Genomic DNA, 130,000 nt, shown 5'->3' on the forward strand with positions numbered 1-130,000 from the left:
GTTGAGTTTTTACCAAAAAGTTATATTTTGGTTTCATCTGACATTCTCCCAATCTTCTTCTGGATCATCCAAATGCTCTCTAGCAAACTTCAGACGGGCCTGGACATGTACTGGCTTAAGCAGGGGGACACGTCTTGCACTGCAGGATTTGAGTCCCTGGCGGCGTAGTGTGTTACTGATGGTAGGCTTTGTTACTTTGGTCCCAGCTCTCTGCAGGTCATTCACTAGGTCCCCCTGTGTGGTTCTGGGATTTTTGCTCACCGTTCTTGTGATCATTTTGACCCCACGGGGTGAGATCTTGCATGGAGCCCCAGATCGAGGGAGATTATCAGTGGTCTTGTATGTCTTTCATTTCCTAATAATTGCTCCCACCGTTGATTTCTTCAAACCAAGCTGCTTACCTATTGCAGATTCAGTCTTCCCAGCCTGGTGCAGGTCTACAATTTTGTTTCTGGTGTCCTTTGACAGCTCTTTGGTCTTGGCCATAGTGGAGTATGGAGTGTGACTGTTTGAGGTTGTGGACAGGTGTCTTTTATACTGATAACAAGTTCAAACAGGTGCCATTAATACAGGTAACGAGTGGAGGACAGAGGAGCCTCTTAAAGAAGAAGTTACAGGTCTGTGAGAGCCAGAAATCTTGCTTGTTTGTAGGTGACCAAATACCAAATAGGAAAGTCCCAGGCAGCCATTAACCAAGGTGGGCAGGGAGGGACTCTCCAGTTTCACCACGCGCTAGGGAGCTCCGTGTACAATAACATTGACATGCCGCCAATTTTATACAGCCAAACATACCTCACAATTGTCTAAACATTTAACCTAATAGCTTTTATCTGCGTCACCTACAGCCTGCTGAAGTAGGGTCAAATGTCATCAGATTCTTCCTGGAGAAAAACGGAATCACTGTCTGGTGGAGGGGCGAAGAGGTAAAGCACATCAACATCTCTCTCTGAAGGGGAGGCAAGGGGCCTTCCCCTGTTAGCACACACTTTGGCTCTTGTTTTAGTCCTAATGTTCCCTCTAGGCCCGCATTATTAGCAAAATTATGATCATTCTACGCAATTAGGCAGGCCCACTTTACTAACGATGGACCAAGCCGTCTGGCGTTTGCCAAAACTGCCCTATAGCCAGGCCATTTTTGGCATAAGACATGGAATATACTGCATATTGCCTTATATTTCCCAAAGTGTGGGTCATATTCATTCTGCTCCATCTATGTACCTTGTCTGTCTCTGGACCAAACTACAACAATGGAGAAGTTGGGAAACACTAAACAATACATTTTTGGTGGTGATTTTCAGTTTGATTCTCAAGAGTAATATCCACATGCTGTAATTTCATCCAGGACAGGCTGAGTAGAGTTTGAGTCACACACTGAGTGGAGAAAGGCACGCCACCCCAGCAGCAGCTGCAGTGTCAGGTGCTGGCCGTTCCAGTGGTTCAGCTACAGCATGATTCTCACAGTCACCCACATGAGTTTTCACACCGCTCTCAAGTTGGCACAAACTGGATTTATACTCTTTATCATATTCGTACTGTTTATCATATAGGCCAGGCGTACAGTAAAGTGACCAATCATAATGCAGTTCAGGAGAGGTAGGAGAGGCCCAGGGAGCTCGACTCTTTCCCACTCATGTTTATATTTATACTCGAAAGGACAGTCTGCAACATATTAACAATAGGAGGCAGACAGATATATAGATGGGGAGAGAGAGAGAGAAAGAGAGAGAGAGAGAGAGAGAGAGAGAGAGAGAGAGAGAGAGAGAGAGAGAGAGAGAGAGAGAGAGAGAGAGAGAGAGAGAGAGAGAGAGAGAGAGAAGAGAGAGAAGAGAGAGAGAGAGAGAGAGAGAGAGAGAGAGAGAGGAAGAGAGGGGGGGGGAGAGAGAAACAACAGAGAAGAGAAACATGGCCTGAGCTAGCATTTGTTCCCCTCCAGTGCTTCATGACTGCTGGTGTGCTCGCTCTATGTACAGTACTCATTCATACAAATCCCGGGCTGCTCCAATCACAGCCCTGTGTTCCTATAGGCTTTTACAAAGGGCCTCAGAGCAGCATATGGCTAGGGGCCTCGGTGCGGCCACGGCTACATCAATGGGTCAACAACACCAGCAACAAAACTAACATGGGACGGACGGTAGGCTGCAGGAGGGGAAGCCCTTCCAGGGCAACCACAAGGTCATATTCTGTAGCTGCAGGGTTGGAGAGAGAGGGACACGGACTATTCAAAACCCAGAACTACCCCCCTGATTTTTTATTATTGTGTCTGTGAGATTTGATTTGATCAATTCAACCAAGTGGTTTCGGAGGGAGACACTTGATAGTTTCACGAGGCAGAGATCAACAGCACTGATATAAACTGACTGGTTGTTTGTTATGAATCATGATGATACATTGGTCATATACTGGTTAGAATGTTCTGTTTTCTCTTTTTAAAATGGGTTAAATTGCTATTTTGTACCCTGTAGGCACCTGCAACTTACCACAGGTGAGAAAAACTACATAATAAACGAGACTCACTTGCCTCCAACCAAATGAATTTGAATTTTTAATAACTTAGTCCATTTTGGGACTTTTAAGTGAGATAAATAATTTTTAAGTTTAGATTTTTTGGGGGTGTTCTGTGCAGTTGTAAACCAAACAAATACGTGTGAAGACCAAAGGTTTTTTCAATTTCAACTTATTTTCGAAGAAATAGTGAATGGTGCAACGGGGACAATATTTTGACCACAACTGTACATACATACATCATGGTTGGATTTGTGTCACAGGCTACACCGTTTTGTTAGTGTATGTATGCCCATGTGTACTCTGTACAACCTCTTATGCCCAGTCCAATATAAACCCCTAGCTCCTGCTTCTACTGAACCCCTCCAGTCTCTTAAATTGGATGCCCCCTGAGAACGACTGCCCCCTCTTATTGAAGCAACCGAAGTTCAAGGCCAAACACGGTACTGCAGGCATTGTTAGCAGAAAATGTGATCCCTCATTATAGTGAATGGAAAAATGGTGATCTTTGTGGTCAATCTTCATGATAATAAATTAAAATTACACTACAATCATGTTACCAATAATTGCTTCTAATTCACCAGATGTATGTCCTTAAAATTATTATTTTTCAAATCGCACCCAAAATAAGCTATAAGGATAATTGCTAATGGCAGCATACCGTACCCCGGTTGGCCTTCGACTTGAGTTACTCAATGAGAGGGGGCAGCACTGAGCTAGCCTACAATGTCGGTTCCTGAAGCAGCTCAAATTACGCATGTTATGTCTCCATGAGACGACATCTTAAGCGCTATTGAGTCTTCACTATTGAGTCTTCACGTAGGAATGAATGGTGTCACATGATCAATGGATTTGTCCATTCATATATACAGTCATTGATTGGATTAAGCAATATGGTGGAAAACCTCACCTAGCATAAAATAGGGTTAATTAAGCAATAAGGTAAGAGGGGGTGTGGTATATGGCCAATATACCAGGGCTAAGGGCTGTTCTTAAGCACAACGCAACGTGGAGTGCCCGGATACAGCCCTTAGCCGTGGTATATTGGCCATATACCACAAACCCCCGAGGTGCCTTATCGCTATTATAAACTGGTTACCAACGTAATTAGAGCAGTAAAAAACATGTTTTGCCATACCCATGGTATATGGTCTGATATACCACAGCTGTCAGCCAATCAGCATTCAGGGCTCGATCTATACCATATTTTTTATACCCTTCTTTCTTATCTTTTCAGATATGCAAATAGTGTTTAGAGGTAGGGGCTAGGGATTGATTTGGGTCTGGGCCCTACTCTGCACCTTGTCTACTCAATCAGGGTTCTCGCCCCTCATGCAGCAGCCCCTCCCCTCCTCAGTCCCCCTCCCCACTGCAAGCCCCATGCTACTCCTCCTTGGTCATGTGACTGAGCGGACAGCAGTGCGGAATGGAAGGAATGTGATCGCATGACTGTTTACCCAACCAGCGCCGTGAGGAAGAGACCCTGCTCTTACACACACACACACACACACACACACACACACACACACACACACACACACACACACACACACACACACACACACACACACACACACACACACACACAAATCACCATCTCTGCCTAAAGCACACAAACACACACTAGCAACAGGACAAAAACATGTAGCCTGTAGCTTGTGACTCGTTTACCACACATAGACACATCTTTCAACAGCAAAATGATTATCCCTTAGATAACACAGCTGACAAACCATAATGAGCCAAACATAATAAATAAGAACAATCTAAAAACAAATATATTGATGAAGTTACCGTGTGGCATTATACAATACAAAAATGAATCCATCAAATCAACTACTTTTCTTCAAGATAGCACTATCGTCCTGTTAAAACTAGCCGGCAGTAGGCAGTGGCCACACAGCAGCAGCACCTGAGTGTTTTAACATTCAGTCCTAGCTGTAGTGGAATACTCTGGGGATCATCTGACTGGACCCATCCCTGTGATAAACGTATCACACAGCATATTGATCCAGCACTATTGATCCTGGGCTGTTTATAGCCCGGAGGGGGGGGGGGCATCAATACTCACAACGCTCTCTCTGAAGTCCCGTTGGCACTGATATATATTTCTAGAGAACATCAAAACTCCCCACAGCCAGTGGGAACTCCCCACAGCCAGTACTGGGAACTCCCCACAGCCAGTACTGGGAAATGGACATGAGCGGGTCATGCAGTGCAGCAGTTGTTCGTGACCATGTAAAAGGAGCAGGCCTATGTGTTGTGGTTGATTAAATAATCATCCCAAACCGATTGCAGAGATGAGGCAAATAAGTAGCTATACATCAACCAAAAACCAATAAGCCTTTTTTAGTGTGGAGTTGGCTTAAGTGTAAAGGTTGTTTTGAGAAACTTAGAGGAATCCTAGACGTCAGCCTACAGAGATTTAGGTGCAGTCTAATTGAACAGAATGAGCTCTGCACTTATCCCAGCTGGCAGCCATCAGAGCAGGGAAGGAGGCTTTAGAGACCAGACATCTCCAACAGTGCAGGAGGATGGACGTCTTACATTCACAGGTGGACGGATCTCAACATCATGACGTACGTTACACATACACATTAAACTTTCTGGTGCAGATCAAAAGTCTACCACAGAAAAGTTGAATTGGTGCACCGGTAATAACAACAACAAACATTCCACTCCATTATATACAATATTGTTACTAGGGAGCAATTACAGTGTTACTACACACACATAGTATGAAGTAGAGGTCGACCGATTAATCGGCATGGCCGATTAATTAGGGACGATTTCATGTTTTCATAACAATCGGTAATCGGCCTTTTTGGACGCCCGATTATGGCCGATTACATAGAAATCCACAAGGAAACTGTGTGGCAGGCTGAACACCTGTTACGCGAGTGCAGCGTCAAAAGGACCTTGTGGCTGCAAGGAGCCAAGGTAAGTTGCTAGCTAGCATTATATTTATCTTATAAAAAACAATCAATCTTCACATAATCACTAGTTAACTACATGTGGTTGATGATATTACTAGGTTAACTAGATGGTCCTGCGTTGTATATAATCAATGCGGTGCCTGTTAATGTATCATCGAATCACAGCCTACTTCAACTTCGCCAAACGGGTGATGATTTAACAAAAGCGCATTTGGGAAAAAAGCACAGTCGTTGCACAAATGTACCTAACCATAAACATCAATGCCTTTCTTAAAATCAATACACAGAAGCATATTTAGTTAAAAGAAATTCATGTTAGCAGGCAATATTAACTAGGAAAATTGTGTCACTTCTCTTGTGTTCAGTGCAAGCAGAGTCAGGGTATATGCAACAGTTTGGGCCGCAAGGCTCGTTGCAAACTGTGTGAAGACCATTTCTTCCTAACAAAGACCGTAATTAATTTTCCAGAATTTTACATAATTATGACATAACATTGAAGGTTGTGCAATGTAACAGCAATATTTAGACTTAGGGATGCCACCCGTTAGATAAAATATGGAACGGTTCCGTATTTCACTGAAAGAATAATCTTCTTCTTTTTTCCGGATTTGACTATATTAATGGCCAAAGGCATCAATGCCTCTGCATCGTCAGCTTCCTGACTACTCGTCTAAGATTTGACAGTAATCTGGTTAAAGTCGAAGGGAAGCTCTCTGAACCACCAACTTGTGCAACCACAGAAACCCTGAACCTGAAGACGACCACCACAATAAAGAGCCCAGTAGACACCAGAGGCCAGACATACAGTAAAAGTGAAAGTCTTCCTGTCTCATTCAAGCTACTTCCCTCTGAACAGTCCTTTATACCACCTCTGGGACTAGGATTGGTCCTCTGACACTACCAAACATGAACAGACACACCCGGCCAGCCATACAAACCAACATCTTCACTGGACAAAGATATGCAGCTCAAATTCAGCCTGGGGCCTCTTTAAATAATATGCATCCTAATTTAGCTGTGTATCTCCAGGGGGATCAAGATGCACTCACATACAAATAGAGTAGGCACTAGGCTTGGGCGGTATGCTGTTTATACCATATACTGGGGTATTTCGAAATACAGACGGTATGATTTTCAATACCGTTACGGGGGTTGCGTCCTATGCCACTGCTTATAAGTTAAGTATAACCAGAAGAAATCTAAGATGTGTCAAATAAATCATATCCAGCTCAGGGCTCCAGCTATGCATTTGGTTTTCTGACTTGCTAGCTAGGTGGCTAGATGTCAAGATCCAGCTTCTTGTTTACAGCAAAGACATTCAACCCCCTCCTGGATTAAGACCGCTGTTGCCCAAATTGTTTTGTGCGTCAAAAAATGTGCACCCCCTATACGGTAATACCGTATACCCCGGTATGGTAGAGAAACGGTATGACAATCTGGATACCTCACAATCCTAGTAGGCAAACATGTAGGCACAGTCAGACACACACAAAGACACATACTACACTCATCATGCTTAAAAAACATGCCATTTCCACCCCACTGGGCTGTCAGAAACACAGCAATCACACCTCAAGGACCAAGGGATTGAGATATGGGCACAATAAATAAAATAAAACGGCTTGGATTACAAGCGGATTTTTACCAGACAAAGTTCAAATAATGCTAATGACTTTAGCCAAGCGCATAGTCATTGTTGCAACAAACTTAACATACCTACTCCATTTACAGAACAGCTCAAATAGATGCAATTATCTTTATTAAACAGGACTTGTTCACAAGCATCCTCCAGGGGCTGAGGTAGGATGCTGCAGACAGGGGCTGATGTAGGATGCTGCAGACAGGGGCTGAGGTAGGATGCTGCAGACAGGGGCTGATGTAGGGTGCTGCAGACAGGGGCTGATGTAGGGTGCTGCAGACAGGGGCTGAGGTAGGGTGCTGCAGACAGGGGCTGATGTAGGGTGCTGCAGACAGGGGCTGATGTAGGGTGCTGCAGACAGGGGCTGATGTAGGGTGCTGCAGACAGGGGCTGAGGTAGGATGCTGCAGACAGGGGCTGATGTAGGGTGCTGCAGACAGGGGCTGAGGTAGGGTGCTGCAGACAGGGGCTGAGGTAGGGTGCTGCAGACAGGGACTGAGGTAGGGTGCTGCAGACAGGGGCTGATGTAGGGTGCTGCAGACAGGGGCTGATGTAGGGTGCTGCAGACAGGGGCTGATGTAGGGTGCTGCAGACAGGGGCTGATGTAGGATGCTGCAGACAGGGGCTGATGTAGGGTGCTGCAGACAGGGGCTGATGTAGGGTGCTGCAGACAGGGGCTGATGTAGGGTGCTGCAGACAGGGTCTGATGTAGGGTGCTGCAGACAGGGGCTGATGTAGGGTGCTGCAGACAGGGGCTGATGTAGGGTGCTGCAGACAGGGGCTGATGTAGGATGCTGCAGACAGGGGCTGATGTAGGGTGCTGCAGACAGGGGCTGAGGTAGGGTGCTGCAGACAGGGGCTGAGGTAGGGTGCTGCAGACAGGGGCTGAGGTAGGGTGCTGCAGACAGGGGCTGAGGTAGGATGCTGCAGACAGGGGCTGATGTAGGGTGCTGCAGACAGGGGTTGAGGTAGGGTGCTGCAGACAGGGGCTGAGGTAGGGTGCTGCAGACAGGGGCTGAGGTAGGGTGCTGCAGACAGGGGCTGAGGTAGGGTGCTGCAGACAGGGGCTGATGTAGGGTGCTGCAGACAGGGGCTGATGTAGGATGCTGCAGACAGGGGCTGAGGTAGGGTGCTGCAGACAGGGGCTGAGGTAGGATGCTGCAGACAGGGGCTGATGTAGGGTGCTGCAGACAGGGGTTGAGGTAGGGTGCTGCAGACAGGGGCTGAGGTAGGGTGCTGCAGACAGGGGCTGAGGTAGGGTGCTGCAGACAGGGGCTGAGGTGGGGTGCTGCAGCCTCGGGCTGAGGTAGGGTGCTGCAGACAGGGGCTGAGGTAGGGTGCTGCAGACAGGGGCTGAGGTAGGATGCTGCAGACAGGGGCTGAGGTAGGATGCTGCAGACAGGGGCTGAGGTAGGGTGCTGCAGACAGGGGCTGAGGTAGGATGCTGCAGACAGGGGCTGATGTAGGGTGCTGCAGACAGGGGCCGAGGTAGGGTGCTGCAGACAGGGGCTGATGTAGGGTGCTGCAGACAGGGGCTGATGTAGGATGCTGCAGACAGGGGCTGATGTAGGGTGCTGCAGACAGGGGCTGATGTAGGGTGCTGCAGACAGGGGCCGAGGTAGGGTGCTGCAGACAGGGGCTGATGTAGGGTGCTGCAGACAGGGGCTGATGTAGGGTGCTGCAGACAGGGGCTGATGTAGGGTGCTGCAGACAGGGGCCGAGGTAGGGTGCTGCAGACAGGGGCTGAGGTAGGGTGCTGCAGACAGGGGCTGATGTAGGGTGCTGCAGACAGGGGCTGGTGTAGGGTGCTGCAGACAGGGGTTGAGGTAGGGTGCTGCAGACAGGGGTTGAGGTAGGGTGCTGCAGACAGGGGCTGAGGTAGGGTGCTGCAGACAGGGGCTGATGTAGGGTGCTGCAGACAGGGGCTGAGGTAGGGTGCTGCAGACAGGGGCTGAGGTAGGGTGCTGCAGACAGGGGCTGATGTAGGGTGCTGCAGACAGGGGCTGAGGTAGGGTGCTGCAGACAGGGGCTGATGTAGGGTGCTGCAGACAGGGGCTGAGATAGGGTGCTGCAGACATGGGCTGGTGTAGGGTGCTGCAGACAGGGGCTGAGGTAGGGTGCTGCAGACAGGGGCTGAGGTAGGGTGCTGCAGACAGGGGCTGATGTAGGGTGCTGCAGACAGGGGCTGATGTAGGGTGCTGCAGACAGGGGCTGAGGTAGGGTGCTGCAGACAGGGGCTGAGGTAGGGTGCTGCAGACAGGGGCTGAGATAGGGTGCTGCAGACAGGGGCTGATGTAGGGTGCTGCAGACAGGGGCTGAGGTAGGGTGCTGCAGACAGGGGCTGAGGTAGGGTGCTGCAGCCTCGGGCTGAGGTAGGGTGCTGCAGACAGGGGCTGAGGTGGGGTGCTGCAGCCTCGGGCTGAGGTAGGGTGCTGCAGACAGGGGCTGAGGTGGGGTGCTGCAGACAGGGGCTGAGGTAGGGTGCTGCAGACAGGGGCTGAAGTAGGGTGCTGCAGACTGGGGCTGAGGTGGGGTGCTGCAGACAGGGGCTGAGGTGGGGTGCTGCAGACAGGGGCTGAGGTAGGGTGCTGCAGACAGGGGCTGAGGTAGGGTGCTGCAGACAGGGGCTGATGTAGGGTGCTGCAGACAGGGGCTGAGGTGGGGTGCAGCAGACAGGGGCTGAGGTGGGGTGCTGCAGACAGGCGCTGAGGTGGGGTGCTGCAGACTAGGCCTGAGGCATGTAATAGGGATGGAGTTGGTGGATATAGGCCCTGTTCCAATTTAGATATCCTTCCTAACTCAAAACAGATCTATATAAAAAACAGATCAAAACAGATCTACTCAAAACAGATCTATATATGATTGGATGGGTAACACCTACCAACCTACTACTTTCACCAAACACAACCAGTTAATTTGTTTTATTTTATTTCATTTCACCTTTATTTAACCAGGTAGGCAAGTTGAGAACAAGTTCTCATTTACAATTGCGACCTGGCCAAGATAAAGCAAAGCAGTTCGACACATACAACAACAGAGTTACACATGGAGTAAAACAAACATACAGTCAATAACACAGTAGAAAAATAAGTCTATATACTGTACAATGTGAGCAAATGAGGTGAGATAAGGGAGGTAAAGGCAAAAAAGGCCATGGTGGCGAAGTAAATACAATATAGCAAGTAAAACACTGGAATGGTTGATTTGCAGTGGAAGAATGTGCAAAGTAGAGATATAAATAATGGGGTGCAAAGGAGAAAAATAAATACAGTAGGGGAAGAGGTAGTTGTTTGGGCTAAATTATAGATGGGCTATGTACAGGTGCAGTAATCTGTGAGCTGCTCTGACAGCTGGTGCTTAAAGCTAGTGAGGGAGATAAGTGTTTCCAGTTTCAGAGATTTTTGTAGTTCGTTCCAGTCATTGGCAGCAGAGAACTGGAAGGAGAGGCGGCCAAAGGAAGAATTGGTTTTGGGGGTGACCAGAGAGTGCGTGCTACAGGTGGGTGCTGCTATGGTGACCAGCGAGCTGAGATAAGGGGGGACTTTACCTAGCAGGGTCTTGTAGATGACCTGGAGCCAGTGGGTTTGGCGACGAGTATGAAGCGAGGGCCAGCCAACGAGAGCGTACAGGTCGCAGTGGTGGGTAGTATATGGGGCTTTGGTGACAAAACGGATGGCACTGTGATATAATATCTGTGATTACATTGAGGAAGGTAGGAATGAAGGGGAGGGAGGCATTGAACAGGACCAATGATGAAGGACTAGGAGGGACAGAGGTCAGTTGAGCCTCAGACAGAGGTAGGAAGAGTGAGGAGGAGTCAAATTTAAGCAGGGGTCAGTGGGCTGATTAACACTGAGCATTAAATTGTTGACCATGGATGAGATAGGATGACTAGAGGGAGTCAGGATTAGAGAGTAAAGGAGAATAGGAGACAACGCTGGGAACCATAGAGAGGATGCCTCTTTTGAGTGAAGAAGTGATGAGGGTTCAGTGAAACCCCAGTAATTTGGTCGGTGTGCATGTGACACTCCTAGCGGGAGTACTGGGTTAGAGGGAGAGAGAGAGACAGAGAGCTTATCTAAACACACAGACACGCACTCTCACAGCATTCATTTGTTCCTGATGAGTTCAGAGGAGTTGACATATTTTCATTTGATCTTTCAAATGGAAAAAACAAGCTCTTTGTTTGTGGATCTGATACAGCGACATCCCATGCACCCAAACTCTCTCCAGTCAATTCATCCCTGCCCCACTATCACCCCCTACTCCCACCCAGCAACCTCCATTCGCCAGCTCCAGTTCCCACAATACCCTCCTAACCAACCCACCACCCTTAACATTCCTCTTTCTCTCTCCAAACATACCACTCTCTCACACACACACACACACACACACACACACACACACACACACACACACACACACACACACACACACACACACACACACACACACACAGGAAAGCTCCCACCAGTCCAGTGAAGGCTCTACAATACTCCACTGTGGGCTGTGGGAACACACCCTAGGGTGTATGAGGGCTGAGGGAGATGCTCACACACACTACTGTGGGCCTTGTGATGAGCACATGCCACTGTTGCCTGTTCCAAGCACACACACGAGCACACACACACACAACCCCTCAAAGTAATGTACTGTAGTTTGTATCTCCAGCTTAAACCTCATTGTGACAACATGATGGATAGAATGGGTAGAAAATGCATTATCATGGAACACAGTTTGTGTTCTCTAGCCTTGAAAATGCATTAGTCCAAATTACATGATCAACAACCTCTTTACCCATCTTATTGGTTTGTGAGACATACTTGAAGTCTCACTTGTACATATTCAGGTAGAACAGGGATGCTCCTCCATGCATCTTGATTAACAGGAAAGCATTGTCAGCCCTGATACCACTATTCCTCCACGTTTTTCAAAGCAATGATCCAATATGTTTGCCTTTCCTCTAACGTGAGCTACTTCAGATAGGCTAAAGCAGAACAAAATCCCATCGGCCCATTTCATGTTTCTACTCTCGTGCTCCTGCACTTTTCTTTGTCGACAATTCTGTGGCTGGTCTCTCTCGCTCAGCGCCTGGCTGCCTCGCTTCCTCGCCGCCTATCGGTGGCTCCATGGCTCTCAAATCACCGCTTCCCTTCTTCATCTGAAGGCCACCGCGATGCCTGAAAGGCAGCGACCAAGTGCATCCACTCCCAAGCCCCCAAAACACAAGGCACATGTTCGATATGACGATTCAAACATCACAAAATATAATAAGCCTTCATTTGTTTCGAGGCAAGAGCACAAACATAAATACAATTATGTGACAATTGATAAGAAACGTTTTCGTTTGTAAGGTATGTGAGCAGCTCATAAATAATTGTAATAACAGTGTTATTTAGGCATACACCTTACTAGAGGCAAACTCCTGTAGTAGCAATATGGGGTATTGCATTAGATTTATAAATCGTGACATCTGAAAAACGATTTTGTCCCACCGGCAACGCTTTTGAATTGTGAGAAATTATATTTGTGCAGAAAACCCACAGGCCACATGTTTAACGCTCATTATTTAAACCTCTTGAAACGCAACTCACATTCCTCAAACTCAACCCCACAGCACATGTCTTCAATGAACGCATGCCTCCACTGTAACATTAAATACGTAATGGGCAGATAATGGTTACATAGTTGCATATGTGCAACTAACTTTGTAACCGACAGTCCAGCATTTGGGTATAAAGAGAAACCCGACAGCGTGTGCTGGAAGACGAATGGGCTATAGAACAAAAGTAAGAACGTTATAGCCTTTGCTAGATAGACCTACCATAGTCCTGTTACCTAGACTCAACAGTTAGATACAAACACTGCAACGAGTAAGGTGCAAAATGTGTTCACTAACCAATCTCTTCCTATCGCACCTGCATATGTTCTGAAAGATAACTATAATAGAACACATTACTAACTTGAAAGGCATGCCCAAGTCAATAACATTTATATTAAGCTAAGCAATTTACCTTGAACGGATGGTCCACAGAAGCCCAACGAAAGTAGATAGAAAAACCAGATAGTCTCCACCGCCATGTAAAGCATTGATTTCCAGCAGAGGGGTAAAGCAGCGTGCGGGTCTCTACAGCCAGCTATACCGCGATCAGCATGCATATCATGGAATCCGCAATTAGATCCTCTCTGAAATAGACTATTAGTTGGCTATTAGTTAATGTATTTCCCTTCGGCATAGTACCCTGCTTTCACTCAGAACATTGTTGCATTTAGTGGGGAGAGAGCCGTCGTGTCTCTCGGCCTTTCATCGCCATGTTGTGAGCGAATGTAAGTGTGTGTTGGCTGCTCCACACACGCACACTCGTACACACACACACGTACGGACGTATGCACATATACACACACACTCCCCCAAACACACTAGCAAGTCCCAATTTAGGTGTCTCCTGGAGTCACCTGAAACGCTGCCAATAATTTCACACCCCCCCTATCTTTGTTGTTGAGCTCTATGCCTGTGAATAGACTGCTGTGTGCCGCAGCCGTGCCTATATAGCCGGCAAAAAAACTAGAATCAATCTCGCTATATTGGGCTCCCGAATGGCGTTTAAAGAACTGCATTTAAGTACAAGAGGCGTCACTACAGTCCCTGGTTCGAATCCAGGCTGTATCACATCCGGCCGTGATTGGGATCCCATAGGGCGGCGCACAGTTGGCCCAGCGTCGTCCGCGTTTGCCGGGGTAGGCCATCATTGTAAATACACATTTGTTCTGCCTAGTTAAATAAAGGTTAAATAAATAATAAAATACAATTATGCAGTTTCACATGGAAGACACAGCTTGGGCAGCTGAGTCAACTGACGTTTAAAGCAGGCGATTTTAGCATTTAAATACTGGTGGGGCAAACTAAATAATTATAATAGGATGCAAGCCAGCAAAGCCACAACACAACACTAAACAATACATTAATTGCACTATAGCGGTGACAAAAGGTGCCCACAAACTGTTAAGGCCTACATACAGCTGTCCCAACAGCAGTCCCAACACCTTACCACTGCTACACCTGGCTATCAGCGGAGCCTTGTCTGGCAGTGAAACAGTTCATTCAGCTTCCTTTACTGCCTTTAAAAAAACTTAGCTGATATGGCTGACTTGCTTAAACAAATGTGGTTTCTACTGACAATTGAGATGTACAAACTATGGCATAAGGGGACAACAAGGGGATAAGAGGCAATCCGTAATTTCGATTAAGACATTAATGAGCAAGCTAGGACGTCAATATATCTATTTGTTCAGCACTTTTGAAATGTACAGCAACAGAATTCAGAACAAGGGCCAATCTTACAGTGTTCTCCCGGTACACCAAGCCAGAACAGTAGTATAAATAAAGGGGGCATATAAACAGACAATGAAAGCTTTTACAATATTCTATGATTACATTTCTCTAAAACAGGATATAGGCTACATGTGCACCACCAAGTCAGAACAGTAGGCGAAATTAAGAGGGGAAAATATACCAAATGATTAGGGTGTGGCGCATGGGCTACTAACAGCTTACTACACAACCTACACTTAGTATTACTTTCTTAGCTAAGGAATACATATCTCCCTGGCATATTACATCACTTATGCAGCAGCATACAATACATTTTTGGACTCACCATGTTGTGCTGTGCTCACTTTTTATTTAATTTTTTTTTATTTCACCTTTATTTAACCAGGTAGGCTAGTAGAGAACACATTCTCATTTGCAACTGCGACCTGGCCAAGATAAAGCATAGCAGTGTGACACAGACAACAACACAGAGTTACACATGGAGTAAACAATAAACAAGCCAATAACACAATAAACAAGTCAATGACACAGTAGAAAAATAAAGTCTATATACAGTGTGTGCAAAAGGCATGAGGAGGTAGGCAATAAATAGGCCATAGGAGCGAATAATTACAATTTAGCAGATTAACACTGGAGTGATAAATGAGCAGATGATGATGTGCAAGTAGAGATACTGGTGTGCAAAAGAGCAGAAAAGTAAATAAAATAAAACGAGTATGGGGATGAGCTAGGTAGACTGGGTGGGCGATCGGTTAGCTGCTCAGATAGTTGATGTTTAAAGTTGGTGAGGGAAATAAAAGTCTCTTTTTGCAATTCGTTCCAGTTACTGGCAGCAGAGAACTGTAAGGAAAGGCGGCCAAATGAGGTGTTGGCTTTGGGGATGATCAGTGAGATATACCTGCTGGAACGTGTGCTACGGGTGGGTGTTGTTATCGTGACCAGTGAACTGAGATAAGGCGGAGCTTTACCTAGATGACCTGGAGCCAGTGGGTCTGGCGACGAATATGTAGCGAGGGCCAGCCAACTAGAGCATACAGGTCGCAGGGTTGGGTGATATAAGGTGATTTGGTAACAAAACGGATGGCACTGTGATAGACTGCATCCAGTTTGCTGAGTAGAATGTTGGAAGCTATTTTGTAGATGACATCGCCAAAGTCGAGGATCGGTAGGATAGTCAGTTTATCTAGGGTAAATTTGACGGTGTGAGTGAAGGAGGCTTTGTTGTGAAATAGAAAGCCGATTCTAGATTTGATTTTGGATTGGAGATGTTTAATATGAGTCTGGAAGGAGAGTTTACAGTCTAGCCAGACACCTAGGTATTTATAGTTGTCCACATATTCTAGGTCGGAACCGTCCAAGGTGGTGATGCTAGTCGGGCGGGCGAGTGCGGGCAGCGAAAGGTTGAAAAGCATGCATTTGGTTTTACTAGCGTTTAAGAGCAGTTGGAGGCCACAGAAGGACTGTTGTATGGCATTGAAGCTTGTTTGGAGGTTAGTTAGCACAGTGTCCAAGGAAGGGCCATAAGTATACAGAATGGTGTCGTCTGCGTAGAGGTGGAACAGGGAATCGCCCGCAACAAGAGCGACATCATTGATATATACAGAGAAAAGAGTCGGCCCGAGAATTGAGTTCCCGACTTACAATTCCGAGTTGGATGACTGTTCAAAACTTATTTTCCCAGTCGGAGCTCGTTTGTTCCCGAGTTCTCAGTTGTCTTGAACTCATCATGCTGGATTGACAGCATGGCCAATGTTGAATGTTTATTATTTTACATGTGGAAAAGAGACCCTTAAACCCAGAATTGGGACCACACACTCACTCCACTGAATAGCAGGCTAGTGATTGCTCTGCAATGCTTGCAGTTAGCAACTGATTCCTTTCAAACCAGTCATTGTTGAATTTGCCATTTTCAACTTGTTGTATAATGTTTACGTCCAATGGCCAATGAGCACTTATACATTTTATCTATAATTTCTCTTCATATGACAAAGATTAAAAAGGATTTTCATTAGATTGTCAACTTGATTAATGATGATGACTGCTAGCCTAGATTTGAAAGTATGATGTTGACATGATCAGTCCAATCAAGCTATTGTAGATGTAACGTGATTTGACATCATATTTATCTATGGCCAATGACATTGAGCCTTCTTGGATGGGCACTTCTAATGTAACTCTATGGCAGCACCCAATGAGCTTGACTTTTTAGGCTCTACCCTTAGATTTGGCAGTGACGTAGTGTCCCCATGAGTGACAGAACACTGAGCCAATCACGGCGCAACTAGAGAACATTATCAACCCCTACGCTCCATATTTTCCGCTGACTGCCCCACCGCCACAGAAAGCACTGAGCTAGGCTGCCCCACCTGCCCTGAATTACGTGTTGCCACTGGTGGTGTCCAAGGTTGGGTGCACCTGCCATGTGTTCAAAATGCACACATGGCACTCATACAGCCTACAGCAAAACAAAATTTCTCCCAGATAACTATTCATATCACACATCATTATGATAGCCAACGTAATACATGCCCCCCTAGTTGCTCCATGGTTTAGCCAGTACCCTTAAATCAGTTGAAAAGACAGATCATTTTTATCTCAATTCACAGGGCATGCAGCCTCACCCTCACCAGAGAGGGAGAGAAGAGAGGGAGGTAGAGAAAGAGTAGAGATGAGGACCAGGGATTGAACATGTGCTCCTTCGCTAGTGAAGGGGCTCTGACTGCATACCAATCACCCATCTAGTCGCCGCCTGGCCTGCCCTGCCCTGCCCTGCCCTGCCCTGCCCTGCACCATGTGTTAAGGGACCCGCCATTGGTTTTCACATGATAACACATAGCAGGAGCCAGCTGGACCCCAGCCGTCTGAGAGAGAGAGGAGACAATAACATGCTGTGGCATACCCAGCAGCCCCATGTGCCGTTTCTGCTCTGCAGCCAGGGGAATAGTATGCCTACAGGAGGAGATTGGTTGGAGTTGGAGAAATGTGTTTGAGGGATTAGTGCCTGCACAGACACTTTGCATTGCAGCCCCTTGTTTCCAGGGATCTGACGGGTCGATCTGAGTCCATCCTGTTATTGTGGTGAATAGGTAAGAAGAACTCCCATCTCCTGTTCAATGCCTCACCAATGTACAATGCACTCTGTCTATGCCTGGTGTTGAAATGCGTCCCGTGTGATTGGATTATGGCCACATTCAGAGAGATTGGTGTTTTGGGCCAGGCGGGATGAATTTCAATACCATGTGCGGACACAAATCCTGTGACTGTGTTGTTATTTGGATAATTTGTTATTGGATTAGAAAAAATCCTTTTGAGTGTAATACCAGATGTGGTTGGGACTTGAGTATTTGTGGTCTGACAACGCTTTCTCTCCTTTCACCAGCCGTCATAAAATACTGAGTGCATTGGTTACTTCAATACAGGAACAGCTGTCCGTAAAGAGGTAGTACAGTATATAGTATGACCCCTGCAATTAAAACTCTCCACCAACATGCAAAGTGTAGTAGGCTGCATTCTGAAAGTGATTACTAACCCAAGAGAAATATGTTCCTACTTCAACCAAAACATGAATGAATGAAGCCTTTATAAACCCTTTATAAGCTGGTTTGCATATGACTTTAGAAATGCCTTTTAAAGTTGCTTGTTAGAAGTGTGATCTCAAATGCTACTGAGAAAGAAAAAGAGACAGAGCGGACAACTTCTATGTGTGTGACATGTGACATGTGACATGTGACATGTGACACGACAGGAGCAGAGGCTGCAATGTTGCAGTTTTAAAGCAAGTTTGCTGCAATTCTACACGGTCTGCCATGTGGCGGGGAGATGATTTTGCAATTTTATAAAAGGTTTCATGAATTTCTATTCATTTCACAATGGGGTGTAGAAGCAAAATGAGCCGTTTTACAGCTAATTTACTGCAATTCTACATATTTTGCCAAAGGGTGAAGAGAAATGTTTGCTGTTTTCAATGTGATATCTGAGTGAGAGTGACTAAAGATCAATGGGGGCCCCCAGGTCGGTAATTCGACCATGATTACTACACGTTTGGCTAGACTAATCTACCTATCTAAAAAATGTTAACTGACACTGGTGACTGTCAGTGACTGACATAAAAAGTGAAATTCTGCTGATGCACAAATTTGTTTTGAAATTGCTCCTTATGCATTCTACTATTCCAGTTGAGACCACGACCAAGTTCATCAATTATTTTTGTAAATGATTATTTGTAAATTATTGTTGATCCGCAGGGCCCACAAAAGGGGGGCGCAGGCCGCCAGTTGCCCATCCCTGCACTACATGAATGTTAGCTTGCCCATGGTAGAAAGGGGGGGGGCTGCAGGCCGGCAGTTGCCCATCCCTGCACTACATGAATGTTAGCTTGCCCATGGTAGAAAGGGGGGGGGCTGCAGGCCGGCAGTTGCCCATCCCTGCACTACATGAATGTTAGCTTGCCCATGGTAGAAAGGGGGGGGGCTGCAGGCCGGCAGTTGCCCATCCCTGCACTACATGAATGTTAGCTTGCCCATGGTAGAAAGGGGGGGGGCTGCAGGCCGGCAGTTGCCCATCCCTGCACTACATGAATGTTAGCTTGCCCATGGTAGAAAGGGGGGGCTGCAGGCCAGCAGTTGCCCATCCTTGCACTACATGAATGTTAGCTTGCCCATGGTAGAAAGGGGGGGGGCTGCAGGCCGGCAGTTGCCCATCCCTGCACTACATGAATGTTAGCTTGCCCATGGTAGAAAGGGGGGGCTGCAGGCCAGCAGTTGCCCATCCTTGCACTACATGAATGTTAGCTTGCCCATGGTAGAAACAAAGTCGCAGTGCTCCAGACATGCATGTTTACAAAGTGATGAGACGTGATTTGTCCTACTAGTGCCACAGAGCTAGTTAACAACAGAAGAGACGTGGCCCTGAGCAACTCTACTCTGATCTTAATTCACTCTATTCCCCCAAAACCACAAACCGACAGAACCTGCCAGAACAACAACAAGAGTACCCCATCTGTGATTTGTTAACACTACAGAAACAAGCCTCGTAATAAACCATGTTCAGATGGAACGCATTTTGAGATCTGTGGCGCTGTGATTCTACACTGGTCTCTCTCATTACCACATCAAAGGTTATTTTTGTCAAAGGATAATACAATACAGATATAGGATCTTAATTTGAGCCAGTTTGCTACAGCAAGAAAATAATCCTGCAACAACAGGACATTTGAATTATTATGTGGATTATAATCCATGGACATTTTGTAGGGGTTGATAGATTTTTTGTAAGGTAAAATCAAGTCTGAAATTTCAAAGTGGAAATTACGAACTTCAGACGCCTTTTTAAAACTAAAATACACTACAGGTTTAAATTGCTGGAAAGTCAACAGGGTGATCAAATTATGATCCTACATCTGCTCCAGGAACTATGGGCTGCTATTTTAACTCTGGGCCTCCTTTCTCTTCACAACGAAAACAAGTCAGAGAGAGCGAGCCAAGAGAGCTAAAGATAGGGCAAGCTTATTGCAGACAAATTATTTACACACTTTGAGGTTCCACTTAATGAGGCCAATTAGGATAGTAAAGTTGTCAGGCTTCAGTGAACAGGGAAAGTAGTTTTTATTTTGGCAATGGACCCAACGTTTGTGTTTTTCCTGTGTGTGAACAAATCAGATTTTTCCTTCTTCTCCTAGGGCCTTTTAAAATGAGTGGTTGTGTGTGGGACTTTACATCTTGGACAATGGATGGCAGTAGTAGACAGGATTACTATGCTCAGAGGAGAGGCTGAGGCAGAGCGATTGTAAAACCAAATAGACCCAAACCCTGCCCTGTCTCGCTGTATACTTTTAATGGTTGCCAAAAAGGCCATGCTAATTAGTTGAGATAAGCATCCATTTTCTTCTCTTGCCTCCCCTCCCAGCCACCTGTATGGTCCCATATCTCTCCTGGCCTCTATCTCTGGCTGTGGTTCCTGCCTTGGCCTTTGTGCTCTGTAGAGGTCACCGTGTTCTTGAAGTGCCGAGGTGTTTGTATTTTGGTTGTGTTGACTGCAGTAGTCTCCACAGTGGCTGATTTTCATCCCCCCCCAAGGTCAGGTCTATCTGTCTGACAGGCAGCAGCAGGGATGCTCTACAGTAAGGAGAGGAGAAGACACAGACAGAGCACTGCCCTCTGGTGGAAAAGCTGAGGGTATGTTACATCAGACAAACATACCATGAGTTATGTCAACAAAGAACATGCTACAGGGGACGAGAAAAGACCAAAATACGTATCTTATGTGTTTCTTTTTTCATTTACCCGTCAGACGATGCAATTAGTGCGCAATTCAAACAACAACAGTGGTTTTGGTGAAATTAATAGCTTTTTACTACCTCTTTTTTTTCTTCTCAGAACAGCCATTCAACCAACACTAGTGTAATAATTTGGGGAGCAAACTGTGCATTATGGAGAAGTTCATGGTCCATGTTTGCATATGTAAAGTAGATGAGTGTGTGTGATTGGCCGGCTTGGTGTTATCCCACCCCGTTCCGCTGGAGGGGTGCCGAGTGCATGCTTGGCGAGGAGGTAGGGGTCTCCATAGAAACCAAGACTAAGGGTGACTGGGCAAATGGTTTGCTTTAGTAGTACAATACCACCGGGGTCTCACTGGCAGCATGCCCAACCCTGGAGCACTGAGGGGGGGACAGGGTGGGAGGAGGACATTCATATTCAGAGTTTAACAAGGCAAACATGTACTTACCTCACACACACACACACACACACACACACACACACACACACACACACACACACACACACACACACACACACACACACTACTATTCAATGAGGTACCAGGGTGTGTGTGTTTGTTCATGATGTAATGCCTCCCTCTTTTCATTATTCTGAGCACATCCTGGGTTATGATCTCATGGGCAAAGGCACAAAAGCCCAGCCTTCTGCCCACTCCTACCAATCTGCCTACAGAGGGAGAGGTGAGGGGTGAAGAGAGGGAGGGAGGGAGCAGAGAAAACATTAACTCTGTCCTCTATCTTCTTTTCTGGGCCGTGGAACATACAGTCGGCACAGCCCCAATGAGGCTCATTGCGCCTCATCAATGCAGTGTTGGCCAAGCTGATGAGGCAAGCTGACTTTCCCATCCTAATCTCCTCTGTTGAGAGGGGCAAAGAGAGGGGAAGTCAGGGAGGAGGAGTGGAGGGGAAGCAGGGTGGGCAGAATCCCTCTGAACACAAGCTATAACCAATATTCTGTGAAGGAAGCGGTTTGTATCCTAGCTTAAAAGTAGATTTAAAATCTCAGTAAAAGGCTGTGTGGCTCGTTCCTGCTCTGGGAGAGAAAGCTCGGTCCTGCTCTGAGAAGGAAAGCTCGGTCCTGCTCTGGGAAGGAAAGCTCGGTCCTGCTCTGAGAAAGAAAGCTCGGTCCTGCTCTGAGAAGAAAAGCTCGGTCCTGCTCTGAGAAGGAAAGCTCGGTCCTGCTCTGGGAAAGAAAGCTTGGTCCTGCTCTGGGAAGGAAAGCTCAGTCCTGCTCTGGGAAGGAAAGCTCGGTCCTGCTCTGGGAAAGAAAGCTTGGTCCTGCTCTGGGAAGGAAAGCTCGGTCCTGCTCTGAGAAGGAAAGCTCGGTCCTGCTCTGGGAAAGAAAGCTCGGTCCTGCTCTGAGAAGGAAAGCTTGGTCCTGCACTGCTAACATGTCGTCGTCTCAAGTGTCCCATCAATGGGGGCCTTGTTAGCTGTGGGAGAGAGAGCTCTCACCACAAGCCAACTCTTATCTGTGTTTTGGCGTTCTATTGAAGGTGCATGTTATTAGAGATGGTTTTAATAAGCACTGTCGAGACTGGACCTGCCGCTGGTGAATATTCATGGAGTACAGAGAGAGGGTCAGATAGGAACAGGAGTAAGGATGGAGGAGAGGGGGAGAGGGGGGGGGGGGGGGTGGAGGGAAGGAGGGGAAGAGAAAAGTGGAAGAGTTGCAGGAGTCTTAAGAAGGGAAGCAGGGAGCTCAGAACATTTCAAAGACATTCACATTTCCATCTGTGAGTCTCTGATGGAGATTATGTGTAGCATGGAGTATGTTCATGCTACATGTACGTAAAGAGAATGGAGCAGATATCTGTACATTCTCTGCTGTCAGCGAGGCAAGAAGGATCTCTCCCAGAGATGTGCTGACCCCTAGTCGGCCCCTGTTACATCTGAAAATCTTCAGAGACATTCCAACATAGAGATCTTCTAAACTGGAAACAGACATTTCCTCTGGCTGGGAAGATTTGGGGGAATGATTCAAACGACATCACCCATACACTCTTATAAAAAAGAGCTCCAAAAGGGTTATTTGGCTGTCCCCATAGGAGAACCCCGTTGGGGTTTCATGTAGAACCCTGTGTGGAAAGGGTTCCCCTATGGGGACAGCTGAAGAACCCTTTTAGGTTTAGATAGCACCCTTTTTTCTATGAGTGTAGTAGCTCATCTCAATTGTGATGACATTTCCAAATACTATGTGGCTTTTCTAAATATGGCCTGTTTATCCTCAACGCTCCAAAGCGTATCCATCCACTGTGTTAGTTGGTGATGGACAGATACTGTCAGAGTGAAAAGAATGTTTCAGAAAAAGATGATCATTATAGAGGGAAAAACCCTGTTTCATGAAGGCGGACTATTCCAGAGGAGAGAAATGTATTGATCATTTAGTCGTCTACTGCAGATCAATAGGAGGCTGAGGGGCCAGGGTTTTTGGGGGGAGGTTTGTGATGCCCAGCGGTGCCTCTCTCTCTCGCAGGCCACTCTCCCCCATCTCACCCCTGTCTTTAGTGAGGACAAGTGGACAGATGCCTACCTGTAGCCCTGTGGACAGGCATACAGGGGCCTTTTAATACTAATTGGCTTGTTTATTCATTTTCCAGAACTCTCTCTCTCTCTGATACTTTAAGTTTGTCACAGGCTAAATTGTATAGTATGTGATGTGTGTCATGCGTTTTGAGAAGAGGAGACTAGACAATGACTGTAATGTGTCTCCTTGGGCAAGCAGATGCCAGCCGTGCTGCTTCTCAATGTGACACATCCGGAAGATGATAGTCCTTGTGGTTTTATAATATGAGTATTTTCAGCTTTTTTTGTTGTTTCCAGATGTGTCAACTGCCCTCAAAACACTTCACTGTTTCATTGGAGAGGGGAGGTGTGCTGCCAAACGGCCTTCTTGTGGAAAAAACAGTGTGCAGGGCGAGAGAGAGAGAGATTGAGAAAGAGAGAGAGATTGAGAGAGAAAGAGAGAGAGAGAGAGAGAGAGAGAGAGAGAGAGAGAGAGAGAGAGAGATTGAGAGAGAAAGAGAGAGAGAGAGAGAGAGAGAGAGAGAGAGAGAGAGAGAGAGAGAGAGAGAGAGAGAGAGATTGACAGAAAGAGAGAGGGGGGAGAGAGAGAGGGAGAGAGAGATTGAGAGGGAAAGAGAGATTGAGAGATTGAGAGAGATTGAGAGAGAAAGAGAGAAAGAGGGAGAGAGATTGAGAGAGAAAGAGGGAGAGAGATTGAGAGAGAAAGAGAGATAGAGGGGGAGAGAGAGAGGGAGAGAGGGAGAGACGGAGAGAGAGATTGAGAGATTGAGAGAGAAAGAGAGACAGAGAGAGAGAGAGTGTGTGAGTGCGTGTGCGTGTTTGTAGATAGGCTGGTCTGTGGCATTTTACATTACTGTATTGGCCTCCAAGCCAGAGGCTGGGGGTTTACATGACTGGCAGCCTGAGAGCAGCCATGCATGCTCTACACATACCAAGTGCCTTCTCAAGGGTTATGTGGGTGCTGTGTGTAATTGTGTGTGTGTGTGTGTGTGTGTGTGTGTGTGTGTGTGTGTGTGTGTGTGTGTGTGTGTGTGTGTGTGTGTGTGTGTGTGTGTGTGTGTGTGTGTGTGTTTTGAGCATGTGGAGTGTTTTTGAACTCACATGTACTGGGTGCATGTCAGTGCAGGCTGCTGAAGGGAGGACGGCTCATAATAATGGCTGGAATGGAGTAATTATTTTGGATTGCATTCAATCCATTCCAGCCATTATACTCCATTCCAGCCATTATTATGAGCTGTCTTCCCCTCAGCAGCCTCCACTGGTATATGTGCAAACATGGTGTCTGTATGTGGATGTTAGTTTTGCATATACCTGCATATACTTTGAGTGTGAGTGTGAGCATGCGTGTGTGTGTGTGTGTGTGTGTGTGTGTGTGTGTGTGTGTGTGTGTGTGTGTGTGTGTGTGTGTGTGTGTGTGTGTGTGTGTGTGTGTGTGTGTGTGTGTGTGTGTGTGTGTGTGTGTGTGTGTAGATAGAGACCACATTCTGAACAACAAGTAGAAACCCACAGCTCTGAAAAAAAGGTGACTTAAACAAACAGAGACATAGGCACAGCAACTATAGATAGGTTAACCAAGAAAAGCCCAAAGCCATTTTTTTGAAGCACTCCATCTAAAATAGCACAGGAAAATGAACAAACCCAGAGTCACCCAAGTAGCTTCAGCAGCAGCAGTAGCAGTAGCATACTGATCGACCTTGCTCACACTCTTTCAGTTTGAGGAAAAGTGGATCACAGTGCCCCCTAAAGGTTGTTGAACAGAAGTGCTACTGCAGGATTCCTGTGTTCTCCTTCTTTGTTGTGATGACTCCCACACCCTTCCTCTCAGCATGGGGCTCTTGGCATCCTTCAGCCTGTTGGTTTCAAAGCAAGGCCCCTGCCTGCCAACACAAGAATCAGGTTACTACAGGGCTTTAGTTATGCAGAATAAAAGCCAAGTAGTGGAAATGAAATTACAATTGAACAACGTATCATGCAGTGCACTGCAAGGTTAAGCTCCTTAGCCTGTTGATACAGGAATCACCAGATGTCCATACATGCTGCTGTACGAGCAATTTCAAATAATGACCATGCAAGTTTCACCTGGATTAATGTTAGAATGGACTCAGGATTTAACCTACAGGAAAGCATAGTAAACTTACAATGCAAACAAGGTACCCTCTCTAGATGCTCTGTAGGGACTTGACTCTCTCTCATGCTGTGTCTGGGACAGGCAGAGCCCAGTCAGCCCAGGGATCTAGATATAGCTGTACTTAAAAAAAAAAATTGTATCACTAACATCCCGGTCAGCCATACGTCAGGTCTAACCTTAGCTTATGTCACCAGCTCTGATGAACACAGACTCATTGTCCCTGTCTCACCGGCTGACCTTCAGCCCGCACCACCCAGCCAGCCACCATAATGAAATAGACAGGGCCATATGAGTTTGGAGCCTCTGGTGGAAATAAATCACAGGCTGGCCTTACAGAGAGGAGCTAAATGACTGACTGCCTCTGTCCTTACGTGAACTGAACTTCAGCGGCTAGGCTATACTGTCTTGTCTGTTTGATATTTCAATGTCATTCTTCTTTTTTTTCATCTCTGTGAAAATGTAAGTGGCTGGAAGAATCCTGATAAGGTTTTAACAGAGAGACATGTGGTGGGCAAACATGAGGGGTTTATCTCAGCGATGGAAAATATTAGAAGCAAATATAGTGACTCATACACTATAAATATTATTATATGTCGAAGAATATTACAAAAATGACACATTTGATGGTAGATTTCTTCAACTGTGTCCTTAGACTTGATTTGATTTTTAGTAAGGATCTCTTTTAGCCCAAGGGCTAGTGTTACAAGAGTCCAAGACTCAAGTACGTATTCATCACATGCAAATATGTGCATATTTTAACTTTGTGAAAGATATTGTAATATATGTATGAATTATTAATGTTGTGGATATGAGTAATTGAACATAGGGACAATTGGATCTGTAGCTGAAAAGGGCTGGAGAGACTCTATGGTCAATACATCCAATTTGTCATTATAAGCTATTTGAGGACAATGAAGGAAGGGCTATACCAGACAGTGCATTTTGGGTATGCCAGTCATTATTGTTGGAATAGATGAGTAGAATGTTTAACTAGTGTTGAACATAAAGGTTGAGGTTTACTGTAAACAAGAGAAGCACAGTGAAGAGATCCACATGCTAAATTCATCCATCATAAAGCATTAAAACATACATGTCATATTACGCTGTAAGATGAGGAACATTCATAGGATGAGTATGTCAAGGGGATAGATAGATGATACTGTAACTCCAATCAGTAAAGCGGTGCTGAACTGAACCCCCTAGCTGGCAAACCAGAAACAAACCAATATCAACACTGCCATCTGCTGGCTAACATCCCCTCCTGTTTTGTACATTATTGATAGAAGACATTAATAAACAGTAAACAATGTTAGTCCTGCCCATAAACCCCATGACCCCTATCAAACAGTATAAATGAGACCCCTGACAGACCGCAAATGCTGACCATAATTTCTGCATATGAATATCAAACATTAAGTGAAAGATTTTATGCCAATTACTAACCAAAATATATACTACTAGATAATTATTGAATAATAATCCTGTATTTGATTAATTTCATAAACTTTAATTTGGTGATCATTATGAGTAAAATGATCGAAGCGCACCAGTAACACCAGAGTAGGTCACAGATTACTTCGCTTTCTCTGTAGACAGCGGGCTATTAACTTCAGAACCGTGGAGAGCAGCCGCCATGGAATGAGGGAGAGCCAGATAGCGATTGGATAATCATATTAAGACGCAGATATCGCGAGTAGAGAGCAGTGTGCCTATTGGTCAGGACTGACGGGACAGCAGATTTACTGACAATGATAGGACAGCTACGGCATTGGAGATACATTACTTCCACGACCTCGTATAAAAAGTGAAATAACAGTGATTTATTCTACTTTATCTCTTCATTATCAAGCTTTGTCATTCCTCACATTCGATGAGGTGGAACTGATAGCATGCAGCCGAGGGACAGGACATTGTAAATAGCAACAGTGCGCTCAGGACAGGAGGTAAGCAGATTATGTTTCCAATGGAAGTCCTTAATGCCTTTAGGGTCAGTTGATCCCTATCAGGATAGCACTAACTTCAAAGATAGCGGGTTGACTTGAAGCGAGTACCGGTAGTATATGGGTCTATTCAGCGAATTCAAATCAAAACACCATGAATGTTAGGCTATGAAGACTCTGGCTGCCTTATTGAGTCTCCACTTTTACTCGCGCACCGGAAGGATCCCAGTTCTTAAACCCTGAAGAGCCACCATTGAGCCGATGCCACCAACACGTCTCTGTGTGTGTGTCAGCAAATCTCTTCAGTCGAATGTGACAAGTGACAACGTTGAGATTATAGATCTTCAAAACACTGCATTGGATAAAAGCATAGCTGCAGTATGTCACAAGTGGTGTCACACATAAGCTGCACACTGGCATAATTGATCCATCTCTTTCTGTCAGTAGTCTTTGTTCAATTATTATGTTCGGCCTACTAATATAACTTGCAAATACATTTCACCTGTGAGTGAGAAAGCTGATGTTTAGTGTTGTTACTGAGTTTTAGAATGACTGCATTTACAAAGCTACACTTTCTTTATTTGTAGGTTCAAAAGATTGAGGACCAAAACAATCTGAACAACAAAACCAACAGTCATGGCTGGTAAGGATTTGCATGAATTGAAATTGACACACAGTATGCATATGTTTTGGTACATAATCATGGTGTTCTATGAAAGTCATTTACTGTATTGTTTGGCTAGTCTCTGATCAACCAATCATACAAACACTGGTATCTAGCCTAACATGTCACACCTGCCAATGCCATTAATGTATGATTGTCATTTCTCCAGCAGAGAATAACTTTCCTCCAATACCGGGGTTCATCCCCCTGCAGCCGTGTTTCTACCAGGACTTTGATGAGGAGATCCCTGAACAGCATCGCACCATGTGCAAGAGACTCTACCACCTGTGGATCTGTGAGTGCCCACTGCCACTACCCACTACCCACAGCCCACTACCCACAGCCCATACTAGAACAACTCTAGTCAACCACTCTGTCATAAAGTCCACATATTTAGGGGTTATGATGTCTTATTGCACTATTATACTATTATCACTATTATTGAGCCAAGAGAGCCTAGCAAAGCTGCACTGCGCTGGCCTGATTACTCATCAACCGTAGTTGCTGGAACTGTGCTGGAAAGGAACGTGTGAAAGGAAAATAAGTGTCCCAGGACAGTACGGTTCAGGAACCACAATAGTGTGAAACAAGTTTCCACTCTGTGCAGAGTTTCTGTGTAGCCCTCTCTCCAGTGTAGCCTACTGTTTAGATTAGATCATTGTGGTGAACACACGGGAGCTGACAGTTAACCTCTCCCATGCCACATGGGTTGTCTTCATCCACCACAGCTACAAAGAATGACGGAGGGTCTTCTGCTGTAACTAGATATGTGTAGGTCAGCAGTGGTCGGTGCCGTTTAAGATGAGGGAAGACCATTTTTTTTAAATGAGCATGAGCATGGGCTAAGTCAATTATTTAGTGACGTGACTATATTTGTATATAATTTTATCTAAAAAGGATAACTTTTCCACTATTTCACTATTTACATTTTTCTGAAATTCACTGAGGAGGATGGTCCCCGCTATCTCATCTGAGGAGCCTTCACACTAGTGTGTCTCTCATCCAGGCCGGTGGGAGATTATGCATACGCTGCCCCTTCTCATCTATTGACTTATATTTTATTCTCTCTGCAGATCCCCCCCCCCCCCCCCCCCCCCCCCCCCATTAAGTGATTAACATTTAGACAGGTATTCTGAACCACTTATACACCAATAACAGTGTTGATGGAGTAATCTGTAATATCCTTTCTGTCATTCCTTTTGTATGTTGTGCTTGATCTGCATGTTTGATGTTTCTATGAGTTTATGTTTCCATGATTTCAGTCATTCTAAAATGTATTTGAATCCATTTAACTAATCTCATTGAATAGTCACCCTTGTTACAGTAGATGTATTGGTCAAGAATAGACAGAATTGTACAGAAAACTCAAAAGTAACCAATTAAAATACTTCTAGCCTTCACTTCGTTTCTTTGCCTGAGATGAAAAAAGACTAATCACTTAATGGGTCTATTATTATAGCTCTGGTTGGGTTTGTAGTTCGGATGAAGGGATATCTTTTCCCTTTGTGAACCAGTAATTGAAGCTGATTGGCTGCCTGTGGCAGTTCTGTGGAGCAGGCTGGAACTGAACCCCTAGCTCACGCAGCGCTTTAATTACAACCAATTCGATCTTAAGAGAAGTAGGTTTGCTAGATTACTGAGACTTAGAGCAAAACAGAGAAGGGGGAAAAAAATATGGACACCTGCAGAAAGGGCACTCAAGGAACCGGAGTGGACAGAAAGTGCACATTTATCTGAGAGCTGGTGTTATTATTATACTTTTGCTTTGTTCTACTGGTGTGTATAACAGTGTGTTCTCCTGGTGATGTGTTTTACAGTGCATGAAATCACCCTGGCTGTGAATCTGGTGGGCTGCTTTGTGTGGATGCTGGGTGGAGGGGGCGTGACAAATTTTGGCATGGCCATCATATGGTTGATTCTCTTCACCCCCTGCTCCTATGTGTGTTGGTTCAGGCCCATCTACAAGGCCTTCAAGTAAGTGGATGTCAGACACACCCATAAGGTATCCAACTACCACTAGATTGTTTTAATATATAACTAGGGCCCATAGTTTTTCTTGATCAGGCTATGTGGTCAGGAAAACCCTCCCGGTCTTACTATGACACCATTATGCTTGATCATAGGGATATACCGTCAGTCAAGGGAAATCAGTTACCACCAAGAGAAATCTTGAAAAGGGATTTACTTATTAACAAGTACCGCACTGTATAATGTGTTGTGTGTCCTTTTGTTGTTCTCCTAGGACTGACAGCTCGTTCAACTTCATGGCGTTCTTCTTTGTGTTCATGGCCCAGGTGGGCATCAGTATTATCCAGTGCATAGGGATCCCAGGCTGGGGAAACTGGTAAACTGGTTACACATTCAAATCACCTTCAATAATAAGCCCATTATAAATGATTATACACATGTATAAATGCTACTAAAATGTTCCATAAAGCATTATAAATGAAAGTTATTTTGTTACTGACAAACTCTGTTTAGCCAAAACAAGTATGTCTTTAAAACAACAGCAGTATAACCTCCTACATTACCAAATCCTGTCATATCATTAACAATGCAATAGATGACAGTCAGGAAATAGCCTCACTCAGGACATTTATGACTCCATTCTGTCATTCTGTCTGTTTAAGGGCTAAATGTCACCTGGCTTCACTTTGATTAGCAGATATAATTGTAATGGCAGCTTCCATAAAGTGTATAAACGTCAACATTCAGAAATGGATGGTTTTATATGTGGGACACACAACTTTTTTAAGGCTGAGCCAAGATATTAGCCTACTACATAAAGTGAACATGCTCTTTCCATGACATTGACTGATCAGGTGAATACAGGTGCAAGCTATGATCCCTTATTGATGTCACTTGTTCAGTCCACTTCAATCAGTGTAGATGAAGGGGAGGAGAAGGATTTTTAAAGAAGGATTTGAAAGTCTTGAGACAGTTGAGACATGGATTGTGTGCCATTAAGAGAATGAATGGGCAAGACAAAATATTTAAGTGCCTTTGAACGGGGTACGGTAGTAAGTGCCAAGCGCACCGGTTTGTGTCAAGAACTGCAACGCTGCTGGGTTTTTCCCGCTCATCAGTTTCCCATGTGCATCAAGAATTGTCCACCACTCAAAGGACATCCAGCCAACTTGACACAACTGCGGGAAGCATCAACATGGGCCAGCATCCCTGTGGAACACTTTCAACACCTTGTAGAGTCCATGCCCCGACGAACTGAGGCTGTTATGAGGGCAAAAGGGGGGTGTAACTCAACATTAGGAAGGTGTTCCTAATGTTTGGGATACTCAGTACACAGGGGCAAATGGTAAGTGTTTTCTTCTATTCTATATCTCTCAGCGGCTGGCTGGCCACCATCTCTTTCTTCAGCTACAACCTTTGGATCGCCTTGCTGATGCTCATCCCCACCCTCTTTTTCACTGCCACGGCAACGCTGTCCTTCATCGCCCTCACCAAGGCAAGTCTGTACCATCTGTGTTCCGTCACAACCATGGGACACGTAGAGCATGAAGATGTGCTGATCTTTATGTCAGTCACTCATGCCCATTGTGCCGGCTGGTGCATAGGGCAGCAACAAAGGTCTCCATTGCTCTCTGTCATCTTTATGTGCAGCCTGACATTTTCCTGTCGTCCCACTGCTCCCTCTCTCCAGGTCCATAACTTCTACCGTGGCAGCGGGGGAAGCATAGGCAAGGCTCAGGAGGAGTGGACTACAGGGGCCTGGAAGAACCCCCACGTCCAGCAGGCAGCGCAGCAGGCAGCTATGGGAGCCGCCACGGGGGCCATGATGCCGGATCAGCAGTACTCCAGCAACACCCCACAGTACAATGACAACCAGATGTAGGGGATAAAGTGGAGGGAGGGAAGCATGTCAAAGCATGAGCAGGAGTTTGTTATCTGTTAATTCCATCCCCCCAAAAATGTGTCTTCATCACAGCAGCTCTTTCAATAGGCAATGGGTCTTCAACCCTTTCTTTGCCCAGGGACCCTCTCCCAGGCAAACCGGCAACCTAGCCATTATTTTCTTCTCACATGTCTTGTCTTAGCATCAAGTGAATGATATGTTTGCAAAAATGTATGTCCAAGTCAAGAAAGTTTACCAGCAGCCAGCGGCACTTGACGCACTGGTAGCCTACAGTATGCCAGATACTTCAGTGTCAGCTGGTAATTGGCTCCAGTGAGTGTAATTAGCTCAATATTTGGAGTTAAGAAATAATGTTGACATCATTAGAAAGAAGACATTCTCCTATTTCTACTGTAATCATTTATTCTGTTGTTGCTAGCGATATAACCCTGCTATAGGGCACTACACTACACTATCACACTATACCAGCTGACTCTGAACACCCATAACGTATAGACATTTCATGTTCCCAGCAACAACACTGAATTACAGTATCTGGTTTCTACTGTGTGATGTCATATTCCTGCTTCTGCTGCTTTGTTTTGACGTGTCACATCAAAGATGTGTCCCTATCTTATATCACTGTGTTAGCAGGGCCCTGTGGCCACATGCACACAGCACCAACTCTGCTTGTCAGAGCTCATTCTGATCACCCACTATCCTCTCCTCAATGCTCTTCGGGGGGGGGGGGGGGGTGTTTTGGTAGCCTCCTCCTGCTCATGACTTGTAAAGTCCTGCTCCTGATACAGTATTTCAATTATACATGTGTTTGTTTTATACACTAAGTTACTGGACTCTAGGTTTTGTCGTGAATAAATGTCATCTTACATGGAGAGCCATGTAAGACTGTGTTTGAGTGCATTACCTTTTTTTTTTTTATCTACAGAAATTTCAAAGCGTATGAAATATTTTTATCACAGAAAGTAGCACAGAGATAACTTTAATATTTTACCAGGCGTGTTTATGTACAGTAGGAGATAGCTTATTTGGGGTATAAATATGTATTTTAAGAATGTATTCTACATGGAGTGAATGCCAGCTGATTGAACAAAAAGGGCTCTCCTCTAAGCCATCAGGGTGCTTCGTGATTCTCAGGTAAAGCAGAGCTACAAACACTGGACACAAACTGTGAACCTTTCCCCTTCATGTCCATGTGTATGTTTTTGATAGCTTATATAATATGCATTTCAAATGAAACCATAATCCTGTTGCCTCGGGGATATTTGTTTTATTTGATTCATTCTGTAACATGAAAAATGTATTACTGTAAGCTAAAGAAGGCCAGTATGTACTGTAGTTACATGACATGGAGATGTATGTATGTATGCTCTTTTCTCTTATTTATCAATGTTATTTTAACCCTTTAAACTTGATATTAGAGCAGCACTCAACTACTGAGTGTGTGAACGTCCTCGAAATGTCAGTATCCCACGTTTTACTGCAGACATCTGCATTTCAATACCGTTGAAAGAAGCAATAACTCCTGTTTTGATCCTCTTCCTAGTAGATTTGGAAGTCCACTTCCTTTGAGTTTGACCCGGGCGTCGGTGTAGATGTCCCTGGGGCTCACTGTCTACGTTGATAGCTTTCATCAGGCTAGCTCAGAGGCTGTTTTAAAGAGACTCAAATGTAGAGCTAACTGTGTGCTCCCAGCTCGCATTGTCATTATTCACAGTCATGGAAATGGGACTTTCTTCTTATAGTCTGAGAAGTATACCAAAACATATAACTACTGTACAATATGTTTTTAGAGCAAGGATTTCCATGCCTGTTCCTGGAGAGCGCTACCGTCCTGTAGGTTTTCGCTCCGGTCCTAATCTAATCACCTGATTCTAATAATTAGCTGGTTGATCATCTGAATCAGGTAAATTACAACTGCGGTTGGAAGGGAAACCTACCATAGGGTATCTCCAGGAACAGGGTTGGAGAGCCCTGCTTTAGATAGACGTGACATCTAATGTAAATGAATCAATCTGAGCTATAAATTAATTGCTAGGATTTCACTTTTGTTTCTCGTTATGTAATTGTTTTGCATTGAATGTCTGCATGTCTTAGAGGGTGCTCTTTTTAAAACGTGTTCTTAAATGTCTTGTCTGTGGTTGACAATGTTAGACAGCAATATTGTACTGTATGTCTTGTTGTATGGTTGTTTGACCACAGAGGGGCGCCAATGATTCCTTTTATTTGTATGAGAGAAAGTCCCTGATTTTTAAGCTGCCTGCGCTCAATCGTCTGTCTATTCATACAGTAGACTTTAGGTCTATAGCTTAGTCAGTATTCAGTCAACAGCTCAATGGTTCCTGCTGTTCCCAGGTAGTAGCTACATGTGACCAGGAAGGAAGGGAGAGATAGAGCCTTACATCTAAGTAGTCTCCAGTAAGCCTCAGCCTGGCTCATACTGCCCTCCTGCCCCCTCTCTCTCACAGGGACAGAAGGCTGAGCAGGCATTACAGTGTGCTCTATGCTGTAGGGGAAAGAGATACATTTATGGAGCAATATGGGTGCCACTTTCTCTGGGGTAGTAGGGGTTTGAAAATGACCTACATGGGCTCGTGTTGAGGGAATGAGAGAGAGAGAGCAGTGGAAAAACAGTGTTCCCCAGGTGTTCATTAGTTCATGTTCTAGCTAGATCACTAACCCGGCCTAATCTATATATACAAAGGCCTCTTAACCCCTCAAGTAGCTGTATTCAACATTATTACAGTATGCACATTACTTTGGAGAAATCCAGCAAACCTATACTTATTTTCTCTCCTACATCTAAAAGGAATCAGCTATGTACTCAGTGTAGGAACTGTGGTGTAAACTATGCAGATAACCCTTGACTGTGGAAGGGATGTGTTTGCAAGTACAGTTGTTTGGGCTTCGGGTTAGCCTGCGACTGATGTAAAGATATGTAGAGCCCTGTTAGCTTAAACTGTGATATAATCAGCATTCAATTAGCTCCCTCTCTGCAGTAATCAAGCAGAAGCATTGACCAAAGTGTTCCCCTGGTACACATTCATGTGCAACCACCACAGCTCATACCAGCAGATGCTGTTGCTTCTTTGTCATGTCCATGTCATTAAATGTGTGGGAGATCATTGAACCAGTGGGATTTCCTCCTTATGCTGATCATGTCAGATTGCGTGGTCATCTCGGAGAGGCAACTGGACAGTATTTCTGAAGCACAGTTAGAAGGGGACTTTTATTCTAAAGTGTAAATGTTTTAGACTAATTGTTACGTACATTTAAAAAATACAATTTGTCTTGTCATTTTATGTTTTGATTTCCCTTACGGACATAAAAAAAAACTCTATTCCATTTTACACCATGAATGTATATATATTTTCTGGTCTTTGTGTGTCTTGGCTGTGTGTTGTTGGGAAGTGGAGCCATGGTATGAATGTCAGTTGGACTGTCTGTTAGTTGGACTGTCTGTTAGTTGGACTGCTAATTAGTTGGACTGTCTGTTAGTTGGACTGTCTGTTAGTTGGACTGTCTATTAGTTGGACTGTCTATTAGTTGGACTGTCTGTTATTTGGACTGTCTGTTAGTTGGACTGTAGTTTTGAAAGTAGTGCTCACGAGCCAATTGTGCGGTATTGTGTACAACGTCACCCATTTCATATGATATGTGACATCCCTCCCCCGTAATCAGTATGATATGTTACGAATTCCAATTCGTACAATATGTTAAGTGCTTAAAGGGGAATCTGCAGTTGCTATCAATTTGTTGACTTGAATTAATGAATTATTTATATGTACCCATTGAATCTTGAAGAATATAAGAATATAACTGTCGGTACGACCCAAAATATAAGCTTGTTTAACTCCAATGTTTGTTAAGAAAGTAAATGTAAACAAACACGATATAGACCAAAAACATGGTGAAAACTATAATTTTTATATAATGGATGGTCAGTGTTAGCTCTGGTTAAATTTCTCCAGCCCCATCCCTCAGCTTTTTACTGAAACAGGGAGCGGGGACATCACTTTGCTATTCATTAAACTTCTGATTGCCGCTTTAAGATCCCGTTCAAATCTCTAACTTGCTGTCTGCAAGTTATTCATGTCACTTGTTTACCTACCGTATCTGTGCAGATCGTTAATCTACGATCACTAAAGCATCTCACAATGTATGGCACTTATTTGTTGCAATTGCCTTGTCTTCCTTTTCATCAAAAAGTTGCATTTCATAATTAAAATGTGGTGTTGAAATACTTTCCAAAACATTAAGCACAACAAATGAAACCAAGAAACATTTTTTATCTATCTAGTGAGAAAACCTAGGTTGAGCCTGTGCATCCAGGTGGCAGTGACCAGAAACTGCCTATAGATGGCAGTGTTGATCCAGTGTGAGTGAGGGGTGCGCTGTTAACTGTTCAACCAGTTGTCCACTGGGGGCAGTATACGATCTGTGTTTTTCTCCTCTGCCAGTGTGTGATTTCCCCAGATACACAGCCCTGAACACGAACAGAAAGATATCCCAGATAGTCAAGGTGATAAAAGCGATATGGCCAGCATTTACTTGTCTGGCTAATAACTTTACTCTTGGTAAACTCAAATTTACTGAGCACAATTTCACCCTGGAAATCCTCTGAGAAGGTGCCTCATCATAGATTAGATTCAAAAGCCCTTTAAATGGATTTATCCGTGGATGTCCCCTTGCTTTCCCGTTCTCCTTGTGTTGAGAGTGATAGAATCACTCAGAGGAGCTGGAGGAGAAATTACACAGTGATATAGGCACCCAGAGGACCCACTAGCAGTCACGGACCAGCCCTGTTATTGGTATAAACATGAAAAGCTATCTGTTGAATTGGGCCCAGGTTTTATGAAAGAATAAGTCAGATAGATGTCTTCTGGTTAATATGAAATAGCTCTGGTTGGCAGCTATGGAATTGCTTAATTGATTCATAAACAACTAAGGTTGTATAGTTATAGTGCATATCATAGTCAGCATGTTATAAGCATTTAGTAACATTAATAGTATTTAGACAGTTGTTCTTTTTAAAACATATTGTTTTGGCTTTCATGATAGTGTAGTAGACATGAATAGACCAGGAACTCAGCTTAGCAACATCTCAGCCAGGTCTCAAAGAAGATGTGAAAACTGCTCTCTGTGTTGAATTTACCACATAAAGTCAATAGCCATTCCTCAAAATGTGTCGGCATTAACCTTTGACCTGGGTGTGTATCCCCCTCCACCTTCAATATTTTGATTACCGTTACCATGGCAAACTGCAAAAAAAATCATACAGTTAACACATCTCTTCCTCATGATCAGTCAAGCTTGCAGTACATGAGAGGAGAGGGCGGTGGAGGGCAGTGTGAAGAAGGAGGGGGGTCCACACAGAAGTCACAGTGTATGACCTGGAGCCGGCCAAACACAGAGGGGCGGTATGTGCTACCATTCAGCAGAGAGACAGACAGAGAGTTCCCATTCATGCTGTTCAAAACACCCCCAGGGACCTGGGCTGAGGGATCACACCCTGGCTACTGCTAAACCATGCTCTAGGAGGTGTGTGTCTGCGGTCACTTACCTAAACCAAACCTGGACTTCAGGCTCTCTCTCTGGGATCCCTCAGGCATGTGATGAGTCACCTGGACCATGGTGGAGCTGAAGATCAGGTTAGGTGTGACCTGGTCTCAGTTGGCCTTGTAGACCAGGACTCTTGGAAGGCCAGACTTTGGTTTCTCTCATTTAGTGGCTCATTAGGACAAATATCACCAGCTCAGCGGTTAACTAACAGATTGATTAATGGTTAGTAGAAGGCACACAGAAAGGCAGTATGGCATACCCACAGGCATTCCCTGTTCTTCTTTTCTTGAGTGTGACTTAAAATGATGTATTCTGGACACAGGCAAACACACTCTCCAAGAGTAGCAGTGATCATGTGGTAAGAATTCCCAACCCAGCTCATCTTCTCACGCACATCACGAGATGGATCAGAGCAGCCAGCCAAGAACTAAGGAGGGGTCACCAAGATGTCTGGAGTCAGGCCACTTTACTCAGCTACAGCAAAGACCGCTGCCGCCACCAGGGTGTGAAGTCACCCATCTGATGATGGGAGGCGTCCTATTGACACCCAGAGGAGACAGGGACAGTACAGGCTGTCGTGTAGAATGAGTCCACTGAAATATGGTGCTGTCAGAGGAGGGGAGACGCTGAGCAGAGTGGCGCGGGCGGCTGCAGCCGAGGCCTCATCACACTCGGGGGCTGACTTCATCAGCTTTCAGTGGGAAGGATGACGTCTTTAGACTTTCTGTACATACATACATACGGACAGATATACCCCTCACTAACTGGGGGAGTCCTATCTCGCCTCCTGAACATCCAGTCATTTGTTTAAATTGTCTGGGACCATAAACACGAATATCCCAACTTCAATTTCTTCCCCTTTCAAAGAAGGGGAGCCTTAATGAAAATGTATTACCCTGTTGTTGCAGCCGTGCAGTCGTTCGGACTCCCAGGGATACTGAAGGAATGAGACATTTGCATACCCCTTTAAAATTGATGAGTGGAGAAAGTGAGAGAACCCAAGTTTGAAGAAGAGTACACCTTTGCCTCAGACACCAAAACCAGGGCCAGATGTTTCAGAGATGAGGCACGAGGCATTTAAACTGTCAGGCTGTGCACTCGAGTGTGTCGTCAGTCTACTACTCAAGCTGCTTCCCAGCCTCGTATAACGCCCATCACTTTTGATGCAAAGTGCTAACACAAAAAGTGAGATGTTTGTTATCTCAGATATATACGGCACACTCGGCTCTGTATAAAATATGTGCAGGATGAGGCATTATCAAAACAAATGAGCCAGTGACTGCAGCTGCATGTAAATCAGAATTCAGATGATGGAAACAGTTTTTTCTTCTTGACTTACACTGTGCTCACTCAGTCATTGCTCCCTTTCTCTCCATCCAACCTGGACTCAGGGGTAGATGCAACATAGTAAATGGAAATCCGGGACACAAATTAGTATGATATGTATTGCATGGGTATGGTATGTATCAGTGGCGGTCTGTAACATGTCGCCCTTTCCTGCAGTTGAGTGACCAAAGCGTCCTCTAGTGGCCTCATGGGTGGAATGTTATTAATATTTTTGCGCAATCTGGTGTTTCTAAGTCAAATGTTTTTTGTTATATTTCATTCTGTGATGTATATAAAGTGTAATTGTCACGTGTGCTCCCTCTCTGACCTCTAGGTCACAAGGCTGCTCGTTTTGGCGCACACCTGTCACCATCGTTAACGCACACCTGGAGTCCAGGTGAGTCATCAGACTCACCTGGACTCCATCACCTCCCTGATTACCTTCCCTATATATGTCACTCCCTTTGGTTCCTTCCCCAGGTGTCATTGTTTCTCTACACTGAGTGTACAAAACAGTAAGGACACCTAGCTAATATTGAGTTGCACCCCCCCTTTTGCTCTCAGAACAGCCTCAATTCGTTGGGGCATGGACTCTACAAGGCGTCGAAAGCGTTGCACAGGGATGCTGGCCCATGTTGTCTCCAATGCTTTCCATGTCTCAATTTTCTCTAGGCTTAAAAATCCTTATTTAACCTGTCTCCTCCCCTTCATCTATACTGATTAAAGTGAATATAACAAGTGACATCAATTAAGGGATCATAGCTTTCACCTGGATTCACCTGGTCAGTCTATGTCATGGAAAGAGTAGGTGTCCTTAATGTTTTGTACACTCAGTGTATATCTGACATGGTACAGAGGTCTTCTTTTTATTCAGCCCATAACCATGTGCGTGAGGTGTATACTTTTGTTTCAAAGTAGATTGGTTTAAGACTACCTGATTTAGACCAGGTTTTAAGATGAGGGTGCATTTTGTTTATGAGCATGGCTTTATTTAAATTATAGCATATAAGATGACTGTCATTCATATTCCTTTCACCCAGCTCAATGTAACATTGACAGGTTTAGGCTACTACATGATACTAAAATGTTCACTATACCTATCATGAGGTTGCTACAAACTAGCCTATGAATGAAAGTTTACAATATAGGTGCACAGATCAAGAGGAAAATATGAGTAATCAAGGTGACAGACAGTGATACATTCAATACCATATTGCACACGCTTGCCTGCATCTAGCTGATCTAGGGTGTAATCATTAGTCTAACAGTTGCAAACAAAACTTTCTATTGGACAAATTCCGATATGTTTATCCCAGTTTCATTTAGTTTGCTTCCATTTAAGAAATGTTTTTCACCGGAATTACTAAACCCCTGATCACACGCAAACACAGTTGACTTTCATAGCAGCCACATACAAACAGCATAATAATTTTGCTTGTTGTAGAATTCCTTCTCGCAACTACCCGCTCTCCACCTCTCATCTTTTATCTTCGCTTGTAGATGCTTCTGTGACCAGGCAAAAAAAATCTTTCCAAGCCAAACCTTCATATCATGACCGCTAACCACTACATGTAGCCTACATTGTTGTCAACAACTCGCCACAAGCAGTTTCACCGGCGGGCCCCGGTAGCAATAAATTAATAAAACCTAAAGCTTACCTTGATTTGGAAGAGTTCTAGTGTTGGAAAGCCATAGCCAGCTAGCTAACATAGCATCCCTCTACGTTTGAGCCAGGTGTTTGAGAAGGCTAAACTAGCTAGCTGCATTCGTTAGCTAAGTGAAAGTAAAAGAAAATACAACTCTCTCTCTTGCTTCTCCTTCATTTTTAAAGAAATGAATTTGTTCAGAACTGTTCAACTGTTGTCTTTCTCTTTGAGTCAACTACTCACCACATTTTATGCACTGCAGTGCTAGCTGCACTAGATTAATTATCTGATCCTTTGATTGGGTGGACAACATGTCAGTTCATGCTGCAAGAGCTCTGAGAGGTTGGAGGACGTTCTCCAGAAGTTGTCATAATTACTGTGTAAGTCTATGGAAAGGGGTGAAAACCATGAGCCTCCTAGGTTTTGTATTGAAGTCAATGTACACAGAGGAGGACGGAAACTAGTTGTCCTCCGGCTACACCATGGTGCTACCCTACAGAGTGCTGTTGAGGCCAATTCATTGCAAAACAGTGTGTTTTAATAAATTATTTGGTGACATGTAAATATATTTTAGTATAGTTTTATCTAAAGAGGATAACGTTTTTAATGTTTCCCTATTTTGATTTGTATGAAATTTGAAGAGGAAGATGGTCCTCCCCTTCCTTCTCTGAGGAGCCTCCACTGGTATGTATTAATTTGTGGATGTCCATCATCCATTTCGTACGATATGTTACAAATTGCAATTTGTACAATATGTTACAATTTTCAATACGTATATGTTACAAATTTCAATTTGTGGCTATCACTAAGGTTAACTAGGTGGCTAACATTTTTTTATTCTACCTTTATTTAACTAGGCAAGGCAGTTAAGAACAAATTCTTATTTTCAATGATGGCCTTGTTCAGAGGCAGAACAACAGATTTTTACCTTGTCAGCTCGGGGATTCAATCTTGCAACCTTTTGGTTACTAGTCCAACGCTCTAACCACTAGGCTACCTGCCGCCCCATTATCTAGGATAGGGGTTAAGGGTTAAGGTTAGGGTTAGGAGTTAAGGTTAGGGGAAGGGTTAGCTAATATGCTAAGTAGTTGAAAAGTAGCTGAAAAGTAGTAAATAGTTGCAAAGATGCTAAATAGCTAAAATGCTAAAGTTGGGCTACTAGACGTTTGCATTATACGCAGACCCATTCAACCCGACCAACCACCCTCTTTAAGTTTTTGTCTTAAGTAACCTTCTTTCTTATGTAACCATATCAAACGTAACATATCATACTAATTTGAGTGTCCTGGATTTACAGTTACTATATTACGTCTAGTCTATGAGACCAGGCTGCTCCATCTCTCCTGCTCTCATTCTTTCAGCCCTCCTTTCCTAAAGACAATCTCTCCTTTCTGTTTAACCACAGAGCAACATGTTAATCCTCCCTGAAAACAAAGGTGAGCCTTTATTCATTGAATTAAGTTGAAAAGCACAGTAAGAGACAGAAGATGAATTACCTGGGGCCTTGATGTTTTGCCACAGAATATGTGTGCAGCAGGCAGGCTCTGCAGATTGAGACCTCATGTCTGGGGGTTATTTTTTGGCACTGTCGGGTTGTATAATAATTCCTTTTCTCTCCTTCCTCTAAATTCAATTATCCTCACCAAGAGAATGCTTGAGTGGGGAGAATAGCAGTCTCAAGTTGTGTCTTCAAGCCTTGTCTCATCGCAAGCCAGCTGGTCAAATTATGTTGGAATACTTAGTGAGTTTGCAGGTAGTTAGTTCCATCATTGATCTGAGAGTAAGTAAGGATAGAATGCTAAGGCCAAGTCAGAACACTTAGAAGCTTTATAATTGTGTCAGAGGAAGTAAGATGGTAAAGACCAAAGGTGGACTAATGAATATTGATGGAGAGGAGACAGACAGGCAGAGGCAGGCAGATATACTGTACATAGACAGGCCATGGAATGAAGATCCATGTAGCTATGACATGATTAAGTGTTCTGTGACTGGTTATTAGATACATCAATTACCTGTCCACTCCCTCTGGCCTCGTGGGAGTTTTAATAGATGGATCTCTAGGACAGTAAGCTGTCCTGTACCTCTCCTATGGGTGTGAATGGACCTCGACTTTGTCCTGAGTGACGGTCTGTGACACCCTCACAATGAGGATAATGTCAGATTTAACTCTGCAACACTGTACAGCTCACCATGTATTTTACAAGTCACTCATCACCCTCATCGACCCTCCTCACATCCACTGCTTCCTTTCCTAGAGCCTAAGAAGTACAAGACCTCAGTTGAACCCCATAGAGCCACGCCAGTAGCATGAGAGTTCTTAGATGCCAAAATGTGTTCCCAATGTTTACACAAAACTGAATCACATGCCATAACTTGGATTACATTCACACTTGTCCAAGTTTTATGTAAGAGCCTAGAAATGCCTACCCATCCTGTTCATAAAGCTGATGTCAAATTACGTACAGTAACTCACTGCAGTGTACTCTGTTACCCTGTCCTCTCTTTCAAGCAAACAAGCACGCGCACGCACACACACACACACACACACACACACACACACACACACACACACACACACACACACACACACACACACACACACACACACACACACACACACAAATACCTGGAGGACTTTTTTGGAAGTGTCTGTGTACCGTAAGGAAAAGGCTGAGAGCAGCCTGAGCAAATAGCCATCACAGAGAGGAAGTCAGAGTGGTCAGGGTAATACAGGGACAAACAGGAGGAACATAACAACCATGGGGATGACACAGGAAATATTGGACATTTTGTTCTCCGGAGATGAGAAATATTTTCATTCCAAGGGATGACAATGCTTCCTGAGCAAACACCACTGACTTTCGTCACCCAACATATTCAAATCATAATTCTTTACACAATCATGATAAAACATTGCCTTCAAGGTCCAATGCAGCCGTTTTTATCTCAATATCAAACATTTCTGGGTAACAAATTAAGTACCTTACCGTGATTGTTTTACAGTTTTTTTCCAACTGCTTACACACAAAATCTTTTCATGTCACACGATTTTTGAAACCTCTCACTTAAAGTGCAAAACTACACACCAAATATCCAAAACTATAAGCTATTTCTCATCCTTTGACTCAGTTGTCAATTGCATAAAACACTTTTTTCAAAACACTACACACAATTCTCTACCTAAAACACAAAAATCTAACAGGAAGTGACTTGCTTTCCTTTAACAAACACAACCAATCAAAATGCTACACTTATTCACCAGGTCACACACACACTCCTCACATGTGCAAACACTAATAGCTTAACTGATCACTAACCAATCACTGCTTTACTGTAGTATAGGCCTATAAATAGGTCAAAGTTCAGATAACCTGTTTTGAACAATGAATGCCAACAATGGATAGAGAGCAAGAGGAGTAGGAGGAAGAGGAAGAAGAGGACGAGGGCAAAGAAGAGAAGGAAGGAAGGAGAGCCATCTCTGATGAGATTAGGGCAACACTTGTTGATCATATGATCAACCACGGTTTGACCTTGATTCGATTTACAGTGGCGTCCATAATTCGAACCTTCAGAAATGAGAACAGGTATGCAACTATCTAATGACTATTTTAGCATTACAGCAATGTACTGTAAAATACGTACGACTGCATAGTATTGCATAAACATTTGTAACTCTAAGCCATCCATTTACTGCACTGCATTGAATGAATGAGGTTGGTTATCATGCTGTACTACATTGTTTTGTACATTGTTTACAGTTCCTATGCTGAACACATAGTGTGTTTGAATTCTGTACAGAGTGGAAAGGCAAAGACATCATGGAGGACGAGGACGCTTGTTTACAGATGTACAAGAGACTGCAATTATAAATATGGTTTTGGCCAACAATGCAATTAGGATTCGAGAGATAAGAGAGCATATCTTGAATAATGAGACCATATTTAACAACATCAATGCTGTAAGCCTGTCGACCATACAACGCATCCTCCAACGGCACCGAGTGACGATGAAACAACTTTACAAGGTGCCATTTGAGAAAAACTCTGACAGAGTCAAGAATATGCGACATTACTTTGTAGAGGTATGTATGCAACACTACTTCCAGTACTTCAGACATACCATATTTACTCATCTGTATATTCTTTTGTCTGTTACAGAGAGTATTGGAGCTGGATGCCCATGTAATTCGCCATTAATTGATTTATGTGGATGAGGTTGGCTTCAACCTCACCAAAACCAGGCGCCTCGGAAGAAATGTAATAGGAAAGAGGTATAGTTTTGTACCTACCCCCATATTCACATTTTCTAAATCCCATAGAGGACTTCTTCTCAGCCTGGCGCTGGAAAGTGTATGATCGCCAACCCTATGCCCGCATGCCGCTTCTCCAGGCAATGGAGGACGCATATGGGGACATAGAGGTTGCCTCTGTCCAAGGTTGGATACGCCATGCTAGGAGATACAGTGCCTTGCGAAAGTATTCGGCCCCCTTGAACTTTGCGACCTTTTTCCACATTTCAGGCTTCAAACATAAAGATATAAAACTGTATTTTTTTGTGAAGAATCAACAACAAGTGGGACACAATCATGAAGTGGAACGACATTTATTGGATATTTCAAACTTTTTTAACAAATCAAAAACTGAAAAATTGGGCGTGCATGTTTGAAGCCTGAAATGTGGCAAAAGGTCGCAAAGTTCAAGGGGGCCGAATACTTTCGCAAGGCACTGTACTTCCCTCAATGTTTGGCAAGAGAAAACGTATATTGTGATGTGGACAAAGTATTGTGGCCAGACCCAGGCCGGAGAAGAGATGAAGCGTAGCTTAGCACTGGTGACTGCCCCCCCCCCTACCAATTCCTGGACTGCCCCCCTGGGACCCCACACACACAATTGCGTTCTTTACTGTATTCTAAAGAATATACTTTTGGTTTACATATGTTTATGGTTTTGTTGTATGCTACTGTATACAACAGTAATGATTGGCCTAATAAATATTTTCTGTTTCTACTTTCCATTGGTGTTTACAGTGTACTTGTTACCCCTCTCAGCAGATTACTTTCACTGTAGAACATTGTATTGGTGTTTACAGTGTACTTGTTACCCCTCTCAGCAGATTACTTTCACTGTAGAACATTGCATTGGTGTTTACAGTGTACTTGTTACCCCTCTCAGCAGATTACTTTCACTGTAGAACATTGTATTGAAATGTAGATATAAGCCTATGAAAGACCATTGAGCTTCAGATTTAGAACAACCGTGTTTACATGGTATATCCAAAAATGTACTATTATGAAAGCAGTGTTTGCCATTTGATGCAAATGCTTCATTCTGACATGTGTTTATGGCATTTTGAATGCAGTTACATTTTGAAGGAGATGTGAGGCATTTTGCATTTTATGTGTGCAGTTTTGGGAATTGTGTGTAGAGTTTTGAAAAAAAGGAGACCGTTTTGAAAACGTGTGTAAGCAGTTGGAAAAAACTGTAAATTAAAATGGTTAAATTTTGCTAGGACTGTCTGGGTGTGGTTTGAGTGGGGAGGGAAAAACTGAAAAATAGCTGTTATTTGCAGAGAGGTTTGGAACTCTCTTTCTTATTGGTCTAACTAATTTACCGCATGGTGATGTCACCATGGAAAGCCGAAACTCCCTCCCACCAAAACACACTGATATTTCAGGCGGTCTTTTCAAACCGCTTTTATACTAAAAGGGCATTGATCATTATCACTATTTCACAGTATTATTCCAACCTTATAGTATGGAAATATATATAAAATACAGGTAATCTAATTTTTGACTGCACCGGGCCTTTCAAGTATTACAGTAAAAGTAAAGTTGAAGTGAGTTTAACAGAGGGCAAATCCCTGTTTTATAATCTTATTCTGCTGCATTAGTAATACAGGAAAAGTATCGGCCAGACTGTTACACAGGCAAACAGTCCCTCCCTCACAGTTTGAATCTAGGCTGCTCCACTCTCCTGGTGAGACAAGCCTGTGAAATATCCTCAAACACTTTCACTCAGCCTCTGTGTGTGTGTGTGTGTTTGTGCGTGTGCGCGTGTGCATGTGTGTGTGTGTGTGTGCTTGCGTGTTGGTGGGTTGTATCTGTTCTCTTCTCCTTTCATTCTCTTCCATTGGGTTTTTCAAAGAAACCAAATCAACTCTTCTTTGTTTGAAGAACCTTCTAATAACCCTTTCTACCGAAGGTGATTGTTGCTTTTAGGAAGTCTTCAAACGGGTGGATATTGCTTGCTGTGATGTGTTCTATACCCCCTACTCAGGCTTTCCTGTTACCTCTTGTTGCTTTAAGTGTGTATCACTAACCCACATATTTGTAGTCTAGTTAGATTGGCCTGTACCGTCGGGTCAGGAATGCTCCGTAAAATAAGCCTTAGTCCTTCAGCTGCTGTTGGAAAAGCATCATTATAGAGAAACACGTCAACAAATGTTACTTTTCAGTATTGGGTTCATTTGAGAAAGCTTTTGCTTTTTATAAAAAAGGCTACACTTATTTTTGTTTCTTTACCGAAGGCACTGTGTGCCCATATTCTTATAAGGACATCATGGCATTGGATGCTCATGCTGATGTTCAACTGTAAAGCCAGCCCAATCGAGCTGATCTTGCAACATGTCTCCGGACAGGAGATGTGTGCTCTGTTTCAGGCTTACTAACATAGAGAGAGACTGATGACCACCAAGCCTGCTCGGACACACAAAGTAATTAGTTGTGCGATATCACATGATGAATGCACGACACAAACGAGACAGCCGTGTCTCTTGCTTGGCCATGAAGAGCTGTCTGTATATTTGTACTCACCGTATATTTTTGTGAACCTGAAAAGGTCTGCTTTGCATTCCTGCCTGGATGCTGCATGATAAATGTACACGACTACACAGACAGACCTACAGTAAATGCCATAATGCATTAAACATACCTTCACCTGACATTTTCAGAGTAGGAAACCATAAATAACTTTTCAATATTCAAATCTCAGGGTGTTTCTGAATCAACAGCACTGCTTGTCTGGATGTGTGGCCTATTATGTGAACACCCCGGAGCAGTGTAATCCCAAACTGACCATGGAATTCTTATTCACACACAAGAGGAAGAATAAAATGAAGGCCCCATAACAAAATGGATGTATGTCCAAATCCTAACATGAGATACACATATGAAACTGGAACTTTAAGTACTTTCCAGCATTTGAAGTTTGGTCTAATGTTTATGTCTCGTGCATGCAGATGTCCAGAAACCTTGAATACATTTTTGATCCATTATTGTGTTATTATCCCACAAAATGCAACATCTTTTTTTTTTTTTAACACAGTGACAGAAACCACATCGGTAACTACAGCCTGTAAACAACAGTCACATGTCAGTCCAAACACCTTATAGAGGTGTAAATGTACGTCTTTATTAGGTATGTCATTTTTGACAGGTGTTCAAGAACAGAAGAACTCAAGCAAATCAACATATATTTAATAATACCTGCTATAATCCACAAGTCTAATAGTGTCATTCCATTGATTGAATAGAATCTCCTAATTATACTTTCCACCTGTCTTGGTAAAAATACAATATCAAGAGCAACCAGAATACAAAGAAGTGTTGGTCAATGATAGCACTGATAGACTACTATGTACAATCTTAAAATGGTAATGTTAACGTGTAATATGGTATATAAACAGTATACAAGACTAGACCTGTTTTGCATTTGTTCATGTTTCTAAATCCTTTCTCTTAAGTGTTTTACTGTAGGTGTGTGTCGCTATGGAGTTTGTGTGGGAGGCCATAGTGGGCCATCATCACAGGGATGTGTAATAGAAACCGTACACTCAACTAGAAACAATAGCTCACTCTTTTAGAGGTAGGTAGAGGCGGCATTTCGGCACTCTGTCTGTCTGTAATGCCAAGCTAAACCTACTAGTGTAATGCATCACAACGATAGGTTTTTACCACATTAGTTTCTTCTTTACAGTCACTCTCTGCCGCAACACACTCATTTGAACAAATCAAATGCATGATCTGGATTTGCATAAAAAAACTATATATGAGTTCCTGGAATTTCACAAATACAGCAACAATTCAAACACAGTACTAAAGACCCTTTTGTTAAAAAAAGAGAAGAATCAAAATACAATCAATTAAAGCAAGTACAGTTCTCCATAGCTAAAACCATGCATCAGTGGGTTAATTGTCATGTACATTCTTCTTACAAAGCTACAGATAACCTATTTGGCATCTGACCAGTGTTGGTAATTAAAAAAGACAAATCCAATGTAAGTTTCATTCTGAAAAGCACCTCCTTGAAAATAAATGGCAACTAAGCTGCCAACTAAGCTTTATGTTTTCCTGTGAGACAAATACAAAAATGAAGGACGAGGAGGAAAACTGACTTTGACGGTATTTGGAGGCGGTAACGCTCTAGGTTCTGACAGCCTCTTTATGTTGTGTGACTACTTGATGGAGACGAACGTGTGCAAACAAACAAAACCTGGCTTCTCCGCTGTCTGTCGTCTCTCCATAATATTACACTATGCAAAAGTGCTCAGAGAATCACAATGTTTCAACCTGGCACAAAGAGGCTGAGAGAAGAAGACAAACAACAACACTATAATGGTCCTAGTGAGTCACTGGCTGGGCTGCCATGTCACCCTCCCAGACAGCGTGGATGAATGCACCATTTTTTTTATTTGTTGAACTGCAGTTGAGCCCAGACTCGTCTGGGACCACTAATATCAGCACCAGCTCCATTTCACACCTTATTTCAAACTAAACCAAGCCACTCTGCTCACAGCTGTGAGCAACGTATTCACAATGTCCAAGATGTTTACTATTTCATGGACAAAAGCCTCATTAAGGCTGTCAGTGTAGAAATAAGAGCAGTGGGGTTGGTCTGGGAGAGAAGGTTATGGATAATATAGAAGGAAAACAACAATGGAGACGGTGGGAGACTGGAGTGATGAGTCTGGTATGGGTTTTCAGTTTGTGTGCTTGTGTAAAGATCCCCATGTTTTCTTCAGTGCCACTGGAACCCTTGTTCACTCTGGGCCCAGGAAACCAAAAACAGCACAAACAAAACAACAGCAACAACAATAACAAAATGAATTCCATTCACATTTCAATGGAACAGCACTGTCCTGGAGGACTCACCCTTCCCACGTCCGATCAGGACCTTCAGGAAGGACACAGAACAAACAACACAATGAGGTGGGTGTTGATAACACAGAGAGACAGAGAGGTTAGCCTACCTGTCCACACATTCTTATTGAAGGCCCTTTCTGTAGACCGAGGCAACGTTATTATAGTAAACTTAAACTGATGCTAAAACAAAAACCAATCATGAAAAAACTATTTAGAAACTGAAATGAAATTATGAATAAACCCGTTCGAAAAAACTAAAACCATTATCTTTGACTCCAAAACAAACTCAAATGAAATAAAACAATCATGAATTATGTTGTTTCATTTTTTCCCCTAAACTTTGGACAGAAATTGAATGGGGTTTTCAATGGGTTTTCATGCTTTTGAAGTGTTTTAAAGCTACTGAAATGCTGTCAGGAGATTGGTAAATTTCAAATAGGCCTAGTTTGTGCATCACTGTCACTAGCTATCACTAGCTAACAAGGAAAGAAATTGGCTAAGTAGCTAACTTCATTCGCCTTTAGGAACGGACTGGTCGAAATGTCAGATGGGCAGGTGCATTTTTAGCCCAGTGGGCCTGTCTAACTTTTTTGTTGTTGCACAAAATCATCATTATCTGGCTTATAATGGGGGCCTTAAATAAATAAAAATGGGCTGGTGAGGGGGCCTCAAGTGAAAGAAATGTCTGGTTTATCAGGGCTGATTTCTGGTCCCAGTCTGCCCCTGTTCTTCTTATATGTACCACTAAAGTTAAAAAGCATTGGATTGGCGTAAACATGGGTGAGAGAGAGTTTCCTTCCACCATATTTTTTTAGTGCCAGTCTCAGCGCTTGAGATGGAGTTTATAATTTAAACCTGATCAATCAGCCCCAAAAACCTTACAATACAAATGGCTCAACATGCTTTCTGTCCCTAACACAAAAACGAAAACTGAAATTAAACAATAAAAAAACAAAATTGCATGTTTGTTGTTAGTTATTCGCAACTAGGACATACCTAGAGGCTATATACTGTCATTATATGTCTCTATATCGTTCCAATGTCAAATAAAACTTCACATATCACTGTTGTCTCATATAGGGTCACATGGTTTTCTGAATGCTTTAGCCCACTCACCATGTAATTATCTGTGTACTCCATATATACTCCATAGAACTAGAGGTGATTTATCACCTCACCTGTACATTGTAATTGCTCAGATAAAGTATGCTCTAACGCTGAGTCACTTTCATAAAAAGGATTTATCAGTAATTCGGAGTGTAAAAATACACTTCCTAATCAACCCATTGAAAGTCCCAATAGCCTTACTGCTCCTCATGAGAGGCAGTATAAAACTGTCAGTAATCATTCATCTTGGTGACATTGATGAACATGATTCACAGAATCATTAGGTAATACACTAAAAAACAGTTCTAACAGGTAGTTTGACATAATAATGAGAGCTTGTCTTTTGACTAGTGTCATAAAAGAGATGTTGCCGTACTCACTGAGATATCTTGCAGTTGGTTGTTGTGACGAAGCGTCCCGTGTAGTGGATATTGCACCTCACCACATTGTTGGTGAAGTCGGACTCCAAGATAAGGTACTTGGGGTTGACCTGGAGCTGAGAGGCAGAGGAGGACACAAGAGGATACCACTACAGCTAGGCAGGTAGGAATAAAACAATAACACAGTACTTTCATCAGCAAAACAAAGGAGATGATTGTGGACTTCAGGAAACAGCAGAGGGAGCACCCCCCTATCCACATCGACAGGACAGTAGTGGAGAGGGTAGTAAATTTTAAGTTCCTCTGCGTACACATCACGGACAAACTGAATTGGTCCACCCACACAGACAGCGTTGTAAAGAAGGTGCAGCAGCGCCTCTTCAACCTCATGAAGCTGAAGAAATTTGGCTTGTCACCAAAAGCACCAAACTTCTACAGATGCACAATCGAGAGCATCCTGTCGGGCTGTATCACCGCCTGGTACGGAAACTGCTCCGCCCACAACCGTAAGGCTCGCCAGAGGGTAGTGAGGTCAGCACAACGCATCACCGGGGGCAAACAACCTGCCCTCCAGTGGCTGCTGCCAACATTATGACTCAACTTCAGCCACTTTAATAATAGAAATTGATTGAAATTAATGTAAAAAAATTATCACTAGCCACTTTAAACAATGCCACTTAATATAATGTTTACATACCCTACATTACTCATCTCATATGTATATGTATATACTGTACTCTATATCATTTACTGCATCTTTATGTAATACATGTTTCACTAGCCACTTTAAACTATGCCACTTTGTTTACATACCCTACATTACTCATCTCATATGTATATACTGTACTCAATACCATCTACTGCATCTTGCCTATGCCGTTCTGTACCATCACTCATTCATATATATTTATGTACATATTCTTTATCCCTTTACACTTGTGTATAAGGTAGTAGTTGTGGAATTGATAGGTTAGATTACTCGTTGGTTATTACTGCATTGTCGGAACTAGAAGCACAAGCATTTCGCTACACTCGCATTAACATCTGTTAACCATGTGTATGTGACAAATAAAATTGGATTTGATTTGATTTGGAATTCTGGAAATGAATTTTGGCCCCTCAGAGGGGGAAGGGCTGACTAGTTCTTCGGCATTGTCCTTTGCTGTATCTCTGCTATCTCTATAGTATCCAAATATGGTTTCTATCTGAAACTTGTTCACTGAGGATAACTCTGATGCTATCTATATATATGTATTATCTCTGTGGTTACTGTTCACTGAGGATAACTCTGATGCTATCTATATATATGTATTATCTCTGTGGTTACTGTTCACTGAGGATAACTCTGATGCTATCTATATGTATGTATGATCTCTGTAGTTACTTGTGTCTGTATAGGGTGAACTCTGAATTACTATATGCAAAAATATTTGATGTTCCTCTCAGGAAGTCTGTCTTATTTACATTGGTCTCCTCCCATCAAGCTTTTAAGTGCTGTGACACCCTGTGTAGATTGGGCCTGGGATTGTTTAGGTTACTGCCAACTTGGTATCATTTGATTGCTCAATGGTGGTTGGTTTTGGGTTGAACGGCTACACCTTCAGATGTTATAAATGGAATGAAATGCCTTTGATCTCTCTCTCATCCTGTATCCAGTCCATGCCCCAAAAATCGTCAAAGACTCCAGTCACCCAAGTCATAGAATGTTCTCTCTACTACTGCACGGCAAGCAGGAATCGGAGCGCCAAGTCTAGGACCAAAAGGCTCTACCCCCAGGCCATAAGACCGCTGAACAATTAATCAAATAGCCACCCGGACAATTTACATTGACCCCCCACCTTTGTTTTTACACTGATGCTACTCTCTGTTTATTATCTATGCGTAGACATGTTACAAATTACCTCAACTATCCTGTACCCCCACACATTGACTCGGTACACCCTGTATATAGCCTCGTTATTGTTATATAATTTTCTTGTGTTATTTTTTTATTCTATTTTTTTTTAAACTTTAGTTTATTTAAATATTTTCTTAACTCTATTTCTTGAGCTTCGTTGTTGGTTGAGGGCTTGTAAGTAAGCATTTCATGGTAAGGTTGTATTCAGAGCATGTGACAAATTACATTTGATTTAGAGGAAGGTTGTAGGATCCATTCCAATTTCTTAGGCTTCCAGGCCTCTGGACTAGTAAACATATTTGTTTTCATGCTTTGTCCTGTAAATTCATCTTATAATCTACTGTATATACTTAGAATAATGCCTTGTAATGCTTGTTAATGCTTTGTATCTTAAGCTTTATGGCTTGTAGGTGAATCCATTCATTGTACAATGTTAATTAAATACCTGCCTTTGATATAGACAATTCTCAGACCAATTCTTGCTAGTCAACGTCAACTCATTGCCTAATGCTTGCTTGTATATTTTAATTATCTTTATGGAGTCAGAGAAACATTTTAATAGGCTAATTGTTTAGTCTTCTTATGAGTCGCATGTGAGGTATTTATAATATCGAATATACTGTATATTGAGACATGTCAAATATTACTGTCCACTACATGCAACCCAAGTTAGGATTTGTCCCACATTGAAACACTTGAGGTCAACACAGACAGGCAGAGAGCAATGGGACTGAATGGCAGTCAGAACCAGTAGATCGGTATGAGCCACAGTCTAGGAAACGTAATGTTTTATAGCTTTAGACAACTTTCCAAATGTAAAACTTTCCGATACATTTTTCCAGTAACCTTTTCCTATGGAATGTTGCCTTTGGAATGTCGCCTTCCTGGAAGATTACCAAGATTACCATCATAACTTTCCTCTGCTCTTAGTCTCACCTTTAGTATGTAGTTCCCAGGTTGGATGTCTGTTATATCGATCCACTGGCAATCAATATCAGCGTTGTACGTATCGTAGCAGCCCGGACTCAGACCCTGAAGGAACATAGAGGAGAGTTATTCATGTTGAACTTCAACAGTCTATGCTTATAGCTCAGCACCAGAGAGACGTGCCTCTGCACCATCTCTGACTCATAGAAAGACTGAGTGGGGTGGAAGAACTGTTAAACAAGAGACATGTTGTCGTTGCTTGCTGAAATCTCAGATGACGATATATTGTTGCAGTACCTAGTGCAAGACCATGACACTGACTTGCCGTCAGACAAATGAATGATGCCATGGCAAATGTATTGGCAAATCTACCTTAGTGAGATATGTGTTGGTGTATCTACCTGAGTGTGAGATGTGCAGGCATAACGCTTCAGGTGACCAAAGTCACAGGTGGTGTCCTCCAGACAGAAGCTGGCCTTGTGTCCCTCAGCCACTTTCCTTCCTGTGGTGACCTCCAGCAGGTCATAGTGGCTGAACTCATCCATGCTGTGGTAGTGTCTGTGGATAGACAGAAGGGCAAATAGGTGGCCGGTAGTGCAAAAAGAGGGGAGTAAACGTCCACTTTTACCTTATTAATCCTCTCTAGGGTACGTGGGACGGTAGCGTCCCACCTGGCCAACATCCGGTGAAATTGCAGAGCGCCAAATTTAAAACACAGTATTATAAATATTTAACTTTCATAAAATCACAAGTGCAATACATCAAAATAAAGTTGAACCTCTTGTTAATCCAGCCAAGGTGTGAGATTTCAAAAAGGCTTTACGGGGAAAGCAAATCATGCGATAATCTGAGGACAGCACCTCGCATACAAATGCATGACAAATCATTTTCCAACCAGGTAGTTGCGACACGAAAGTCAGAAATAGCGATATAATATATGCCTTACCTTTGAAGATCTTCAAGATTGCTTCAATCACGTGGATTGGGATATGTTCCGCATTGCTTCAAACAACAACATTGACGAATACGCTGATTCGGTGAGGGAGTTATTAGCAAGTGCATCGGCGCTGTTGTACCCACAGCAACTATTAAAACATTCCCAAACCAGAAACCGTGGATTGATGGCAGCATTCGCGCGAAACTGAAAGCGCTTTTAACCAGGGCAAGGTGACCGGAAACATGACCGAATACAAACAGTGTAGCTAGTCCCTCCGCAAGGCAATCAAACAAGCTAAGCGTCAGTATAGAGACAAAGTAGAGTCGCAATTCAACGGCTCAGACACTAGAGGTATGTGGCAGGGTCTACAGTCAATCACGGATTACAAAAAGAAAACCAGCCCCGTCGCGGACCAGGACGTCTTGCTCCCAGACAGACTAAACAACTTCTTTGCTCGCTTTGAAGACAATACAGTGCCACTGACACGGCCCGCTACCAAAACCTGCGGAATCCCCTTCACTGCAGCCGACGTGAGTAAAACATTTAAACGTGTTGACCCTCGCAAGGCTGCAGGCCCAGACGGCATCCCCAGCCGTGTCCTCAGAGCATGCGCAAACCAGCTGGCTGGTGTGTTTACGGACATATTCAATCCAGCCTTATCCCAGTCTGCTGTTCCCACATGCTTCAAGAGGGCCACCATTGTTCCTGTTCCCGAGAAAGCTAAGATACTGTCCCGTAGCACTCACTTCCGTCATCATTAAGTGCGTTGAGAGACTAGTCAAGGACCATATCACCTCCACCCTACCTGACACCCTAGACCCACTCCAAATTGCTTACCGCCCCAATAGGTCCACAGACAATGCAATCTCAACTACGCTGCACACTGCCCTAACCCATCTGGACAAGAGGAATACCTATGTGAGAATGCTGTTCATCGACTACAGCTCAGCATTTAACACCATAGTACCCCCCAAACTCGTCATCAAGCTCAAGACCCTGGGTCTCGACCCCACCCTGTGCAACTAGGTACTGGACTTCCTGACGGGCCGCCCCCAGGTGGTGAGGGTAGGTAACAACATCTCCACCCTGCTGATCCTCAACACTGGGGCCCCACAAGGGTGCGTTCTGAGCCCTCTCCTGTACTCCCTGTTTACCCAAGACTGCGTGGCCATGCACGCCTCCAACTCAGTCATCAAGTTTGCAGACGACACTACAGTGGTAGGCTTGATTACCAACAACGACAAGATGGCCTACAGGGAGGAGGTGAGGGCCCTCTGAGTGTGGTGTTAGGAAAATAACCTCACACTCAACGTCAACAAAACAAAGGAGATGATCGTGGACTTCGGGAAACAGCAGAGGGAGCACCCTCCTATCCACATCGAACGGGACAGTAGTGGAGAGGGTAGTAAGTTTGAAGTTCCTCGGCATACACATCACGGACAAACTGAATTGGTCCACCCACACAGACAGCGTGGTGAAGAGGAGGAGGCTGAAGAAATTTGGCTTGTCACCAAAAGGACTCACAAACTTTTACAGATGCACAATCGTTGCCTGGTATGGCAACTGCTCCACCCACAACCGTAAGGCTCTCTCCAGAGGGTAGTGAGGTCTGCACAACGCATCACCGGGGGCAAACTACCTGCCCTCCAGGACACCTACACCACCCGATGTCACAGGAAGGCCATAAAGATCATCAAGGACAGCAACCACCCGAGCCACTGCCTGTTCACCCCGCTATCATCCAGAAGGCGAGGTCAGTACAGGCGCATCAAAGCAGGGACAGGGAGACTGGAAAACAACTTCTATCTCAAGGCCATCCGACTGTTAAACAGCCACCACTAACATTGAGTGGCTGCTGCCAACATTATGACTCAACTCCAGCCACTTTAATAATAGAAATTGATGTAAAAAATGTATCACTAGCCACTTTAAACAATGCTACTTTATATAATGTTTACATACCCTACATTACTCATCTCATATGTATATACTATACTCTATACCATCTACGGCATCTTGCCATCTTTATGTAATTACATGTATCACTAGCCACTTTAAGCAATGTCACTTTTATATGTTTACATACTCTACATTACTCATCTCATATGTATATACAGTACTCGATACCATCTACTGCATCTTGCCTATGCCGTTCTGTACGATCACTCATTCATATATCTTTATGTACATATTCTTCATCCCTTTACACTTGTGTGTTTAAAGTCGTTGTTGTGAAAGTGTTAGGTTAGATTACTCGTTGGTTTATTACTGCATTGTCGGAACTAGAAGCACAAGCATTTCGCTACACTCGCATTAACATCTGCTAACCATGTGTATGTGACAAATAACATTTGATTTGATTTGATTTGTTGGCACTCCAAAAGGTCTCAGTTACATTACAAATGGTCCTTTTGTTTGATAAAGTCCTTTTTTAAATCCATAAAAACTCAGTTTAGCTGGCGCGCTTCAGTCAATAATCCACCCAGTTTCCCTCCATCAAAATGCATACAAAATGAATCCCAAACGTTACCAATAAACTTATCCAAACAAGTCAATCAACGTTTATAATCAAACCTTTGGTACCCTAATACGCAAATAAACAATCAAATTTAAGACGGAGAATAGTATGTTCATTACCGGAGATAAATAACAAAGAACGTGTTTTCCTCCACACGCTTGGAAACACTACAGCCAAAATTGGTCTTTAAAAAAAAAACTGCCTGAAACTCTTTCTCAAGACTGTTGACATCTAGTGGAAACCCTAGGAACTGCAATCAGGGAGGATTTCGCCCGATAATGAAAGTGCCAGCCATTGAAATCAGTGTTATGCTGAATTCTTTTTTTTGGTGGATGGTTTGTCCTCGGGTTTCGCCTGCCATTTCAGTTCTGTTATACTCACAGACATTGTTTTAACAGTTTTAGAAACTTTAGAGTGTTTTCTATCCAAATCTACATATATCTATATCTATATCTATATCTATCTATCTATCTATCTATCTATCTATCTATCTATCTATCTATCTATCTATCTATCTATCTATATATATATATATATATATATCCTAGCTTCTGGGCCTGAGTAGCAGGCAGTTTACTTTGGGCACGCTTTTCATCCAGACGTCAAAATACCACTGCCTAGCCCAAAGAGGTTCAAATTAATTTGTGACAGGTAAAAAGCGTCTGTGTGTAGTGCAGGGGAGAGAGGAGGCATGGCACAGGGTGGTCAGCAGGGGAACAACGGAGAGTCTAATTTTAACATTTATAAATTCAGTTAATGACAGGTACAACAGCCAATACTAGAGGCATGCTCAATTTGCATAAAGTATAATTACATGATAATCAGTAAACCACCACAAAGTAAACTGTTTACTGCAGGCCACCATACAAAGTCTTTAAATTAGATGTGCTTGTTTATTTGAACAGCCCATTGCCCTCACCTGTCAACACTTCAACTCGGTGCAGCTTGACGAAGCATATCACAAAGTACCAAAGGAGACTAGAATGTAATTAATACCTACAACCATGCACTGATGAAGCAAGACATTAACAATCGATTGATGTATGATGTCTCGTTAATTACTTTCTATCAATCTGGAAAGTTTTAATCACTACCGCACGATAAGTGAAGGATTGAGCATCTGTTTGTGTGTGTGTGTGAATGTGTTTACACAGCTTTGACTGTGTTGGAATGCTGCATTTTGCCACTGCTAGCCTGGTTACCCATGAGAACAAATCATATCCTCAGAATGTGAAATGAGTTGCACCGCTCCGTGTCTCAGTGCACTGCTGGTGCTGGTCCATCTGAAATAATTTACTCTAATAGCCTTTTACCATCTTGTAGCTGGGATGTGGACCAATGCCAAGTGTCAGACAGTGACCTGAGAGGGCTGGCTGTTTACAGTTGCCCTCTGCAGACCAGCATGTTGTGAATATCCTTTCCATACTAACTGTTAACACTGTGTTACTCAGACAAATCCGACAGATACCGCTACACTGTAAGGTTGAGAATACAAGTGACATACATGGGGGATTCCTTTAAATATGCATTAGAAACAGTGTTGCACTGTGAATAAGAAGACATCCTCTGTCTTATTCAGTCTCCTGCTGTTTGGAATAAATGGCAGCATGATACATGTAAAACATATTGCATCTCGATTCCCAGATACAGTAATGGCCTCGTATTTCAGCCAAGTTAGATTTCCTATGAAAGACGTCATCTGAACTGTGAACACAGCGCCTAACGGCTGAAAAGCTGGAGTGCTTTGTCAACCTATTCATCTCACATGTACTTAAATGTATCCTAATCCTAATTATTGAAATGAATCACCTTTTCTTCCAATTTTTACCGAAAGTCACATTCCAGATTCCAGACACTAAGAATTTTGTCAGTGTTTGTTTTGGTGAATGTAGTGCAGGTGTGGTAATGCTGGAGCTGGTTCAGTCAGTTTGACTCAGACTGTATAAATAATAACCTAGTCTCCTTACCTCATGCTCCTTGTTTTAACATAGCTACAACTTTTTACTGGCGTAGTCATTAAAGATTGAATGGAGGGAAAGGCAGACGGGTACTTTCCACCAATGGAGGAGGTGACAAATGAAAGAAGTCATTCTTTCCATAGCAGTTGAAGATGGTAAACAGCTCCTCTCAGGTGAGGAACAGTGTGTTTCCGCAGGCTAAAATCTACACGATGTGATTCTCTAAGGGGGATCTGCACCGACTACACAGGGAATCTGTAAACCCAGAGGAATTGAAAGGGCTGCACACTGAGTATCCTGAGAGGGCAGCTCTCTGCAAAACACCCTCTGTATGTGGTGTGTATGAGTGTGTTTGTGCGTGTGTGTGTGTGTGTTTGTGTGTATGTGTGTATGTGTCTATGGGCAGGGGTTTTGAGGCGGGTGTTCAGTGCAATGGGGGTTTCAAATATGGCCATAATTTCTTCCCACGACAGACGTTTATTTATAGATGGTAGCCTTGAGATTGTTATCTCTCTGGGAGAGTGGGACAGACAGGGAGACACTGGGCCTAGAGCTGTCTGGACTGGAGGGCCCTTTCCCTCGCCTTGGAATCCTGGATCTCCCCCTGTGACTATGTCAACTAAGGAGAATTAACTTTTGGAAGGACACATGGAGAAGGCTGGAATAAGACTGGCTTGTAATCCTAACAAGCAAACATTCCAATCCCACTTTGCACTTTATACCCTTGAGTCATTTCCCAGTTGTGTTAAAATGCAATACAAAGACTTCCAGGAGGCCAGGCAGGAGAAGGGGGGAAATATTTAGTGGATGGTGTTTGCATTCCATATAGTGCAACCAGATTACAGGAATCGCAGAAATGTATCACATAACACCTGGTCAAACAGTAGCCACGACCTTTGACCTTAGAGGTAAGGGGTCACTGTATGCTTGTGCTGCATAGAGATAAAGATAACAAAAGAGGACCAAAGATATCTGCATGTACAGTGCCTTCGGAAAGTATTCAGACCCCTTAAGTTTTTTCTTATTCTAAAATGTAAAAAAAAAAAAAAAAACTACATCTACACACAATACCCCATAATGACAAAGTGAAAACATATTTTTAGAGATATTTTGCAAATATAACCAAGATTCAACTTTTTGGCCTGAATGCCAAGCATCACGTCTGGAGTAAACCTGGCACCATCCCTACGGTGAGGCATGGTGGTGGCAGCATCATGCTGTGCGTGTGTTTTTCAGTGGCAGGGACTGGGAGACTAGTCAGGATCGAGGCAAAGATGAATGGAGCAAAGTACTGCGAGATCCTTGATGAAAACCTGCTCCAGAGCACTCAAGACCTCAGACTGGGGTGAAGGTTCACCTTCCAACAGGACAACAACCCTAAGCACACAGCCAAGACAACACAGGAGTGACTTCAGGACAAGTCTCTGAATGCCCAGCCAGAGCCCGGCCTTGAACCCGATCGAACATCTCTAGGGAGACCTGAAAATAGCTGTGCAGCAACACTCTCCATCCAACCTGACAGAGCTTGAAAGGATCTGCAGAGAACAATGGGAGAAACTCCCCAAATACAGGTGAGCCATGCTTGTAGTGGTATACCTAAGAAGACTCGAGGCTGTAATTGCTGCCAAAGGTGCTTCAACAAAGTACTGAGTAAAGGATCTGAATACTTATGTAAATGTGATATTTCTGTTTTTTATTTGTAATAAATTAGAAGAAAAATAATAAATGAGAAATTTTAATAAATAAACATTTCTAAAAAACTGTTTTTGCTTTGTCATTATGGGGTATTGTGTGTAGATTGTGTGCAGATAGATGATCCTAAAATCAATTTTAGGATAATGCTGTAACGTAACAAAATGTGAAAAAAGTCAAGGGGTCTGATTACTTTCCGAAGGCACTGTACGTCATCCGGAATTTAACTGTGAACATCTGTTGTACTGTTTGATCATTATTGATCACTCTATTGTGTAAATGGACAGAAATGTAATATTGAGATGTACAAAATTCTTAATAGAGAAAACCTGAATCTATTTAAATTAAACCGAGTTCATACTATGTTTGTCGCCATAAAACACTGATTCTAAGGTTTTATCCTAAACTTTCTGTACCGTACAACATTTGCTCAATACACAAATGAACATATGGATGGATTAAGGGGGCACACTCTGACTACACATTGTATTACAATGTTCCATTGGGGGGCAAAATGTAGGACAGTAAAGTTGATTTGGAAAAGAGTGTTCGTTTTCTCAAAACAAGCACACTTGTTACTGTGCTCTTTTTATTTAGTTAAGTTAAGAACTAATTCTTATTTACAATGATGGCCTAACCCGGCCAATGCTGGGCCAATTGTGCACCACCCTATGGGACTCGCAATCCTGGCCAGATGTGATGCAGCCTGGATTTAAACCAGGTACTGCAGTGACGCCTCTTGCACTGAGATGCAGTGCCTTAGACCACTGTGCCACTCGGGAGTCGAAGAGTTCTGTGCAGTTCCACTAACACACAATCATGTCATCATATAATACCAGGCACCAGGCCTATGATGCCAGGGCGCAGATTGACAGGAACATTTATGGATTATATTCCCATTTCCATTGGCCAATCAAATCAAGCTGCTGCATTGGCTAACTCCCGCCCTGGAAACCAATGTATAAACGAACAGTGATGTCAGCAGGCAACATTGCCAATCTGCTAACGGGCAGTCGACATTCCATAGAGCTGAGGACAGTAAGTACAGCCTGAGACTTGTTGCACAAACCCTTTGAACCCAGACATACTGTGACCAACAAAATCATTGTGGAACGCAAGGTCATAGAGGAAGGGCAGGGCAGAGGGTGTCCAAACATATCAGTAATGTCATGACATATTGTATTAAGTAAAGCCATGATTTCACCAAAAAGATCAAACGTGAACGCACCGAACTCAGCTAACCAAACTAATAGAAAACGAATGAGCTAAACAGACAACTTTTAATGTCACGTGAAACAGCAAATCTGATTAACCCTGTAGAGCAAGGGTCTTACAGTTTTTAGTACAATAGCAAGGTTGTGTACAATGGCAACGGAGAGGAAGGCTGCTGTTTTATGGGCTCTTAACCAATCGTGCTATTTTGTTTGTTTTTTTGCATTGTTTGCAACTTATTTTATACATAATGTTGCTGCTACTGTCTCTTATGACCAAAAAAAGCTTCTGGACATCAGAACAGCGATTACTCACCTCGAATTGGACAGATAATTTTTCTTTAATGAGTCGGAAGAGAGGGATTTACTCCAGACACCCGAACAGGCCCTCATCCCCGTCATTTGCAGGAGAAAGAGACTGAGGTTTCGAGGAAGGAGATAGGGGTGTCTTGTGAGGATCCGGCAACGAGTGGCTAATCTGCCTTTGCCATCGGTACCATTGGCCAACGTACAATTTCTGGATAATAAAATGGACAAACTAAAAGCACGTACAGTATATCCTACCAACGGGACACTAAAAACTAATATCTTATGATTCACCAACATGAATAACATGAATAACCGACATGAATAGCTGGCGGGTTATACACTGTACCGGCAGGATAGAAAAGCAGCCTCTGGTAAGACAAGGGGTGGCACTCTATGAATAGTTGTAAACAACAGCTGGTGCACGATATCTAAGGAAGTCTCAAGGTTTTACTCGCCTGAGGTGGAGTATCTCATGATAAGCTGTAGTGGCTTCTACCTAGAGAGTTTTCATCTGTATTTTTCATAGCTGTCTACACAACACCACAGACCGATGCTGGCACTAAAACCCCACTCAATGAGCTGCATACTGCCATGAGAAAACAGGAAAATGCTCATCCAGAGGCAGCGCTCCTAGTGGCTTGGGACTTTAATTCAGGGAAGCTTAAATCAGTTTGACCTCATTTCTATCAGCATGTTAAATGTGCAACCAGAGGGAAAAACATTCTAGACCAGCTTTATTCCACACAAAGAGACGCGTACAAAGCTCTCCCTCGTCCTCCATTTGGCAAATCTGGCCCTAATTCTATCCTCTTGATTCCTGCTTACAAGCAAAAATTAAAGCAGGAAGCACCAGTGACTCGGTCTATAAAAAAGTGGTCAGATGAAACAGATGCTAAACTACAGGACTGTTTTGCTAGCACAGACTGGAATATGTTTCGGGATTCTTCCGAATGCATTGAGGAGTACACCACATCAGTCACTGCCTTCATCAATAAGTGCATCGAGGACGTCGTCCCCACAGTGACTGTACGTACGTACCCCAACCAGAAGCCATGGATTACAGGAAACAATCGCACTGAGCTAAAGGGTAGAGCTGCCGCTTTCAAGGAGCAGGACTCTAACCCGGAAGCTTATAAGAAATCCCACAATGCCCTCCGGCGAACCATCAAACAGGCAAAGCGTCAATACAGGACTAAGATTGAATCGTACTACACCGGCTCCGACGCTCGTCGGATGTGGCAGGGCCTGCAAACTATTACAGACTACAAAGGGAAGCACAGCTAAATAACTTCTATGCTCGCTTCGAGGCAAGTAACTGAAACATGCATGAGAGAATCAGCTGTTCCGGACGACTGTGTGATTACGCTCTCCGCAGCCGATGTGAGTAAGACCTTTAAACAGGTTAACATTCACAAGGCTACAGGGCCAGACGGATTACCAGGACGTGTACTCTGAGCATGCGCAGACCAACTGGCAAGTGTCTTCACTGACATTTTCAACTTCTCCCTGTCTGAGTCTGTAATACCAACATGTATCAAGTGGACCACCATAGTCCCTGTGCCCAAGAACACTAAGGTAACCTTCCTAAATGACTACCGACGCGTAGTACACATGTCTGTCGCCATGAAGTGCTGGTAATGGCTCACATTAACACCATTATCCCAGAAACCCTAGACCCACTCCAATTTGCATACCGCCTTAACTGATCCACACTGCCCTTTCACACCTGGACAAAAGGAACACCTATGTGAGAATGCTATTCATTGACTATAGCTCAGCGTTCAACACCATAGTGCCCTCAAAGTTCTTCACTAAGCTAAGGACTGTGTGGTGCAAGGACCTCTCCCTCAACGTGATCAAGACAAAGGAGATGATTGTGGACTACAGGAAAAGGATGTCCAAGCACACCCCATTCTCACCGACGGGGCTGCAGTGGAGCAGGTTGAGAGCTTTAAGTTCCTTGGCGTCCACATCACCAACAAACTATCATGGTCTAAGCACAAGACAGTCATGAAGAGGGCATGACAAAATATATTCCCCCTTAGGAGACTGAAAAGATTTGGCATGGGTCCTCAGATCCTCAAAAGGTTCAATAGCTGCACCATCGAGAGCATCCTGACGGGTTGCAATACTGCCTGGTATGGCAACTGCTCGGCCTCCGACCGCAAGGCACTACAGAGTGTAGTGCGTACGGCCCAGTACATCACTGGGGACAAGCTTCCTGCCATCCAGGACCTCTATACCAGATGGTGTCAGAGGAAGGCCCTAAAAATTGTCAAAGACTCCAGACACCCTAGTTATAGACTGTTCTCTCTGCTACCGCACGGCAAGTGGTACCAGAGTGCCAAGTCTAGGTCCAAGATGCTTCTAAACAGCTTCTACCCCCAAGCCATAAAACTCCTGAACATCTAATCAAATGTCTAACATATATTACCTCAATTACCTCGATAAACCGGTGCCCTCGCACACTGACTCTGAACTGGTACCCCCTTTATATAGCCTCGCTATTGTTATTTTACTGCTGCTCTATAATTATTTATTATTTTATTTTATTTTAGATTTTTTCTTAAAACTGCATTGTCAGGTAAGGGCTTGTAAGTAAGCATTTCCCTGTAAGGTCTAAACCTGTTGTTTTCGGCGCATGTGAGAAATACAATTTGATTTGAGTATCATAAACCAATAGCATAAATGGGTTTGGTTACTCACTGATGGCAGCTGTGCCACTCCCAGGTGTGTCGGGGTCGGTTGGGCATGAAGTCAGCCGTCCCCTGGTTCTTAACCCTCTGTGGGAAGCGAAGCAGGACTCTGATGTCATAGTCTGTAGTCTCACCGCTGTAGGCAGTGCTGTGGGGAGACAAACACAAAGTATGGAATAGCAATGAGTGAAGGAAAGTACAGATGGCTACAGAGAACTAGTCTCCCAAGGGTTTTGCCGGTGAGTTTCTGATACCTCAGGCTCACAATGTGTTCCTGCAACCAGACAGAATTGAGCGGGCCTGGAAAAGCTACAGGGAATGAATATGATAAATAAATCATTCACATTACAGATTACTGTGATTAATCTCCATAGCCTACTGCACACCTTTTCAGTCTTGAAGCAAGGAAACCTTTGTAGTGGACAGGCATACACTGTGTAGAGACGTCCAGTATGAACACATTTTAGAATTGTTTTAATAATAACCTGCATTCCAAAGTATCAGTAAAAATCTTTGCAATTCATCTTATGGCTGTTGTTGACATTGGTGTGTATAACACATTATACAAGGCCATCTGTCCATGACTGCTGATAGCACAGACAGGATATGAGAGGGCTTTGAGGAATGGCTGTGCTTGAGATGGGAAGGAGTGCAAACAGAAGAGCCAGTGGGACAACAAAGTTCATCGCCATCATTTAAATGCTCTGCAACCTGGGCAATTGTACCGTACCCATCTAACCCTGGGGCCAAAGTCAGAGGCCCATTATGTGTGCTGCGACTGCAGACCAAACCACTCAGAGAACCATTTACTGACACGCCAGGTTAGATAGACACGCTTTAGGCTGTGTTTACACAGGCAGCTCAAATTTGATCTTTTGCCCAATTATCGGCAAAAGATATGATCAGATTGGTCAAAAGACCAATTAGAGGCAACATATCCGAATTGTGTAAATGCAGCCTTAGTGACAGGCACCAGATTTGAGGTTATTGATGTTGCACTGTGAACTGGGTTCCAAACTTTATATACTGCAAATTAGATAAGGAGTAACTTTACTAAGCAGGTAGGTAAAACTGTCCGGTGCTGAGACATTAAATGAGAATATTCACCAATAGGCACATGGAATCTTTCAATCTGTTCTAACTAATTGTTCATCAGCATGTGCATACTGGCTTTCAAAAACCGGTGATAATCTTTCATGCCATTAACGTGTGCAGAGTGACGACAAACAACATGATGTGTGTTCTCCTCTTCCAAAGCAAACACAGACACTTATTAAAACACTTAAAAAGGTTTCAAATGGTCTCTTACCTTGCCAAGCATTTCTCCTCGGCAGCACAGCGGAGAGAGTACATGTGAGCCCTCTGGATATACGTGGAGGCCTGCACATAGTTGGGATCAGGAACCAGGTCTGGCAAACCTAGAACAAGACACTTGGCTCAACACATAGTATCCTTCAACAGCAATTGATTCAATCATGTTAGTACCAGCACCTTGATGCCAATGTCAACTTTAACAGGTCTGCCTCATCCCTTGACAGAATATAGAGTGTTGATGTGGTGCACCGACCAGTGAGGTCATTCCTCAAATAAAACAGCATAGCTTTACACCTTGTTCATCAGCTCTATTTAATTCCCCTGCATTGTGTTATTGGACTAAGTAAGGACTTTGATACAGATGCAGTAGAAGGTCCTGCCTTAAATGACATGCAGCTTATAAATCCTTCATAAACACTGCAAATGTTTGTTACAAATCATCTATAACCGTATGTCATGCTTTATCAATGGTTCAGAAATGTGGCATAACTGTGTGACATAACCACCAATGTCAAATGTGACACAAGCCACTATGTCAAATATGACATAAACCCACGCTTAATAAAGGGTGGTATAAGCACAGCTTAATAAAGGCCTTATAAATCATATTCAATTGAGGCTTCACAAAGCATTTATAACCCTTTCATGCACCTTAGTAAAGCATCGCAATGGCAGGCTATTGGGTTTGATTCCCAGGACCACCCATACGTAAACATTGATTCACGCATGACTGTAAATCCCTTTGGATTAAAGCGTCTGCTAAATGTTCTATATTAATTCACTAAAACATTTCTAGGATGGCCCAACCTCTTTCCGTCTTGGGTGCAGAGTCAATATTGGACCTGAACTCAACTTCCTCCAAAATGCTGTGCTGCAGAATGAAACACACTCTAATGTGCAGTCATGCACATCAGAACACGTTGGTACGGCCTTTTTCACACTTTTGTAATAGAAAAACAACCAAAATAGGATTTTCTGTGTTCACAACAATGCTTAAACCACATTAGGGGATGACTTTTGAGGTCTGGAAAAAATCTAAGAAACACATTTTTTGGGGTGTTGTTCACCTTTATTTCAATGAGCATGCCCTGCACTGTTGTTTGGTTTGTGGGTTTTCTGTAGTGAAGTAAGCGCACATGTAATGTGATTTGGGCGCCAATGGAATTGGTTGAGTAAAAGACCAGCAACACCGTATTATTCAGAGCCCCATGAAATAACACCATCTATACATTCTAGAGACCCTACTGAGTATTCACAACAATACTAAGCCCATACTGTACGTATTCCATATACAGTGATTCGCATTGGGGGCATATATTTGACCTTGGAACATATTTTAAAACCCAAATTTAATGCAAATGCCACTTAAATGTGAGTCATTGTTAATGTTTAGACAATTATTGTTCATATATCATTAATGGTTATTGACACTTTGCTACTATTACGTTGGGCACATTTATTTAAAAAAATCAGAAATTCTGTGACACGGAAGTACTTTTTTAGTGTTGCTGATGAGACGCTGATCATGTGATGAGTTCAAATGCCCACTTGTGCTGACGCTGGACAGTGAAAAACAAGTAAGTTAACCTTTATTTATTGTAATTTAAATGAGTTTGTAGTCGTTAAGTGTTGAGTTAGATTACATACTAGCTACCTCAATTGTTATTTAAAATAATATTGGTGACTTCACACGATTTGCTAGCTAGCCGAAATGTAGCTAGCTAGCAGGCTCAGCAAAATACAAATCATACTAGATACAGCCACGTCTCATAGTCACGTCATGATAGTAATATTACGAAATGAATACAGTTTTCAATCTTCCTTCCCATTTAGAGTTAATTAACATGAACATATTAGCATCTCCTGGCTTCCACGCATAGCATACAAGCCACTGACGCAAACATCTACATTTTAAAAAGTCAATAAATCCATATAAGAATAGTCTACACCATCACAATAAATCCGTTATTTATTTTAGACAAATCTAAGGAAACATGATATGAAGAAAATGTCTAGTCTATTTCAGAAAAACATAATTGCATATTCTGAGCTCTCTTTATGTTAGGCCCTGATCTGGCTATGCCAAATGGCTGTGGGCTACACTAGTTCCTCACTACATATCCGTCGCCAAACCCAGTGGCTCCAGGTCATCTATAAGTCTTTGCTAGGTTAAGCCCCACCTTATCTCAGCTCACTGGTCACCATAGCAACACCCACCCGTAGCACACGCTCCAGCAGGTATATTGCACTGGTCATCCCCAAAGCCAACACTTCCTTTCCTTTCCTTCCAGTTCTACGCTGCCAATGACTGGAACGAATAGCAAAAATCTCTGAAGCTGGAGTCTTATATCTCCCTCTCTAACTTTCAGCATCAGCTGTCAGAGCAACTTACCGATCACTGTGCCTGTACACAGCCAATCTGTAAATAGCACACCCAACTACCTCATCCCCATATTATTACTTACCCTCTTGCTCTTTTGCACCCCAGTATCTCTACTTGTACATCATCATCTGCACATCTATCACTCCAGTATTAATGCTAAATTGTAATTATTTTGCCTCTATGACCGATGTATTGCCTACCTCCCTACTCTTCTACATTTGCACACACTGTACATAGATCTTTCTATTTTTATTTTCTATTGTGTTATTGCCTGTACGTTTGTTTATGTGTAACTCTGTGTTGTTGTTTTTGTTGCTCTGCTTTGCTTTATCTTGGCTAAGTCGCAGTTGTAAATGAGAACTTGTTCTCAATTGGCCTACCTGGTTAAATAAAGGTGAAATAAAAAAATTAAAAAAATATTTAACCAGACAAGATTTGCTTAGTATTCCATTGCATTATTCAGGTTTCGGGGCTGTTGCTGGGCAATACGGACTTTCAGCTCCCTCCAAAGATTTTCTATTGGGTTCAGGTCTGGAGACTGGCTTGGCCACTCCAGGACCTTGACATGCTTCTTACGGAGCCACTCCTTAGTTGCCCTGGCTGTGTGTTTCGGGTCGTTGTCAATCTGGAAGACCGAGCCACGACCCATCTTCAATGCTCTTACTGAGGGAAGGAGGTTGTTGGCCAATATCTCGCGATACATGGCCCCATCCATCCTCTCCTCAATACGGTGCAGTCGTCCTGTCCCCTTTGCAGAAAAGCATCCCCAAAGAATGATGTTTCAACCTCCATGCTTCACGGTTGGGATGGTGTTCTTGGGGTTGTACTCATCCTTCTTCTTCCTCCAAACAGTGGAGTTTAGACCAAAAAGCTCTATTTTTGTCTCATCAGACCACATGGCCTTCTCCCATTCCTCCTCTGGATCATCCAGATGGTCATTGGCAAACTTCAGATGGGCCTGGACATGCGCTGGCTTGAGCAGGGGCACCTTGCGTGCACTGAAGGATTTTAATCCATGACGGCGTAGTGTGTTACTAATAGTTTTCTTTGAGACTGTGGTCCCAGCTCTCTTCAGGTCATTGACCAGGTCCTGCCGTGTAGTTCTGGGCTGATCCCTCACCTTCCTCATGATCATTGATGCCCCACGAGGTGAGATCTTGCATGGAGCCCCAGACCGAGGGTGATTGACCGTCATCTTGAACTTCTTCCATTTTCTAATAATTGCGCCAACAGTTGTTGCCTTCTCACCAAGCTGCTTGCCTATTGTCCTGTAGCCCATACCAGCATTGTGCAGGTCTACAATTTTAGCCCTGATGTCCTTACACAACTCTCTGGTCTTGGCCATTGTAGAGAGGTTGGAGTCTGCTTCATTGAGTGTGTGGACAGGTGTCTTTTATACAGGTAACGAGTTCAAACAGGTGCAGTTAATACAGGTAATGAGTGGAGAACAGGAGGGCTTCTTAAAGAAAAACTAACAGGTCTGTGAGAGCCGGAATTCTTACTGGTTGGTAGGTTATCAAATACTTATGTCATGCAATAAAATGCAAATGAATAACTTAAAAGTCATACAATGTGATTTCCTGGATTTTTGTTTTAGATTCCGTCTCTCACAGTTGAAGTGTACCTATGATAAAAAATTACAGACCTCTACATGCTTTGTAAGTAGGAAAACCTGCAAAATTATCAGTGTATCAAATACTTGTTCTCCCCACTGTATAGGCCTATGGGCTAGGCTACATGGCGTGTGCAACTATGATATTAGAGGTTAAATCAGTTTAACATTGCAAATAGATTGTGGCTTCCATCAATGTAATTTTCTGCATCATTACCATTCCCCCATACATTTTTTTTGTAAATATACACCACCGTTCAAAAGTTTGGGGTCACTTAGAAATATCCTTTATTTTGAAAGAAAAGCACATTTTTGGTCCATTAAAATAACATCAAATTGATCAGAAGTACAGTGTAGACATTGTTCATGTTGTAAATGACTATTGTAGCTGAAAACGGCAGATTTTCCATGGAATATCTACATAGGCGTACAGAAGCCCATTATCAGCAACCGTCACTCCTGTGTTCCAGTGGCACGTTGTGTTAGCTAATCCAAGTTCATCATTTTAAAAGGCTAATTGATCATTCGAAAACCCTTTTGAAATTGTGTTAACACAGCTGAAAACTGTTGTTCTGATTAAAGAAACAATAAAACTGGCCTTCTTTAGACTAGTTGAATATCTGGATCATCACCATTTGTGGGTTCGATTACAGGCTCAAAATGTCCAGAAACAAAGCACTTTCTTCTGAAACTCGTCAGTCTATTCTTGTTCTGAGAAATGAATGCTATTCCATTAAAGAAATTGCCAAGAAACGGAAGATCTCAGACAACGCTGTGTACTACTCCCTTCACAGAATAACGCAAACTGGCTCTAACCAGAATAGAAAGAGAAGTGGGAGGCCCCGGTGCACACATGAGCAAGAGGACAAGTACATTAGAGTGTCTAGTTTGAGAAACAGATGCCTCACAAGTTCTCAACTGGTAGCCTCCATAAATAGTATCCACAAAACACCAGTCTCAACATCAACAGTGAAAAGGCGACTCCGGGATTCTGGCCTTCCTCTGTCCAGTGTCTTTGTTCTTTTGCCCATCTTAATCTTTTCTTTTTATAGTCTCCACTTTTATATGATGTAAAAAAACACGATTTCAAATGTTGCTACATAAGACTGAATCCAGGTGGTGTGTCACACATTCGACATAGTGGGTTATGTCACAGTTGACGTTGGTGATCATTTTATTTAGCACTTATGAAGCCTTTAGAAGCTGAACGTCATTTAAAGAGGGACCTAAGATTTAGTGTAGACTTACGACCACAAGTTACATATGGCAGCACATTCAGATAGGTGGAAATAAGGGTCTTGTGGTCAGTAGTCAGGAATCACTAATTACAGTACATTTCAGATGATAATCTTAGCAGAATTAGTATCCCTCCCTATAGGTCACTATAGATTCTGATCTTAGTGTACAGAAAAAAGCTAATCATGCCAATAAAAATAAAAATGAGTCTACATGAATGAGTCATTCATTCTTTAAAAATGTATTCCCTAGAACCTGAATGTGAAAGTGAAAACATGGTTGGTACACACAGGGAGAAATTATGCTAAGACGCTGGGGCTTTCCTAATATGATGTGATGTTTCATGACACTAATCCTAATATGAACCTGTCATTCCATGTTAACCTTTGCCATGAAAAATACATTCAGACTATTCATATCTGGAGGGGATAATGAATGCTAAGAATTAGAAGAGAGAGAGATAGACAGAGAGAGAGAGAGAGAGAGAGACAGAGAGAGAGAGAGAGAGACAGAGAGAGAGAGAGAGAGAGAGAGAGAAAGAAAGAAATAGAGAGAGAGAGGGAGACAGACAGAGAGAGAGAGAGAGAGAGAGAGAGAGAGAGAGAGAGAGAGAGAGAGAGAGAGAGAGAGAGAGAGAGAGAGCATGCTAAGGTAAAACAACAATGATCTCACACCCCGCTGTTCCTAAACTGGGCCAGTGATCGACTCTGTCAGAGAAACAGAAGACTAAATAAAAAAGCAGGCCTGAGTTGTCTGAGCCCATTTCCAGTAAAGGGCATGCCAGAAAGGGTCACTGGGATACCTTATCACCACCCCCTTCCTTCCCCCTTTACCTCAACCTCAAAGGCCAGACATCCACTTAAATGTGAACCAGTTGGAGCAACATAAAGTCAATCCCAAGTTTTGACCTCTGGTACCATAAAAAAAAACGACCATCTGCTTCATTTTGGTTCCAGTAAAAATGACAAAACAGTAAAACAACTGAAGGCATATGGGGATATGATATTTAGCGTTGTGCTTTTCTATTCCCACTCTGTCGTTACTGTTGTTTACAGCAGGCCTTGGATACAGTTTGTTTATAGGAATTCTACAGAGAAAGCGTCCTATCTCCTCTGCCTGTTTAACGTCCAGGTGAGCCTTCCCCAGTTTAGACACAGGTTCAAGTGAGGGTTCTGTCTTTCCCAGCACTGTGTACACATCCTATTTGTCATCTCTCTCTGAAGCAGACTTACAGGCCACGGGAAGCTTCCTGGGGCAGACCATGTAAACACTGTAAGGCCTGTGTGAAATGCAGAGTTTTTCCATCCAGCAGCGGTCTCTTCTCCCTCTTCTTTCGGCAAGGCCTTTGTTCTCTGGCCCCCTAATCTCCGGAAACTGGAAATTGGGTATTTTTTCAGAGGGATAAAGTGTGTCTGAACCAAAAGCTGATCAGCCCTCGAAAGCATTTGACAAGGCTACATACTGTATCATATTCTAAATGAGGCACTAGAGAAAATATGTTGGATTTTGCCATTTCTGTAATTATGTCTTTGCCTGAAAGTGTACAATACACAACATGCAAACACATCCCTTTTACTAAGTTAATGGCATGTCATTTATTTTTGAGAACAGCTCTTTCATTAGAGTGGGTGCATGTGAGAATATGTGAGAGCTTAAGAGTGGTGAGAGAATAGAGTGCAATACAAATATTGCACTATATAATAGTCTGTGACGGTTGCAGTCACAGCTCTCCGTGAACAAGACAAGTCCGAGCCTATTGCAACACACCAACACACAGGTTCTTTCCATCACCTCATTTATTCTTGTTTCCATTAAGGCCATTTGGCAATAAACAAGACAAGTTACTACTTTACTTATCTCTATTGATAACTCAATACAGTAACACAGTAAACTAGTTGAATCAAAGTTGTTTCACATTAGTTAACAACTCAACCAAATATAAATCAAAACTAGACATTGAACTGATGTCTGTGCCCAGTGGATTTATTTGGATAATCCATATGTAGATGCTCTACAGACTATCACTAACATTTCAAATAACTATCTACTAACCCTAACCCTAATCCGAAACTTAACCCTTACCCTAACCCTAATCCTAATCCTAAACTTAACCCTTACCCTAACCCTAAACTTAACCCTTACCCTAATCCTAAACTTAACCCTTACCCTAATCCTAAACTTAACCCTTACCCTAATGTTGCTTATCAACAGATTACTTATCAACAGATAGTATGACCATCCGTAGAGCATCTACAGATGGACTAGCCAGACTATCCAAATAAAATGTGACCCTCAATACTTCTGTATCTAATCTCTCTTTGATTTGAGTTCTTGTATTCATTTGAGTGGGAACAAAGCGAACCGGTCTCCACATTTGAAGGTATGTCAGTTAAATTGGAATCCCTTGCAGCCTTTGCTTCGATTGACTGTCAGCCCACTGGAAGAACTTCAATCACATGAATTAAATGGCGTGTGAGAAAGCTGAGGCATCTGCACACATGTTGGCTGTGTCTTGGACAGAGAAGAATGCTTCCACATTCCAGTGTCTTAATGCGTGAGACTGAGTTATGGAATTGAAGCACAAGGCACATTAAAGAGCCTGATGCACAGCCAGGCCAGGCAGAGGAATATGTGTAAGTCAGTCTTCCATGCTCGCAACCAGAGGAGACGATCCCATCAGATGTCCCACCCCCTCAGGCCATGGAGGCTCCTAAGCAGCTAGAACAGAGAAAACGCCCACACACGTGTTGGCAATTGCGTTACTTGCCACAGGGCTTCAGTTACTCTAAATAAATGTTTTCCATATTTCCAACTTTGGGTTCCAATAATAAAGTCAGTGTCCACCCCCTACCCTCACCCTGCTCCCTAACCCAGCCCTGTGATTGGCTCTCAGAACAGAGTCTATCAATTATCCATGGTTTTCGAGAAATGGTGTGTTTTTAATTACGAAACAAGTCCTGGGCCTTTTGGCTGGGCCGCTGCATATCTAAGAGCAGCTCATTGATGCTCCCTCCCTCTTCACCCCAGCTCATACTAAATATTTGTTTGATTTCCTGAGGCAATGGACCCCATGTGTTACTGGGACTTTCCACTCTCTCTCTCTCTCTCTCTCTCTCTCTCTCTCTCTCTCTCTCTCTCTCTCTCCCTCTCTCCCTCCCTCTCGCTCTCCCTCTCCCCCTCTCCCTCTCTCTCTCTCTCTCTCTCTCTCTCTCTCTCGGAGTGGTACAGGCAGCACCTCCCTCTCTCCCATCCAACTCACCCAGGCCCCAGTCACCCTCCTCCAGCCAGCCCCAACACTGAGGTCACCTCTATTCCCAGGTTCTGCACCCAGACCTCCCCAAGAGCCAAGCCATTTTCAGCAGACTATTACTCCCCAAGCTATGACACAGTGAGCCCTGTGTGTGCGCTCACCACATTGGCAGGCCTTTCTCAACACCTGGTTTCAATAACCCCTGTGAGTGAGTGGGAAAAGATGAACCGTCCTTCAGTACAGTTTGCTTTTGTTTGGCAAATTGGAATTGAAAGACTTGAGCCAGTAAATAACAATGCTATTCTAGTTATTTGAAGGGATTTCCATGTACTGTGTTTTGGGCCTGAGAGATGTGAAATGAAAGACCTCTAGAAAACAGTGTACTTCTCCAGCTGCAGAGGCACGTAGCTGGGGAGACAGGTGGTAAGGGTTCTGCTCCCCCTGGGCTCACACTGTCCACCGCTGTCAGGAAGCAGCAGAGGAGCGGAGGAGAGGAGCCACATTCCCTTCTTGTTTTCTCTCCTTCAACTGAGGAAGAACCTGGATGTGACCCCACACGTGCATCATCCACTTCACATGTGCACTGCCATTAGGCTCTGGTGGTTCCTTCGTGGTTTGCACGACTGTCTTGTACTGCTCACATCAAACAGTCTATAAAGTTGACTAAATAGAAGATGACGAATATCTCTAGTTTCTTTAGGACCACATACAGATAAACTTTCATACTCTCAAAACGAAATACTGTACATTCTGATGATTTAAAACATCTGGTTGGACAGTGGACAAAGAGCTGGCTTTGTTATAGGACATAAGACGTTGAACTGAATTATTTTGTGCATGTACATTGCGCATACCTCTCTGTTCCGGCCGGTAGACACTCCCGACGTTGACGCTGGGGTTCTCCACGGCCGTGTTGTGGTTTCTTCCTGGCACCACAGGTGGAAGGAAAGGAGGCTGTGGCTGCACCTGGGGCCTACCGAACGGGGGGAACTGCTCGTACTGGGGGCTTCGTACTGGAGGCTGAGCGCCACCCATTGTCCTATCCGGGGCAACTGGCACTGTGTCGGCAGGGGCAGCAGCAGGATCCTCTCCTCCATTGTAGAGGCTGTGTGTGTATCTGCGGTCCAGGCCATCTGAGAAGGGTGGCTGGGCAGCCTGTGCTGGCACAGCAGGCATGGCAGGTACGGCAGGGTTGGGCCCGTAGCCATAGGACTGGTAGTAACGGTAGCCATCCTCACCATAGTCCTGCGGGGAGCGTGGAACCACAGGTGCCAGGCCAGCGCCAGTTCCATACCCGACTCCAGTGTATCCTCCACCGACACCAACATATCCTCCACCACCAGCACCATAGCCTCCACCTGTGGCCCTCTGGAAGGGTGGCTCCGCGTAGCCCCGACCTGCTCCCTCCACCACACTGGGATCATAGGGCAGGGGGTAGGGCTGCTGAGGGAAGGGGTATTGCGGGTAAGGCTGGACAGGGACGTTGTAGGAAGATGAGAAGGATGATGAGGACGACGAAGAGGACCCAGTGGATGGCCTGAAGCGGGGGTTGGTGGAGCCTGTCCCCACTGAGCCCTGGCGCCAGTTGTTGGGCACCTGTCCGAAGCCAAATGGATGTCTGGCCTGTCCTCTCACGGTCTCCGAGCCTCCCCTGGAGGGGGCCTGCCTGCGTACGTTCCCTCCTTGTGGTCTGCGGGGAATTCGGGGGCGAGAGTCAGCCACCACCACTCTGTGACTTCTCTCCTGGTCCTGTGCTCCAGCAGGGACGTACTCAGCTCCACTGTTGAGGAGACTGAACCTCCGGCCGTTGTTCTCCCACTGGATCATTTGTCTCCAGGGGGTGGCAGCGACATCCTGCCCCACAGCCTGGTCCTGGGCCTGGGCCCATCCGAAGCCCAGTAGCACACACACCAAGCTCTTCACAACAAGAGGCATCATCATCATGACACTTAACACACCTCAACTCACCACCACACAGAGAAAACAACCAACAGCCGCTCAAAAACGACCAAACACCTGTAGCCTATGTCAACACAGCATGAATCCTCTTCTAGGGGTATGGAGCAGCATGTGGTGGGAGTGTGGAGAGGATAGCAGGAGGATATGCCAGTGGTTCTGTCCATTCGCTGCTCCTTACAGCTGGCTAGAGAGGCTGAGGATCAGTCTGTGTCCAGGAGCAGTCATATCCGGGAGGGGGGAGTGGGCTCCAGAGGCCCCGCTGGTGGTGCTAGTTTCTGTTAGTGCTGTGAGAGAATGCCCTGTCTTCCTGGCTGTCTAGCTGCGCTGTGACTGTCAGTTGACTGAGCATTGCTCTCACTCAGCCTTCTGGAGAGGAGTGCCTGCCTGTGTGCCTCGACCGAAGCCTTCTATTTGCTTCTCTGATTGCTTACAATGGGCTGTGAAAAAAAAGCACTCAACTTTTTTTTTTTTTAAGGAGAGGTCCCACATGGCCCTAGTGCTAGAGCGGTTTCCTGGACTGACTGCAGGAGCCAGGACTCGCTCTGTAAGGCTTCCAGAGTCAACATCACCATCTGCAAAGGCATTCAGATTTATATCGCGGCTCACTTTCCGTTGCCCAAATTCTTTTATCATCCTGAACAAGCAGAGATGCGTTGAACATGGCCTGGATTCACCCACACAGGTGTCTAGCAAACTCTTTTACCTCATAACTACGTACAGATAGGAAATAACTCGCACCAAAAATAACTTCCTCACTCAGATCAGTTCAGTTACAATGAGCAACAGGTTCCTTTAAACTGGAGAATTGATGAAGAGGAGAGCGTGTGAGGGACAGCTTTCAGAGAAACACAGAGGGATCAGATAGTCTTTGATTCAATACTTGAATGTGAACGGCCATTGAAAACAGTCACTATTATTGCCTTCTGTATACTTATTTCCTGATATGAGGGGATTTTCCATCTGGTTATAGAGAAAGTCTTGTTTTTTTAATCTCAACAATCCACCCACTATGTAGTTCTACTCATGTTTGGAAATGTGAAGTGTCCCCCACCCCAAGACCTATTATGCAATGAAGTTGAGGTCAATTAAGCAACCCACCCAGCATCTCCCCTGTGGCCAGTACAATGCACAATACACCCATACAGAGCTCCCAGATCAAACCGTGTGCACTAAAATGGTAGTAGTACCCCCTTTTAAATGATATTGTAAGGTAACATTTTAGATGAAGTTGCTCTTATACCTGTGTAGTATTGCTGTAATCACACTAGTACACAACTGTTCTCAAAGAAAGGTAAACATATTCCAAACATGGGGATAAACAGAAGATCTGGTTCCTGCTTGTCTTGACAGAGTGAAGAGAGAGAGACTGAGAGAGAGAGAGATAGAGAGAGAGAGAGAGAGAGAGAGAGAGAGAGAGAGAGAAAGAGAGGGAGAGAGAGACAATATTATATTTTTCCTGTTATCAAAGTCAGCGGTTTCCAAGGTGTTTGAGTTGGCATGGGCTTTTGTCGGGAGTGGGCAGAATGTGCCACAGACCAATGAAAGGACAACATTCCACCACCACAGACAGGATCAGAGGTTTAAATGAATCAGCTGAGATCTGCCAACTCCGCTCGGCTCCTTTTGAAACATGACTCAGTAAAACAAGCTGATTTTGTTTTTCTTCACATTTTTTTAAAGTCAGATCAATGTCCTGCAAAGAGCTAGCCTGGTTCCAGATTGGTTTGTGCTGTCTTTCCAACTCATATCTTTAAAAAAAAGTAACCTTTATTTAACAAGGAAAGTGAGTCAAAAACAAATTGTTATTTACAATGACGGCCTACAGTGGATTAACTGCCTTGTTCAGGGGCAGAACGAGAGATTTTTACCTTCTCAGATTTGGGATTCAATCCAGCAACCTTTCGGTTACTGGCCCAACGCTCTAAACACTAGGTTACCTGCCACCCTTCCTGTGGTCAACGCTAATGAGGAAACGTAGGAGGCGCTCCTCTAGGGAGTGGGCCACAAGGTTCCTGTAGAGGGCATCAATATGTGTGTGATACTGTGATGCTGTATACAGCAAAGCAGAGAACTAAATCATTCCCAGGTGCCACTTGGCTACAGCTCTACACAATCTTTGTTGTTCAAGGCTGTATGGAGCAACCAGCACAAACTCAAGAGGGATGAGAGGGGATATCATTTGAGTATTGAAATGCTTTACTGCATCTTACACACGTCAAGCAGATATTCTTGGTACGGCCTTAGTTTAGCTAGTTCTGTCATTGATGAATCAGGATCATCCAACAGGTCAAGACTGGAAAACGACCGTAGGAAGATAGCAAGCAGTCCAGAGGAGAAAACAGGGAGGCAATTTCAACATATCTCCCCATTCGGAGAGTCGGTTGGAGTCACTAGCACTTCTCACATGCTTTCCCTTCTTGCAAAGTGGATTACCTGCTGAACAGAACAGAACAGGGAGCACAGCCGTTCTGTTGTTATTCCCACTCCTGCCTGCAGCACAGCTGATCTCTAATAGCCTGGTATGAGCAGATCATTATTTTCTTGTGCAGCTATCACAGGCTGTTAAAATGTCAACTACCTTTCATTCACCAACGGAAAATTATTACAGGTTGGAGGCAATTACCCGCGATTTACCATGCTATTTAACAGCAGGGGTATTGCTATGCTGCTGTTGAGACAAGTGCTCATTTATGGCAAAGTTCAGTGGCAGAATAGGTCTTGTTTTATTCTCGCTGTTAAAACTGTAGTACCGATTCTCTGCTGCTTTCTTCTACTGTGTAGAATGCTACTGCCCTGGTCATTTCATTATCACTCGTCTCACTACTATAGTTAATAACCTCTACAGGATCGGTGCGTCCCCCGCGGGACGGTTGCGCTAACGTAGGCTAATGCGTTTAGCATGAGGTTGTAAGTAACAAGAACATTTCCCAGGACATAAACATGTCTGATATTGCCAGAAAGCTTCAATTCTTGTTAATCTAACTGCACTGTCCAATTTACAGTAGATCTTACAGTGAAATAATATACTGCTATTGTTGAGGAGAGTCCACAGTTGTGAACTTGAAAATGCATTAATGAACCAATTAGGCACATTTGGGCAGTCTTGATACAAAATGTTGAAAATAAATGGAATGGTTAATTGGATCCGTTTAAAACTTTGCTCATACACTGCTGCCATCTAGTGGCCACAATCTAATTTGCTCCTGGGCTGGAATAATACATTATGGCCTTTCTCTTGCATTTTACAATAATACATTATGGCCTTTCTCTTGCATTGTATCAAGTATAGCCAAGTTAAGGTTCAGTTCAATGTACTTAATGGTTGGTAATGTTAGCATGTTCCGAGTTAGTGGACCTCCTCTGTGAATATAATGATCAGACGGTGGTCTCAGTGGGCCGAATTAGTGCCTAGGATTCCCAGTATTCTATATAAAGCAATGTAGTTCAACTATGTAGTCATATAGCTGACATGCATCTACATGCATCCTACCGACATGCATCCTACTCTCCACTTACTCAATGAAGTTGATATACCATGGAAGTTCACTGTCCTGATCATTCAACAATCCAGTATTTTCCTTCCACCCGGGGGGAGTGCATTCCAAGACCACTGTTATCCATCCAATCTACAGAGCCACACAAGTTATTTGAGGATAGATCCATACATAAGGTAACCATCTCTCCGTCTCCCATGGCTCTCCCCATCACCACACAACACCCTTCATGGGACTGCCTTAGCTGGGATTTTATCCCCATTAAGCTGACATAAAATGATGGAAATTCATCATGGAAGAACAGTGCAAGATTCCTGTAGTGGCAGACAATTGATGACTCTGTGACATGTCCTAATTATGCTACCTCCATAGCTTTTGTTTTTAAAGACAAGTATATCCCCCGAGGACACTGGGTTGTTTTTATCCCTTTATTACCACAGTCATACAGAATTTCATATCATTACAGTTTTTAGGCTTAAATTAAGTTTAGAGTTTGTTTTTTTAAAGTTATAGAATAATCCCAGGAGATTCTCTTTCAGAACAAAACATGTTGGTTTCAAATAGCAAACTCTCAAGACTGATTGTAAGTGCCCTAAAATCCCATCTGTAACACATTCCGTTGAGATTTGGTTTGAGCTGTGGCAGCTTCTCACGTCTCGTAGAAACACTGTGCACTTTGTGAAGAACAGTGACAGAAGACATTGATCTGAAGGGACTGTGTGGCTGTGTGCTGGGGAAACCCTGAGGGAGCAGGTGCCCCACTGAGAGAGAACAACCCTGAGAGCTTCACACAACAGGACACAAGTATATGCTCTTGTTCTGCAATCTCACATCTAGAGTATAGTCACTTTCTCAGCTTATGATCGAGGTGACATGTCTATGTCCTCTTGCATGTTGTTGGTTCTATGGTTGTATGTAACTACCCTAGACTAAATGTACTACCATAGTCACATTATGTTTTAAATGGTACGTCTCCATTCAGCTAAAGTATTTGCTCAGCGTGTGCTCTTTCACCCAAGTCCCTGCAGCACGTCTGTGCTAGATAGATTCACATGCCTGGAATACTGTCAGTACTCTCCAGATGTCTGTTGGGAATCACATTCAGTAGTGCTCTCATTCCCTCCTTCCGTTCCTCCCTCTCTTTTTTTCCTGTCTCTCCTGGAATTTGAGCTCAGAACGTTAATCTTCTGAAGAATTGTCACTGTGGAATGAGAAGTAGAAGTCCATCGTTTTGGCTTAATTCCGGTAATGAGAAGCGATAGGTGGTACTTCCTATTTTACTGCTCCTTTGACGACTCCTGATGAGCATAATACTAATGTCTGTTTGATCTTAGCCGGCTCGCAAGAAAGTAGTCTCCTGTATTTAGTTACTTCCGCTCACCAGCCCGAGTTTCACTTCAGCATGTCCACCGCAGTAATATATACAGCTGAGGGAGGCTGGCTATTGTAAGATCGTTTGGTCATACAGTACTGGACGAGAGGCTGTAGCCTCTGAAATGAACCTGACTGTTTTCAATGACATTTTATTGGCATCCAGTGAGAAGCAGTGATGCACCTGCAGACAGTATTCCTGGCTCGACATGAAGCACAAGGACGACCAGGCAAACGCTCTCCATCAACAAATCATTACATTCGGTTTCATCAAGGCAGAACAAAAATCAGCCTGGTAATGTTACACAGATTAACAACATGATACAACAAAGGAAGATCGCTTCTCTGTCAAGACAAAGCACGTGTGGGTCTACTTGTACCTCTTTAAACGGTCTTTGTTCTTCTTGTAACATCTGATCTGAGGTTTTCCATACAAACCAGACTGAATCAAGTAATCAACTTAATCAAGCCCTTTCTGGCTGCTGGAACAAATCTCTTAGCTGAACTAATGAGAGAGCCTTATAGGCCCAGTTGATTCAATATGGACAATCTGACTGGACTGACTTGGGCTCCAGGTGTACAATAATCACTACATGGTTCAGTCCCCCTGCACCACTGGCCCCTGGTGCTTGTTGTTTTGTGTCTGTCTGTCACACACCACACGGCACACAAAGGGCACGACCCCTACCTGTAACCGGGATGGGAACCTCTCATTGGCATGTCAGGCCTCCAGATATTCTAACAAACGTCAGTGGGGGGGGGGGGGGGGGGGGGGGGGGGGCTACGAATGCACCACACGTCACCGGAATCAATGAAGGGTAGAGAAGCTCTAGGGAGAGGATGTCGGCTAGAAACAGGAAAGATGGGCATCGATGAGCGAGGGATATTTACTACCCCTGATAGAGTGTTAGGGTGATTCTGGAGACCACAATGCGTATGTACTAGCACTGATGTGCTGTATGTAGGAGTGACATGATTGATGTTGAACATAGGCAGAGGTTACTCGGGGGAATAGAGCTGTCAATGGTGGCAGGACTCATTTGGTACTGATGAGCATGTTACTATGATGCAAAGGCGTTGACGAGAGAAACTTGTGGGCACACGCAGGAACACAAGCATGCAAATGGACACACACATGCACACACACACACACGTACAGTGGGGCAAAAAAGTATTTAGTCAGCCACCAATTGTGCAAGTTCTCCCACTTAAAAATATGAGAGAGGCCTGTAATTTTCATCATAGTTACACTTCAACTATGACAGACAAAATTAGAAGAAAAAAAATCCAGAAAATCACATTGTAGGATTTTTAGTGAATTTATTTGCAAATGATGATGGAAAATAAGTATTTGGTCACCTATAAACAAGCAAGATTTCTGGCTCTCACAGACCTGTAACTTCTTCTTTAAGTGGCTCCTCTGTCCTCCACTCGTTACCTGTATTAATGGCACCTGTTTGAACTTGTTATCAGTATAAAAGACACCTGTCCACAACCTCAAACAGTCACACTCCAAACTCCACTATGGCCAAGACCAAAGAGCTGTCAAAGGACACCAGAAACAAAATTGTAGACCTGCACCAGGCTGGGAAGACTGAATCTGTAATAGGTAAGCAGCTTGGTTTGAAGAAATCTACTGTGGGAGCAATTATTAGGAAATGGAAGACATACAAGACCACTGATAATCTCCCTCGATCTGGGGCTCCACGCAAGATCTCACCCCGTGGGGTCAAAATGATCACAAGAACGGTGAGCAAAAATCCCAGAACCACACGGGGGGACCTAGTGAATGACCTGCAGAGAGCTGGGACCAAAGCAACAAAGTCTACCATCAGTAACACACTACGCTGTCAGGGACTCAAATCCTGCAGTGCCAGACGTGTCCCCCTGCTTAAGCCAGTACATGTCCAGGCCCGTCTGAAGTTTGCCAGAGAGCATTTGGATGATCCAGAAGAAGATTGGGAGAATGTCATATGGTCAGATGAAACCAAAATATAACTTTTTGGTAAAAACTCAACTCGTCGTGTTTGGAGGACAAAGAATGCTGAGTTGCATCCAAAGAACACCATACCTACTGTGAAGCATGGGGGTGGAAACATCATGCTTTGGGGCTGTTTTTCTGCAAAGGACGACTGATCCGTGTAAAGGAAAGAATGAATGGGGCCATGTATCGTGAGATTTTGAGTGAAAACCTCCTTCCATCAGCAAGGGCATTGAAGATGAAACGTGGCTGGGTCTTTCAGCATGACAATGATCCCAAACACACCGCCCGGGCAACGAAGGAGTGGCTTCGTAAGAAGCATTTCAAGGTCCTGGAGTGGCCTAGCCAGTCTCCAGATCTCAACTCCATAGAAAATCTTTGGAGGGAGTTGAAAGTCCGTGTTGCCCAGCAACAGCCCCAAAACATCACTGCTCTAGAGGAGATCTGCATGGAGGAATGGGCCAAAATACCAGCAACAGTGTTTGAAAACCTTGTGAAGACTTACAGAAAATGTTTGACCTCTGTCATTGCCAACAAAGGGTATATAACAAAGTATTGAGATAAACTTTTGTTATTGACCAAATACTTATTTTCCACCATAATTTGCAAATAAATTCATTAAAAATCCTACAATGTGATTTTCTGGATTTTTTTTGTCATTTTGTCTGTCATAGTTGAAGTGTACCTATGATGAAAATTACAGGCCTCTCTCATATTTTTAAGTGGGAGAACTTGCACAATTGGTGGCTGACTAAATACTATTTTGCCCCACTGTACATGTGCAAACACAAAACCACCATATGTCCATATTCCCACCCACACTCCCAATGCCACTATGTTATTGAAAGGATCCCTGACCTTCTGGTTTCCACCAATGTCCCATCGGTTGTGACCTCAATACGCTTCCCCATCTGCACCCCAAATGTTACAGTGGAACATTTCACTGGACAGACAAATGGAGGAATACACAGGTGGTCCTCTCCTCACCTCTCCTCTCTCCGCACTGTTTTCCTGTCCCTCTCACTGAGATATTGTGACCTGCAGCCCTCTGCCTCCAATGTAATTTTCTGCGCCTAGAGCTCATTTGAGATGGGGTTCCATCGGATTGTGGCCTTTCGCACATGTGGCACATACAGGCTCAAGGGAAGGACAGCGGCAGAACACCAAATCAAAATCAAAGATAATAATACAAACAGCCCCGCGGGTCTCTCTAATGACTAAGGTGAGCCCCAGACTCTGGCTCTGACTGCACCGCAATACTAATGAGCAGTCTCATGGACGGGGAAATGTCGAGGAGAGTGACTGGCATAGTAAGTGGTTCCTCAACTCACTGTGGGTTTCACTTGCACAACACCCGCACAGTTAGCTAACACGCCATGTTATGATGACTGGCCATGAAATCTAAATCCCAAAGAACAGAGGGAAAAACAAAGACAAAGGAGGGGGGAGAGAGTGAGAGAGAAACGAGAACTGGAGAATTCCATTGTCATGTGTTTCCCAAAGCAAATGGAGCCTGTAAATTTGATGAAGCGGCCCTTTCAATTAGCTCTCGACATCCACAGCTGTTCCCTTGGGAGTCGTCCTCACAGATGTTCAGTGTGCTGTTGTCTTCAAACCCCTGAAACTCTCTATTCTCCCCCTCTCTCTCTAGCCTACTCTCTTCTCCTCTCCTCTTCTTCTCGCTCTAGTCTCCTCTCCTTCTCCTCTCCCCTCCTCCCCTCCTCCTCCTCCTCCTCCTCTTCTTCTCCTTCCCTCTCCCTCTCCCTCTAGCTTCCTCTCCTTCTCCTTTTCCTCTTTCTCTCCCTCTAGCCTCCTCACCTCTTCCTCTCCATTTCCTCTTCCTCTCCAGTCCCTCTAGTCTCCTCTCCTCTTCTCTCCCTCTCCCTCGAGCCTCCTCTTCTCTCCCTCTTCCTCAAGCCTCCTCTCCTCTCCCTCTCTCTAGCCTCCTCTCCTCTTCCTCACCATCTCCCTCTAAATTCCTCTTCTCTCCCTCTATCTCTAGCCTCTACTCTCCCTCTCCTCTCCCTCTCCTTCTAGCCTCCTCTCTTCTCCCTCTCCCTCTCCCTCTTCCTCTTCCTCTCCCTCTAGCCTCCTCTCCTCTCCTCTCCTCTCCTCTCCTCTCCTCTCCTCTCCTCTCCTCTCCTCTCCTCTCCTCTCCTCTCCTCTCCCTCGAGCCTCCTCTCCTCTCCCTCTCCCTCTCCCTCAAGCCTCCTCTCCCTCTCTCTAGCCTCCTCTCCTCTCCTCTTCCTCTCTCTCTCCCTCTAAATTCCTCTTCTCTACCTCTCTCTAGCCTCTACTCTCCCTCTCCTCTCACTCTCCTTCTAGCCTCCTCTCTTCTCCCTCTCCCTCTTCCTCTCCTCTCCTCTCCTCTCCTCTCCTCTCCTCTCCTCTCCTCTCCTCTCCTCTCCTCTCCTCGCCTCGCCTCGCCTCTCCTCGCCTCGCCTCACCTCTCCTTTCCTCTCCTCTCCTCTCCCACTAGCCCCCTCTCCTCCCCATCTTCCTCGCCCTTTCCCTCTAGCCTCCTCTCCTATACACTCACCAGACAATATCACAACAAGGTCCTGGCTGACTGAATGATTATAAAGAGCTAGCAGACGCTTACTGGTCTGAATCTGAAATCTCAGACCGCTGCAGCTTGATATTGCTCAAGGACAAACAGACACTCTGCCTCATAAATGGCTCGCCAGACAGGGAGTGACAGACCCACAGATGAACAGGCAGTCAAACAGAGGCTTTCCTTACGTGAACACACACACACACACACACACACACACACACACACACACACACACACACACACACACACCAGCCCTTTGTGACAGACATAGTGATTTATCTGATACAGCCCTGGGTGCCACTTCATTATGTGGAGTCTCATTGATAAGAGAACAGCTATACAACTATCTTCTTTTTCTTTATCTCTTATGTGGGGTGGTGTTGCTACAGAGACATCTATGGACCCTGGCTAAATATCATTATTCATTTGGTTCCCAGGCTTTAGTCTGCACAAGTCTACACATACTACAGTTCAGCCCAGAAATTCCTGCTAAAGGCCACAAATATGGCTTGCTCTTTACCGAAGACTATGAACACACATACCCTCTTACGAAACAGTTCTACAAGCAGCAGAGTTGTCTGCCTTCCTTCCCTCTGGATAATTAAATCATTTTATTCATTTTGGACAGGTGTTGAATGTGGAGCTTCGTACTGAAATTCCCACTTTAAACTCAGCCTCCTTTAAGGTCAGGGGTCAGGAGCGTGAACACAGGAACCTAGACACCTCACCCCGTTCTCTCACCCCCTCAGCCTCTCACCTGACCCCATTCCCAAGTCACTGTTTGGAGAGAGAAGGCCATTGGCCTGAGTAACATACAAACACACAGCATATGTTCACTTTTTAATCTACAGCAATGGTTGTCTTCATGTATATAATTCAGTCAGACTGTGTTCCCAATCTGTGCTGCATCAGGCAGTAGACTATAATGAATAGAGATGCACAACATTCTTCACTCCCGTGACTAGACTCCATGCATATCTTATGTTACCTATAAAACACAATTAAGTCTCAGTTGACAAGCATGATAAGAAAACAGACTACTCCAATCAATACAAAACTGTCCTTGTTCTCCCCAGACTAAAGAGCAGAGCAGAGTATTTCTCATTGATATAGCTATGCTGTTCTGAGCGGCGGAGGCCAAAGTATTTCACTTCAGAGGTAGGGAGAGAGAGAGAGAGAGAGAGAGAGAGAGAGAGAGAGAGAGAGAGAGGGGAAATAAGAGGGAGAGAGAGAGAGAGAGAGAGAGAGAGAGAGAGAGAGAGAGAGAGGGGAAATAAGAGGGAGGGAGCCGTGCAAACCCATAAGCTGGGCCAAGCCAAAAAACGGCTAGAGCATTTGTTCTCGGCTGCCTGATTTAGAGCTCTGGCATTTGGGATTTAGATGGCCAGGTTAAAACATTGTCCAGGCATTTCCTGACGGCACACGGTGTGAGGATAAACCTTGGCTGGTTCCACTTCACCAGATATAGATACAGACCCTAGACAGAGGGGCATGTACTTTCTCCATGTCAGCCCCGGTCTGTGGAGAGGCATGGATGTAGGTCCAGACGGTCTGTGGAGAGGCATGGTCGTAGGTCCAGATGGTCTGTGGAGAGGCATGGATGTAGGTCCAGACGGTCTGTGGAGAGGCATGGATGTAGGTCCAGACGGTCTGTGGAGAGGCATGGATGTAGGTCCAGACGGTCTGTGGAGAGGCATGGATGTAGGTCCAGACGGTCTGTGGAGAGGCATGGATGTAGGTCCAGACGGTCTGTGGAGAGGCATGGATGTAGGTCCAGACGGTCTGTGGAGAGGCATGGTCGTAGGTCCAGACGGTGTCACACACACAGACCAACAGAGTCTCTACACCTCCCTTCTACATCCTAGATCTACAGTATACTGTTCCCACCACACAGCAGGACATTAACCCAGTATACACCTCTACTCCTATCCCTGAAGGCACACATACAACCGGCTAACATATACATGGGCACAGGCCAGCGGAAGAGTACATTGACATGTTGTTGTCGAAGACATCACTCCAGAAGTCCTGCAAATACACAGTTACAAAGACAATTCTGTGTATGAAAAGAGAATATACTGGAAACAGTGAACATCTACCCCAGGCAGTTCCAGTTGAGATTCAAGCGTTTCGACTGGTCTTCAGTCTACCATTGTTCACAACAACAGACCAATTTTAAGATAGAGAAGAGCAGGACGTTTTCCAGAGGCAGAACAGTAATGGCTGTAAACAAGCCTGACTCCACAGTACTATTCACTGACTCAATGACTGGTGGCTCTTTGGAAACGCTTTCATTTTTCTGCCCAATCTCATCCCCACTTTCTGCTGAGCGTTTCAGAGACAGGCTATTGGGCAAGGCTCAGAACAAATGCATTGGACCAAATGCATCATCAATACAAAGGGTCCTCTAATGACCTAGTTTGTAATGAGCACAAATTGTATTTTGTTTCTGTTCATTATCAGAACAATGGACTCACACTAATGGCATTAACCATTAGTGTGAGTCAAATAGGTTGAAAGACGAAATCTACAAATTACTGCCACCTAGTGGCTGCCATGGTGGGTAAAAGTGCAATGATTGACACTAGTTGGAAGATATATTTGCAGATGCTTGGGTGCTCTCAGACATTCACTGTTATACACTGAGTGTACAAAACATTAGGAACACCTTCCTAATATGGAGTTGCAACCCCTTTTGCCCTCAGAAGAGCCTCAATTTGTCAGGGCATGGCCTACAAGGTGTCGAAAGCGTTCCACAGGGATACTGACCCACGTTGACTCCAATGCTTGGTTGGTGGACCACTCTTGACGCACACTGTAAACTGCTAAGCGTGAAAAACCCAGCAGCACTGCAGTTCTTGACACACTCAAACCGGTGCGCCTGGCACCTCCTAGCATACCCTGACCGTGTAGCTCTGTAGCTGCGCTGCTCCCTGCATATTAATGTCCTCTGCAATGAACCAGCCAGACCTCCGGTAAGGTGATACTCCTGTCCTCCGTCTTCGTCTCTCATAGGACACCTTCACAGCGTACACACACACACATACACACATGACCTACACCCTACACTAGAGCGCCCTTCTGCAGGCGCGATGCAGTGCATGACTACATAACACTACTGCATGTGGTTGGAGGACACGACAGTGGATGGATAATAGCACCATGACTCACTATAGGGTCACATCATGTAATAGCCGAGGCTGTTACTTAGCGTATGGCTGAATGTATGAGTGTGAGTGAACCTAAGTGGTCCAAATTATACTACCATATTAATTGGACGTTGATGAACAAGTGATTGACATTCCCCAGAGGTCGCTGTATCCCGTTATAACAACCCTGGGTTCCACCCACAAGCGTACAGTAATAACTAAGGGACATGTAGGCCTAAGGGGAATTAGGATGACAACTTTAAGGATGAGAAGGCCCAAAACTTTATGGTGACATTCTACAGGAACGGCAGCAGGTGTGGATTTGGAGAGGGCAAAGACTAGCAGAGGACTTGTGATTCTGCTTGCATCTTCAATGTGCCCTTCGAGACAACAATATTCTGGGACAAAAATAAAGAAATAAAGGGAAGGACATATTATTCTTTTCATGGTCTTTATCAAGCTGATATAGTATTCACTCTCAGCCCTTTCAACCCCTGGATTCTCCTCCACCAGAGAGATAAGAGGAGTGCCCTTTCTTCACCTGAGGAATGAGAATGCAGCGTTCGTCCCCGTCCCGCCGCTCCCCAAAAAAACAAAACAACGCAGGACTCTGGCTTCTCGTCCCGCCCGCCACGGCAGAAATGTCATCCCAACCCGGTCCTGTGATGTGTTTACTTAGTACAGTAAGGAGCATGGCTGTCATTCTCTGCTGTTATTCACGTCGGTACACCGCCAGACACGCAGGTCTAGCCGCTCCTACTTCTCCATCTCTCTGTCTCTGACACACACATACACACACACACACATTTCTGTAGGATGATATTGTCCTGTAAAAAGTTACAGGACACTAAAGTAGCATTACATATAGAGTTACATGGTGTTCCTTTGTTGTGAATTGAAACACCTCTTCCAAGAAACAAAATAAGCCTCCAAGGATAATCAATAGGCAGCACTCGGTAACCACCAACCAGGAACAATTCTAAAAGAGAACCTACTTTTAGGTGTGCCCAGTCGAGGGGACAAAATGCCAGACGGTTATTATAGCTCTGAAATGCAATCTCCAACAAGCCAATAATGTACAGTACTCAAAGCACTATACAGAATATCAAGTCGTTCTTGGAAAAGGGCCCCAGTTAAATCTATGTATGTGGGCAGAGCATAGGTTCATCATGTATGCATTGACTACTTGACTATTGCAACACCCACCCAGGCTCTCAGAGGGCTCTTCCCGCTTCCTCTACACTCAACAACAGAACACTTAACCTTCTACTAAGCACCTCTTAGCCCCAACATGACACCATGTACTTTATTTTGGCCTCATAAGAACCGTAGAGGTTGCAAAAGTGGTGAGGAGCAAAACAGGAAGCTCCTCTCTCTCCTCTCTCTCTTAGTCGTAACAGGAAATAACGCAGCTGCAGCCAAAGACAGCTACGAAACGATTTGATAAAAGAAACACCTGGCAATTACACTGCAGCTGCCCACATGAGAATACGAGTGCATAACCTTGTGCAGTGACATGGTCGTCATTAAGCCCCCAGAGAGGGAAAACAGGCACAGCAGCTCTGTGATCACAGTGTCTGTCTGGCTCTCTGAAGCAGAGCAGGGTAGGGCTCACTGCTGCCTGTCTGACTCTCTTCCCTCTCTGCTCCCTCTCTCCCCAAAACTACATGATGATGGCCAAAGACACCATGACATGAAAAAGCAGAAAGTGTCATCAAAATAACACAATTTAACTAGGCGACTCAGATCCTCTGGCCCTCTGATCTCCTGTGGTCATTAGTGGGGAAGGCTCTTAAAGAGGCTTATGGAGGGAGACGTCTAATGCCAGAAGTTAAGTCTTTGCAAAGTATTACAGACTAGGACCCACTGTCCCAGGCTTTATAATCACTTTACAATGCATGCTTTTGCTGATGATCATAGATGAGAGTTAATGCACAACTATTTTGATGTTAGGAACCATTCATTGAGTGGTGAGGGTGAGTTCTGTGCTGGATTGGACAGTTCTATACCAGTTTTAGTGAAAGAAAAAGCTACGTTTGCTTGGGTGTTCAACCTGAAAAATGACTAATCTCTTCTTGCCAGCCTCAGGGATACAGGCACGGATACTTTATATGAGTCTCCCTAACAGCAGCACAGTCTGTCCTCTCCTCTGCTCTGCCTGCCTGCTGCACCAGCATCAAAAACAATGACAAAGTTCATTTCAAAAGCATGACTCAACTCTAAGTCCTTGTCTCCCACTCTCCGTGTTAAAGTTAGCCCTGGTGCCCTGTCCTTCCTCCACCCTTTATTCCAGCTGGTATTAGTCAAGCAACACTATTAGAGCAATTTCCCGCCGCTCACCATCAATGGCCCACCTGGGTAATACTGAACAGACCAATCCAGCATTTCCATGCCTGTTTTTCATTCACGTGCCAATATTGCAATTGATTTCATAAGTGGGGCAGAAGGTGAGCCAGCAGGGATAGATCATCTGGTTCTTGTGCCTGATCATGCTGCCAGTTGGACTTTGTCTCAACAAGTTAATAATCATCTTTGTGATTGTCCCCAATGCAGTGGAGGCTGATCCCAGAGAAGTGCAGGTGTTTTTGGGAGAGGGGAACAAAGAGTATAGCCGCCTATGCATAAGGCCCTCATTTGTTCTGAAAGTACCGTCATGCTTCACTACGTCTGGACTGGGCCTCCACCACTGCGCTGGCTTAGAACAATGCTGTGTTTAATGTACATGTACAGGGGTTGCAGGTGGGATTGCAAGGTACAGTTCAAATCTTCGGCTCTGAGCTGCAGGACTAAGTGAAATAAAATAATGAAAATGGTCATAAAAAACAACAGCAATAGAAATAGAAGTAGCACTATACACATCATCACTGTAGCAGTGATCAATAAATACATGTCCATTGGGTGGAGGCAGAGTAAAGACTGTTGGGGGGATGTCCATAGGGGGAGTAGCAGGGGGAGCAGGTAGCTGAATAGCCACCGCTAGTCAGCCTGATAGTCTGAGGGTAGAAACTATTGGCCAGTCTTCCCATTTTTGTCATGATTGAAGCGGGGAGAACAGGGCATGGCTTTGGGGGCTGGGGTCCCTGATGATCCTCTTGGCCTTCCTGCAAAACCTGGTGTTGTAGGTGTCCTATCAGGCAAGCAGTGTGCACCCAATGGTGCGTTCGGCTGCACCTATCACCCTCGGCTGCACCTATTGCTGTACCAGGCTGGGATGCAGCCCAACAGTATGCTTTCGATTGTGCTCCTGTAGAACACTGTGAGGGCCCTCGGAGACAGGTCGAATATCTTCAGCATCCTGAGGTTGAAGAGTTGCTGTTGTGCCTTCTTCACCACGGTATCCGTCTGGTTAGATCATTTCAGCTTCTCTGAGATGTGTACGCAGACGAATTTAGAGTTATTGGCCGTCTCCACGGCAGCCCCATTGATGAGGATGGGGGCGTGTCCAGTCTGGTTCCTCCTGAAGTTTACAATCAGCTCCTTTGTTTTGAAAATGTTGAGGGAGAGTTAAAAACATTTTTTTTCAGGCGGTAGATAAGCTTTAACATTGCAGATAGATTGCAGCTTCCGTCAATGTAATTGTCTGCATCATTTCCAATCCCCCATATGTATATATATATTAAAATATATACAGTACCAGTCAAATGTTTGGAAAACACCTACTCAGTCCAGGGTTTATTCTTTGATTTGACTATTTTCTACATTGTAGAATAATAGTGAAGACATCAAAACTATGAAATAACACATGGAATCATGCCATAACCAAAAAAGTGTTTAACAAATCAGAATATATTTTATATTTTATATTATTCAAAGTAGCCCCCCTTTGCCTTGATGACAGCACTCTGCATTCTCTCAACCAGCTTCACCTGGAATGCTTTTCCAACAGTCTTGAAGGAGTTCCCACATATGCTGATCACTTGTTGGCTGCTTTCCTTCACTCTGCGGTTCGACTCATCCCAAACCATCTCAATTGGGTTGAGGTCGGGTGATTATGGAGGCCAAGTCATCTGATGCAGTGCTCCATCACTCTCCTTCTTGGTTAAATAGCTCTTACACAGCCTGAGGGTGTGTTGGGTCACTGTCCTGTTGAAAAACAAATGATAGTCCCACTAAGCACAAACCAGATGGGTTGGTGTATCACTGCAGAATGCAGTGGTAGCCATGCTGGTGAAGTGTGCCTTGAATTCTAAATAAATCACAGACAATGTCACCAGCAAAGTACCGTCACACCATCACACCTCCTCCTCCATGCTTCACGGTGTGAACCACACATGCTGAGATCATCCGTTCACCTACTCTGTCTCACAAAGACACAGCGGTTGGAACCAAAAATCTCAAATTTGGACAGATTTCCACTGGTCTAATATCCGTTGCTTGTGTTTCTTGGCCCAAGCAAGTACCTTCTTCTTATTGGTGTCCTTTAGTAGTGGTTTCTTTGCAGCAATTTAACCATGAAGGCCTGATTCACGCAGTCTCCTCTGAACAGTTGATGTTGAGATGTGTCTGTTACTTGAACTCTGTAAAGCATTTATTTGGGCTCCAATTTCTGAGGCTGGTAACTCTAATGAACTTATCCTCTGCAGCAGAGGTAACTCTGGGTCTTCCTTTCCTGTGGTGGTCCTCTTGAGAGCCAGTTTCATCATAGCTCTTGATGGTTTTTGCGACTGCACTTGAAGAAACGTTCAAAGTTCTTGACATTTTCTGAATTGACTGACCTTCAGGTCTTAAAGTAATGATGGACTGTGGTTTCTCTTTACCCATTTGAGCTGTTCTTGCCATAATATGGACTTGGTCTTTTACCAAATAGCGCTACCTTCTGTATACCACCCCTACCTTGTCACAACACAACTGACTGGCTCAAATGCATTAAGAAGGAAAGAAATTCCACAAATTAACTTTTAACAAGGCACACCTGTTATTTGAAATGCATTCCAGGTGACTACCTCATGAAGCTGGTTGAGAGAATACCAAGAGTGTGCAAAGCTGACATCAAGGCAAAGGGTGGCTACTTTGAAGAATCTCAAATATAAAATATATTTAGATTTTTGTAACACTTTTTTGGTTACTACATGTTTCCATATGTGTTATTTCCTAGTTATGATGTCTTTACTATTATTCTACAATGTAGAAAATAGTAAAACATTAAAAACAATCATTGAATGAGTAGGTGTGTCCAAACTTTTGACTGGTACTGTATATATACATATATTTGTTAAACTATTTTCCACTAATCCTACCACCTCTCCCCTAATTGGAATAAACAAATTAACATTTTTGATTTAACTTCAAGCTTATACATACTACATACATTTTACGAACAATAGTTGTATTTAGTTTGTTTTTAGTCTTGTCCTTCCTCTACTCTCAACCTGTCCATCCAGTTTGATTTCTATTTGCCATACATATTTAACTTTGCTGTTTCACAAACGTTTTGAACCTATATACATTTAATGGACACTGTTTTCTTTTACGTTAGTTATCTTGTTGTTATCAGTCCCGCTCCATTCATCCCCTCCCATCTTTCTCTTAACCCTCCCATCTTTCTCTTAACCCCTCCCATCTTTCTCTTAACCCCTCCCATCTGTCTCTTAATTTACATTTGCCATATATTTTTTAACTGTGATGTTTCACAACGTTCGGAACCTTTCCATTCTCATCGTTTCTACAGATTGTACATTAAAGATAAACATTTTTTTGCGAAAAGTATTCTTATATTATTGATTGATTGACTATGACTTTTCAAATCACCCAGTAGGGCTATCTGTGGAGTTAAATGCCAGGTAAATGTTCCCTGACCTGTGACTGTAACGGTTTTCCTCCTCCTCTTCGTCTGAGGAGGAGAAGCGGGAAGGATCGGAGGATCAAGATGCGGTGTGGTAAGTGTTCATGATGTTTATTTTAAAGACAAACTGAACACTTAAATACAAAAACAATTAACGTAACGTGAATAACCGAAACCGAAAACAGATCGTGTGGTGAACAAACACAGACACGGAAACAAACACCCACAAACAAACAGTGCAACCCAGGCTACCTAAGTATGATTCTCAATCAGAGACAACTAAGGACACCTGCCTCTGAATGAGAACCATACTAGGCCGAAACATAGAAATCCCCAAATCATAGAAAAACAAACATAGACTGCCCACCCCAACTCACCCCCTGACCATATTAAATAACGACAAAACAAAGGAAATAAAGGTCAGAACGTGACAGTGACCAAACAAGCTACATCTGGACAGTACCAAAATAAATGATCTAATTCCTCTGTCTCAGTTGTAGGTATACATGGAATACAGGAAGGAACTGAGGACGCACCCTTGTGGGGCCCCCGTGTTGAGACCAGTGTTGAGGAGGTAATGTTGCCTACCTTCACCACCTGGGGGAGGCCCGTCAAGAAGTCCAGAACCCAGTTGCATAGGGAGTAGTTCGACGCAGGGCCGTGATCTTTGAAATGAGCTTATAGGTTACTATGGTATTTAAAAAATATATATATATTTCACCTTTATTTAACCAGGTAGGCTAGTTGAGAACAAGTTCTCATTTACAACTGCAACCTGGCCAAATTAAAGCAAAGCAGTGCGACACAAACAACAACACAGAGTTACACATGGAATAAACAAACATACAGTCAATAACACAACAGAGAAAAAAAGTGTGTATACAGTGTGTGCAAATGAAGTAAGATAAGGGAGGTAAGGCAATAAATAGGTCATAGTGGTGAAATAATTACAATTTAGTAATTAAACACTGGAGTGATAGATGTGCAGAAGATGAATGTGCAAGTAGAGAAACTGGAGTGCAAAGGAGCAAAAAAACAAAACAGTATGGGGATGAGGTAGTTGGACATGCTATTTACAGATGGGCTATGTACAGGTGCAGTGATCTGTGAGCTGCTCTGACAACTGGTGCTTAAAGATAGTGAGGGAGATATGGGTCTCCAGCTTCAGTGATTTTCTTTTGCTGGAGCGCGTGCTACGGGTGGGTGCTGCAATGGTGACCAGTGAGTTGAGATAAGGCGGTATTAAAGGCCAAGTTGTATTTGAAGAGCAGCATCCTCAGATATGCATTCCTTTTGTCCAGGTGGGTAAGAGCAGTGTGCATTGCAATGGCAATTGCGTCGCCCGTGTATCTGTCAGGGCGGTAGGCGAATTGGAGAGGGTTGTGAGTGTCGAGGAAGGAGGAGGTGATATGGTCTTTGATTAACCTCTCGAAGCACTTGGCGGAAGTGAGTGCTACTGGCCGGAAGTCATTCAGTTCAGTTACTTTCCCTTTCTTAGGCACAGGGATGATAGTGGACAACTTGAAGCAGGTGGGTATAGCGGCCTGAGCTAAGGAGATATTAACAATGTCAGAAAACACAACAGCCAGCTGATCTGCACATGCTCTGAGGGCACGGCTAGGGATGCCGTCTGGGCCAGCAACCTTGCGAGGGTTAGCACGTCCTCAGCGGGGAGACTGTTTAGCCCACATTGTCATCGGGGGCTCTCCTCTGCAGCTCAGGGTCATTGTGCTCAAATTTTAAGAAAAATGTGTCAAGCTCCTCTGGTAGGGTGGTGTTGGTGATTACGATGTGGCTGCCTTTCTTTTTGCAATCTGCATATGTTAAGAGCCCCTGCCACATACGCCTTGGGTCCGACCCACTGAATTGCTACTCCACTTTGTCCTTATACTTGTGTTTCGCCATCTTGATTGATCTGCGTATGTCCAATTTGCGTTGTTTAAACCAAACTATTGGCCCCGGTCACCTTGCCCTTTTTATAAGCAGCATCTCTCTCTTTCAGTTTTCCTGCAAGGCTGCTATCAATCCACGTTTTTCATTTCAGGAACGCTTTGAGAGACACTATTGGTATCACATCATTTATGCATTTTTCCATGAATCCAGTGCCTGAGTCAGCACATTCATTGATGTTATCTCCAGAGGTGACACAGAACATATTCCAGTCCACGTGATTAAAACAGTCTTGTAGGCTGTCTATACTTTATATGCGTTATATTTAGGACAACTGCCAATCATAGAAATGATAGGGCCGCCTCTGTCTCTGAGCAATCTGGCCCTTATGCTATGCTGTGTCACACCTGTTCCCGGCATTGCTGATTCCTACAAATGTCAATAAGTAGGTATGATGACTGTACTGTAAATTGGATCTTAATCATTGTTGGGGCATTTATAACATTGTAAATGCATAATGCATTTATCGATGCAGTCATGAATAAATACTGGTCCAATAATGCAGACCTCAGGTAATGCCTGTGTCTTGGAGAGTCCATATCTGTCTGTTTTGAGGAATGGCCTCTGTTTGGAGATTAATCATGTTTGGACGCGGGTTGGAGATTAATCATGTTTGGACGCGGGGACGGGAGTCACGCCGGGACGGGGAAGTGAAGCGGGTGGCGCAGGGCAATGACTCCTATCTTGGGTCCACTGGGGACAAGCAGGAGGCTTGAGGGGTTCATTGGGAGCCTGTTGCATGGTGCTGCAAGGGCCTGGCTCCGTGTAGGGTCTCCATTCACTCTGGTGTGGGAGAGAGGATGGGTAGGGGGCTGCGTCAGAGAAGAGGGGCCCCATTGCTCAATTAGATTTCAGCAGGGATCTTCAGCATCGCTAATAAGCAATAACTGACAGAATTACTTTACATTTGCTCAGTTCCCCCCGAGAAAACTATAGAACCTCCCCCCTCCCCAAGTGAATTTCATTTTACAAGAGGATTGGAGTGTATGTATAGATGATGAATCAAATTAAGACTTAGCCAGTGTGGTGTCTGAGTGCCTTGCAGAATGTGGAGAAGGAACCTCCATTGGTTCATGTTTTCCTGTAGTAGTAGTTTTTTGTTGTGCTTGTGTATTTAAGTGCGAGCGATTAAGCATGAAGAGCTGTGTGAATGGACGATCATTATAGCCGTTTAGAAATGAGCACCGTGTAGAATCCCAAGCAGAATAATAGATGATGTCTTTGTTTATGGAACCTTTGTTTTAAGAGGAGTGTACAGAGAGTATGGTTTGTGAGTGTACTCAAATAATGGGACACTTAACTCACTAGGGCGCAAAACATTTCAATGGATGCAATTAAAGCAAGGCAACTCTCATTTTACAAAGCGCTCAAGCCTATCAAATTGATCACACTTTTTCAGCAGCAGATTCTGAATTGCGGAGAGGGGGAAAGGGAAACATAGGGTCAGCGGTTTCTTTTCAATCCTTTTCACTTCTTCTCGTGTGAGGCGTACTCAGGTGCTAATGTTCTGCAGCTACTGGAGGAGAGAGAGCTAGGCAGGCAGCAGGCGGGATAGAGCCCCCAGTGTCGCTAGCTGCTCCGTGGTGTACAATATGAGAGTCAGCAGGATAAGAGTTTGGCGCCCTGCACACACACACACACACACACACACACACACACACACACACACACACACACACACACACACACACACACACATACACACACACACACACACAAACACACCCTGTCAAGAAAGAGGTCAGCTGAAAGCGGAAGCCAGACAAATTACACATCCACACTGACAAAGGGGTTGGAGAGAGGGAAGGTGCATTGTGGGTCCCTCCAAGGGCCTGGATTTGTCTCAGATGAGTAATGGTGTTGGGCCCGGTGCTGGTTGATCATACATGCAATCAGTGTGAACCAGATGCTTTCAGAAGACTCAAATTCAGTCTGTGAGAGGACGTTGGTTTCCCAGACCCGTGCTTAAAACGTAATCTCATCTTTACCAGTAGATGGCGTGGATGTCCCAACTCTGCTGCTGCCATACTGGAAGTTTTTTCCTGCTTCCTTCATTTTACTAGTTTTATAATGATGTCGCTGAATCACATAAGAGTGCAGCATCCCTCTCACTCTCTCTCACCAGGCTGGCTCTCCATAAGAAATGATGCGTTAGATCTTCTCTGCTGAAAGTCCCTCATTCTTTTCTTTGTTAATGCGCAGAGCTCCATCATAGAGCCACCAAAATGTTTGTTCTTCTTTCTGTACAGTGATAGAGAAATCCAGCTTTGATCACTGACCTAATTAATGAACCAATTGATGAATGCAAATACCAGATTAGCTATGCAAATGTCACAGCGGAAAACAAATACTCTGCCCTCATTTGGAACTTCTGAAGGCTCTAAAGAAATTAGAAATGCATGAGACAAGATCTTGTTCATGATACATTTAAGAAAAAGTAAAGCTGTGGATTAGGGTCTGCGGCTGAGCTGAGTGATGATCTTTTGGGGGACATTGTGGCAGAGAAGGGGAAAGGGAAGAGACTTCACACCGGCGTGGCCCTGATGTGAGAAGAAAATAATGAAAAAGAGAGCAGAGAGGCTTAAAAACGTCATCTGTCTAAAATTTTCCACAAGCCTGTGCCATGTACTAAGGATCAGTGTTCCTCCATATGCTACTCATGTCCGTTTCTGCACTGGAGGGTCCAGGGATTAAGTTGCTGGCCTTGGAAATGAAGCCAAACTGGTTTGAGGTTCACTGTGCAATACAATACAGTACCAGTCAAAAGTTTTAGAACACCTACTCATTACTATTTTCTACATTAGAGAATAATAGTGAAGACATAACTATGAAAAAACACATATGGAATCATGAAGTAACCAAAAAGGGTTAAACAAATCAAAATATATTTTATATTTGAGATTATTCAAATAGCCACCCTTTGCCTAGATGACAGCTTTGTACACTCGTAGCATTCTCTCAATCAGCTTCATGAGGTACTCACATCTCCAGAGATAAATTGGGATCAAGTCTGGGCTCCGGCTGGGCCACTCAAGGACATTCAGAGTCCTGACGCCACTCCTGTGTTTTCTTGGCTGTGTGCTTAGGGTTGTTGTCCTTTTGGAAGGTGAACCTTGCCCCAGTCTGAGGCCCTGAGAGCTCTGGAGCAGGTTTTCATCAAGGATCTCTCTGTACTTTGCTCTGTTCATCTATTCCTCGATCCTGACCAGTCTCCCTGTCCTTGCCACTGAAAACATCCCCACAGTATGATTCTGTCACCACCATGCTTCACCGTAGGGATGGTGCCAGATTTCCTCCAGACGTGACGCTTGGCATTCAGGCATTCAGGCCATTTCTCATGGTCCATTATGTGCCTTTTGGTAAACTCCAAGCGGGCTGTCCTGTGCCTTTTACTGAGAATGGGCTTCTGTCTGGCCACTCTACCATAAAGGTCTGATTGGTGGAGTGCCGCAGAGATGGCGGTCTTTCTGGAAGTTTCCCCCTCTCCACAGAGGAACTCTGGAGCTGACCATTGGGTTCTTGGTCACCTACTTGACCAAGGCCCTTCTTTACCAAGGCCCTTCTCCCCTGATTGCTTAGTTAGACCTGGAGGCCAGTTCTAGGAAGAATCTTGGTGGTTCCAAACTTCTTCCATTTAAGAATTATTTATTTCACCTTTATTTAACCAGGTAGGCCAGTTGAGAACAAGTTCTCATTTACAACTGCGACCTGGACAAGAGAAAGCAACGCAGTGCAACAAAAACAACAACATAGAATTACACATAAACAAACATAATCGATAACACAATGAAAAAATCTATGTACAGTGTGTGCAAATGTAGAAGAGTAGGGAGGTAAGGCAAAAAATAGGCCATAGAGGTGAAATAATTGCAATTTAGCATTAACATTGGAGTGATAGATGTGCAGATGATGATATGCATGTAGAGATACTGGGTGCAAAAGAGCAAGAGGCTAAGTAACAATATGGGGATGAGGTAGTTGGGTGTGCTATTTAGAGATTGGCCATGTACAGGTACAGTGATCGGTAAGCTGCTCTCTTTAAGCTGATGCTTAAAGTTAGAGAGGGAGATATAAGACTCCAGCTTCAGTGATTTTTGCAATTCGTTCCAGTCATTGACTGCAGAGAACTGGAAGAAAAGGCGGCCAAAGGAAGTGTTGGCTTTGGGGATGACCAGTGAAATATACCTGCTGGAGCACGTGCTACGAATGGGTGTTGCTATTGTGACCAGTGAGCTGAGATAAGGCTGGGCTTAACCTAGCAAAGACTTATAGATGACCTGGAGACAGTGGGTTTGGTGACGAATATGTAGTGAGGGCCAGCCACCGAGAGCATACAGGCTGCAGTGGTGGGTAGTATATGGGGCTTTGGTGACAAAACAGATGGCACAGTGATAAACTACATCCAGTTCGCTGAGTAGAGTGTTGGAGGCTATTTTGTAAATCTCATCGCTATTTTGTAAATCTCAAGTCAAGGATTGGTAGGATAGTCAGTTTTACGAGGGTATGTTTGGCAGCATGAGTGAAGGATGCTTTGTTGCGAAATAGGAAGCCGATTCTAGATTTAATTTTAGATTGGAGATGCTTAATATGAGTCTGGAAGGAGAGTTTTTACAGTCTAACCAGACACCTAGGTATTTGTAGTTGTCCAGAGTAGTGATGCTAGTCGGGCGGGAGGGTGCGGGCAGCAATCGGTTGAAGAGCATACACTTACTTGCATTTAAAAGCAGTTGCAGGCCACGGAAGGAGTCACCAGCAGCAAGAGCGACATCATTGATATATGCAGTAAAAAGTCGGCCCGAGAATTGAACCCTGTGGCACCCCCATAGAGACTTCCAGAGGTCCGGACAACAGGCACGGAGGAGTGGCTTCGTAAGAAGCATTTCAAGGTCCTGGAGTGGCCTAGCCAGTCTCCAGATCTCAACCCCATAGAAAATCTTTGGAGGGAGTTGAAAGTCCGTGTTGCCCAGCAACAGCCCCAAAACATCACTGCTCTAGAGGAGATCTGCATGGAGGAATGGGCCAAAATACCAGCAACAGTGTGTGAAAACCTTGTCAAGACTTACAGAAAACATTTGACCTCTGTCATTGCCAACAAAAGGTATATAACAAAGTATTGAGATAAACTTTTATTATTGACCAAATACTTATTTTCCACCATAATTTGCAAATCAATTCATAAAAAATCCTACAATGTGATTTTCTAGATTTTTTTTCTCATTTTGTCTGTCATAGTTGAAGTGTACCTATGATGAAAATTACAGGCCTCTCTCATCTTTTGGTGGCTGACTAAATACTTTTTTGCCCCACTGTATACAGCTCGGAAACCAGATTTCATAGTTTATTTTAATTTCTTTTACCTTTATTTAACTAGGCAAGTCAGTTAAGAACAAATTCTTATTTTCAATGACGGCCTAGGAACAGTGGGTTCTCTGCCTGTTCAGGGCCAGAACGACAGATTTGTACCTTGTCGGCTCGGGGATTTGAACTTGCAACCTTTCGGTTACTAGCCCAACACTCTAACCACTAGGCTACCCTGCCGAAGAATGATGGAGGCCACTTTGCTCTTGGGGATCTTCAATGCAGCAGAAATTCTCCAGACATGTGCCTCGACACAATCCTGTCTCGGAGCTCTACGGACAATTCCTTCGACCTCATGGCTTGGTTTTTGCTTTGACATGCACTGTCAACTGTGCGACCTTATAAAGACAGGTGTGTGCCTTTCCAAATGTCCAACCAATTGAATTTACTACAGGTGGACTCCAATCAAGTTGTAAAAACATATCACGGATGATCAATGCAAACAGGATGCACCTGAGGTCAATTTCAAGTCTCATAGCAAAGAGTCTGAATACTTATGTAAATAAGGTATTTCTGTTTAAAAAATGTCTAAAAACCTGTTTTTGCTTTGTCATTACGGGGTATTGTGTGTAGAGTGATGAGTAAAAAATACGCTGTAATGTAACAAAATGTAGAAAAAGTCAAGGGGTCTGAATACTTTCCGAATGCACAGAGGGCAGGGGAGAGGGATCTGGCAGTCAGTGCTCTCTACTTAAATTCAAACTCTTCTTTGACAAGTGGGCAAACTGGTCTCTGACTGACCTATGTTTCTTTTTGCCTTTGCATCGCTGTTGTTATCCAGTTTAATATCTTTATAAAGGACAACATGCTAAAAACACAGGGTAAAGACTCCCCCCTCTCTCCCTATATGCATATGAGGCATTCAGAAAGCCCAGGGTTGTTGGAGCAGTGCAGTGTTCGTTGATCTCCAGTGCATGCAGCTGCAGCCGATAATGCCGTTATCTGGACAGATTTGCATAGGTAAGTGGCAGCACTCTGGTGGAGCTGAGCTGTGCTGCAGCAGGAGGTTGACCCAATGCCAAGACGTTGAGACAGAAACACTTTCCCTCAGCCTACTAAAAGGTTAAAACAGCTTGCTACCCCACCCCACCCTCTCCTCTCCTCTCCTCTCCTCTCCTCTCCTCTCCTCTCCTCTCCTCTCCTTTCCATGGGCCTCAGTGGCAGCTGTCAAAGCTCTACTGTATGAATAACGAGAGTACACTAGTCAGAAAGCCTCTACTGTATGAATAACGAGAGTACACTAGTCAGAAAGCATCTACTGGCTGGGTAACCATAGTACACTAGTCAGAAAGCATCTACTGGCTGGGTAAACAGAGTACACTAGTCAGAAAGCATCTACTGGCTGGGTAACCAGAGTACACTAGTCAGAAAGCATCTACTGGCTGGGTAAACAGAGTACACTAGTCAGAAAGTCTCTACTGGCTGGGTAACCATAGTACACTAGTCAGAAAGCATCTACTGGCTGGGTAACCATAGTACACTAGTCAGAAAGCATCTACTGGCTGGGTTACCAGAGTACACTAGTCAGAAAGCATCTACTGGCTGGGTAACCATAGTACACTAGTCAGAAAGCATCTACTGGCTGGGTAACCATAGTACACTAGTCAGAAAGCATCTACTGGCTGGGTAACCATAGTACACTAGTCAGAAAGCATCTACTGGCTGGGTAACCATAGTACACTAGTCAGAAAGCATCTACTGGCTGGGTAACCATAGTACACTAGTCAGAAAGCATCTACTGGCTGGGTAACCATAGTACACTAGTCAGAAAGCATCTACTGGCTGGGTAACCAGAGTACACTAGTCAGAAAGCATCTACTGGCTGGGTAACCATAGTACACTAGTCAGAAAGCATCTACTGGCTGGGTTACCATAGTACACTAGTCAGAAAGCATCTACTGGCTGGGTAACCAGAGTACACTAGTCAGAATGTCTCTACTGGCTGGGTTACCAGAGTACACTAGTCAGAAAGTCTCTACTGGCTGGGTAACCAGAGTACACTAGTCAGAAAGTCTCTACTGGCTGGGTTACCAGAGTACACTAGTCATAAAGCCTCTACTGGCTGGGTTACCAGAGTACACTAGTCAGAAAGCATCTACTGGCTGGGTAACCAGAGTACACTAGTCAGAAAGCATCTACTGGCTGGGTAACCAGAGTACACTAGTCAGAAAGTCTCTACTGGCTGGGTTACCAGAGTACACTAGTCAGAAAGCATCTACTGGCTGGGTAACCAGAGTACACTAGTCATACAGTCTCTACTGGCTGGGTAACCAGAGTACACTAGTCAGAAAGTCTCTACTGGCTGGGTAACCAGAGTACACTAGTCATAAAGCATCTACTGGCTGGGTAACCATAGTACACTAGTCAGAAAGCATCTACTGGCTGGGTTACCAGAGTACACTAGTCAGAAAGCATCTACTGGCTGGGTAACCATAGTACACTAGTCAGAAAGCATCTACTGGCTGGGTAACCATAGTACACTAGTCAGAAAGCATCTACTGGCTGGGTAACCATAGTACACTAGTCAGAAAGCATCTACTGGCTGGGTAACCATAGTACACTAGTCAGAAAGCATCTACTGGCTGGGTAACCAGAGTACACTAGTCAGAAAGCATCTACTGGCTGGGTAACCATAGTACACTAGTCAGAAAGCATCTACTGGCTGGGTTACCATAGTACACTAGTCAGAAAGCATCTACTGGCTGGGTAAACAGAGTACACTAGTCATAATGTCTCTACTGGCTGGGTTACCAGAGTACACTAGTCAGAAAGTCTCTACTGGCTGGGTAACCAGAGTACACTAGTCAGAAAGTCTCTACTGGCTGGGTTACCAGAGTACACTAGTCATAAAGCCTCTACTGGCTGGGTTACCAGAGTACACTAGTCAGAAAGCATCTACTGGCTGGGTAACCAGAGTACACTAGTCAGAAAGCATCTACTGGCTGGGTAACCAGAGTACACTAGTCAGAAAGTCTCTACTGGCTGGGTAACCAGAGTACACTAGTCATACAGTCTCTACTGGCTGGGTAACCAGAGTACACTAGTCAGAAAGTCTCTACTGGCTGGGTAACCAGAGTACACTAGTCATAAAGCATCTACTGGCTGGGTAAACAGAGTACACTAGTCAGAAAGCATCTACTGGCTGGGTAACCAGAGTACACTAGTCAGAAAGCATCTACTGGCTGGGTAACCAGAGTACACTAGTCAGAAAGCATCTACTGGCTGGGTAACCAGAGTACACTAGTCAGAAAGCCTCTACTGGCTGGGTTACCAGAGTACACTAGTCAGAAAGCATCTACTGGCTGGGTAAACAGAGTACACTAGTCATAATGTCTCTACTGGCTGGGTTACCAGAGTACACTAGTCAGAAAGCATCTACTGGCTGGGTTACCAGAGTACACTAGTCATAATGTCTCTACTGGCTGGGTTACCAGAGTACACCAGTCAGAAAGCATCTACTGGCTGGGTTACCATAGTACACTAGTCATAATGTCTCTACTGGCTGGGTTACCAGAGTACACTAGTCATAAAGCCTCTACTGGCTGGGTTACCAGAGTACACTAGTCATAATGTCTCTACTGGCTGGGTTACCAGAGTACACTAGTCATAAAGTCTCTACTGGCTGGGTAACCAGAGTACACTAGTCAGAAAGCATCTACTGGCTGGGTAACCAGAGTACACTAGTCATACAGTCTCTACTGGCTGGGTTACCAGAGTACACTAGTCAGAAAGCATCTACTGGCTGGGTAACCAGAGTACACTAGTCATACAGTCTCTACTGGCTGGGTTACCAGAGTACACTAGTCAGAAAGCATCTACTGGCTGGGTAACCAGAGTACACTAGTCAGAAAGCATCTACTGGCTGGGTAACCAGAGTACACTAGTCAGAAAGCATCTACTGGCTGACACGGGCCTTTGATGACTGATTTGTGATTTTACATGACTTCAAAGACATTAACAGAAGTGATACTGTGCTTTTAAAACAGTTCTAGCCATCACGTATGTAACATCCAAAGAGTGAATGGGTGTGGAGTCAGGCGCAGAGAGCCAAGGATACGGAAAAAAACACACTTTAATGTCCAACCAGAACATGTACAAATAGGTGACGCCGAAACACAAACGTAATACACTCCACCTAAAATATACACTGGTATCAAACCGGACAGCGGAAAACCCACAATGTAACGAACACCTTTACATAACAGAAACAAGCCCGCACAAACACAAGCGGGCTAATCTAACTTAAATAACACCAACCCAAAAACCCCAACTAGGAACAGGTGTAAACAATTAGACAAAACCAAACGAAAAGGGAAAAAGGATCGGTGGCAGCTAGTAGACCGGGGACGACGACCGCCGAGCGCCACCCGAACGGGAAGGGGAGTCACCTTCGGTGATATTCGTGACAATGTGAGAAGAAAACAATGCTTTTTTAAGGAGGGAAAGCTCTCAGAGTGAAGTGCCTGCTGAACCAAAGCAGCCTCAGTAAGGAGTGGAGAAAATCCTGTTGACCTTGAGCCAAATGAGACTTTTAAGCTGTTGACAAACACTTCCGTAGTAACCAGCTTTGTGGTAGCGAGCTGGCTCTTACATTTCAACTCCAATACTGAGTGAAACAAAGGCGGCACTTAGTAATCCAGGAGCTATTCAACCTGGCAAGACTCCAAACTGTGATAGGGCGAGAGACCCAATGTACCAGTTAAGACTAGGCTGATCATTACTACTAAACTACTACAGAAGTAGAGGCTGCTGTACAAAGCCTCTGTTCTCCCATCCACCCTGACATGATCTGGCGTGGCGCCTAGAGGAAAATATCACAGACCTCTAGTCCATCAAGTCTTAACAGACCCATGTGGACTCATCTGCAGGGTGAACGGAAGGATTACAAACTCAACGGAGCTCCATGTGAATCTGAGCCATTCACCACCTGAAAGAGACACTCACCCTCAACTCATTGTCAGTGCCAGCGTCTTGTCCCCGCCACCACCCGTGCATCTCCCTGTAGACTTCTTATGTGGAGTCATTACATCCTGCAGAATATATTACAATAGGAAAGTAGATGAGAAGGGAACGACCATGATGGCATCACTGGAAAGGAAGCTTTAGGGATGCATATTCCCCAGTGGTACAATAATTATTGGGCTTTACTTGTTCTCAATCCATACAAGTTTGTGGGACGGGATGTTGTTCGATCTTTTAGATTCAAACAACATGTCATCATAGACACCTGCAATCATAGAAGTGGGAATGCAGCTAGCTGGCACGTTTTCTCTCCATACAAATAATGTCACGCATCTTCTAAAAGCCTACTGTCAAAATAAAGAAGCATTTTCAGTCAACCATTCTAAAGTCAATAGGGGCTTATGAGTTTAACTAACTCCATCAGCAGTGGGCCTGAGTTAATTAAACCCTGGGAACAATGTCACGGACCAAAGAGGACAGCATTGCTACAGTACCTCACTCTGTCTGACTGTGTGAAGGAAATGCCATTACTTCAATGTTCCCTTAGTCAACTGAGAAAACATTTTCACACAGAGAAGAATGCTCACAGCCCCGGGCTATGTTAATTCAGCATTTCGTCATCATTGCTTTCTAGCTACTACTAATGAAGTACTTTGTGTTTGTTGGTTGGCTAAAACTATTTAATCAAAAGTTATAAAAGACCAAACTCTGCATTGTTACTGTTCCTAGCCAAAACACTTCAGTCACGTTTCAATGCACATGATCAGGTTTAGTTTTACAACTTCAAATGGACCTGTAGAATGTAGTCTGCTTGCTCCACCCTGGTATTAAGCTTTTAAATGTTTATAGCTCATTATCAACCAGCAATTAGAGCCAGTTCAGCAATGTGGAAAATGGAATTTCCTCCATCTATCGTCCCAGGTTTTCCAATGAAGTGGCTTGCACTTGAACGCACTGAGAAACAACCGAACCTGGGCGTCGCTTAATTAAAAGAACCCAGCATCTGTTTCTTCAAACAATTAAATATGAGAGGTATTAACTTGTGGTATTTAAAAAGAGTTTTGGCACTATATATTCTTTAACAGATGATTTAACAAACATCTGTTGCCTTTTCCTGCAATGAACAAGAGTTTCCATCAGTCTGCCAAGCCTTTTCGTTTCGCTGCCATTTCTCTCGCTTCAGATGCTCGCATCACATAAGTCTCACTTGGCAGCCACAGACTGCTAGCTGGTTCACGGGTCAGGTTTGGTTGACCTCAGACTTCTCCTCAATCTATAATGTTCTATACTTAAACACAACTTCAGAGTAAATCTTTAAGAATGTCTTCTAGAAGCTGTCTCTGTGGGCCTATAAGCCAGCTGGTGAAAGCTTTTTCTGTTTTGGAGGTCTCTAGGGATTATAACATGCTCAGCATTCATACAAAGGCTACTCATACAAAGAATCATCTTCAAAGATTCTGACAGATCAGATATGGTCAAACCTAAATAGTCATACAATAGAAGAAGGTTATTTCCCCTTGTAGTGAATAAAGTTGTACGGACCGCAGAGCATAACTGACAGCTGAGCTGAACAGGCTGGGTGGTGTGTTGGTGATGCCCTTGTTTCCTTTGAAGGCAGAGGAGGGCCGTCACCATGGTGCCTGCTGCTGGCTCTCCTCAACTGCTTCCTGAGGGATGCTCTGATAGACATACGGACAGACAGATGAACGGACAGACAGACATGAGCAGGACATGAGTCTTCACTGTGTCTCTCAGACTGTAGTTATAGGGAATGTTATTGGAATCAAAGGTACTTCTGAAGACGAACTTGTAATGCTGGGTCATTGTTAGTGGGGTTATTAAATTGTGTGTGTGTGTTTGTGTGTGAGAGAGACAGACAGAGAGAGAGGGAGAGAGAGACAGAGAGAGTGAGATCGAGGGAGAGAGAACAGGAGAGATGGAGACAGAATGTGAGTGCGTATGTGCAACTCCACCTATGGTGAAGCACACCTCTCCATAAACCCTGTCTCATCTCCCCTGGTATCCAGACACAGGCTTTGAGTGATTTCCATTAATTCCTCCTGTCGGCCCTGGTCCTCCCGTCCTCCCAGACGCAGCTGAGGAGAGCTGAGCAGAGCAGCATGGAGAGCCTTGTCACTTCCCCCTTGGCACCAGCACCACCTCCACCAAGCTGTCTGTCCGTCTCACAGGAGTGCCCTTGACTGCCTCATCCTAGCGTTCTCCCGATCATTAAAAAACACTCCTCCTCGCTACACACTCTTTTTAATGTGGTCCGCCATGAGGAGAAATCAACAGCATCAGGCCAGTCACAGTGCTGGTAATTGATTTACAGTGCATTAAGTGACTCTTCACAGCCGTTGGCTAGGGTTTCTTTCAGGTACTGCTGTAATAATAAGATGCTCGTTTGAGTTTCAGTTCAGAGCCACGCCACAATCCTTTGAGGTCCATGTCTGGAGTAGGGCTATACATAATTAAAGTTCACAGCATAACACTGCTGTGCTGTCCCAGCAACGGAGGGTGATGCCACTTACTCACGCTGTCTTCACAAGACAGACACACGCTGATGAAATGGAAGCAGAACTCTGTTCACTCAAGAGTCCTCTGTGTGCCTCAAGAAGCAGAGTTGCAGAGACATCTTGGAAACTGAGCCAAGTACACACAAAAAGGGTTAGCCCTGACCTCAACAAAAAGTGCAGTAGAACAAATGGTACAGTACAGTGAAAACGTATTGAGCGGGACATGGGAGTGTGACATTTAGCTTAAGCACCATTTCTAATAGCACAGGCCGTGCAGTTTGTGTTTAAAATTACAATGTCACCTTTTTGCTCGGAGCCTGTGTGTGTCTGTGCGGGCATGACAGTGCATGTGTGTGTGTGTGTGTGGTGTGACTCAGCAGCACAGTCCTGCATCTGCTGTTGTCCTTCCACTGGCTCTGAGGAGCTCTGCTCTACCGTCGTCCTTTATCATAAAGGCTGCTTCAGAGAATATTAAGAAGCCATCTGTTTATTCTGCTCACTATACTATTTATAGGAACACCAGCAAGGAGAAAACCCTACAGAGGTCACAGTAACGGAGGGAGCAGACACCAGCTAGCCAGCTAGCAGAACCATGTTGTTCACACACAGAGCCGGAAGAACACATGCAGCTTTACAGCCAGTCAAATCAGTTGGCTTCGGTTGCGACCCCCCAACACGAATCGGCTTGCAATCCCCCTTACGGAGCAGCGACGGACCTGTCATCTGAAAGCAACAGAAACAGAAACAGACTGGACAGTCAGACAGATTGAGCCCCCCTCCATTACCATGCAGGGCCAATAAGCCATGGGATACAGCCATCAGTGTAATATGATAAGTTGGACACAGATGAAGGAGAACAATGCTCTCTTCTAATGGCTAGGGGTCTCATTTAGAGACAGGGCTAATCTTTACACTGCACTCCATCTTAGTCATGGTGCCTCTCCTCTCGTAAACCCAAATGAGATGGCTCTCCTCCTCCTCCTCCTCCTCCTCCTCTGCTGACATCCCCATTAGAGCGATCCCCTCTGATAAATGCCACGCAGATTACAAAAGGGCCGATTCTCATTTCAACATCCTCCTCGGGCCGCGCTTGAAGACAGCCCCAGTCCTCTGCTCCCCGCCCTTTAAATAACGCCTTGTTTTTCCACACAGTCAACCAGGAACCACTGCACATGAATAATGCATGGTGGGTAATCAGAGCGGCATCTCACTGACTGGCCACAGAGGGGGAAAGATTGACAAATATGGACCGGGTTTGATTTTGCTGGACAATGTATGTTTAATACATACCATGTTTGATATATACCACACGGGTCATTGGACTGTATGGATAAACCATGAAGCTTATCCCCAATTAATTAAGTAAATGTCAAGGGACTTCTCAGGTAGTCATAGAATTTTGATGAGGACACTTCTTTAAACAAATCAGTATTGAGTATCTGCCATCCCATGGGATTTTAAGCAAATGGATAAGACTGTACTATATTGTAACATTATATAGTATCTATGAGGTATCATTTTACCAGCAGCTCCATCAGTGAGGACGAGACATTGTTATTATTGAAGAGCGATCCATCAGGAATGTTTGAGGGGGTGCTGACGCCACACTGAGAGGTCTACAGACTATGCAGTGAGTTAGTCAATCAATCAGAGACAAAGTACATTCTCCCTCTCCATGGCAGTGGGACAGTCTGTTATCACTGTAACCGCCTCTTCAATTATAACGCCGGTGGGGTGCAGATCAAAGATAATGCCAAAACCCAAGAATGGACCTTTGAGGCAGCTTCCAGTGTTTCTTTCAGGAGCAGTTAATAAAGGCACTGGGACCTGCACTCCATCAAAAAGAACTGGCTCTGACCCATGAATGTGCTTTCTGTAATAGACAAAGAGGGAAGGAACTCTAATGGGAACGCAGTGCTGGATCCTCTGCAGGTGAGAAAAGAAGCCTTGTTCTTTCCTTGTTTAACTTTCAAAGCAGCCTCTTTACAGGCCCGACCGACTCCTCCATCACAGCACAGGAGTGAACGGACACAAAAATATTCAAGAGTGAGGGATAGAGGGCCATCTCTGCTAAGGACACCCCCCACCCCCCCGCCAAAATGATCAAATGGAAAAAAAAAGTGAGCTGACTATTGATTTTTTTAATGTATCACGCCCAAAGTCATCTATCTCAAATGCATAAAATATCTGAATTTGAATCAACTGAACCACAGGGAACTCATATTTGTTTATGCTGGTGAGAAATACGCATACAACTTCCAAGGCTATTTGAGATCAACCTAAACTAACCGCAAGTTTACAATAATTGCATCAGATTTCAAATTCAAGAATTAGGTGCAATATTCATAGATTCCTGTGAAACGTATCAATAAATGTAATCTCACTGGTCTGTAATACACATACTTTTGCCCACAACAAAAGAAAGTGGTTGACTTTAAATGCATCTAACTTGTACACATTTAAAGACAGTATTCCTACAGTAATACCCTCTTATCATCTGTCAACAGAACACAGCTCAAGTGTATGCTTTTAAAGACTGTACAACACTTTGAACAATGTCATTTCTGAAAATTGTCTTACATAGTCTCCAGTCAGTTACCATGGTGGTGGGGAATAAGGCTTGGTGCTAGCTTGATGCTGCTTTACCACACAGTGAACCTATTGTTGAAGCTGTTCAACTCTCGGTGGCAGACAGGCTTTGTTAGAAACGCTGTGTAACTAGGGGAAGCTGAAAGCTTCACGCAATCTGAGGAATAATAGGGTTGTGAACACTCCATTTTCTCTTCCAGGAAATCCAGACAGACAGATTTCTAACTGAAGAACATCATGTTTATTTTTACTAAGGCCCCTAGATGGAAACAATGTTTTTAACCATAGCCCTGTGTCCTCAGATAGGGATTGTAAATAAATGTCTCATTCTTCGCACAGTGCTTATAAGAGTGATCTCCAGATACAAACACACAGACCAAAGACAAGGATGCACTTGACTAAAGTAAGATTAAAGAGTGTACTGAAAGTGGCTGTGCCATTGAATTAGGTTTTGGGACATAGAGGAGCTGTTTCCCGGACACAGATTTAGCCTTGAACCGGACCATTTAAAAAAACATATTCTCAAGGACAGATATTTCATTAAAATCCAACAGCAGATTATAATCTCCAGTAAAACCAACCCTGCTCTGTGAAACTAACATTTAATGCCAGTTAAAAGGATCTCTTTCTGTCAGAGGATGAATTTAAAACAACATTTTGAAAGGATATGATGGCCAGAGAATGATAATCTCACGGTCGTTCCATTTGATTTCCATAACTTTTTGTCAACACCCCTTTTCTTTTGTACTACATTTTCTCTACATATTTGCCCATGGTAGAAGTGGTCAGAGAGGAACTTTTTGGGCCAGAATGCTAATGAGAATGAGGTGCTCAAAGTTGACCCATTTTGCATACCCCGCCATGAGCCATGCATGTCTTGTTCACTGGAAAAGGTAAACAGTTGAGATTTATATAATTTAAAAGCTTCTCAAAAAATTGTTTCAAACTATTTTATAATTTATTTAAAAAATATTTTAAAAGGAAATGTACAGTATGTCATTTCATATCCTTTTAACGTCAATTATCTAAAAACGCATCAACTCCGATGTAGTTTCGAACCTATTTGACATAATCTTAAGTATTTGTGATATGCCCGCCGCCATTGGTTGAGACACAGCATTCTCTTGAATACAGGGTGCATGTAATTTCAATCATTCAGAAAACAGAATTCATAGAATGGACATATCCCTTCAGACCACTGCTATTTAACTGGAACAACATTGAAATGTAATTTACATTTTAATTTCCAATTACTACCACAATTCCACCCACCGTCGAATGTCAACTTAAATATTGTTGTGTCTTTGGCTATGCCGGATTAAGTGATATGACATGCTATTCTACAAAATCATGTCTCTGTAATTAATATTACCTGATTAAGCTAATCATGTAAATGTAATTAACTATAAAATCGAAGCACCACAAAATAATGTTTATAGAGCTGTTATCTTCCAAATAAACTCTTAAAGACCTAGTAATCTTTTACCTCAATAGCAGTCAATATTTAATAGTCAACTTATTAAGTCTCATCTGAAAGTTGTAAATTCTTTGTTATCTTCACGAACCCTGACTAACAAGTTGACTCACCAATGCAACATTTGGTTGAATTATTTATTTACTAAATACCTAAATAACCACAGAATTACATCTACACAGAATGGGTCATACATTGATTACAAATTATGTCATAAAGGAAAACGTCCCTAGCGGACGGAACAGATATGACGGGTGGTTACACAAAGAAATGGGGTTGGGTTTTGAATGAAAGAGCGGGAAGACCGAGGAACAAAAATATTTTGTGTCTTTATCGGGACTTAGGCAGCTACCCTATCGTAAATACAGAATCTTATGCATTCTAAATAACCGCCCATTTGGAAAAGGAAAATGCAATAAATATTTACTCTGTGCTGCGCTTCGTACGGTTGGTCGTAGATGGAAGGCCGGGTTGTCTGGATGTATGGTGGTAGAACGGACACTTGGTAGTACCGTCGTCCTGTGGTTGAACAGATACTCAGTCCGTCCGCTACTAGCCCACGTCTAAAGTTGCTGCGTTGACGCAACGGCTAGGAGGTATCACTTCAACAAGTTCATACCAAGTTGCCATACTTTAAGCTCATGCTATATTCTGGCTGGTATAGTCGAAATTCATCACGTCACGTCACGTGATGTAAAATAGGGTCTAAGCTAAAACAAATGAGAAAAAAAACAACACGTTTTTAGATAATTGATGTTAAAGGTAAAATATACATTTTTTTAAAGCAAATGATCAAATAGTTTCATAACCCTGTTTGTGAGCTTTTAAATGATATCAAACGTAATAGTTTATCTTTTCCAGTGATGAAGACATGAATGTCTCATGATATTCAAAATGGTTCATCTTTAAGCACCTCTATCTCCTCAATGTTTTGGCCTCCAAAAAGTTCCTTTCTGACCACTTCTACGATTGGCAAATATGTCTAGAAAGTCTTGTTCATACCAAAAGGGGTGCGGTCAAAATGTGATTGAAATCAAATTGAATGACCAGTCATGTATATCTTGTAAAGGTCCAATGCAACTGTTTTTTTTAAATCTCAATATCAAATCATTTCTGGTTAACAATTAAGAACCTTACTGTGATTGTTTTAAATTAAAATGGTACAAATTAAACAAAAATATATTCTTAGCAAAGAGCAATTTCTCAAGCAAGAATTTTCCTAAGACTGTCTGGGAGTGGTCTGAGTGTGGAGGGGATGTTTAGAACTCTCTTTCTATTTGGTCTATTAACTAATTTACCACCGGGTGATGTCACCAGGCAGGCCAAAAACCCATCCCACCAAAAAGCCTGAAATTTCAGGCGTTCTTTTCTAACAGCTCTTTCAAACAGCTCTCTAAAAGGGCATTATCATAATTTTCACAATTTCAAAGTAATATTACAACCTCATGGTGTGGAAACATATATAAAACACAGGAAATCACATTTTGACTGCACTGGGCCTTTAAGCAAACAGCTAGTTTGAAATTGAAATGAAACAAAGTATAAAGCTGATTACAATTGGAGATCCTATCTATTTTCGTCAGTAGCCGCTGGCCATTCTCACCACAGAAGCACTCTGGTCCGCTCACTCACTAGTTCTGAATAGACGCGTCTAGAGGAGGACAAGAAGCAACTATGGAACGAGCAGAGAGGAAACAATTCCCTGCAGCTGCCCAGGCAGCGTCTCAATACCTCAGAGAGCAGAGATTACCTAAGCGATAAAAGATCTCTGCTCTCACAGCCACGGAACATGTGAGAAAAATGCAATTTCCATGCAAATTCAGAGCACGCTTACAAAAGTATTTCCATATTCAGTGTGATTGTGACTCAAATGCTCTCCGTCTTTTTATGCTTAACCTTTTGTTTTATTTGTACAACTGCTGGTGTCATCTATTTCCTATTATCTGGTTTGACACTCGGAGGTGTTGTTGTTGTTGTGTATGGACTTGTACCTGCCTGCAGTGTTCTAGGCACAAGGCTAGATTTGTTATTCATGCGACACCCATGTCCTTTTACTTCATCCACCCCAGTGCTTCACTAGGATACAGATGGTTAAGATAACAGTCACCACTGATCGTATGCCAGGCAGTCAGACAACACCATTCATCTCTCTTATCAGCATCTCCGTGGGTACTCTGTCTGACTAGACTGTACCCAGAATGGTACACTTTACATTGGGCCGCTGTCGCTCAACGGAAGCTAAACAAACCACTGCGCTCCCTCCGGTCTGCTTTAGCTCACCACTCTCTCTACGCCGTTGAGTTGACCACTTTTTTTTAGTTATTGTTCGATCCTTCAAAGTGCTCTAAGGCTTCTTAAACCCGAGACTTGACAATTTTGTAATTGCGTTGTGTGATAAAAAGCTAATTAACTTATGGAAAGATCTCTTATCTGTCTTATTTTTCCCAGTGTCTATCCCCAGCCTGGTCGTGATAAGATCAGCTGGGAGCATGTGTGCCCCCCCCCACTGCTTCTCTCTGTTATTAAGGACAGCGATATCTACTGTGGATAGAACGGAGATGAGAACACAGTTGTTAATGCCAGTAAGCCAAGCGCATGCAGAGATACTGACGTGATAAAAATCATGGAAGAGCCTAGGGGAATTACCGACAAATAAAGTTCTGATGCTTGACATCACATAAACAACTGATAAGGCCCGGATGTGTAATGAGTTGAATTATTTGACTTGCGCTCAGAAAATGTGAGTTGACTCGTGTCTTGTGAAGCAAGACAATATGCCCACGCTTGCAAATTTGGAATAAAAGCCAAAGAAAATAAGTTAGAGAAAGAAGCTGGTGGTGGCAGACAGTATACTGAAGGGGTAGCGAAGCAGGTACTGCAGGATTTTGTTCCAACTAGGCACCAAACTGAGCAACTTAGCTAATTGATCAGTTCAGTGATTGCGTAAATTCAACACACCTGGTCTTCCAGGTCGGTTAAATCAAAACATGAAGTGCCTGCGGCATTCCAGGACCAGAGGTAAATCATCTATATACAAATCTATCTCTAGGCAATTTCACCCCTTAAGCACTACACTCAAGACATGAGCACAGTGCACAGCCATATTGAGACTTCAACTCTTTTCCCAACAGCCTCCTCCTCCCTCTAACACAGATGCAGTGAATATGGCCTGGAGCAGCAAAGACTCAATTCCTCCTCCCTTGATTGTGAATTAGAACAGATTAGGATTGTGCTGTCTGTGCAGGAAATACGTCTTTGTCTGGGATTTCAGCTGCCTGGTTCTTAGTGCCTTGTTTGTATGGTGCAGATCTAGCCTATAGCTGAGCAAGCGCTTGCAGTCCCAAAAATAAAACACCATTTGTTTTAGTTAGGGTTGCCACCCTGGGCCTAAATAGCTTTTCAGGCACAGAGACGGACGGGGTATATCTCCCCCAGTCTCCACCGGGTCTTTGTTAGCGGTGGTCCTGCCTGCAAATGATGCTGTTTGCAGCTAAAACTGAAGAGCAGATGCTATCAAAACGAGAGTAATACATTTCTGCTCCATTTCTGCCTTTCTTCACAGCAGCCATGATGATGTGGCATTTCTCTCTTTTTGGATGGTTGAGCTGGAAGAACTGCTTTGAGCGGAGGGCATCTGACTGGAATATTTGACAGTGGTTTAGCACCATGCATTACCATGCATTACCCAAATTACCTGGCACTCTCTCAGAGCCTTCGTTGGCATAAATAATGCAAAGATTCTCTGTAGCTAAACTTGAAAGGAATTCACATCACGTTTGTGGGCTGCTGCCTTTTACCATGTTCCTCAGAGACGAGCAATACATCACAATGCCCAGTGAAGCTGGAGGGACTGTTGCACACCTGTAATATGTCAGCCCAGACATCACCTGCCAGAGGCACATGGCATCAGTATTACTAGTGCAGTACCAAACAGCCCTTAAGAATGAGAGGGAAAGATATAAGGGTAATCATGTTCGAAAGAAGAGTTTTAATTGCAGTGTAAAGTTCCTATATCAAGAGAAAAAAAACATTAGAGAGAGAGAGAGAGAGAGAGAGAGAGAGAGAGAGAGAGAGAGAGAGAGAGAGAGAGAGAAGTTCTATCAATATCAGTTACAGGGGTAAAACCCTGAAGGCTTCAGTATCTTAATGACCATGCTCATGTCCCTGTTAAGAGGACAAACATGAAAACCAGCAGACACTTAGCACTGCTTTGTATTCAACGAGAGGTGTTAGGTTGGAGGTTTGGGAGGATAGTTACACGGCCACTCTGCTGGTGAGACATGTCCTGAATAGGGCCACTGGCAGAGCTGCCTGGCTGGTTGGCTGTAATTGCTTAACAGACTAATTTCTAGTGTGCAGTTTGCAGTGCTGGAGCGGCTGAGGCTCAGCCCCCTCCATCAGGGAGAAGGACAGAGGCTGCAGGCTCTACTGGCTCCAGGGCCAATAAAGGGTATGAGCCAGAGGCCAACTGAACTGACACAGTGAAACAAATAGCTCACGACAATCCATCTCATCCAGTATTTGCATAGGGACATCGATCGGCAGGCAAAACCCCAACCAACCATGAATAAACTGTTTACATGTCAGGGGGACCGGAGAGCTTGTTCAAAGCTTAGGTTATAATGGAAGGGATAGGAAAAAACAATCCCTGTCAATCTATGCATTTTAAACTGATGGTCACAAAGGAATGAAGTATTGAGATGTTTTAAGTTGGGGTGTAGGGACTAGGGGGACGGAGACTGGAACATATCGACACATCAAGGAAAATGTCAACCAATATTACTGCCCTCAGCACTCCAGCATTTGTGCCTGACAGACAGGCTCATTATTGGATGACCTCACTCAGTAAGCTCACTCCATCAAGCCTCTGGTGAATAAATGTTGGTCTCACCCAGCAGAAAAGACAAATACGGTACAATTGGCCTCTGAAAAAAAGGTGGGAATGTGTTCATATAATGCTTGCATTCCATTTGTGTGAAATGTTTTTGACCGGACGATGGAAAGAGTCACTTGCACACTTAGTAAAGTAAAACAAATATGATAGACAAAAAGAACAAAGGATCATTTCAGAAATATAATTCTTATCAAACTTGGTACGGTATTTGATTATTTGATTGAATTCAATCTTAAAATCACTGTTGGGGAGTAGTGACCTACATTTAGTTGAACTAGTAATTTACCTACATTTTGCAGTAGCTTGGTGGTAATTCTAATCTTAGAACAAAAGTCTAATCTAGGTAGTGTTTTCAGAAGTTCATTACTTTTAGCCATGCAACGGTGTAACTGACTACTGGAACTACACGCTACTTTTTAGCAAAAATAAAATATGGGTGATGTAGGCAATAATTTCCTTTTTGTATTTGGCATCAGATCTGCCTAATTCTCCCTTGAAACAGTGTTTTTTTTAAATAGGCTAAATGACACATTCTGTAAACATGTGACTCCAGAGTGAACTGTTCTTGCAATTTGTAGTCTATGACATTTCAGATTTAGATACGATGAACTAAGTAGTTTGGATGCCGTGAACTACTTTTTCTTTTTTTTTTAAATTTTACCCCTTTTTCTCCCCAATTTCGTAGTATCCAATTGTTGTAGTAGCTACTATCTTGTCTCATCGCTACAACTCCCGTACGGGCTCGGGAGAGACGAAGGTTGAAAGTCATGCATCCTCCGATACACAACCAACCAAGCCGCTGCTTCTTAACACAGCGCACATCCAACCCGGAAGCCAGCCGCACCAATGCGCCGGAGGAAACACCGTGCACCTGGCCACCTTGGCTAGCGTACACTGCGCCCAGCCCACCACAGGAGTCGCTGGTGCGCAATGAGACAAGGACACCCCTACCGACCAAGCCCTCCCTAACCCGGGCGACGCTAGGCCAATTGTGCGTCGCCCCACGGACCTCCCGGTCGCGGCCGGTTACGACAGAGCCTGGGCGCGAACCCAGGACTCTGATGGCACAGCTGGCGCTGCAGTACAGCGCCCTTAACCACTGCGCCACCCGGGAGGCGTGAACTACTTTTTCGAGGTAACTTTATTTAAGTAAAGTACATTTTCTTAAGGGTAGCTTTAGCCTAGCTTAAAACTTCTTCCAGTGTGAAGTAATTGGTAGCTTGGTAAATTACATTTTCAAAGTAGCTTCCCAACACTACTTAAAATGCAGCAAAGTTATTTTGTGGTGAAGAAATAGCATGGGGAAAGCGTCAACTGTGTCTACATTAGGCTACACTAGCATCTCTGGCAGCATGGTTGTTGCTGGTAGCACGTAAACTACATTTAGTTCACTGTGCCATTCCCTTCGTCCTTCTCACAGATAAGGAGGAAACATCTAGAATTCCAGTTGCATGAGCTCTTGCAATTATGCCCCAATCACCTCCTCTCCTCGTGAGCAACACACTAATGATAATGTAGCATCTTATCAATACCAAGAATCTACACGTACGCAGGGACATGAAATTACTAATCATGTTGCAAAAAACATTCCTGGCAAGACAGTCGAGCCAATTCCCTCTCCATCTCCTCCTTTCTTTCTCTGTCTCTTTCTCCCGCAACATCTCTTCCTCTCTTCCTTTCCCCATCACCAAATACCTCTCCCTCCCTGCCTGTATGTGTAATGGGTGGCTGTGGTCCAAGCTATCCAGAGTTAAACTCGTTAACCCCTCTGTACAGCAGGAGATTGCTGCCACATGCCCTGGGCTGACGGAGGAATGCTTGTGTCCAACGCCCCTGGTACCTCATCCACTTGGCTGCAGCTGCTGGCTTGGGCCCTAGCATGGTTCCCCCATCCCTTCCCTCAATTAGTAATGTTGGTGTTGGAAAGGCAGGCTTCTTCTTAGATAGGCTTAACACAGGCAGCACACATGGTCAGAAGACTATAGATGATAAAATGGCTCAGGTAAATAGAGTGCTTTACAGTATCAGACTAAACAAGACAAGCCACAAACAAACCCCCTACCTACATGGTCAATGTTGAAAGTATTTAGCTAAAGCCATTATATATGCAATAGCAGGCCATTCATCCGAATAGAAGTTTTAATTTCAAGCCTGAGATCAAGTCCAAACAGGAGTGAGTTGCCAACGAGCTCGCTGAGTGAGAGAAATTACATCTTAAAAATCAGGAGCCAACATGCCTTGCTTTTAACGCCTGTCACCTAAACTACAGGGCTGCGCTGCATGGAGGAGATTAACATTCATTAATGAGAGCTCCTATTGATTCCCTCCCACTCTTCCCCAATCACAGATTGTTACAATCCATGACTGCGGAGTCATGGTTACACAGTGGAGAGAGGTGTATACCCAACACAGCAACACATCCACCACCCACACACACGTTCACGTAATCACGAGAGCACATGCGCACGCACACACTCCACAAATCCCCAGGCCTCATCGGAGATGCAGTGACATTAATCAAACCGTACATCACACCTCCATAACTTGAATGGTAGCCACACACACACGACTAGCTGCCATTGACACATCTATTTCAGAATATGTTACTGATATCGACTTCATCTCTGTCTGGATGTCATTCGCTAAACATATTGTCTGCTCTGTTTTTATCATTCAGATATGGAGGGCAGTCTGCAAATCTTGTTGTATTGGATCCTCAGTTCATACCGAATAAAATAAACAACAAAACTAGATATAGCAAAACGGTTATTAGATGACAAATTCTTCTAGCAATGGTAACAAACACACAATATGAATACATGTTTGTTGGAGCATGTTTTGGAATCCAGGCTGGCTAATGCTACATTGGTGCTGTGACTTAGATCACGCAGTTGATGTCCATCAGTCGGCTGTTAACCCTGTACCAACCTTAATTCAATACCCTATCCACACCAGCATTCCCCACTGCAAAGTAAATCTGTACCACTAAACTTTATTGACACTGACAATGTTATTGGCAATGTCTGGGTAAATCCAATGGTCGGGGAGGAGTGATGTTGTACGCTGATGGCCATTGAATCTAAAAACCTGAGTCATTGATGCCCTCAGACCTCCCCATAAAGTGATCCCTAATACTAAATACTCTATGAACAAAGTAATCTTGTTATCAAACTGCTGACGCCACAACTTTCTGCTTCCGCTCCCACCTGTTAATCTGATAACAGTTCATCATAAAACAATACAAAGAGAAATCATAATGCTGCTTAATCTATAGAATACACGCATAGCGATCACAGGAGATTAATAGCGGTGCTCAAGCCTAATCTAATTTAACACATGGGAAAAAACATTTGACTAGGCGTTCTTGTAATTTATTAGGATCACAAGGGGGTGATGGTTGCGGTGGAAGGGCACCATTTTGATACAACATGGGCACTGAGCACATGAACACTAAGCCAAGAACTCCACATTATTGGCATTAGAAAGCAAACATTGTCCTAATGATCTCCCAACAGTTAATCACCCTTGATATTACCAGCCATTAGATCTATTTTATATGATAGAAGTGGTTGGAAAGTGGTTAGAGAAGTTGGAGAAGGTGAATCTAATGATGCTGTTGCTTTTTATTAAACCTCTTAATGGTGAAGAGACTTTCAATATGTGAAGACAGCACTACTGTATGGAAGATCAGTTCGGAATAGTTAAAACAATAAAGGTGGAAAATAAGGCTTGTGAACTGTGTAATAGCCAGATAAATGAAATATTGCATTTCATTCCGAATAGGTTAGATGGTTCAGACAACGAATGACTGAAACCATTGAACATTAACGAGAGTACATTGCTGTACTAAGTACTGAATGTGGTGCAGTTGTGTAACAGTCAGCAGGCCAATGCAGTGGTCTGGTCTAACACCATAACACCCTAACACCTTAACCTCCAAGCACCACAACATCCTAACACCCTAACATCCTAACTTCCTAGCACCGTAACATCATAACACCCTAACACCTTTACACCCTAGCACCACAACATCCTAACATCCTAGCACCTTTACACCCTAGTAACACAACATCCTAACATCCTAGCACCTTTACACCCAAGCACCATAACATCCTAACATCCTAGCACCATAACATCCTAACTTCCTAGCACCTTTACACCCCAACACCTTAACCTCCAAGCACCATAACATCCTAACTTCCTAGCACCGTAACATCATAACACCCTAACACCTTTACACCCTAGCATCATAACATCCTAACATCCTAATACCCTAACACCCTAACATCATAACACCATAACATCCTAACACCTTAACCTCCTAGCACCACAACATCCTAACACCCTAATACCCTAACACTCTAACATCCTAACTTCCTAGCACCGTAACATCATAACACCCTAACACCTTAACCTCCTAGCACCATAACATCCTAACATCATAATACCCTAACACCCTAACATCCTAACACCCTAACACCCTAACACCTTAACCTCCTAGCACCACAACATCCTAACACCCTAAAACCTTAACCTCCTAGCACCATAACATCCTAACATCCTAACACCTTAACCTCCTAGCACCACAACATCCTAACACCCTAACACCTTAACCTCCTAGCACCACAACATCCTAACACCCTAAAACCTTAACCTCCTAGCACAATAACATCCTAACATCCTAACACCCTAACCTCCTAGCACCATAACATCCTAACATCCTAATACCCTAACACCCTAACCTCCCAACCACCACAACATCCTAACACCTTAACCTCCTAGCACCACAACATCCTAACATCCTAATACCCTAACACCCTAACATCCTAACACCTTAATTAACCTCCTACCACCACAACATCCAAACACCATAACACCCTAACACCTTAACCTCCTAGCACCACAACATCCTAACACCATAACACCCTAACACCTTAACCTCCTAGCACCACAACATCCTAACATCCTAACACCCTAACACCTTAACTTCCCAGCACCACAACATTCTAACATCCTAACACCATAACACCCTAACATCTTAACCTCCTAGCACCACAACATCCTAACATCCTAACACCCTAACACCTTAACCTCCTAGCACCACAACATCCTAACATCCTAACACCCTAACATTATAACACCCTAACACCTTTACACTCTAAAACCCTAAAACCCTAACACCCTAACAACAAAACACCTTTACACCCTAACATCATAACATCCTAGCACCCTAACACCTTTACACCCTAAAACCTAACATCCTAACACCTTTACACACTAACACCCTAACATTATAACATCCTAACACCTTTACACCCTAACACACTAACATTATAACATCCTAACACCCAAACACCTTTACACCCTAACACCCTAACATCATAACACCCTAACACCCTAACATCATAACACCCAAACACCTTTAAACCCTAACACCCTAACATCATAACATCCTAACACCATTACACCCTAACACCCTAACATTATAACATCCTAACACCTTTACACCCTAACATTATAACATCCTAACACCCAAACACCTTTACACCCTAACACCCTAACATCATAACACCCAAACAGCTTTACGTCCTAGAAACCTAACATCCTAAAACCCTAACACCTTTACATCTTAAAAACCTAACATCCTAACACCTTTACACCCTAACACCCTAACATTATAACATCCTAACACCCAAACACCTTTACACCCTAACACCCTAACATCATAACACCCTAACACCTTTACACCCTAACACCTTTACACCCTAACACCTTTACACCCTAACACCCTAACACCATAACACCCAAACACCTTTACACCCTAACATCATAACATCCTAGCACCCTAACACCTTTACACCCTAAAACCTAACATCCTAACACCTTTACACTAACACCCTAACATTATAACATCCTAACACCATTACACCCTAACACACTAACATTATAACATCCTAACACCCAAACACCTTTACACGCTAACACCCTAACATCATAACACCCTAACACCCTAACATCCTAACACCCAAACACCTTTACACCCTAACACCCTAACACCCTAACATCATAACACCCAAACAACTTTAAACCCTAACACCCTAACATCATAACATCCTAACACCCTAACACCTTTACAACCTAAAACCTAACATCCTAACACCTTTACACCCTAACACCCTAACATTATAACATCCTAACACCCAAACACCTTTACACCCTAACACCCTAACATCATAACACCCTAACACCTTTACACCCTAACACCTTTACACCCTAACACCTTTACACCCTAACACCCTAACACCATAACACCCAAACACCTTTACACCCTAACATCATAACATCCTAGCACCCTAACACCTTTACACCCTAAAACCTAACATCCTAACACCTTTACACTAACACCCTAACATTATAACATCCTAACACCATTACACCCTAACACACTAACATTATAACATCCTAACACCCAAACACCTTTACACGCTAACACCCTAACATCATAACACCCTAACACCCTAACATCCTAACACCCAAACACCTTTACACCCTAAAACCCTAACACCCTAACATCATAACACCCAAACAACTTTAAACCCTAACACCCTAACATCATAACATCCTAACACCCTAACACCTTTACAACCTAAAACCTAACATCCTAACACCTTTACACCCTAACACCCTAACATTATAACATCCTAACACCTTTACACCCTAACATTATAACATCCTAACACCCTAACACCTTTACAACCTAAAACCTAACATCCTAACACCTTTACACACTAACACCCTAACATTATAACATCCTAACATCATAACACCCTAAAACCCTAACATCATAACACCCAAACACCTTTAAACCCAAACACCCTAACATCATAACATCCTAACACCCTAACACCTTTACAACCTAAAACCTAACATCCTAACACCTTTACACCCTAACACCCTAACATTATAACATCCTAACATCATAACACACTAACAGCTTTACGTCCTAAAAACCTAACATCCTAAAACCCTAACACCTTTACATCCTAAAAACCTAACATCCTAAAACCCTAACACCTTTACACCCTAACACCCTAACATCATAATACCCTAACACCTTTACATCCTAAAACCCTAACACCTTTACATCCTAAAAACCTAACATCATAACACCCTAACCCCTTTACATCCTAAAAACCTAACATCATAACACCTTTACACCCTAACACCCTAACATTATAACATCCTAACACCTTTACACCCTAACACCTTTACATCCTAAAAACCTAACATCATAACACACTAACAGCTTTACGTCCTAAAAACCTAACATCCTAAAACCCTAACACCTTTACATCTTAAAAACCTAACATCCTAACACCTTTACACCTTAACACCCTAACATTATAACATCCTAACACCCAAACACCTTACACCCTAACACCCTAACATCATAACACCCTAACACCTTTACACCCTAAAACCTAACATCCTAACACCTTTACACCCTAACACACTAACATTATAACATCCTAACACCCAAACACCTTTACACCCTAACACCCTAACATCATAACACCCTAACACCCTAACATCATAACACCCAAACACCTTTAAACCCTAACACCCTAACATCATAACATCCTAACACCCTAACACCTTTACAACCTAAAACCTAACATCCTAACACCTTTACACCCTAACATTATAACATCCTAACACCCAAACACCTTTACACCCTAAAACCTAACATCCTAACACCTTTACACACTAACACCCTAACATTATAACATCCTAACATCATAACACCCTAACACCCTAACATCATAACACCCAAACACCTTTAAACCCTAACACCCTAACATCATAACATCCTAACACCCTAACACCTTTACAACCTAAAACCTAACATCCTAACACCTTTACACCCTAACACCCTAACATTATAACTTCCTAACACCTTTACACCCTAACATTATAACATCCTAACACCCAAACACCTTTACACCCTAACACCCTAACATTATAACATCCTAACACCTTTACACCCTAACATTATAACATCCTAACACCCAAACACCTTTAAACCCTAACACCCTAACATCATAACACCCTAACACCCTAACATTATAACATCCTAACACCTTTACACCCTAACACCCTAACATCATAACACCCTAACACCTTTACTCCCTAACACCCTAACATCATAACACCCTAACACCTTTACATCCTAAAAACCTAACATCATAACACCCTAACACCTTTACACCTTAAAAACCTAACACACTAACACCTTTACACCCTAACATTATAACATCCTAACACCCAAACACCTTTACACCCTAACACCCTAACATCATAACACCCTAACACCTTTACATCCTAAAAACCTAACATCATAACACACTAACAGCTTTACGTCCTAAAAACCTAACATCCTAAAACCCTAACACCTTTACACCCTAACACCCTAACATCATAACACCCTAACATCATAACACCCTAACACCCTAACATCATAACACCCTAACACCTTTACATCCTAAAAACCTAACATCATAACACCCTAACACCTTTACATCCTAAAAACCTAACATCATAACACCCTAACACCTTTACATCCTAAAAACCTAACATCATAACACACTAACAGCTTTACATCCTAAAAACCTAACATCATAACACACTAACACCTTTACATCTTAAAAACCTAACATCCTAACACCTTTACACCCTAACACCCTAACATTATAACATCCTAACACCTTTACACCCTAACACCTTTACATCCTAAAAACCTAACATCATAACACACTAACAGCTTTACGTCCTAAAAACCTAACATCCTAAAACCCTAACACCTTTACATCCTAAAAACCTAACATCCTAAAACCCTAACACCTTTACACCCTAACACCCTAACATCATAACACCCTAACACCTTTACATCCTAAAACCCTAACACCTTTACATCCTAAAAACCTAACATCCTAAAACCCTAACACCTTTACACCCTAACACCCTAACATCATAACACCCTAACACCCTAACATCATAACACCCTAACACCCTAACATCATAACACCCTAACACATTTACATCTTAAAAACCTAACATCCTAACACCTTTACACCCTAACACCTTTACATCCTAAAAACCTAACATCATAACACACTAACAGCTTTACGTCCTAAAAACCTAACATCCTAACACCTTTACACCCTAACACCCTAACATTATAACATCCTAACACCTTTACACCCTAACATTATAACATCCTAACACCCTAACACCTTTACATCCTAAAAACCTAACATCCTAAAACCCTAACACCTTTACACCCTAACATCATAACATCCTAACACCCTAACACCTTTACATCCTAAAACCCTAACACCTTTACATCCTAAAAACCTAACATCCTAAAACCCTAACACCCTAACATCATAACACCCTAACACCCTAACATCCTAACACCTTTACACCCTAACACCCTAACATCATAACACCCTAACACCCTAACATCATAACACCCTAACACCCTAACATCATAACACCCTAACACCTTTACACCCTAACACCCTAACATCATAACACCCTAACACCTTTACATCCTAAAAACCTAACACCATAGCACCCTAACACCTTTACACCCTAACACCCTAACATCATAACACCCTAACACCTTTACATCCTAAAAACCTAACATCATAACACCCTAACACCCTAACATCATAACACCCTAACACCTTTACACCCTAACACCCTAACATCATAACACACTAACACCTTTACATCCTAAAAACCTAACATCCTAACACCCTAACACCTTTACATCTTAAAAACCTAACATCCTAACACCTTTACATCCTAACACCCTAACATTATAACATCCTAACACCTTTACACCCTAACACCTTTACATCCTAAAAACCTAACATCATAACACACTAACAGCTTTATGTCCTAAAAACCTAACATCACAACACACTAACACCTTTACATCTTAAAAACCTAACATCCTAACACCTTTACACCCTAACATTATAACATCCTAACACCCAAACACCTTTACACCCTAACACCCTAACATTATAACACCCTAACACCTTTACATCCTAAAAACCTAACATCATAACACACTAACAGCTTTACGTCCTAAAAACCTAACATCCTAAAACCCTAACACCTTTACATCTTAAAAACCTAACACCCTAACACTTTTACACCTTAAAAACCTAACACACTAACACCTTTACACCCTAGCACTGTAACATTCTAACACCCTAACATCCTAACACCCTAACAACTTTACACCCTAAAATTCCTAACATCCTAACACCCTAACAACCTAACACCCTAACACCCTAACACCCCAACCAACAACCTCCATCTTTATCTGACCTCTTGTTTGAATTGTTCTATTCATTTTATTCAGGAATAATCCTATCTAGAGATCCTCCTGTGTTGGCTCCAACTGTGTATCCCGTGCATTGCTCTGTTTTGACATTAATATATTTGGAGGATTTTGCTAAATTAAGACATTTTGAGAGATTCTGAAGAAGAGAGGTTGTGATTTATTCACCCTGGCACAGAAAATGGGGATGTTGCCTTATTTTTTTCAGCCCAGTGTTAGACAATGAGATGAATGGGTGCATTAAAAGATAAAAGAAAGTGAACAAGAATTGTATACAGACAACAACACGAGGACTGCGCCCGTGATATTAACTATAATTCTTTCCATGACGCCAACAATGACCTGAGATACCATCCTACCCTCCTTCTCTCACTCTTTCTCTATTGTACTAACTAGCCTTTCACTGCAGTCTCCCAGACGACGCCGCAGGCTCAGGAAATGTATCAACGTTGTAAAAAACTCCTTTAATTCAAACTTCCCTCATCTATTTTTTCACTCTCACCCCTTTACAAGCACAGCACATAATATGATCAAATCTGTGTCTCAAATCTACGTTGTCTAGGACTGTGTCTGTCTGAAATCGGAAAACCCCTAATAAAGACTGTGCATACATTTTCTGCTGTTGTTGCTCATTG

At 43.6% G+C, this 130,000-nt stretch overlaps 3 protein-coding genes across 4 annotated transcripts in view; 1 reads left to right on the forward strand and 2 right to left on the reverse strand.

Moving 5' to 3' along the window:
• Nucleotides 1–13,465, reverse strand: part of LOC139411408 (immunoglobulin superfamily DCC subclass member 4-like) — a 64,390-nt gene extending 50,925 nt beyond the window's left edge. The window contains exon 1 of the mRNA XM_071157735.1: nt 13,091–13,465. Within this exon, the coding sequence (XP_071013836.1) occupies nt 13,091–13,235 (145 nt within the window). The 5' untranslated portion in view covers nt 13,236–13,465. The remainder of the gene's footprint in view (nt 1–13,090) is intronic.
• A 13,623-nt stretch (nt 13,466–27,088) lies between these two features.
• On the forward strand, nt 27,089–33,354 carry LOC139411409 (secretory carrier-associated membrane protein 5-like). 2 transcript variants are annotated; one of them, XM_071157736.1, is made up of 7 exons: nt 27,089–27,283; nt 27,868–27,923; nt 28,114–28,239; nt 29,762–29,918; nt 30,187–30,288; nt 31,290–31,407; nt 31,603–33,354. In XM_071157736.1, the coding sequence occupies exons 2-7, from the start codon at nt 27,917–27,919 to the stop codon at nt 31,792–31,794; spliced, it is 702 nt and encodes a 233-aa protein (XP_071013837.1). In that variant the 5' UTR covers nt 27,089–27,283; nt 27,868–27,916; the 3' UTR covers nt 31,795–33,354. The 2 variants fall into 2 exon arrangements, with proteins under 2 accessions (XP_071013837.1, XP_071013838.1); XM_071157737.1 differs by having other exon boundaries at nt 28,117–28,239.
• Nucleotides 33,355–47,709: 14,355 nt separating this feature from the next.
• LOC139411410 (lysyl oxidase homolog 1-like) lies at nt 47,710–77,301 on the reverse strand. The gene is made up of 7 exons (XM_071157738.1): nt 75,767–77,301; nt 66,427–66,535; nt 65,128–65,265; nt 54,198–54,354; nt 53,806–53,901; nt 50,973–51,088; nt 47,710–49,516 (listed from the first exon to the last, which is right to left on the reverse strand). Exons 1-7 carry the CDS (start codon nt 76,854–76,856, stop codon nt 49,510–49,512), a joined length of 1,713 nt encoding a protein of 570 aa, XP_071013839.1. The 5' UTR covers nt 76,857–77,301; the 3' UTR covers nt 47,710–49,509.
• Between the last annotated feature and the right edge of the window lie 52,699 nt (nt 77,302–130,000).

This window comes from Oncorhynchus clarkii, chromosome 6 (genome assembly GCF_045791955.1).
Source record: "Oncorhynchus clarkii lewisi isolate Uvic-CL-2024 chromosome 6, UVic_Ocla_1.0, whole genome shotgun sequence".
NCBI lineage: Eukaryota > Metazoa > Chordata > Actinopteri > Salmoniformes > Salmonidae > Oncorhynchus > Oncorhynchus clarkii.

Bases quoted from the DNA above. Each gene is read 5' to 3' on its own strand.
- LOC139411409 (XM_071157736.1), top strand. The intron at 28,240-29,761 runs GTGAGTGCCCAC...TGTGTTTTACAG, and splicing joins ACTCTACCACCTGTGGATCT to TGCATGAAATCACCCTGGCT. The intron at 30,289-31,289 runs GTAAACTGGTTA...TATATCTCTCAG, and splicing joins ATCCCAGGCTGGGGAAACTG to CGGCTGGCTGGCCACCATCT.
- LOC139411410 (XM_071157738.1), bottom strand. From the start codon at position 76,856: ATGATGATGATGCCTCTTGTTGTGAAGAGCTTGGTGTGTGTGCTACTG. The intron at 54,355-65,127 runs GTGAGTAACCAA...GTCTATCCACAG, and splicing joins GAGTGGCACAGCTGCCATCA to ACACTACCACAGCATGGATG. The intron at 53,902-54,197 runs GTAGATACACCA...ATGTTCCTTCAG, and splicing joins CCTGCACATCTCACACTCAG to GGTCTGAGTCCGGGCTGCTA.